Here is a 144179-nt window from a genome sequence, read left to right on the forward strand (position 1 = left end):
TTGGCCTCCCCTTGGACCCAACACTATCGAACCTACGACTTACCCAAACCATGTTGTACCCAACCACTTGATTAGTACCCCTAACTGTATCCCTGGCAGAATAGAACCAAAGAAAGTTTGAACATTGTCTACCATACAAGTCAATGGTATGACTCGTAACCTAACTTATGGCTCATGGTGTGCCACTCAAACTCAGATCCAAGTTAAGCTACTAAGTATCAAATTAAGTGATGTAGAAACCAAAACGTACGAACCGTTACCCACCATACAATTCTTGCCCACCAAAGTCATATCTATTCTAGAAAACAATCTAACCCATTATCCAACACTAGTTAGTATATGAAAAAGAGAATACCAACCGTACCCAATCATACGACTAGTACCCACAAGTCGTATGATATCTAAAATCTAGAAATCCAAGAAATTTTCTAAGGGACCAAACGTAGGTTGTTTCAACCTCCCCCACTAGGATCATTTGTCCCCTACTGATGGATAAGGTAGGTCAAATAATAGCATGAGTTATTTGCATTAGAAAACATCAATCCAACCTTTATCCAAGTTTAAAAGATATGATCAAGAACACACGCTTTCTTCATAAATATCCAGAGTAGAAAATAAATGCAGATATTTAGACTTCATGCCCGCTTCCGCTTCCCATATATCCACTTTGACGTTATGGTTCCACCATAGAACCTTTACCGAGGCCATATCCTTGGTCTGTAACTAATGAACTTACCAAGCTAATATCTCAATCGGGACCTCTTCATAAGACAGAGAACCCGCGATACCTAATACTTCCAAAGGAACCACCAAAGAAAGACCACCAAGAAACTTTTTCAACATAGAGACGTAAAATACCGAATTAATGGAGCTCAAACTACAAGGCAATGCCAATTTATTCTCCACATTACCAACCCTCAACAAACCACATAAGGACCTACATACAGGGGATTGATCTTCCCCTTTTTACCAAACCGCATAACTTCCTTCATGGGATATACCCTTAGGAACACCTTATCCCTAACCTCAAACTCTAAGTCTATATGTCTTACATCCGCATAGGACTTTTGGTGACTTTGGAAAACCTTAAGCCTATCTCGAATCAACTTTAATTTTTCCATATCCTGATAAACCAACTTCTGGGCTGAACATATCTGCCTCACTAATCTCAAACCACCCAATAGGAGATCTAAACCTTTACCATAAAACGCCTCAAAAGAGGACATCCTAATTCTAGAATGATAGTTATTGTTGTGAGAAAACTCAACCAAAGGTAGATGCTCAACCTAGTTTCCACCATAATCAATCATATATACCCGAAGCATATCCTCAAATGTCTAAATAATCCTCCCTACTTGACCATCCATCTGCGGATGAAATGCAGTACTCACACTAACCTTAGTCCCTAGCCCTTTCTGAAAAGACATCTAGGAATGACATAAAAATTGCATACCACAATCGAAGATAATTGAAATAGGTACCCCATCCATCTTTATCATAAAGATACAACCTCGGATAGTCCTCTACCAAAAATTTAGTTCACACTACAAAGAAGTGAGCGGACTTTTTCATCCTATCCACAATAACCTAAACCGAATCAAATTGGTTTAGAGAATGAGGAGTACCAATAATGAAATCCATATTGATTATCTTCTATTTCAATTCAGGCAATTTAATTTTTTGATACAACCCTTTAAGCCTCATGTGCTCAACTTTGACTTGTTGACACACTATGTATTTGGACATAAAATAAGACACATCACTCTTCATACCATTCTACCAAAACATCTCCTTAAGATCATGATATATTTTTGCCAAACTGGGATGAACAACATAGCAAAATTTATGCACCTCAACCAATATCCTTTGTCGCAAACTATCCAAATTAGGAACACATAACCTCCTTTGGTACCTAAAGGTACAATCACCACTGATCTCAAAAACCATCACTCTTTTTCCACCAACATCACTCTTGATTTTTATCAAGATGGGATATAGCATTTCCTTCTCCTTTTCTATGTTAGACAAACATCCCATGGAAAACCTACTAAAAGCATAAATAACCATGTTAGTTTTTCCTCGGTGGTAGTGAAGACTCATTCCATAATCCTTAAGAAGCTCAAGTCATCTTCCTTGCCTGAGATTAAGCTCCTTCTGACTAAACATAAACTGCAGACTCTTACGATCAGAAAAGATGTCCACATGCACTCCATACAAAAATATTGCTAGATTTTCAAAACAAAAACTACCACTAAAAGATCCAAATCATGAGTAGGATAAATCCATTCACACACCTTCAACTGCCTAGAAGCATAGGGAATTTCATTTCCATGTTGCATCAAAACACAACCAAGTCCTACCCGGGACGTACTACAATAAACCACAGACCTCTCATTACCCTCAGGAAAAGTCACAATTAGAGCCGAAGTTAGTTACCCTTAAGCTTCTCAAAACTACCTTCATAAGTATCCAACTAAGATAACTATACCTTCTTGTGAGTCAACTTAGTCAATGGGGCAGCTATCGTCGATAAACTTTCTACGAACCGCCTACAATACCCTGCCAAATGCAAGAAGCTCTGAGTGTTGATTGGATTCGTAGGTCTAGGACACCTTTTAACCATAACCACCTTTTGTGGATCCACTATGATCCCCTTAAATGAAATAATATGACCAAGAAAAGTTATAACATTAAACAAAAACTCACACTTGGAGAATTTGGCATACAACTGCTGGTCCTTCAAGGCCTGCAACACCACATAATGATGATTAGAATGATCCACCTCACTATTAGAATACACTAAGATATCATCAATGAACACAATGAAAAAAAAATCCAGAAACTGCCTGAAAACCCCATTCATTAGATCCATAAATATCGTTAGGGAATTAGTAAAACCAAATGATGTAACCAGGAATTAAAAGTGCCCATACTGAGTATGAAAAGCTATTTTAGAGATATCTACCTCTCTAATATTAAGATGATAATATCCAGACCAAAAATCTATCTTAGAAAAAAATTTGGAACTTTGCAATTAATCGAATAAGTCTTCTATCCTTGGAAGAGGATACTAGTTCTTGACCGTCACCTTATTCAACTGCTGATAGCCAATGCACATCCAAAGGGAACCATCCTTCTTATGCATAAATTATACCAGTGAATCCCAAGATAACACACTAGGATTGATAAAACCCTTATCTAAAAGATCCTTAAATTGCTCCTTGAGTTTCCTCAACTCAGCCAAAGCCATTCTATAAGGTGGAATAGATATTGGACGAGTGTCTAAAACTAAATTAATAAAAAACTCAATCTCCCTATTAGGAAGAACACCGAGAATATCATCTAGAAAGAGCTCAGGAAACTCATTTACCAATGAAATTGAATATAAGGAAGGACCTCTCGAGTTATAATCTTTAACCAGGTCTAAATGATAGAGACACCCTACAAAGATTAACATCTGGGCTCTAATATATGAAATAAACCTCCCCTTAGGAGCAAGGGAACCAGCCACCTACTGAATAATCTGTTAACCAGGGAACTTAAAGACAACCTTACATGTTCGATAATCTAAAGATGCGTAACAAGAGTGTGACCAATCCATTCCTAGAATAACATCCAAATCCACTATATCAAGTTCAAAAAAATCAACCAAAGTCAGCCTACTACCAACAGATACCACATATGTGATACCCCAAACTTTCCTAAAGCCTAAATTATATCTCTGTAAGATTAAAAAATGAATTCCAAAGTGAGTAGTGTTTAAATTATATAGATTTTTCCTAATTTTGAATTTTTTATCACAGAGAAAATTGAATTAGCTTTCCAACGATACAAATTTCGCCCAAATTTGGTATCAGAGTAAAAAGTTATGGACGTTTTACAGAGAACTGTCCGAACTACCAGGAGCGACGGCCAGGCTGACGGACCATCATGCAAGCGACGGACCATCATTTCAGCTGTCACAACTAAGGAAGTAGACCCATTAACTGGCCAAGTACGATGGTCAGGCCGACAGACCGTCCAGCTAACAACGGACCATCGCCCAAGCCATCGCAACTAAGGCAGTAAGTCCCTATTCTTGCCCCAATACGATGGTCAGACCGACGGATCATCGATCCAGTGATGGACCATCGCAGATCCCATTCAGCATTTTAAAGATATTTTTAAAAGGGTTTTTTGGTGTTTTTCCACCCTTTTTAACACCTAGATATCTCAAAACGAAGCATAAAACTTCAGATTCATCAAAAGCATCAAGAACTAGGGATTTCTCTCAAGATTAACCCTCAAGAGCAAGACCCAATTCCTTCTCTAAGATTTAACCATAGTTTTCGCAAATTGATTTAAGAATCAAGGTTCCTAAGTCAAAAGCTTCGAGAACCCTCGCTCAAGATTATCAAAAAGAGTCTCAAGCAAGCTTGTTCATCTAAGTTCATAATATAAGGTATGTGGGGTTTGAACAAGGACACTCCTTTCGTCCTTGTGCCCAAAAGTTGTTTTAGTTACAAATATATATGGTTTTACATGTTTTTTTATGAAATTAAAGTATAGGTTTATACACTATGTTATTATTTATTGAGATTATGATGGTTTCAATGTTTTAAATATTGAAGTACATGAGTTTGTTGAGATTATAATGCATATTGCTGAAAATTTCCAAATTTTTATATGATTTATGAATCTTTATTATATTGAGTATGAATTATAATATGTCTTAACCTAAGATTGAATTATGGGTCATTAAGCCCTACTTCAGATTGTAATTTTTAAGAACTTTAGTGCTATAAGCACCCATGATTTGAGTATTTTGAGTTTATTGAGAAAGTTTTGACCTTGATGGTCATAGTAGCTTTGAAATCCACTTCACTGAATGAGATTACAGATTTTGTAGTTGTTTCATAATAAACCATGAGATTATTAAATATGGATCTCCATGAGATGAGCATAACTAATTAAAAAGGGAGTAGTATTTAGCACCGAGTTGGGTAAGTTACTATGGTTTCATACCTTAGAACTACGTACCACCGTAGGATTGAGATTTATGGGCCCGAGGTCGAGATAGTGATCACTAAGTTGAGGTTATACTCCCTGGCAAGAGTATGACGCCTCTCCCCAGTGTGAGGTTTCTTCCTTAGGAGGACAAAACATTGGACTCCATGTAGCTTGCATGGTGTATGTCGGTTAAGAGAACCTCCCTGCTAGTAAGAGTAAATAATCAGTTTTTAAAGTAAAGTATGTTCCTTGAGATGGGTTATTTTTCCTAAAGCTTTGAAAGATATTCTGGTCAGTAAAGATTTTTAGATACTAAGTATAAAGGCTCACAAACTTATTCAATTAATGTTTTACTTTAGATTTTATTTTAAAATTACAGTTTTAGCTCTCAAATATAGAGGTGAGCACTTTACCACTTAGTCTGTATGTTTGAGAAGGGAATAGAACTATAAATTTTAGAAATAGTATATTGAATCACGAGATTTATACTATGCGTTCCATTATTCATAATTTACGAGATATACATTTTTTTAAGATTATTGAAACTTTGTGAGTCAGTTATATCAGCATGCATAATTTTTATAATGATTGATGATATTGTTGTTTTAAGTGTTGCATACACCCCCATATACTCAGTACATCCTCAAAGTACTAATCCGCATATACGTCTGTGTGCTACATTATCTCATAATGTAGGTTCAGGTGCTCAGTCTCAGCAATGATAGTGATCTTCGAGTGCCTTTATCTATATGTTAGCAGTTGGTGAGTCCTCATGGTTCGAGGACCTAATACCTTATTTTTAGTCTTTTTAGTAGTTTATTATTTCTTTTTAGTCTAGTTGAGTCAGTGTGGGATTTGTCCCAAGTTAGGTTACTAAGTCTCAAATTACTTAAAGGAGAAAACAAACTGTACGAATCATTACCCACCATATGACTCGTACCCACGCAAGTGTATCCATTCTTGAAACCAGTCTAACCGACCATCCAACACTAGTTAGCATACGACCAAGTGCATACCAACCATACCCCATCATTTAACTGGACTAAGGAAGTAGGGTCCCTTAAACTAACCTCTGGTTGTTTTGTAGGTATGAGTGAAAGTAAACAAACAAAAATGATATAAGTATAGTGCTTGCTCAAGGTATACAAATAGGGAACTAAATTCTCTTTCACTCACAGATATGAAAGAAGGAAATGTTAGCATTCAAACATCAACTAAAATAGAAGATATATGGAATTGGAAAGATTAGAAACCTTATGATAGAGGACCCATAGATAAATCCTGGGGATAAACCTAGTCCATTACGGTAGCCTAATGTCACGACCCAAAACAGGGCCTGGTCATGATAGGTATTTCAAGTCTCAAGTAGACCGTAGATCAACCATTTACCTACCTAAACCAACGCGACATCCTCAATGTCAGATGAATTTTGAACATATAATAAAATAACATAAATGTAAGCCTAAAGCTAATTAAATCATATCTATAGTCTATAGATTGAGAATCAGCCAAAACATCAAACCAACATAACCCCAAATCCTCAGTAGTCCAACAAAGCTTCTATAAAACTGAAAGTCAAAGAACTATCTGGATATGCCCCCGACAATAGCCAAAAACAAATTCAAAGGAGTAGTGAAAACACTACAACATCTTTGACCTAAGGCCACACTAAATTTGGACAACACTTGTAAAGTGTTGCCTAAAATATTTTTGGGCACACTTTTAAAATGTAGCCTTAAGATTTAACTTTAAGCCACAATAATTTTAACAATGCTTGTATACCATGCTCTTTAATGCTATAGGCTACACTCTGTAGGTGTTGCTAAATTATTATATAATTGACAACACCTTTTATAAATATGACTACACTTTTAAAATGTGGCCATTTTTATTATTTTAAAACAACAATTTATAAGTGTTGTCTTATACACTTTTATAAAATTTACACCAAAATGTAATATTCCCTCCAATATTTTTAATATTAGAATATTATATTCCCTCTAATTTCTAATTAACCCAAAAAAAATTTAAATAGGATAACATTATTCTCAATTTTAATGTTCCATTTTATATAGAAAAGTTAGGGTTTATTCTCATTGGTGTTGGTGAAAATTGAAGCATCAGTGTTCTCATCGATTGTTACCCTTTTGCTTCTCCAAAGTACAATTACTCTATCACTGGTAATGTACCAAGATGAAAATCTATTTTTCCCTAGCTTTTTTTTTGATTTATTATCTTGTTGATGCTCCACTAATTACCATTATTTATAGGGCCGATCGGTTTGAGATTTGTGTTTAATAAAGGTTGATTTGGTTCCAGTTTTGGTGGTTATTAGTTGGTTTAAATCGACACCAGGCTAGAGTCTTTATTGAAGTAGTCCTTAGAGGACTCAGCAGCTTCGTACCGGCTGAGAAGTTTTATTTGCATCTGGTAATTGCTATAGTCCCACTGTCCTCCAAGTCCTACCAATTCTTTTAGCACAATCCATATCTAGTAATTGCTAAAAACCCATCATTTCATACTCTTTGTACCAATGGTGTTGGTTGTAATCCTTTAAATTAAACATATCTTTGATGCTGATTATTTGTTAAAATGTCAAATTCCTATCATATATTGCTATTGATGTAGAAATTAAGTGAAAATTAGAATTTAGGATTTGATTGATTTAAGGTTTTGACTGATGTGGATTTTGGTACAATTTGTTATGAAAATTGGGGAAATCTGATTGTGTACCTCAAGAACTTGACCTCAGAGTTTTAGGGGTTGTGATTCGTTGCCAAATGTGTTCCTCCAAAATGTAAAGTTTCCACCTCTTTGATTCTAGTTCATTATATGGAGGTATTGGGAAGTATTGTACTGTGAGTATTATACGCTCAAAAGCCACTTTCCTATAATAATTATATTGGTTAATATCAGGTTGAACAGACTATAAAGGTCCAAAGGAGTTGAGAGATAAGTTGTTGCCTAGCTACGTAGGCTGGTCAAGGAAGAATGCACTAGAGTAGAGATTACAGAGATGAAGGATTATACAATATTGTTAGAATCGAGAGATGTTTCTAATAGTAGGAACGTTGGAAGGTGGAATCCTAAATACCAACCAAATGACTCCAGGCTCAAAGATTCAGAATTGATCATCTTTGTTGGGAATGAAGTTTGTAATGTAGAGGAGGCTTAGGGCAAAAGTCTTTGCATGGTAGATAAATGCACTAATACCTGTATTACCTTGTTAGTTTTTAATTGATTCTACCCTAGATCTTGTATATGTTGCTTAGTCTTCTGCAATTATGGTCATCCTCGACTCTTTACCGTCATCTCCAGCAAACACTAGTAGCACACTAACATGCGCCGAGAGAGAGAACTTCCCACTTTTAGAGATGTTAAAACTTTAAAATGTGAACCATCTGATACACCTCAATTGTATGATTGCATTTGTTTCTTATTTCTTCACATATGATGATGTCGATGATGAAATTGGAGAGACAGGTGCTACATGCTCTTCAAGTGGGAGCCTTTTCAGTATTTTCCCTACAAAGGATAAATAACAGGCGAATCACAAGGAAACATTACAAGTTATTGTACATGGTCATTTCATGGCTTTCACCTTACAGCTATTACAAGGAGAAGATATATATTCTGGGACAGAAAACATTGCTGGTGATTAGCTTGACCTAGTTACATCACTAGCGTAGCAAGCTGCAAATTATGTGAAGCCCGATACTAGTAAAAGAGGCAGCATGGATCTAGTTGATTAGGTTAAGGTTAAGTGCATAGATTTAGGAAGCCAAAGTAAAAGGCAAAAATTTTCTCTTCTCACCACACTAACATTGAAAATTAACATTTTCTTTATCACGTGAAAATATGAGGGTTTAGGCTTATTTAGTTAGAATCATGATTCAGTTTTGGTTGAATGCAACAACCCTTGTTAAAGGAGAGTTTGTACTAATAATATCAAACACAAACGCATGACTTCACAGTACAAAAATACCCGATTACTTATCTTAGGAGGAGCACTTGAAGACCAAAGAGCTGCTATCAGTTGGCATCTTTTGACACCTTATTGCAACAGGTCTTTAGTAAATACGACTTCCGTATTTTTTAAATAACAAGGCTTTGATACCAATTGTAGGGGGGTGCAGATTAGGCGCGGTAACTTTACTAAGAAATAAATAGTTATTAGGTAATTAGTATTTATTTCTACATAATGTATTTTGTGAATATTATCGATTGAAATATTTTTCATTTTTATCTTCTTGACTTAAGATGTTTTATTAATTCATATTCTAAATTAGAGATTATCGTAATTAAATTATCTAGTGTTCTAGGATCCTCGTTAGTACTATGTAATCTTTTGTATTCTTGGTATAAACTATATAGTTGGGTTTCGATTTCTTTTAATGATTTATTCTTTTTGTACGATGTATCCATTAATTTATGTAATTGTTAAATGCTTTGTAGTAATATTCATTAACTGTTTTTCTTCGTTCTTGTATTTATTATTTTCTTATATTTTATTAATATATTCAATGTTACTGATATTCATATTTTGAGGGGTGATTAAATGATAGTTGATTAAATGCTTTGCTATAGTATTCTTTAGCTTTTTCTCTTAGTTTTTATAAGTTTTCTATATTATTTTTAAGATATTCTAAATATTCTATATTTTTTGTTTTAAAATATTCAATTAAATTCATTTTTATTAGGTTTTCTGTTAATCTTATTTCTTCCATTTTTTGTTCCCAGTATTTTAGATATTCGTAGTTTATCATTTTATTCTTCTAAAGTAAATGTATAATAATCTATTCTACTTGTACTATATTTAATATCTTGTTTGAGGTTATTAATACTACTAACTATTTTTTCTTGTTCTCTTCTTAATGAATTTTTTAAACTATCTAAACTTTTATCTTTGATTTTTTCTAAATTTTTCAAGGTTTTGTCTATCCATTTTAATTTTTCTATTAGATTTTCCATTATTTCTCTAATTTGTTTTCTATAATCAATTTCTTTATGTAGGTCTTCTTGGTTTTTTCTAATTTTCTTAATATATTCTGACATTTTTAGTCTGTATAATATCCATCTGAATCTAAATAGTATTGATGTTCATAATATATGCTTAAGTTTTCTATACTGTTTAATAATTCTTCTTCTTCATAATCTTGTAATTTTTCCCATATTATTTTCTTTATGTCTATGATTTCTATATCTCTAAGTATATATAAAACAAGTATTTTAATATCATTTGTCATTTAAGTTTGATTAAACATTTTTCATAATATTTTTCGGTTGTTTGTTTTAGTCTAAGTAGTTCAAGCATATTTTCATTAAGAAATTCTATATATTTTATATCTTTAGTTTTCATGTATTTGTCTAAATTTACTTTCATTTGTTTTTCTACTAACTGTATGTTTCTCATATTTTTTTCCAAAATACTAGATATATGTAATTTATCATGGTAAGTATTTGTAAGAGTAGTTAGGTAGGCATGGTATGTAATTTATTCTAGTCATATAATATTTACCAAATGTTTTTTCTAATATGATTTTTCTTATATCTACTACTTTTATATCCTTAAGTGAATACAAAATAAGTATAAATCAATGCTTGATTCCTTGAATTATATATCCAAACTGGCTTTTTATTTGAATAATTATTAAGTAACTCTAATAATATATTGCTTATTTCAATAACTCTTTTGTTGCGGTAAAATGCTGGTATCTGTATTTTTGGTATCTCAGTCTGTTCACATATTTCTTCCGGAATAATATAATCTATGGTCATACCCATTTTTACCACATTAATAGTCTGTTTAATTTCGTCAAATAATATTTCTGCTGGTACGGAATAAAATTGAACATAGAATAATTGTCCATTGGTAATTCTCTTGTAAGTCATAAATTCTTTGTGAATTTCTGGGATTCCTACTAACTCTTCTCCATTGGTTGTGTAAACTGTAGATAATAATCCATAATAGTAACATGACTTATTAAAATTTGGGCTTGTTCCTGGTAAGGCAATAAGTTTATTATAATTTTGGCATTTCTGGGTAATATATCCTTTTTGCTGTCCGGCTAGCTGTTCACTTTGAATAGGTTTGGTATTTAATAAGGTTTGTAAAGTGTGTATGTTGTCAATGTATTTCCGAGAAGAATAATTGTATGTCTGTTTTTCTTGGTTAAGTGATTCAGAATAGGTATGTATCTGGGGAGGTACAAATGCTTCTAAATTTTGTATAGTTGGTGTATATGGTTTTGAAAATATTTGGCTAAGGTTATAATTCTTTTTCTTTGGTATTTAAGGTCTATTTTAAGTGACTATATTTTTTCCTTTAGATGTTCGTGCAGCTGTAATTGAAGTTTCGGCAGTAATTTGAGTTTTAAGGTGTTTCTTATCGTCACCTTCTAGGTCTAGTTTTTTAATGTGCTCTTCCTGCACAGTATCTTGTTTTTTATAGTGCTTGACTTGCACTTTTACATTTGTAACTTCAGTAGTTAGTGTAATAACTCGTTCTTGTAATAACTCCATTTGTATAAACATTTGGAGCAATAAATCAGTCTGGGTATCTTTGGCATCAGCCTCTTCCATTGGTAAATCAGTTTGAGTAGCTTTGTTTGATAAGTAATCTGCAATGATATTTTTGTTAGTATTGATTACTTCAATTGTAAATGTAAAATTCAGTATATTTAATACTAGTCTTCGAATTTCCTTTGTTGTAACTGAATTTTGTATTTTTCTTGTTAGCCACCATCGTACCTGTGTATTATTTGTTCTAACAATAAAATTGTTATACACGATATATGGTTCAAATGCTATCAAACATTTATATAAAGAACATAATTTTTTCTATTTATTTCCTATTTTATTTCTGTCTCGTTAAACGTTACTGAATAATATCTATAATGATGTTCTAATTTCTCTTCTTCATACCTATATTTGACTACTCCTCCATAACTATATTCACTTGCATCAGCTTCTACTATATATGTAAATTTTTTATTTTCATTTGAAAATTGTAATTTTGGTAACTCTTTACAAAGTAATTTTATTTTCTGTACCTGTCTTTTGTCTTCTTCATTATATCTATATTTTACATCCTTTTTTAATTTTTTCTGTAATGGTTTTAAGTTTTCTGCTAATTTTGAAATATATTCTCTTACTTGGTTTACTAATCCTAAAAATGATTGTAATTTCTTTTTTGTATCTAATTCTTCTTCTGAATTTATTATTTTTTGGACTATGTGTTGTTGCATTTTGACTCCACTTTTATCTATTTGTATTCCTAATAATTCTATCTGATTTTTCATAATTTCTGTTTTCTTCTCACTTAAACTTATTCCTGATTTTTCTACTATATCTGTAACTTGTTCTAATAATTTTAAATATTCTTCTTTAGTTTTTGTATACAATAGTATATCATCTATGTATACTATACAATTAGGTAATTGTTTAAAATAACTATCCATAAAATGTTGATATCTACCTGGTGCATTTTTATATCCAAATGGTAGTACATTCCATTCATAAAATTCTTGTGGTACCGTAAATGCAGTTAATTCCTTAGATTCTTCTTCTAACTTTAAATGGTAAAATCCTGATTTACAATCAAATTTACTAAAATAATTATATCTTTGTATTTGCCTTATTTTTAATATCTTGTTTGGTATTGGGTAGTTATAAGTCATTGTTTTTGCATTTAAATTTCTTTAATCAATAACCATCCTACTTTTTCCTTTTTTTTGTGCACTATGTTTATTTACTATAAATGCTGGGCTATTATGTTTACTATTACTTTTTTGTATATATTGTTTTTCTAATAATTCTTCTATATGCATTTTAAATTCTTTTAAATCATCAAAATTATATGTTAATGGTTTCTGGGTTATTATGCTATTTTTATCTATTAATTCAATTTTTATAGTGGTTTTATGTTTTTCCCATCCTTTTAATGGATCTTCACTATATAATTGTTCCAATTTTTTCTTAATTATTTCTATCTTATTTATTGAAAATATAGTTATTTCCTTTTTATTTATTGAAAATACAACCAATTCTATTGTATCTTCAGTATTTTTTATATTTTCTAATTTTTGTGTAATTTTTTCACTTCCTTTTATCCAATCAGTTTTCTTTCTTATTTTATTAATAACTCTTTTTTCTCTTACTTTCTGTTTACATGGTGTTGTAAACCACCAATCTGTTCTAGTTATTATATGTGGGTATAATTTGTCTAAAAACGGCATTCCTAAAAGTATATCTTTTGATGTTAGCTCATAATTATAGATTTCTTCTATTGTTAATATTTTATCTCATACTTGTGTTTTTACATTCTTAGCTTTATAAGTAATTAAGATTCCTTCGTTATTAAATCCTTTAACTATTATTGGTGTTTTTAATTTATCCCATTTACTTTCTGGTAAATAATTATATCTACATAAATTAGCTTCTACTCCTGTATCTATCATAGGCGTATAATATCTACTGTAATATCCTTCTACTACTATCTTCATTAATACATATATTTTTATATCATGTTAAAGCTCTTCTTAGGAATAATCTTTCTCTATTATATGTTATAGATAATTGTGTATATTCTATATTGCATGGTTTTACTTGTTTTAGCCATTTAATTCCTAATATTATGTCTGTTTTTTGCATTTCTTCCTTTATTTCAAATTCTATTTTCATTTTTCTAACTCCTATTATTATTTCTTTTTCTGCTATATTTTTAGTGTTTACTAAGCTTCTTGGTAGATTTGAGCATATATTATAATTGAATTTTATTTTCTCATTTTTTACTAGATATTTTGCTATATAATTTTCTTCTTGTCCTGTATTTAAGAGTATTAAATATTCCTTTTCATTTATTGTTCCTGTTATGTAATATTGATTTAAATTAACTATTGAACTTGTTTCATAACTTGTTCTTTTTGATGAACTTGATGATTCTGGTTTTTTCATAAGCTATTCTTTTTGTTGTACTTATTCTATCATTTATTATTTCTAAATCTTCTTCTATGTCTATATTTTTGTAACTATAATAATTATTATCAATTGTTTTTACGAATTGTTTAAAAGGACTTTCTATTTGTATTTTATTAATTTTATTTTTTCCTGTTATTTTGTGTTTTGTAGTGAATACATATAGATTTTTACATCTTGCTGTAAATATTTTACTTCCTGGGGCTAGTTCTATTCCTGATATTTTCCAATATAATACCAATAATTTATCTATATTTTTATCTGTTATTGCTACTAAATAATTTGCACTTATTATAAATTTAAATTTTTGGTATATTAAATTTCCTTTTATGACAGTTATTATACTTTTTTCTATAGGTCTTATAATCCTATCATCTGCTAAATATAGTTCTATTGGTGTATCTATTCCTTCTCTAAAACATGTTTTTAAATTTCAAGGACTAAAAACCCAACATGTTACATATAATTGGGGATGATTAAGATTAGATAAGTATCCCAAAATGATTGGCTAAAGAATTTTCTCAAAACTACATACTAATTATTTTTAAATTTTATGGTCAGTTTTGTACGTTCAGTTCAATGTCTTTATACCATTATAGTCTAAATATCTCATGTAATATAATAAATTATTTTCTTGTGTCATAGGGACTAGCTGATGGAGTAGAAAATGAGTCCAATATTGAAATATTAAGTAAGGCGTGTCACCCATTTGTCTTTCAAACTGATGTCAATATAAATACATACATACATATATATACATACATACATATATACATATATATACATACATATATACATATATATACATACATACATATATATATATATACATACATACATATATATATATACATACATATATATATATACATACATATATATATATACATACATATATATATATATGTATATATATATATATATTATCCATGCTTGTTCTACACATACCCTCATAAATATCGCAACTTTCTCAAAGTTCATACATATCAAATGTGGGTTACTATGTGTTTCAGGGTCATGAGAAGTCTGTAAGTCGTAGTTGAATTGAAAACTCCTTTTTGACTAAGGTTTATTATGAATTTCTTTTTGAGTCAACTTCAAATGGTCATGACTCCTTGATATAATGAGTTTTAGAGATGAACACCCACCAAATTAAGGTCTTTGAGCCTTTTTTCTAACTCTACTGACCATTCATCAATCTAATACTACAGTAGAAAGTTTCTTAGTTAACTATAAGGTGTCTGTCTATCAAATTATGATGGCATGATGTAACAAACCTTCAGACTTGTGATGGTATGTCAAGGAAACCATCAAGCTTAAATAGTAACATAAACTTTTGGCCATTTTTTTATAATTTGGGGTGATGGTTTGCAAAGTTTCTAATAGATCATCACCTGAACCATCAGACACAAATTTCTGCAATTTGGAATAATCTTCTAAGAAGTAGTATGGCCCTTTCCATACCCCCAGACCTCTTCCCACGACTTTTCCATCTAATAAAACCTAATTTACTCAATCTTTTGTAAAATTAATCGTTCATTCCTTTTTCCACTATCAAGGAAAACAAAATAATGATTCCTCTAAAGTTTCAACTTACAAAGCGTGATGATTTAAGCTTTTATGTGGGGTTTACAACAAGGACATCCTTTCATCCTTGTGCTCATGAATTTCATTTTCTTCAATGATTTTATGACTTTCATAATTAGTGTCGTGCCAAATTTTTAAGCTTTTTTTTTATGTTTCCTTCTAAATTATTTGCACTTTTACTACTTTTTATGTTGCATATTTGGGACTCTATTCACATGCTCGCCCTCATGATATGATTTTTAATCTTTTGACATGAAATTATATAATATGGTCAACGTTGTATGATTTTTTCATGATTTAAGTCATTTAATATAAAGTTTGATATTTTATTTATGATTGGCTAAAGAATTTGCTCAAAATTGCAAACTTATTCTTTTTAAATCTCATGCTCAACCTTTTCCTTTAGTTGCATGTCCTTATACCATTTTACTCTAAATATCTCATTTAACAGAATAAATTATTTTCTGATGACATAGAGACTGGCTAAATAAGTGCAAAATGAGTCAAAAACTAAAATATTCACTAAGGCATATAACCCATTTGTCTTGCAAATTGATGTAAGTGCAGATTTCTTATATTTGTTCTATCTGTATTTGTTCCATATTTAATCTCATAGATATCATAACACTTCAAAAGTTCATGTATTTTCTTAATGGGATACTGAGTTTTAGAGTCAAAAGAAGTCAGTAACATGTAGTTGAATTTAAAACTCCTCTTTTGACCAAGTTTTAGTGTGAGATTGTTTTTGAAACTATTTAATGATTATAACTCCTTGAATAAAATTATTTTTCATCTCAAGGCCCAAAAAATTAAAAGTGTTTTAGTATTTTTTCCAACGCCATAGATTGTATATCATTCTAATACCAGAATAAAAAGTGGTGCTCCATTTACAAGAAGGTGTTTTTCTTACAAAGTGTGACAACTCAGGTGACGAGCCATCACACATGTGATAGATCATCAAGGAAAACCATCAGGTTTAACCATTACGACCAATTTTTTTGTCATTTTTAATGGTTCGAGGCAATGGTTTGTCAAGGGTCTAATGGTGCATCACCTGAACCATCAGACATAATACTTGCACTTTTAAATGGTCTTTTGAGGGGTAGTTTGGTCCTTTACTCACACCAAAACTTCCACCAACAATATTAGTCACCTAATAAAATATTATTTACTCAATCATCAATAAAATTCATCATTTATTTCCCTTTCCACTCTCAAGAAAAACAAAATAAGGGTTTTCTTTCAAGTTTCAACTTTCAAAGCTTCCAGAATTAAGCTTTCCTTTAAGAAATTAAAAAGACCTGGTATGTGGGGTTTTCAACAAGGATGGGGTTTTCAACAAGGATATACTTTCATCCTTGTTGCCAAAAATTATATTTTCTTAAATGATTTCATGACTTCCATATTTAGGGTTCATGCAAAAATTTCAAGCTTTGGTTTATTATGTTCTCTTATGAATTATTTACACTTCATACTAGTATTAAGATGCATATGTATGACTCTAATCACATGCTCATCCTCATGATTTAATTTTTAATCCTTTGATGAAAAATTCTATAAGACAATCATTATTGTATGATTTTAGCATTATTTATCTCTTTAATGTGAATTTTGATATTTTCTTTATGATTGGCTAAAGAATTTGCTCAAAATTGAATACTAATTTTTAAAAAGCTTATGCTCAGTCTTTATGTTAAATTGTATGTACTTATAACATTCTCATGTAATATAATCAATTATTTGCTTTTGTTATAGGGACTGGCTAAAGAAGTGGAAAATGAGCCAAACACTGAAATATTAATCAAAGTACATGACCCATTTGTTTTCCAAATTAATGTCAATACTGATTTCTTATATATATTCTATCCATACTTGTTACACATATCCTTACTAATTTATTAACACTCCTAAAGTTCATGCATGTTCTTAGCGGGTTACTATGTATTTTGAGGTCATGAGAAGTCCGTAATACGTGGTTGAATTTAAAACTCCTCTTTTGACAAAGTTTTAGTGTAAGATTCTTCTTGAGTCAACTTGAAATTATCATAAATCCTTGAATGTGAAGACTTTTTCAGCTCAAGTACCTACAAATTAAAGGTCTTTCAATCTTTTTTCCAACTCCACTGACCATTTATCAATCGAATACTGAATTAAAATATTATGCTTAGTTTATCAGAAGGTGCTTGTTTACCAAAGTGTGACGGCTTAATGTGCTGAGTTATCACACTTGTGATAGCTTGTCAAGGCAAACCGCAAGGCTTAATCAGTATGACATATTTTTGGCCATTTTTTATGGTTCGGGGTAACGGTTTGTCAAGGTTCTGACTGTTCTTCACCTAAACCTTCAGATTGAAATTTCTAAACTTTTTAATAGTCTTTTGAGGGGTAGTTTGGTACTTTTATTACCCATAAACCTTTACCCATGATGTTAGTCACTTAATAAAATATTATTTACTTAATCATCTGCAAAATTCATTGCTCTTTTCCCTCTCCACTCTAAAAATAAAATAAAATAAGAGTTCTTTCTCAAGTTTTAGCTTTTAAAGCTTTAATAACTAAGCTTTCCTTCAAGAAATCAGTAAGACCAGGTAGGTGGGATTTTCAACAAGGATATTCTTTTGTCCTTGTGCTCAAGTATTTTGTTTTCTTCAAAGACCTAATGACTACCATATTTTGGGTTCATGCCAAATTTTCAAGATTTTTTTTGTTCCCTTATTTATTTCTTACACTTTTTACTAGTATTTATGATGCATATTTACAAATCTATAACATGTTTGTCCTCATGATTTTATTTTAATCTCTTTGACATAAAATTCTATAATATGGCCAATGTTGTATGATTTTAGCATGATTTAAGTCATTTAGTATAAAGTTAGATATTTTCCTTATGATATGCAAAATAATTTACTCAAAATTGCATGCTAATTCTTTTTAAATCTTATGATCAGTCTTGTACATTCAATTGCATGTCGTTGTACCATTATAGCTTAATATCTCATGTAATATAATAAATTATTTGCTTATGTCTCAAGGATTGGATGAAGAAGTAGAAAATGAGTCAAACATTGATATATTAATTAAGAAATGTAACCTATTTGCCTTACAAGTCTATGTCAATATATATTACTTATATCTGTTCTATATATACTTATTCTGCACAAGTTCATGCATGTTCTTAGTGGATCACTATGTATTTTAGGGTCATGAGAAGTCCATAAGACATAATGAATTGGAAACTCCTCTTTTGGCAAAGTTTTAGTGTGACATACTTTTTTAGTCAACTTCAAATAATCTTAACTCTTTGAATATGAAGATTTTTATAGCTCAATATGAACCAAATTAAAGGACTCCGAGTCTACTGTTAACTCCACCAACCATTTATCAATCTAATATCAGAGTAGAAAGTTATGTTGAATTACCATAAGGTGTATATTTGCCAAAGTATGATGGTTTGGTGTGACGAATAGTCACACTTGTAACGGCCTTGCAAAACAAACTATTAGGCTTAACTAGTAAGACCAGTTTTTGGCTATATTTTAATGGTTTGGGATTACTATTTTTCAAGGGTCTAAAGGTTTGTCACGTATACCACAAGATGTAAATTTTTGCACTTTAAATAGTTTGAGGGGTAATTTGTTTCTTTCATTACGCCTAAAGCTCTCCCTACAACATTCATCACCCAATTAAGTGTTATTTACTTAATAATAAGAAAAATTCATTGCTTAGTCCCCTCTCCACTGTCAAGAAAAACAAAATAAAGGTTTCTTCTCATGTTTTAACTTTCAAAGCTTAAAGATTTAAGCTTGCATGTGGGGTTTTCAAGAATGATATCCTTTTGTCCCTGTACTCATGAATTTTATTTTATTTAGTGATTTCATGACTTCCATATTTAGGGTTACGTCAAATTTTCAAGCCTTAAAATTTTTTATGTTTTCTTATGAATTATTTACTCTTTTACTACTTTTTATGATGCGTACTTAGGACTCTATTCAAATGCTCGTCCTCATCATGTGATTTTAAATCTTTTGACATGAAATTCTATAATATGGTCAATGTTGTATTATTTTAGCATGATTTAAGTCTATTAGGTGCATTAAGGGGAAGGATGGTAGAGTGTTGGTGGAGGACGACCACATAAAGAAGAGATGGCAGTCGTACTTTCATAGGCTCTTGAATGACGAGGGGGATAGAGCTATTGTGTTAGGGGAACTGGAGCACTCAGAGGAGTGTCGGGATTTTAGCTATTGTAGACGTTTTAAGGTAGAAGAGGTTAGACAGGCAGTCCGCAGGATGCGTAGGGGTAAGGCGACGGGGCCGGATGAGATACCGGTGGAGTTTTGGAAGTTCGTTGGAGAGGATGGTGTAAGGTGGTTGACTGGATTGTTTAATGAAATTTTCAGGACGGCAAAGATGCCCGAGGCGTGGAGGTGGAGTACCATGATCCCTCTCTATAAGAATAAGGTGGATATTCAGAGTTGTAATAACTATAGGGGGATTAAGTTATTGAGTCACTCTATGAAGATCTGGGAGAGAGTGGTCGAGGTGAGGCTGAGACGGATAGTGTCTATCTCGGTAAACCAGTTCGGATTTATGCCCGGCCGCTCGACGATGGAGGCAATCCACCTGGTACGGAGGTTGGTGGAGCAGTATAGGGAAAGGAAGAAGGATCTGCACATGGTGTTTATCGACCTGGAAAAAGCTTACGACAAAGTCCCCAGGGAGGTGCTTTGGAGATGCTTGGAGGTGAGGGGAGTACCGCAGGCATATATCAGAGTAATTAAGGATATGTATGAGGGACCGAAAACCCAGGTGAGGACGGCGGGAGGAGACTCAGAGCATTTCACTGTCCGGACAGGATTGCATCAGGGATCTACTCTTAGTCCCTTTTTGTTTGTGTTAGTAATGGATGTGTTGACGCGGCGTATTCAAGGGGAGGTGCCGTGGTGTATGCTCTTTGCAGACGATGTAGTTCTGATAGATGAGACTCGAGGGGGTGTAAATGACAAATTAGAGATGTGGAGGCAAACTCTTGAGTCTAAAGGGTTCAGGGTGAGCAGATGCAAGACAGAGTATGTAGAATGTAAGTTTAATGATGTGGGGCGGGAAAACGAGGTAGTAGTGAAGCTGGAAGCACAGGAGGTATGTAAGAGGGATAAGTTCAAGTATCTCGAGTCCGTGATCCAGAGTAACGGTGAGATTGACGAGGATGTCTCGCACCGTATTGGGGCGGGATGGATGAAGTGGAAACTCGCGTCGGGGGTGCTGTGTGATAAGAAGGTGCCGTCCAAGCTTAAAGGCAAATTCTATAGGGTGGTAGTCCGTCCGGCCTTGCTGTATGGAGCGGAGTGTTGGCCAGTTAAGAACTCCCACATCCAAAAAATGAAGGTGGCAGAAATGCGGATGTTGCGCTGGATGTGTGGACTGACTCGAGGGGATAGAGTTCGGAATGAGACTATCCGGGAGAAGGTTGGTGTGACTTCAGTGGAGTGTAAGATGCGGGAAGCACGATTGAGATGGTTCGGACACGTGAAGAGGAGGGGCATGGATGCCCCGGTCCGTAGGTGTGAGAGGCTAGCGTTGGGTGGTTTTAGGCGGGGTAGGGGTAGGCCGAAGAAGTACTGGGGTGAGGTGATTAGGCGGGACATGGAACAGTTACAGCTCACCGAGGACATGACCCTAGATAGGAAGGTCTGGAAGACGCGAATTACGGCAGAAGAGTAGGGCCAGATTGGGTCGCTAGTGTAGGGAATTACTTGGTGGGGTTTTTTTTTTTTATTTTTTATTCCCGTTTTGATTCCGTATTCAGTGTTCCATGATTATTACGAATCTGTGTGCTTTCCTCTGCTTTCCTCTGTTTTATATTCCTTATGGGTGCCGTATTTATGTTATGTCATCTGCTTCTGTACTTTACTATGTGTTTGTGTGATATCTTGTGCCTTGAGCCGGGGGTCTTTCGGAAACAGCCTTTCTACTTCATCAGAGGTAGAGGTATGGACTGCGTACATCTTACCCCCCCCAGACCCCACTAAGTGGGAATACACTGGGTTTGTTGTTGTTGTTGTAGTATGAAAGTTCAATATTTTACTTTTGATTGGCTAAAGAATTTGCTCAAAATTGCATACTAATTCTTTTTAAATGTTATGTTAAGTCTTGTACCTTCATTTGTATTTCCTTATACTATTTTAGTATGAATACTCATTAAATATAATAACTTTTTTGTTTATGTCATAGAAACTGCTGAAGAAGTGCCAAATGACTCAAATACTGAAAGATTCACTACGGCATGTGATCCATTTTTCTTGCAAATTGATATTAGTACAAATTTCTTATATTTGTTCTTGTAATGACTCTTCTGGTCATATCCTCAATTACCATGTGATTTTGACATTTCGATCCTTCCCATAGTAGATTTAGGTTATTTATGACTCATTGAAACTATCAGTTTGGTTATCGGACCGCTCATTTGGATTTTAGGATCATTTCTCTATTTTGGAACTTTTGTTATTTAGGATTTGGTTTCACACTAAAACTCCCAGTAGATGACCTCAAATTAAAATTTCTACAGCTCCATCAACTCCGAAATGTCGATCTTATGCTAAAGTGACCCTTGGTTCATGTCACGAGGCTTTCAAACTCATTTTAGGTGATTGGCTGGTTTATGTGAAAAGTGGAACAATAGGTATGGGTCCCGTATTTTTTTTAAACAATCTTACATGAAAGTTTTAATAGTTCCATTAAGTATGGAACATCAAATTTTTTATGGTAGCATATGTTTTTGCACACATAGGGTTCTAAATGAATCCTGAACACCCGATCGGAGTCCATTTGGGGCATAGGAAATCAGAGGTATTAGGTTGCTGATGCAATCACTTAAGTGATGATATAACCACTTAAGCGGTCTTTTCCCACATGACATTAGGTTGCTAAGCCACCTTTACGATTTGGCCAAGGGCCGCTTAAGCGATAAATGTCCGCTTAAGTGGACATATCTTAAGTGGCCTTGGCATCACTTAAGTGATACCTGAACGAATGTGACAAATTGCTTAAGCGATCATAAAGCCACTTAATTGGTTGTCTCTTAAGTGAATGGGCGACCACTTAAGCGTAACCTAGTGGATTCTTATTTCCATTTTCTTCACCTGATTTTACACTATTTATTCCATTATTTTAACACCATGAGAGCTGAAAGAGAGGAAAAAGTGGGGAATCATCCATTGGCATTATGGTATGCTAGTGTACATGACTTGGTCATTTTTCATTAATTTTCCCTTAAATTTCCATCTTAATTAATAGTAAATTCATAGAAACTAGGTCTTAAATTCCTAAACTTTAAGGGTTGATGTGAGACCTAATTTACGCTCCGATTGTGCTCAACTTTTAAGAACACATTTCTTGTCCTTTAAGGGACCTCATGCCAAATGTATTTTTGGATTTCATTTGTGAGCCCCACGGGCTTATTCTTGACTCGACCCTTAATATAGTAATATGGGTCTTAGTTTACTCCTAATGATGTGTAGATTTTGATTTTTATAACATGGTGGCATTTAAGGATTATGGATCAAAAACGAATGATTTATGGATGATTCAAGGACTTGCAGTTCCTCATTAAGGTATGTTTTTGTCTTCTCTTATTTACAAGATAGTGTATTATATATGTTGCATGTTAGCTATGGATATTAAGATGTGATATTAGGTAGAACACCATTACTTAGCGTAAACTATGACTTTGGGGATTAGATGGGTCAATTGTCCCTTAAGGTCAAATATTTATTATGCTTCTAGAATCCTATTACCCTTGGTAGCTTGCATTCTAGACTTAGTTGAGGTTAATAACCCTTTAGTATCTGATTTACTACTTGACCTGATGGATTTTGATGGTTTCCGAATGGTGATATGGTTATACCGGATATGCATTATTGGTCCCAAGGCCATGATTATGGTATTTGTTAGATTTTGGATTTATCTTTGTAAAGGATGTGGCCATAGTATATTGATGCTTGGATGCTTATAATTTTTTTTGATACTGGTTATCGCATGCATAGATTTGGTACATTCATATTCAATTAATGTTAAGGTTTCAACTAAAAATATGGTTTTACTATTGTTTACCTAAAAAAGGGTTTATCCCCATTTTTCACTATTAAAACAAGTTCTTTCATAATGGGAATAATACCAATTTAATGAATTATTTACGAGTTGTTAAGACTAAAACTAATGTTTTAGAGATTTGATCGAGGTAGATTTTGGTCCACATTTTAAATACAATTATATACATCAGTTGAGAGAGACTTTAACCTTTTCTACACTTTTATGATGATTTAGTCTCGAAGTTTATCCCAAGAAATGAATTTAAAGACTTACACTCATTTATCCATGGTTCAAGTCGTTCATATAAATATATATCTGGTATTGGAAAGAGTAGATTTATGATCTAATGTCATTGCTTGATCTCTTATGTTCCATGATAATGTGTAGCATATGTACACATGGTGGGTTTGAATTTTCGTATAAGATGAGGTTGAAATTTTGTGCTAAATCCAAATGAATTGAAAATCGTAGGTCCCTTAGGTTTCTCTTAGTTAAGCATCACATGTGTTTATTTTTTCTACCTGAGGACACACAAATGTTTTATGTTGAGGGTTCTAATGTTCCAAGGTTTCATGGCACTTTCGATGCTTAGAAAAAAGAAAATATGCAAGAACATAGGTATTTTTTATATGTATGATGTGTTTTTATGATGTTCTATAGGAGAACAGGGTGTGGAAGTAAATTAGAGAAAAAAGGATCAAAATTAACCAAGGATGGAAAAAGTTTAAGTTCCACGGGTGTGGTATATAACCCATGAACTGGATCCACGACCCATGAACGAACTCATGAACAATGTTCTGAAGATAAATGAAAAGTCTGATTCTTATGGAAGGGACCTACTACTCTTGGACCAACCCAACAACTTGTTGATTGAAGTCATGAATCAGATACTAAGGAGACCAGTAAACTCTGATTCCTACGAGAGAAACCTACGGCCCATAGACTGATCCACGACTCTGGTCTATTAGTCATAGGAACTTGTCTATCTATTTCTCCTACGCAGTTTAGGATAGTATTCTTTTTTTATATATAAATAATCCTATTTGGTTTTATGATTATTTTACTCTTTACGACATTATTGTAAGGTTCTAAGGCACATTTTTGGTCTTGGAATCATAAACATCAATTTTTAGTGTTAAGTGAGATTTTGGAGTTTTTCATCTTATTATTGTAAGTTCATAACTATGCTTTCTTATTAGAATCATTCTTGTGTTCTTACAATTATGAGTATCTAAACACCACAGCTAAGGTTGTGGGAACCATAACGAATCAATGAAGTAGTGTTCAAAGTACAAGGTTATTGTCGAAGGGTAGTTAGGCATGCATTGTTGTTTTTTTGAATTTGATTACTTTTCAATGAGTACACACATTAGGACCTATCCTATCTCTAAAATGGACTATAGCAATGGTAGCGACATGGAATTAGTGAACCAACAACAAGGCGTGGAGTTACTTTGTTTAATTAGCCCTAAGTCGGTAAGTGGGAAAGACTATATTGGGATCATAGATAGGGGTAAATAATGCAACACCCATGACACATTAAGATTTTTGTCTGGGGATAGTCATCTTCAAGGGGAATCACATAGTCAGTTAAATAATACATAGCTAATCGATTCTGCATACCGAATAACATAACAGATCACTAAAGTATGAAGAATCTATGCAGTTATGATGTTATTAGGGAACACAATCATAGTTCCTTTCACACATTGATTACAAAATACTGAGGTAAACTTAGTACCTCTATCAGATATAATGGATACCGAGACTACATGCAATTGAACAATCTCCCTAATATAAATCTTGGCCAACTTCTCTATATTAAAATTTGCTCTCATAGTTACAAAATACATCAATTTGGTCAATGTATCTATGATCACCCACATAGATTCAAACTTCCCCAAGGTCGAGGGTAGGCCAAAAATAAAATCCATGGTGATCTACTCTAATTTCCACTCAACAATGGGCATCCTCTACCTTATATCACCCTGTCACTAATCCTCATACTTCACCTGCTTTAAATACATAGCCACGAACTCTATAATTCCTTCTTCAAACCACCTCACAAATAATGCTACTTTAGATATCTTAGCCACTTCTAGGTGAATGAAATATCTAGAACAATGATCCTTCTCAAAGATCAATCTATCCTATCCACTAACTCTTGATGTACAAACTTAACCACTAATACTTAACAGACCTTTGAAATCAAGAAATAATTCCTTTTTATCACCACTTAAGACCATATTACAAATCACCCCCAATTCATCATTATCAAATAGATGAGCTCAAGTTTATTCACTCAAACATGACCTAGCCTTAACAAATGCTAACACATGTCTTGGTATCAAATATCAAGCTGAACCATTTGGTTAGCTAAGGACTGTACCTTCAAGGCCAAAGGTTGCTCTTGTGTCAAGAGATTAGCTAAACTCTCTATACTCACAACCTCCCAACTAAAGGTATCCACTACCATATTAGCCTTTTCTAGACAATAAAGAATAATAAGATCATAGTTTTTAAGCAACTCAAGACAAAATCACTGTCTCACATAAATATCTCACTATGTGAAGAAGTATTGAAGGCTATGGTGATCAAAGAAAATCTCATAATGGACACCATAAAAGTAATGTCACCATAAATTCAACATAAAAATAACTGCAGCGAACTACAAGTCATAGGTATGGTAATTCTTTCCAAGAGACTTCAATTGTCGAGAAACATAAGCAATCACCTTACCCTTATGTATCAATACACTTCCCAAACAAACTTCAGTAGCATTACAAGATATGTTAATACCTATACGCTTTTTAGGAAAGGTCAAGAAGGAGAAAAAGTGAAACTCCTTGAGCTTTCAAAAGTTCTTTGCACAATCATCCAACCTTTTAAATATGATCTTTTTTGATCCAACATGGTCAAAAGATCTACAATAGAAGACAAACTTAGCAAAAAGCATCGATGATAATCCACCAATCTAATGAAACTCCGAATCTCGATAGGACAAGTAGCATAGCCTAATCATAAAAAGCCACAATCTTGGCCAGATCAACCCTAATTCAATCCTTGGTCACTATATGACCTAATAAAGAAATAGAATCTAACCAAAACTCTCACTTAGAACGTGGCATATAACTTTCCATCTAGCAACCTCTAAATACAACCCTTAAGTTTCTCACATGGTCAACCTTATTCTTGGAATAAACCAAGATATAACCTATGAATAAAATCACAAAGGAATCAAGATAAGGTCAAAATAATTAGTTTAACAACTCCATGAATGTTGTTGGGTCATTGGTTAACCAAAAAGACATGAACAAAAACTAATAGACTATATCAAGTATGAAAAGACATCTTCCAACTAGCCAAAGCTCTAATCCTCAATTAATGGTACTCGAATCTCAATAATAGAAAATTAAAAAGCGCACTAAAGCTGGTAAAATAGATTATCAATATGAGCAAGAGGATACATGTTCTTGATAGTCATCTTTATTAATTATCAATAGTCAATGTGCATAGATCCATTCTCTTTAATCCCAAAAAAGATTGAAGCAACCCAATAAGACATAATAGGTCTAACGGAAACCTTAGCTAATATTTTTAAAATTGCTCCTTTATTTCCTTCAACTCAGCTAAGGCCTCCCTATAAGAAGGAATGTAAATAGACTTGGTGCTTGGCTAAAAATTAATAAAAAAGTAAATATCCCACTTCTAGGGTATACTAGGAAAATCCATAAGAAATTTATTCTTCAACTTGCTAACAACCAAAACAGAATCCAAAAGATACAGTAAAGTATCACTAGTATCACAGACATATGCCAAATAAGATAGACATTTTTTTCTACCATATGATAAGACAAAGAAAAATATAACTTAATTAGACCCATACTAGGTGTACTCTTTCATGCTACCCTTGGCACACCCAGAGTAGCTAAATTCATGGTCATAGAATAACAATCCCAAATTGCATGATAGGGAGTTAATAAATCCATATTTAAGATAAAGTCAATATCAACCATATCTAGGATAATCAAGTCTATCCAAGTCTCACACCCCATAAAGGTCACTACACGATATCGGTACTCCCGATCTACCATTATAGAATCTCCTACTAGGAAAAAACACAAATAGGCAAAACAAAAGACTAATATTGAGCATCAAAACTAGTACCAAAACCAATCCATACCCAAGACAACATAAAAATCCACCATACCTAGGATAAATAAATCTACCGAGGTCTCACACAATTCAAAGGTCACCACACAAGATTAATACACCTAATCCACTACTAAAGAATCTGATTCTAGGTTATAAACATATATAGGGGAACAACGAACTCACATGAACCACCAAAACCAGTAGCAAAGTATGTAGACACATAGAGGAATGAAGACCGAGGGTAAAATAAAATGATTGAAGAATGATGGAAAATTGGGATGATACTTGTGATAACCTAATCAGAGGCCTCTTCTTCAAGTCTCCCAGGTATAACACAACATGATAACACATGCTCTCAGACTAAGAAACCCCCTATCTACACCCATAAGCTCCCCGATCTCCACTTCAAGCACCACTAGTATGATGTTGGGGAAAAATTAGATATTTTTTTGTTATTTTTTCCTTATATTTTGTATTTTTGTTTATTCTTTCTGAGCATTAACATTATGGATTGTGCCTAATATTATATGTTGATGTGTAGGATTAAAATGACATGAAGATGAGAAGATTTAGAGCTAAAATAAAGTAAAGATGAAAGGTTATAGAAAAACATCAAGCACAAATCTTAATGGACTAAACTTAATATTTTAATGAAGGTGATCATTTGAATTTTCAATTAAAATTCGCTGCCAGTGGTTAGCCGCCTCAATGGAGTGATACATTGAGACTTTGTGGTCTGGATTTATTTATTCTAGTTCATTTTTAACTCAGTTTTCTTATTTGAGAGTTTCTCTTATGCCTATAAATATCCCATAAAATCTATTTTTACATACCTTTTGACATAGGGAGAGCTAGAAGCCATTGTGAAGGACAGGAAAAATTGGTTTCATCTTTTCTTCTCCTTTATTATTTATTCTTGCATTTTTTTAGATTATTTGTTGTATTTGTTCCATGTCTATGTATAGTTGAACTTTTCATTCTAGGATTATGGTAGCTAATTAAATGATTGTTTGGTGACTCTTGATTTTATTTATTTGATTATTATATTAGTTGTTCTTATATTCTTGTGCTTACTATTTTAATGCTTACATACTATTAAAATAAATTTATATGCTTTTTGTGAACCTAAAAGGAGAATCAATGAGGTGGAACAAAGAATATAGAAAGTAAGATCTTTACTTTAGTAAAATAAATAATTGATTTGTGGCTAGGATAAGAATATACATAGACCGCCTTATTTATTTACAAAATCGGAAGATATATAAATGAATTTCTATTATGTTATCACATCCCACTCAATGGTGTAGTTGTGAGATCAATTTAGATAGACAATTTGTAACACCTCTTATTTTTGAGCAAGAATTCAAACGTTCATTCCGACGTATATTAAATCAAAACCAATGATTCATATGTGAATATAAGAGTCATGGTCATTACCTTAGTGTAAAGAGTTCCTTTGAGGTGAAAAATGTTTATAGCAAATAATTAGAGCAAAGTTGAACTAAGACCTTTTGATTCGACCAAATTTTGTTATTCCATCCTACAAGGGTCAATTTGGAATGGTTGTAACTTCTGTAATATGTAGAATTTATGATCTCAAGACCCACCAAATTATAGATAATTGAGTTCTCTTTTCAATGCATCCAATTTTGCATTACTCTGACACTCGAACGAAAAGTTATGAGTATTTTCATGAGAAACTAGTGAGGGTCCATGATTTCAGTGTCATGGACCTAGTCTCCGTGATAACATCTGTGACACGGAGGATGTGTGTCCTACATTAGGTAATGGCCCAAGGGGCATTTTGGTCTTTCTCTCTCACCCCAAACATCTAAATTGATGACTTAAATCTTAAAAGCATCATTATTTGCCCCATTCCTCTTCAGTTATTATACGTAAAACCCATCCCCATTCTCAAGAACATAAATTCAAGTTTTCTTCTCAAGGATTCAAGCATTCAAGATCTAAATTCCAATCTTCTTCTTAATAATTCAAGCAATTAAGTTATGTGGGATATTTATCAATGGGTTCCTTCAATCCATTGGGTCCCAAAATCCCCTTATTGTTCAAGCATGAAATTTTGTCCTCTTTCATTAAAATATCCGTATTAATTAAGAAAATAATCCATGTTTTCTTAGTAGTTTTGAATTCAAGCAATGTCAATAAGTTTTCTCATGTTTATTATGCTCTTATATGATTTAAGTTCTAATCATCCATGTCATGGTTAGTGAATACTTGAAACACCTCAGATATTGGCTGTTGAAATTTTTTGAGCTTTGAGCTCAATTCTCTGGTTATGACTAGAACCTATGAGTCGTAGGGTCTCCGAACAAGTCATTGGGATGAGTAATAACTAAAACAGTATGTTTTTGGCTTGATTCTACTCTGAGTATGAGAGGCTCACTATGAGCCGTAAGGTTAAGTTACAAGTTGTTAAGTGCAATCACAGCGTGTCTAGTGTATACCCTAATTTAGGTTATGTGTGGACTACGACTGGACCCTACGAGTCATGGGGTCCCATTACAAATGACTTGATTGAGTTGTAAGGTCAACAATGTATGGGTCCTAGTCACTGTGTTAGTTACGTCTCCTAGTGAGGAGTCGTAAGGTGTGGTTATGAGTCAATGATTGACTCATAGTCAAAGATGACACTTTTTTAGTTTTTAAGTTGAGGGCATTCTGGATTGGACATTTCCCACTTTAACCACTTGGACCCTACAACATAAAGCTTTCTTTGGTATTTTATTATCATATTATTCCTAATAAAATACTCCAAATTCACTCTCAAACTCTTTGTTCAAGTAAAGGTTAGGGTTCCAAAGAAAGTAGTCATCTAGGGTTTTATATCTTCCAAGTTTCCTGGTATTTTAGGCATGTTACTCTTCTCTCATTGTCAATTTTGTAAAAAGATATGATTTAAAGTATTTTCCATAGATATTGATGTTCGATTTTGAACAATGGGTTGACGGTTTTAAATATAAATTTCTTAAATGTTTTTCATTGATATTTATAAAACTAATATGCTAAAATTGATGGTTGATAAGTGCATTGGTTTGCATGTGAATGGTGGATGGAAATAAGGGTACAAAGGAATCCCTCAATTAATAGTTTGGTATGAAAATTAGTAATAACCTTATCCCACATGTAAATAGATTATGGTTTACGCATTATCACTTAGTTTGGCTAGATTCTTGAAACTACTTCATGGTATAAATGGTTAAATGGTTAGGGAATGATTATGAAAACCTTGTGGGGTACATGGGAATCCCCCATGAGATTTAATAATAACGTTCGTGGGATACTTGAGGATCCTCTAAGTGTGGGCTACTGACATCTATTGAAAGCTATGGTTAATATAATGATATGACTTAATAATGCCTTAATATTTGACCCCTAAAATTAGTGGTTGGATTATGTGTTGAACGTTTTAATTGGGTAATAATGGGAGTTGTGTTACAAAAAAATGATACTGGAAACTCATGTTTGCCGCTGTGAGGGTTGGTCTTTATGACCATTTACTTGTGGGGTACAAGGAAATCCCTTAAATGTACATAAGTATATATGTATCATGAAGGGTGAAGGGTACAAGGGAATCCCTGGTCATCCATGATATTTTTTAGTTGGTGTGGCTAACACGCATTGGGTTCTTTTCAGAAGGTAACACTAGAACCATATAGAGCATGGGTTGAATTGTGATGGTAAAGCTACACAAACTCAGGTTAAGGTTTTAAAAGTCCATGCTAAGCCCATTCCCTATCCCGGCATTATATATATGTATATGCACGAATGTATACTTGTGTTTTGGTTTGACTTGGTTTTGACTTAATGGCATTATTTTATCCTTTTCCCTAAGTTATATGCTAGCATTCACTGTGAAAACCATCTTTGGATAGTGTATCCCCATGCGATGCAGGAACTGGCCATACTTTTACTTCACCTGCATATTGACATAGATTTGGGATCAACTCATGAGTTAGACTGAAGTGGTTAGCTTTCATACTTTGAAAGACCCCATTTTATTCTATGGATTTCGATGCCTTTACTATTTCTTTTTTATTTGGTTTTATCCATGGTTAGGGGCATGTCTGAACTGAGTATTCTTTAGTTTCAATTAGAGTCTTTGTTGGACTACCGTGGATATGAGAGGTATTGGTATTAGTATCGACATCGGTTGTTTTTTTCGTTGATATGGATGACTTTGGTTATAACTTCTCATATTGTCTTTAAAATGATATTCTCTTATCTTTTTATATGTTCAGAATTCATCCCACATGGGGTGTCAGGAGGTCAATAGTTTGGTATTGGGGGTTGTCTTCAGTCTTGGTTGGACTTGAGATACTCGACACGGCCAGGACCTGGTTTGGGTTATGTTAGATTGTTATCAAAACTCTAGGTTCATGGTTAATTAGCTGTTCACAAAGTTGTACCAGGTAGAGTCTTTTTTATGGGTGTGTAGTGTGCCACACTTACAGGGGAGAGGTTAAGAGGTATTTAGGAATGTTTCCCATTCTTGTTTTTTCTATTGCAAGATTTAGCATATAAGATCTTAAATACCTCTAAATCCCATTTGTTCATCTTTAAGATCATATCTCTGAGAAGATTTGATAACCGTGGAAATTCTTTTGTTCAGTCTGAGGATAATGTGGACGGAGCTCTTCCTACTCAAAGAGTTCAGACTCGGTCTAGGGTCACTAATTCTGATTTCCCTAAGGCAGCTCCACCAGTTCCCCATATTCCTCATCAGGCACCTCGAGCTGATGTGTCTAATGTTGAGTTTCACCAGTCAATTCACTTGCTTACCTAATTGGTATCCTCTCAGATTGGACATACTGCTTTGGTTACTCTATCCTTTGAGGCCACTAGAGTTAGCCAATTTATGAGACTGAGTCCTCTTATTTTTACTGGTTTTGAGGTTGAGGAAGATCCTTAATATTTTATTGATGAAAGGGAAAAGATCTTTCGTGTTATACCTACCACTAACATGACGGGTGTAGAGTTTGTCACCTACCAATTGAAAGATGTGGCATAAAAATGGTATGAGGAATAGGGCCAATCTAGGGGCGATGATGCTGAGTCCTCTTTATGGGATGATTTCAGTAGTACCTTTCTAGGCTGCTTCTTTAATCAAGAGTTGAAGGAGGAAAAATTAAAAGAGTTTGTTAATCTAAAGTAGGGAAAAATGTCAATCAAGGAATATGCCATAAAGTTTGATCAGTTATCTCAGTATGCTCTAGAGTTGGTCTCTAGCATAAGGGCTAGAATGAGGAAGTTAGTTTTTGAGTTATCTCGACACTTGATTCTGGAGAGTAAGGTTGCTTTGTTAAACAAGGATATAGATATTTCTTGGATGGTTGTTTATATACAACAATTCAAAGAAGAGAAAAAAAAGTATGTTGAATTTGGGAAAAGGTAGAGTAAGCAGTTCTGCTATTCAAACCAGGGTGGAGGTCAGCAGTAAAGTGGTAGAAAAGGTGGAAAGTGGTCCAAGAAGAAGTGGGGCAATTCTAGGTCTTATTCGATGGCTAGATCTCCATATCCAAAGTTGTCAACTGATCGACGTTTGTAGGGTAACGGTAGTTCTAGGTCATATGTTTCCTAATCTCAAGTTAATGAGGGCTTAGTCAGCTTCATCATATTGTCCCTATAGGTTATAGTTGGTTGAATCATGGGTTTTGTGATGAGAGAAGGGATAGGTTCTTTCAATATGGTCAACCAGGGCATATAATTAGAAACTGACCCATAGGTAAGGTTTCTTCTAGGACAAACAAGGTTCTTGTTGCCTTTTCATCAACTCCTGCACCAAAGGGTGCCCCTTTTGGCTTCAAAACTAGCCAAAATCATCTGATGCTCTCACTACTCGTCAGGAAACTGAGGTATCTCTAAATGTTTTTACTGGTATGTTGAAACTCTTTTCCTGTGATGTATACTATTTACTTGATTTGGGGTCCACTCTTTCTTATGTGACCCTATTTATGGCTATGTATTTTGGTTTTGGTCCTGAGTGTATCCATGACCTCTTTTATGTTTCTACCTTAGTGGGTGACTCTGTGGTCACTATCCTCACAATTACTCGTCATCGCTATCTTGACCTAAGGGAAGGTCACTAAAAGGTTGGTGGAATACCAGGGCCCAAAACATGAAATAATACTAAGCATAACTTGACACTTTACTGAGGCCTGAGGAATAGAGAATTCACAACATAGATTCATTAAAGAGATCTAGTCTGAGAACATACATGATACAAATCTGAATTTTCGCTAATCATTAAGAGTGTTGCATAAGTACTTGAAACTCAACATACTGTAAAGCATGAGTACATGAGTCATGAGCTGCATAACCTAAATTTGGAGTTCATAACTTATGGTATATGATTCCGACTAGTGAACGAACTGGAACTCCTTATTTTAGGAACTGGGAGAGTACATGATTCTCTATCATATGCATGAACATGAACTATGATCATGGAACTGAAACATAAGGCATGAGTATGTATTGGGATAACTGAAAATATTGAAATAAGAATGGTTTGAGCCTCATCCTCCCTTATTACACTACACTGACATCACTACTAGAATTTTGAAGTCTGACTTGGTTTCTCATTCTATTATCCCCCCTTAGATTTAAGCCATCACTCTAAGTTTGTGAACCACTAAATAAACTTTAATCTAAACTGCAATCACTTTACTCTAGAGTTTAGGATATAATCAATAGACATAAAACTAAACTTATCCTGAAGGACTGTATATTTACATATAACACCCAGTACTAATACCTCCTTTTTAGATTCAACTCTTATATTTCTATAACCCCAAAAGTCATCATATAATAACTTAAACACTCTCTAACTTAGATTCTAATACTTAACATGGATATCTCTAAACCTTTGTTGAACCATACTAACTTTCTTCACAATCTTCTAATATCATATCTCTAACTTACAACATCATCAACCTGTAACCCATAAGTTAACTGACAAGGACATTATATACCATATAGCCTCATTGATACTTTTAAATTCAAGGGTACTACTAACCACACAACACTTAATAAATTTAAAAAATAATGCAACCCTATATCACCTTGGGCTCCCCTCTACATCATACTACATTGTGAATAAATAAACTTAAGCTCTTGCATACACTGTTAAAGCCTACTAAATCACTTCCATATAACTAGCATCACCAACTAAGAAATCATTACTTCCACCTTTATGACCATCCATTGTTCAAACATAATGTCTAGTGATAAACATGATTTAACAACCCACCTTACAAACTATTCTCACTTGGAAGCTATAAAATAAAACATCAAGAAACACTAGTCCACTAAAACTTCAAAACAACAATAATCGATCATAATCATATGGCCTATTTTATTTACCATTCATTAATACATTCTCCTTCCAGCTATCATTACTATTTACCCTTCTATACACCTAAATTACTATCATAGCTCTATAAGTTTCAACTAAACTCCTTTTTGTAACCTTAAGGGAAGCCTTAATTAACGATACTAAACCACCAAATACTTCATTAATATCCTATACCTTTTCAAACACAAAAAATACCATCAATAAATCCTTTCATACTTCAAATAAACAACAATTCACCTTAACTAATAACTCCTTCTTCACCCTCTACTAAACTAACACACAAGGACATATTACCTTAACACAACTCGATAACATGCATAAGTTTATCTCGATACATTTTACCAATGATCATTCCCATTTTTCTTATCACTACTCCTCTATACGTACACTTTCAACTATAATAAGGTTTTCCTATTCATTAACCATAACACTCTAGGTTGTAATATCCTTCGAATACAAACTCTATTTAACCATCTAGGTTCACACCATATCCTCTCATGAGAACTATCTATATTGAAGGGTTAATGAGGAATTTGGATACATATCTTAGTTTTTCTCAACTGAAGGACTCTTAGGGATGAGGAAATAACTTTCAACTTAAGGAACTTATAACACACTAGCGATCTCCTCTCAAGCCCCTTGCGTGACTTCTGAAGTTACTGATAGTAAATCTAAAAAAATTATTTGGGGAGGAACTAGAACTTGCTAATTATGTTATCTCAAGAATAATATATAGATGAAAAAGTATTGATTAACATTATGGATTTTGAGGAGGGATCTAAAAACACATTTGACTTGGGCTTAGTGCACTATTTTCATGAACATGAATGAAGTTCTTCAAAGTTCAGAACTTAAAAGCATTGATGAGATATTTTTGAGCCTACGTAAAATCCCATAACTATCTGTGGGGACTATCTGAGAAAGCTCTATCTATAAAGACTTAAGCTTGGCTGTTTTTATTACCTTGAAAATAAGGCAAAGATGGTCTGAATAGAGCAAGATGAGAATTTGTATAAGTTTCTTAGAGAACCTCTCTATAGCATGGTCTGAGACTTAAAAGATGGGAAATATTTCCTAAATGCCTTGTATCCTCTCGAAGAAAAGTATAGACATCTCCGTACCGTTCTGCAAGACACTACTAGACACGGCTTCACAGACACCCTAGGACACTTGAACCTTGTGCTCTGATACCAAGTTTAAAATTGCCCCAAAATGGGTCCCGAGACGTCACACGGTGCTTACGGCCACAAGTGTCCCCAAGCAAACCCTTCTACTGGCATAACTCATTAGCAACTGAATAAAATGCATAAATCTGTATAAAATTAATAGAACATAAATCTTTTCTAAGTCTAATCAATACCAAACAAAAGTTTATATGACTACAACTCTACTTTTACAAAATAATACTAGATTTAAATACATTAACTCCACTGACTAGCTATGAAGCCTCTACTAGTATTGACTTTAGGTAGCCGGGACATAACCCTCAATTATCCCAAATCAATATGACTAAATAAGGAAAATAAAATATTACTCAAACTGTATGACTAACTCAAGCCCTTGAATCAAAAGGACTTATTATCTGATGACAGAAGCTGCAAACTATCTGAATATGGTGTGCGTGCTACAAATCGTACCTACATTATGAGACAATGTAGCACATAGACATATATGTGTATCAGTACTTTGAGAATATACTGAGTATATGCGGGTGAATGCATAAGTAAAACTATAACTATAACACTATATATATATATATATATATATATATATATATAAGTACATATATTTTGTAAACAATGCATGTTAAGTAAAAATGACTCACACTGGCTTGAGTAACTGAAATCTGAGAAGTCATATATCTTGAATAGTAAAATAGGCTGTATAAATATCGTGAGTCATAACACTTAGTTCTAAAAGTTGTACTTCTATTCTATTTGAAAATCATGCAAGCTAAGTCAAAAGCGCTCACCTTTATCTTCAAAGAATTAAAAACTGTAAGTTTGTGACTAAGGCTTATGTAAAGCAATGTTTAAGTAAGTCTGTGATCCTTTACACTTAGTTTCTAAAACTGTTTTTTTATTCTATTTATAAGACTTTTTAAAAGGTAGTGCTAAAACCTTTAGTATACACTTATATTAGTTGTAGGGAAAATACTTTATATGAAGGCTTTTAGGGACTTTGGAAGCCTTGGAAATTTTGGAACTGTGGGACTTAGGGGGTTTCTTCTAACCGACATAAACCATGTGAGATGACATGGAGTCCAACGTCTTGCCCACGTTGAGGAGAACTGTTCTACCCTTGCCATCCGAATAGAACCTTAACTTAAGTGTTCACTATCTTAGCCCATTATGGGCAAATTAGAAACCTACGATGGCACGTAGTTCTGGGGCATGAGACCTTGGAATCATACCCAACTTGGTGCTAAATACTACTACCATACTTGTTGCTCAAAACTTTTAGGAAATCCACCATAAAATAGCACAAGAGTTTATAATTAAAACCAATTATTCTTCTCTTAACTTTAAATCATAAACTGTATGAATAATGTGGATTCCTATCTTAGCTTAGGATCAAAAGATCAATCTTTCTTTAAAAATTTGAATACTTGTCAAATCATGCTAATAATATACTCTTCTTGAAATGTCAAAACTCATACTTGGGTTTTAACAAATATGTACTTAAATGTTCAGAATTTCATAATAAAACTTCATTCCCAACAAACATGTTTAAATTCATTCAACAATAATAATTCACAATAGGGAAGTGCAATTCATAATAGAAATCTTCAAGTCAAAGAATAATTATATGAGACAACATGCACTTTAATACTTAAATCACTTGTAAATTCGTATACTCAAAACAAGATGGTTGGGTGTAAACTAACTTAAAAATCATGTAATATTTAATAAAAATCAAGTTTTTGGGCAAAAAGACAAAAAATTTATCCTTGTTCAAACCCCACATACCTTAATATGCTTGATTTGATGTAATAGATTAACTTTGAACCCTTTGGAGATGATCTTGAAATCATTCTTGAAGTTTTTGGATTAGAAACCCTAAATTCTTGATCTTTTTGTTGAAGAGAAGAAGATGGAATGGAATTGATGATTCTTGAGGGAATTGATTAGGGTTTTTTGTGATGGAAAAATTGGAGAATGGGGCAAATAATGCCCCAATTGAAGCCTTAGATCATGTTTTTATGACCTGGGTTGAGGTGGAAAAAGACCAAATTACCCATCCATCATTTAAACCAAAAGTTCATAACCCGTATTGCCGTTTGAAGGGCCACCATGATGCGGTGTAATCATGGCAACTTACTTCCTCACACTAAAAATGTCATTACTTTTGGTTTGGGTGTCGGATTTAGGTAAAATTGGTATCATTGGAAAGCTAACTCAATTATCTATGATTTGGTGCATCTTGATATCAAAAATTCTATATGCATAAAAAGTTATACACTTTCATAGTTGACCCTTGTAAAAACGAACACCAAATATTGGACGAATTAAAGGATCTTAGCTTAACTCGGCTCTAAGTGATTCCTAGGAATATTTTCACCTAATAAGTATTTCATACACTAGGATAAAGGTCATGAAACATGCATTTCAAATTATGGGTAAAGGACATAAAAAATATGCCTTCACCGCGATGCGGTAATCCCCACATCGCTATACCCCTCGCGATGTGGTGCAATTGCGATGAGTTACTAGAAATTGACAATTGCCTTTTCACACTCCACCATGATGTGGTGGACCTCTTAGCGCTATACTAACCGCGACACGATGGAATCCGGGGAGCTACTAGAATTTCAACCCAAAACAATCCAAAACTAATCTAAAAATCTAAAATCTTTTTAAGACGTTATTCCTAACTCCCCTGATCATGAATAAACTCAAGAACCATTGTCTCAGAGTTCAGAAGGTCAAATTTGATTCCTCGAAGTTAGAAGCTCTTAAAAATGGCTAAGTCCTCAACACATAGCTAAATTTTTATGCTTTTAGCCTCTTATGCAACTACTAGGAGCTGAACTGGACTATGAAAAGTATGGGGTATTACACTATAAATATCACATAAAATCAAATTTTATATAAATTTTGACCTAGAGAGAGATAAAAGTCACCGTGGAGGGAGGAGAAAATTGATTTCATCTTTTCTTCTCCTTTGTTATTTATGTTTACTTTTTCTTGGATGATTTATTGTAATTGATCCATATCTATGTGGAGTTAAACTTATCGTTCTAGAATTATGGTGGAAATTTAATTATTGTTTAGTAACTCTTGATTTTATTTGTTTGATTATCATAATAGTTGTTCTTATACTCTTGTGCTTACTATTTTAATGCTTAGCTACCATTAAAATAAATTATACTCTTATTGCGAACCGGTAGGAGAATCAGAGAGATAGAACGAAGAATATGGGAAGTAAAATCTTTACTTTAGTAAATTAAATAATTGATTTGTGACTAAGATAGAAATATACGTAGATTCCCTAACTTGGTTACAAAACGAAAAAATAAAAAAGTGCATTCAGATTATATTATCACATCCCCCTCAACGATGTAATTGTGAGGTCAATTCTGATAGATGATTAAAGGCTTGGAAGAACATGATCATATAATCAACCCCATAAATCAATAACTAGATAATCAAATATGTTGATGAAATTGATACTCTACATTATTATTAGCAAATAAGTAATCCTAGATTGATTCATTCATTGATTGTGTAAAATTCTTCTCTTTATTTGGTTAATTATTCATTAGTTATATTCCTTTTATTTTTAGTTTAGTTATTTGTTAAATACATCTTTGGACTTTACCCCTTGAATAAATAACTACTATTCTAATTTAGTAAATAGTTAATCAACAAGTCCCTTTGGGTGCGATATTTAGACTTAAAAATCCTATATTACTTGTATGACCACGTACACTTGCTTGTGCATTTGAACTCAACATAGTACCACCTCTACCACTCTATGAAACACATCTGACAATAGAAATCAAAGTAGGGAAAAGTTGAAGCTGAGAACATTATTGTTCAGGATCCAATGCACGTCGAGGGCAATCCCTTGCAAAATGACTAGTCTCCTTAGGTACATACCACCCTCTGTTGCTCGACTCATGCTGGGAGGACCTCAAAAAAATTAAATTCCCTCCCTAACCCGATGAACAAAAAGTAGAGCCTCAACCTTCATGACCTAATCCTTAGCTACCTGGAGTTGTAGAAACCAAAGACCTACCGCCTAAACTCTATAAGGCTACATAAACTGGTCTACCATAATAATAATGAGCACCTGTATTAGGAAATACATACCTCGGGATGTATGTCAACTAAATTTACTCTAACGATGGATCCTCACAGTACTGCCACTACCTTGAGTACCCTAACAAATTGACTGAATCAACTTGGTATGCTCTACTATACTCTAAAATAAAGTCCCTCATATCACCATCTAAGTTGTAGCTAACTAATAATAACTTTCCAACACCTTGATAAACTTCCTAATCCTGTTGCTCTGAGAGGAGATACTTGTAGTGGCATATCAGGATAGTATATGAAAACATGAATTATACTCCACTATAGATATGGATCCCTACTCTAGGTGATCAAACTCATTTCTCAACTGATCTCTCAAATTCTACGACACTAGACTCTCTAAAAAGCCTTGGAATACGTAGTATGTCATAGTAGGTGAACGTAATGGTCTACATCTAGAAAGGGACCTCCATTACTATCTACCCATATAAGTCAATTGATAAGTTATATAAGCAACATAATTGGACTTAAGAGATCCGACGTTATCCAAACTCTTGTGAAAGTCAAGAAAAAACTTAAATGAATCCTCTTCAATGGTATTGCTAAACTTGAGAGGATCCAAGTGAATGAGCCTCTCAACGAACTTTTGATCGACATAGGATATCATTGGACCTGAAGCAACAAATAAAACAATGAGCCTAGTAGGGAGGGATTCAATATGAGGGGGTATCACAAAAGATAGATGTACCCCATAAGTAGAAGGATGGCCTAGCTAATAAATTCCTTATGTAGCCTAAGATATACTTGAAACACTCAATGAAACAACAATCTAGGGAACACCATCTAAATGACTAAATGGGCAAATCAATAAATCCTGCAATATTGGTGTAGTAACTAAACTATATGGGACCTTGGTTGGTTCCTTTAAATCTCTATGATAATTATCCTTAGCAGTTAATCTCAAACTTTGGAGAGGCTTCCCTCCTCTAGTTGGAGCATTTTTTTCTATCCTGACCTCTAGCTTTAGGACAACAGCAACCCGTGTCTTACCCCAAACTGGGGCTCTAATAGCGGTTGCTGGCTTAGTCTCTTCAGTGTCTCTAGATATAGTTCTCACTATATACAATGAAGAGAATAGAATTAGAATATTTGGCATGAACAAACCACACAATAAGGAATCAAATTAGAGAAGTTTTTCTTAAAGATATTTCATAGCCTCTCAAAGATAGATATAGATGTCAACATATTGACCCACGAGTCTCTACTAGACATCATGGTATTATGCTTATGATATTAGTGAATGTAATATTGTCATACTAATTTTTTGTTGCCCAAAATTTGAGCTCATGAAGGCACCTACCTCAAACCAGCCTTGGTAGGTAAGCCGAAACCCAAAAAGAAAGAAAAATCAATATACAAAGAAAAAATATGTAATTATGAGACTTTTAGAACAATGTCAAGAAAAAAAATCAAAATAATATAAATATCCAAATGAAATACATAAATACCCATACCGATATCATAAATGTAAAGAGCTTCTAGCATAAATATAAAGAGCATCGAGCACCAATATGAAATTTAAAATACATGATGCTATCTCTGAAAGTACATAAAGACATATAAGACAAGAGGAGGTTCAAAGTCTATCTTGAACTCTGAAGCTCACAAGTACCTCAAATATCAATATCGAACTACACACGATCAGCCACTATAGGTCACACTCATACTAGAATCTACATCCAAAGGGAAAAAAGTAGGAGTGAGTTTATTCCAGTTGTACTCATTAGGTATCATATGCTGTATGAGAAAAGTAAACTAAATTGTAAGAAGTACTATAATCATATTACACTTGTAAATAGAAAAGTTTCCAAATGGCATCTCAAATTGTCTCCTCTTATAGTCTTGCAATATAAAGTCAAAAGGGGAACACACATAAAATATATACAGCGAATATAAATAAATAACAATAATCACATATATGAATACAAATAATGCAATGATGAATGCAATCCATCATATGACTTTCTGTATACACTTTCCAAGCTTTAACACTTCAAGACAAGACCCAATGGGGAGGGGGGTCGCAACTCGTATACCTTCTGAAATCTCAATATCATTGAACCTTGCAAGCTAATGCTTATGATCAAGGGTTTATAAACTGTTTCAGCTTTTTTTAAAATCAGTGCTTCTTAGTTGTATATCATGACCCGAGGCTACCCTCTAGTAACAACAACGGTGCTTACGGTCATAAGTGACCACAAGCTAACACATGAGATGGTACCTACTGTGAGCACTGAATAATAATGATAATAGATGCATGGAAAAATAATTGATAAAGACATAAGGTTTTAAATACTAAAAAAATAACTGAATTCAATAACTGAATTCACAAGTCTGAAAACATCTACCAAGATTGATAAAGTTGATAAAACTAATTAGTTGTCTGAATATCTGAAAGCCTCTAAACTGATTGAGGAGTTGACGGGACAGGCCGCAACTAACTCCAATTGACTAAATGAAAAGAAATCTAAAAATAACTGAATAAACATAATATGTCCTCGGCATATGAGGACTCACCACTAATACTACTATTGAAGCACTGGACTATCTAAGTACGATCGAGAAACTGAGCGTCTGAATCTATGATGTAAGACATCATAGCACAAAGAAAAGTATGTGGTCAGTACTTAGAATGTACTGGTATATGAGATGAGGTTAGGATGAAATGCATGGGTTAACTGTGCATGAACTAATGACTGATCGAATAGCATGAGATAACTGAGTATGCATGTATGAAAACTGAAATACTCAAAATATAAGACCAAGAATATAATGTTTTTTTGAAATAATCTATAAACTGAATTTCTGAAATCTGATAACTGAATAACTTGAAGTCTGTATGCTATGGATAAGAAAACCTAAACTAAATTTTGTACTAAATACTAAAGTTAGACTGTGGGAGGTATCATCTAAATTACATGCCCTAATATGATCTAATTGGGGTCTAACCTGTAACCCCAGTTTGAAGGGTGTTAGTACTGTGCCATGGGTATTAGAGTTGGCTGTGCAGATCCACTAAACTGGTGTCCCGAAGGACTAGGGACTCAGTCCTAAACTGGTGAGTGATCCCTAAGAGAGTGTCAATGCAAAACTAGCGGGTGATATCTCATAATCGTATGCTATCTACATAGTTCTGGAACTTAGGGAGTGTTAATAAGGAACTAGTCCTAACTGACGGGTGAGCTCCCATCCCTAGGTTCGTTCAGTTCTAAATCCTACTCCCGACTGAATGACACTGATAACTGGACTTGCCCTAAGTTTAACTGAACTAACAACCGATTGAATAATAATGCTTATGGTATATTTGCAATCATTTTGAAGATACTGAAATTATGTAAACAGCTAAGTATTGGGTATTCATAACCTTCTAGTACTAAATGGAAATAACAATACAGACATATAAAAGCTTTGAAACCATAGTACAAAATCATTGTTCAAAATCTAACACTTAGACATTTCATCAAACACATGAGAGTCATGAACTTAAGCATGGAATGGGTAAATCACATGATAATAACATAGTTACAATACTAAAACCATGAATAAAGTTCTTAAGTAGAAAGAGTTCACTATTCAAAACATGCAATGGCTCATTCCATTGAAAACATGTGTAATCATAACTTGAAATCAAATTATCAAGATATTCAAGGACATAATTCAACTTAATCATGTAAAATTCATAATTTAAATCATAAAAAGGCATTCTTGGACTCTATGGGTGAAAAGGGCCCATGGATGAACATCACAAATACCTAAAACCCTTAATCTTGAAAGAGAAATACAATTCTTGATGCTTTCTTAAATGTTCTTGGATTGGTGAATTTGAATTCTTGGTGAGAAAGTAATGGAATTTGATGACCTTGGGGGAGGAGAGGGATTGTTTTTGAGAGAAAATTAGAGAAGATGGGAAAATAATATACTAACTGAAGCTTTAAGTGATGATTTATGAATTAGGTTGAGGGGAGAAGACATAATTGCCCCTTAGACATTTAAATTCATATCTAGACTGCGGATCAATAGGTCACCATGACGCGATGAGTTTTCCATCACTATAACCAGCATGACGCGATGCTATGCGATGAACTACTGGAATCGCGATCTAAACATCACTCAATCTTTGTCCGAAAAATTCAAAACTCCTTCAAGACATGCTCCTTACACCTTTAAACATGAATAAACTAAAACTGAATATCTCGGGGCCGAGAAGACCAATTTAAAAATCCTCAAATTTAAGAGGCCTTAAAATGACTAAGTCCCCAACACTTGGAGAAATTTTCAGGTTTTAATCCTCTTATGCATGCAACTAGGAGCTAAACTGAGCTAAGAATAATATGGGGTATTACAATATCTCCCCCTTTGGAGCATTCGTCCCCAGATGATACTAATCAGGCTAAGAGTTCTGAACTAACGCAATTGAGATCACATACTGAACATTTACAATTGAAAACATGGTTACATGACTGTGTCTGAAACATCATACATGATTGGACTGATTTCATGAATGTATTCAATGACATGAGAATGGTCATATAGCTAGAACTGAGAATGGAAAGAAACAATCTAAGGAAAACTATTACCTTAAGATGAGTCTGAGTTTGTAGAGAAAAGATGAGGGTACTTGGTACACATATTTGTTTCTGTTTCCCAAGTGAATCCCTCAACGGACTGATTCCGCCAAAGAACTTTGATCAGGGGAACTTCTTTGTTCCTTAGTGTTGAATCTGAAGATCAAGAATCATGACTGGGATTTTTTATAAGAAAGGCTATCCTGAAATCTGTGCTTTCTAAAGGAAATACAATAGCTGGATCACTAATACACTTCTTTTAACAGGGAAACATAAAATACTAGATGCACTGATGCCAAATTTGTAGGCAACTAAAGCTCATAAGCTACCTTTCCAAAATGACTCAAAATTCTGTAAGGGCTAACATATTAGGGACTAAGCTTTCCCTTCTTCCCAAATCACTTAACTCCCTTTATGGGTGAGATTTCTATATACTCTAAATCCCTAACTTTAAACTCAAGATCTCTTATCCTCACATCTGAATAGGATTTTTGACGGCTTTGGGCTATCTTAAGCCTCTTCCTAATAAACTGAACCTTCTCCACATCTAACTCTGAACCTGGTCCTATCAAAGCTTCCTCACTTACCTTAAACCAACTAATAGGATATTTATATCTCCTCTTATAATGAGCCTCAAATAGAGCCATCTGAATACTGGAGTGATAATTGTTATTGTACGCAACTCAATCAAAGGTAAGTGATTATCCCAACTAGGGGCAGACCTACATATTAGTAGGGTGCTTTGGCACCCACTAACCTCGATGTGGAATAGGTAAAATTACATAGAAAATATATAAAAATAGGTATATAATATATAAAAGAACCCAGTAAAACAAAAGTTGGTTGGGTTCATTCGCATTTAGGTTGACTACAACGGATGTCTAGGGTTCGAACCTCATTGAGGTGAATTTTTATTTTTTTCAATTTATAAATTTTTAAGCACCCACTATCCTTAAATCCTGAGTCCGCCACTAATCCCAACTACCCTTAAAATCAAGAATACACGCCATCAACATATCCTCTAATGTCTGAATGGTCCTCTCAGCCAGACCATTTGTCTAAGGATGATAAGTTGTACTGAGATGAACTTGGGTACAAAGACTTCTCTGAAAAGCTCTACAAAAGTTAGAGGTAAGCAAAGTACCTCTATCTAAAATGATAGACAACAGGACTCTATGCAACCTAACCAACTCTCTAATATAGAGCTTGGCATAGTCCTTGACTAAATAAGAAGTATAAACTGCCAGGAAATATGCTGATCTGGGCATTCTATCTACAATAACCCATATCAAATCATGCTGACGACACCTATGCGTCAAACCCATAACAAAATCCATATTCACCTTTTCCCACTTCCAAGTGGGGATGCTAAAATTTTTCAATATGCCACTAGGCCTCTGGGGCTTAACCTTAACCTACTAAAAATTAGAATACTTAGCTACATACTCTTCAATATCCCTCTATACATCGCTCCACCAATAAATTTCCCATAAATTAAGATATATCTTTATGTCTCTTAGGTGAAAAGAGTAACGCACACCATGTGCTTCTGCCAAAATCCTATGTTTAAAACCATCAAGACACGACAAAGAAATTCTATCCTGACATCATAACACACCATCTCCCCCTTTGGAGAAAACCTCTATATTTTGATCTCTAACTGATTCCTTGAACTTAACCAAACTAGAATCCCTATCTTTCTTTTCTTTCACTTCGGCAACCAAAGAAGATTCTGAACCATTCTGAACCTATATACGACCCTCTATTGAATTAATGAACTGAACACCTAAACTAGAAAGATAATGAACCTCTCTAAATAAATACTTCTAATCATCGTCAACATGAGAAACACTACCCATAGACAATCTACTAAAGATGTCTGTCATTACATTGACCTTTTCTGGATGATACAACTCACTCATATACTAATCCTTTAACAACTCAAGCCACTTTCTCTGATGAAGATTTAAATCATTCTGCAAAAACACATACTGGAAACTTTTGTAATTTGTGAACTCATCAACATGAATTCTATAAAGATAATTCCTCCAAATTTTCAAGGCAAAAGTAACAACCAACTCAAGATCATGGGTACGGTAAGTTTTTTCATAAGGCTTAAGTTGTCTTTAGGCATAGGCTATGAAATTACCTCTCAATATCAATACATAACCAAGACCAACTCTACAAGCATCATGGTAAAAAACAAACCCATATCAACTATCTGGCAAACTCAACACTGGGGCTGAGGTAAGTCGAGTCCTCAACTCTTGAAAAATCTTCTCTCACAAGAATCTGACCACTGAAACTTGACCTTTTTCAGAATCAATCAAGAGATGGGGATGTAATAGATGAAAAACCTTCAAAAAACCATCTATAATAGCGATCCAAACCCAAGAAACTCTTGATATCTAATGTAGAGATGGGCTTGGGCCAGTTTCTTACTGCTTTGGTCTTTTGAGAGTAACCTCTTATTCCATCATCGGAAATAATATGTCGAAGAAAAGATACTGATCTTAGCCAAAACTCTCAATTATTGAATTTTGTAAACAACTAATGGGCTCTCAGAGTCTGCAATACAATTCTTAGATGGTTATTTTCACTATAGGAATAAATGAGAATATCATTAATAAAGACGATAACGAACATGTACAAGTACTGCTTGAACACTCTGTTCATTAAGTCCATGAAAGTTGTTGGGGCATTTGGTAGACCAAAAGACATAAATAGGAATTCAAAGTGACCATACCAAGTTCTGATTATTGTCTTGGGAATGTTATATTCTCTGACTCTGAGATGATGATAGTAGGTTCTGAGGTCTATCTTAGAGAAATAACTAGAATCCTGAAGTTGATTGAACAGGTCATCAATCTTGGGCAGTAGATACTCATTCTTGATTATGACCTTGTTCAACTGATGGTAATTAATGCACATTCTGAGATAACTGTCTTTCTTGTGCACAAATAGGACTGGAGCGCCCCATGGGGAAACACTACACCTGATGAATCCATTATCTAAGATATCCTTAAACCATTCTTTTAACTCTTTTAGCTCAACTGGAGCCATTTTGTAGGGCAGAATGGAGATAGTCTGGGTATCTATAAGGAGATCTATTCTGAAGTCAATTTTCTTTTGGAGAGGGACTCCGGGAAGATCTTCATGGAAAATATTTGGAAATTCCCTTACTACTGAGACTAACTCGATACATAAAGTCACAGAATTAGAGTCTTTGACCTGAACAAGATGGTAAACACACCCCTTAGATATCATCCTTTTCGCTCTAAGATATGAAACAATCTAACCCCTAAGCACTGATGTACTACCCCTCTACTCACTAACTGGTTTATTAGGAAAATAAAACTAACAACTCTATTTCTATAGTAAACTGAAGTATAGCATGAGTGGAGCCAATCCATGCCGAGAATGACATCAAATTAAGTCATCTCTAACTCTACAATATCAACTGACCTAACTTTTTGAGATACTGTAATTAGGCAATTTCTGTATACCCGTCTGGCTATGATATTTACCCATTTGGTTAAACACTGAGAAAGGCTCTACTAATATTTATAATTAATAGCTATATAGGGGACTACAAAAGAATTTGAGGCTCCAGGTTTAGTAAAACATACACGTACAGATGGAAAACCCATAACTTACCCATAACCATATCAGGAGAATTTTCCTGATCATGTTGGGACTGAAGCGCGTACAACCTATTCTGGTACTTATCACTAGTGAATTAGAAGTAGTACCATGTTGAGTCAGGCGACCTACTGGAGCTGATGAGAGATTGGACTGGCCCTGTTGGCACAAATCCTTTCCCCTCTAAGGAACTACAATACACTCTTTGACCCTGTAGCCTGGCTTGCCACAACTAAAACATACAACACTACCAGCCTTTCACACACCCTAATGATTTCTACCATATTTCTAGCAAAGTGGATTAGTAAGACCACAGTTTATACTACCCTGGGACTTAGATCCTGGTGCCCTATCCTGACTGTCATTTTTGAATTTATGAATTGGCGTACTAGCTGAAGAAAGAGCTGGTGCTGAAAATTTTTAACGGAACTAAGAATGGTTACCACCTTCTGACCTCGGCTAGAAAAAGTTAAAGCTACCTATTTTGGCCCTCTTATTCTCTTTTTTTCTCCTTAAGCTTTTGTTTCTCAATCCACTGAGCATGAACCATAAGCCTATATAGGTCCATCTTCTTAATCAACATAGCAGTCCTACACTCCTTTACTACACTAGAAACAAACTTACTCATTTTAGACCTATTATCAGCCACCATTGAAGGTGCATACCCCGCCAATTGAGTAGCCTTAAGCGAGTATTCCTTCACACTCATATTATCCTACTTGAAATTAATAAACTTGAGCACCTTAGCTTCCCTCAAATACAAAGGAAAAAATATATCTAAAAAGGTTCTGGTAAACTCGTTCTACTCTGTAGGCCTTGCCTCAGCACCCTTATCCTCCTTTCACTACTTATACCATGTATGAGCTACATCCTGTGACTGATATGAATCCAACTTTGCACTCTCACTCGAAGTGACACCCATGATATCAGTCACTTTTTTGAACCATATTAAGAAATTCTTGTGGATCCTTCTCAGATTTGGATCCCAAAAACAAAGGGGGATTTATTAGGGTAAAATCTCAAATCTTAGCTGCAACTATATTTTCCACTAGATTAGATGGGCAACAACCTTCTGATTGTTCTGAGCAGCTACTGAATGAGCTAAGGGAGTGAATATAGCTCTAAACTCGGCATTAGAGATGTGTTCATTCAGGGGATCTTCGTGAATAGTTGGAGATGCGGGATGATTTCTATTTATCCTTTTATTGTTTCTTTTAGGAGGCATTATCTATAAACTGTAGGAAGAATGTGTCATAAAGCTTCAAATAGAGCTTATGCTCATTCTCATGACATAAATACTGAAAGAAGCACAAATTTTCCTAAAATATGTTGTAGCCTCTTGTCCATAAGTGTGGTTTGCTTTACACCCATGCAAAAAATGCTACTCTACGTCACTTTTAGACTCCCTAGGACACTGTAAAACCTTTGACTATGATACCAAGTTTTGTCACGAACCGATGCTACCCCCTTGTCGTGACCCAAGGCTACCTCCTTGTCATGACAACGGTGCTTACGGTTATAAGTGATCACATGCTAACCAATGAGCTGGTACCTATTGTGAGCACTAAATAATATAATGATAAAAATACAACTGAATTCATAAGTCTAAAAACATCTGTCACTACTAATAAAGCTTATAAAACTAACTGACTGTCTGAATGTTTGAAAGACTCTAAACTAACTGAGTTGTTATTGGTACAGGACAAAACTAACTCCAACAGAATAACTGAAAAGATATGTGGAAATAACTGAATAAACATAATAGGTCCATAACATATGGGGACTCACCATTACTGCTGCTCATGAAGCATTGGATTATCTAAGTACGGTCGAGAAAGTGAGCATCTGAACCTATGATATATGACATCATAGCACAAAGAAAAGTATGCAATCAGTATTTTGAATGTATTGTTATAGGAGATAAGGTTAGGATGAAATACATGGATTAACTATGCATGAAATAATGACTGACCGAATAGCATGAGATAACTGAGGATGCATGCTTGATAAACTGAAATACTGAGAATGTAAGGCTATGTACATAGTGAGATAACTGAATTACTAAAATCTTATAATTAAATAACTGGAAGTCTATATGCTATTGTCAAGCAAACTTGAACTAAATTATATACTGAATATTGATCTGAGTCTGTGAGAGGTATCATCTAATCGACATGCCCTAATTTGAGCTAATTAGGGTCGCACTTATAACCCTGATTGGAAGAGTATCAGTACCGTGCCATGGGTACTAACGTTGGCTATATGGATCCACTAAACTAGTGTCCCAAAGGACTAGGGATTCAATCCTAAAATGGCGGGTGATATCTCATAATCCTACACTAGCTACATAGTTATGGAACTTAGGGACTGTTACTAAAGACCCAGTCCTAACTGACGGGTGAGCCCCCATCCCTAGGTTTGCTCGGTGCTAAATGTTTCTCCCTACTTAATGACACTGGTCACTAGACTAAACTAAGTTTAACTGAACAAACAACTGATCATAATAAGTGATTGAATAATAATGCTCATTGTCTATCTAAATTCATTCTGAAGATTCTAAAATTATGTAAAAAGCTAAGTATCAGGCATTCATAACCCTCCAACATTGAATGGAAATAACAATACAGACATATAAAAACTTTGAAACCATAGTAGGAAATCATTGTTCAAAATTCAACACTTAGGCATTTCATCAAACATATAAGAGTCATGAACTTAAGCTTGGGAATTGGTAAATTATGTGATAATAACGTAGTTACAATACTAAAACAGTGAATTAAGTTTTTAAATGGAAAAAGTTCAATATTCAAAACATGCAATGGCTCATTCTATTGAAAACACGTGTAATCATAACTTGAAAACAAATTATCAAGATGTTCATGGTTATAATTCAACTTAATAATGTAAAATTCATACTTTAAAACATAAAAAGGGATTCTTGGATTCCATCGGTCAAATGGGCCCATGGATGAATATCACACGTACCTTAAACCCTTAAGCTTAAAAGAGAAACACCAATCTTGATGCTTTATTGAATGTTCTTAGATTGGGGAACATGAACTCTTTGTTTTCTTGGAGAGAAAATAATAGAATTTGATGACCTTGGGTGAGGAGAAGGTTTATTTTTGAGAGAAAATAGGAGATGATGCTCAAATAATGCCCTAGCTAAATCATTAAGTCGTGAATTTTTGAATTGGTTGAGGGGAAAAGACATAAATGTCCCTCAAATATTTAAATTTATAACTGGAATGTAAATTAATAGGTTACCATGATTCAATAAGAGCTTTATCGCTATAACCACCGTGATACGAAGCTATCGCGATGAGCTACTGGAATCACAATCCAAAACTCCTTTGAGACATTCTCGTTACACCCCGAAGCATGAATTAACTCAAAAACCAATATCTTGGGGTTGGTAAGACCAATTTAAAAATTCTCAAAATTAAGAGGCCTTAAAAATGACTAAGTCCCCAACATTGGGTGAAATTTTAACGTTTTAAGCCTCTTATACATGCAACTAGGAGATGAACTTAACTAAGAATAATATGGGGTATTGCATTGTACTAGTATCTCCTGAATATATATGTTTGAAATGAGTATGCAATAATAACAACCAATTAGTATGAATATCAGGTCAAAAATCCTCATTTGGGTAGTACTATAATGATAGAGACAAATAATAGCCAAATAAGGCCTATAATATCAATTGAAGCCCCTGCACAGGCATCACAAAAATAATAATGGAAATTAATTCTCAAATAAAGCCTACAAATAAACCACTAGCACATAACAATAATAATATCTCTTAAGTCAACAACAATACTAGTTAAGCCCCCCACAGCTAGACAACAATACTAGTCAACTCCCACAACTGATTCCCCAACCTATAGAATGCTTTAAGTGAATTATTATTTATCCAGCCTAATATAAAGAAAGTTAATTCATAACCTACATCAAAGAGCCAAAAAGCCAAAGCCTTGACCCTTCAATGTAAAGCCTTTCCTTTATGCACTATCTTAGAATAACCTAAATCTATCAAAAATGTAATCTATGTGCCAAAAGGGAACTAATTATACCTATATTAGAGAAATTTAAATTAGGTCAAAAATAGTTTGAAAAGTAGGTTTTAAATCAAGAGGGGCAAAAGCTGGATTTTCCCGCAGAAACATGTTCCTCATATCAAAAGAAGTCTATATTTGAAAACCCATGTAAAAATTTATTTAAAACAAATATTAAATCAAGGAAAATACCCATAAATCAAATTTAAAATAAAGATTTAAAGCTATTTAGGACATAGGATTAGTAGAAAATTATGGAAATAAGATTTTAGAGGGTTCCCAAGCACAAATCATAAATAAACCCCTTTGAAATTACCTTTCATAAAGCTTGGAAGTTCAAAAATAGTGGAAATTGCAAAAAAGGATTTTATACTCTTCAATTAAATAAGACCTCAAGGTTGCTGGCCCCCATCTCATGATCGCGAGGGTCAATATTGACTCGATAATTAAGTTTGGTCATTTTAACTGTGAGAAAAGGCTCTCTTAATTGCTATGTTCTAACTTGAGCTAATACAAAAATTTATGGATCACGATCATAGTATTACCATCATGAAATCATTATAAAGAAGACTATTGAGGTCCACAATCTTAACATATGACCATGCGTTCGTGATGTAGGGCATGCTGCATTAGAACAACTACACCAACAATTTGATATTTTTGAAATTATCCCATTTGAACCCTCGAGATTTATTTGAGACCCCATAGAAATAAATAAAATATGATAATAGATTCTTTTGATATTGCTGACTTAATGAAACCATCATATTTTTGAAAATATATCGTTTAGAATAGTTTAGATATTAGGACCCCTTTAAGCTTAGTTAAACTAGTTTTTGACAAAATGATCTAAATGCAAAATTAATGCTCCAAGCCCAAATTAACCATGTTACTAGCTCAAAATTAACATTCAGAATCCAATGAAAGTGTAAATCATCAACTGATGGTTGAAATATGAAATATTGACTGAAGTTAAACTCATGGCTTTAAAAGCCTCTTAAAGTTTCAAACTCTCCCAAATTGCTCTCAACATAAAGGAATGTTCCAGAAAAATCCAAAACTCATAAATAACATATATTAACTATGGGAAAGGGAAAATAATTAAAACATATGAGAAAGACAAATTCGCAACTACAGTTGTTACATTTGATAAGCTTCCCGTCCGAAGCCTTATTCCAACCTCCCTCTATTTTATATCTTTATCTTATATGTCATAGATAGAGTTAGATTTACTAGATTCTAGTATTTTATTTATATGTTCTTTGTATTTATGATACTAGTGTTTTGGAGTTGGTTGTATTTTTTTCTGATAATTTTATAATTTAGGTATTATGACCCAAATTTATTCTAGAAGTCTTATACATATTTTATCACTTTCATGATTTTAATTTCCTTTTTTTGTATATTTTCATCGTACCTACCAAGATGGGTTGATGTAGGTGGAATCATGACCTGAACTTGTAGCTTGTGATAGTCAGGTCTAAAAGTTATGGATCTATAATATTAGGCAAAGAGTTTGGGGCCAGCCTAGGCTCTGATAATAATTGTTGCCATCAAGCGGGTATTGAGGTATAGGAAACAAGACTACTTTATCCCTAGTTATATCATGCCATTTATAATGACCCTTCAGTTTATTTTGCATATTTCTATTTATTTTTTCCATTAGATCTTTGCTATAGCTTCCCCAAATCATTTTTGACTTCTTAGAACTGATATTTTTATTATCGGACAGTTAGTTTAGTTTTAGAGCCATTTCCTTATTTTGAATCCTTAGATGGTTGCATATGACTACTGCGCAAAAACTCCAGTCAAATGACATTGAATGTAAATTTGGAATGTCCCAGCAGCTCCGAAACATTAATTTAGACTAGGAGGACTCTTGGTTCGGGTCGCGAGTCACTCAGGCTCATTTCGACCTATTGGACTGAGAGTTAAGAAAATAAAATATGGTGTGGATATGACCCGAACAAAGGCCTAGTTTGGTCGGGCATCTTAAGTCTAACCAGGACAAGAGACCACCCCCAATACCCAAATGTTATCCACCTTGTACTCCTGTTTCAGATGAATTTCGAACATATAACAAGATAACATAATAATAATCCAAAGACAATAAAGTAAGTCTATAACCATAACCAAACAACCACATCCAAATATCCAACCAATACCAAAGCCAATGCTAACACTAATGCCGATACCACCCATGCCCATCGTAGTCCAACAAAGCCTCTAACCAGAATCAAAGAACATCTAGTTGGGACATGCCCCGGACCATAGCAGAAACCAAAACAAAAAAAATAACAATAATGAAAAGAAGTTCATAGAAAGAAATGGAGTCTTTCGGAGTAAGGATGATCACCACTTTAATCTGATGCAAAGCTGTCCCTGAATACAAGTCATTAAGCAGGAGGAATGGTAGTACAACCGGTTCCTGCTTCACGTAGGGATTCAATGCCTAAACACAGTTAGGAAAGTGAGTGCTAGAATGTAACTCAGGAATAAGGGTAAAATAATACCGTCATTCAAAACTAAATCAAATAATAATATACAATCATATGTATATATATATATATATATATTGTGCTAGGATAGGGAACAAGGTTTAGCATGGATTTGAAACATTAACCTTGGTTGTGTAGCTTGACCGTCCTAAAACTACTCACACGCTATATGGGTTCAGCTACCCCTGCAGAAAGGGTCCCAATGCATGTTAGTCGCATGACCAGAGAAAAGAACCTGAGATGATTAGTACATCCCAAAAATATAAAGTGTGACATCATGCACACGGTCACCAAGACCACCCTCTCATCAACCAATGTGAGTTTCCAGTATCGGTCCCCTGGGGATCCTGAGCTTCCAAGGCTACGCTACTCAACCTCCTTAAGACCGTATTAAATTATTTATATATTCCTAACCATTTACCAAGAAGTCTTTTTAATTAGGCATTAACCATTGATATTTTCATGCAACAATTAGAGCTTGCATGTCTATTACATCATTCCATATAAACCATCAAACAAAATTAAACTCTACTATTTCTTATTAAACCAAACCATTTATATCAAACAATGGCCACCAAGGACTTGCAAAAACCATATGAAATCAACAAAAACTAATTCATATTTTAGTAGACATTTATGCAATGCAAGGATTCCAACAATAATCAAACTATTAGACAATATCATTCTCATTGACAATTTCACAAACAGGTTGAGGGAAAACCATTATAAAAGCCAAAATCATCAAATTTGGGGCTCAACCACGACCCGTCAATTAAATCACAATTCCCATGTAGCCACATGTGGAACACCTTAATTAAAACATGAAAAATGATAATTAAATCATGAGTAATATTAATCAACCATGAACATTTAAAACCCCCAACATTTATGTCAAAACCATAAAATACTATGAAAGTCATATGTTAATAGATATTCCTCTAGTAATATAAAAATGAGTGAAGTGTCACATGCCTGAATTATAGATATTCACGGAGATAAACTAATCCTTACGTCCTTAGATGACCACATCGGAGAAACCCTAGACAATTTTGCTCGAGAGGATTATGAGAGAGTAAAGAGGATGTTTAATCTTGTGAAATGTTGAATGTATGACCAAAAAGTGTTATCGGGACATGGGGTCTTAAGGGTTTTAAGTGAGAAATGTCTAAAGTACCCCCAACTAAAAACTGTAAAACGACCACACATGGTTAAGAGTCTGCCCCCTTTACTCGTGACCACAACATACAACTCGTACCCTTAGGTCATCACCAAGAAAGTGAGTTGGACACCTATACACTGTCCACCCTACGAATCCATTACCCCATTCGTTATCAGACCATACGACTTGTATGGTCTAGTTGTATCCAAGACAAAACACAAAGTGATTGGACACCGAACAAAATATGACTCAACCATACCACTTGTAACCTATCTTTATGGATCTAAGTGAGCCACTGATACGACCAAATTACAACTATCGTTAGAAAGTGCAAATGGTCGCTGTCAAATATATAGAACCCAACTGTGTTGGGTGTCGAATCCCACAGGGAATACTATGATCACTAAGTATTGCGATTATTATTAGACTGTTGATCGAAGATTCCAAAGTAAAGTGGGGGTTTCGGTTTAAGTACATAGTAATACTATCAGTGTAACAGTAAGATAATATGTGTAATAGTATTTGATTACAGAGAAAGACAAGTTAGGGTTATTTCCACCTTGTAGTTTTAAATATTTTCTAACTATGGGTATTTAGAACTCATATATGCATGCACTAACAGAGAAACACATTTAAATTCATAATCCAAGTGTTTCTCAACCATCAAGGATTAATCTACTCTAGTTCTCTCAAATCAAAAGTGTTGTTTAATACTTATGTGAAATCTCCAAGTTGTTAATCCTATTAAGGCGTTAACGGATAAAATAGAGGTTAGAAACCCTATTCTCTTGTCACTACTCTCTTTTCCCAACATAAACTTTTCTATGGAACAAGTTATATTTTAATGGAACATTCCCTATGTTTATAACCATGAGAATTCAATCATAACGAAGAGAGTATAATATAAGTGCATCTACACATAATTAATTCAAAACCCATAGAAATAAATAGTATACTATAAGGTTTTCATAACCCTAACAATTAAACTTAGCTACTAATGAATAAAACGGAAATCACCATAAGTATATTCATCATACCAAAAACTAGAAGTTTATTTTGGTATCCGAAAAATAGTGAAATCAAGGAGAAACATTTTTCTCTCTCCCTCTACAATAGGCTGCTCTTTCTTGCATTCAAAAACCCCAAAATAGCATAATCCATAAAAATTCAGCAACAAGTCTTTTAATAGCCTTCTCTCTCATAATTTTCTTCCAAGTCCTCAACTTATTATATATAGAAAATTGGCCCAGGACAAAGTTCCCATGCATCCCATTTGGTCCAACAACTACTTTTTCTCTTGTATGAGTTTTCCTCTAAAATCTGCAGTCCCCAAAGTGTCTTTATCTACCTCATTAGACCTAAAAATCATGCCAATCATATAGGTCAGCTCACTTAAATCAGAGTAGCGTAAAAATGTAAGAATTATGTATTTCTTTTCTCAAAATTTAGCTAAAATATGGGTAAATTATGGTACTTAGACGTATAAATACGCCCAAGATCACCACCCCACCCTTAATGCTTTGTTCATCCTCAAACAAATCAAATATCTATGCATATACAAAATTACAAACCTATAGAGGAAACACAAAATGCTCAAATAGGCTCACACGACAATTAGGCACAAGAGTTAGATTCATTGATCATTACTAGAAGAACTAGTCCTCAAGAATAGACTCACTAGTTGGCAAATTCATATATACTGTTTAAGCAAAGAAATCATATAAATTACCCAACCTTCATCAACCATGTGCCCTCACAACAAGAAAGTTATCCATAATCACTCACAATCATGCAATTTCTAACAACATGGGTATAAGATTCAACTTGCACTCACTCTCACAAAGAATTCTCAAATTACAACTAATGACCATATGCTTGCCCTCAGTGTAATATTCCACTAATATCAGAATGCTAATATTAGGATCAAATAGGTCTTTTACGGGTTGTAATGCAGGCTAGAGGATGGGTAGGAACTATTTTGGCTAGAAATAATAACTATCTTCCCTAAGCGATTTAATACACTACATTACGTAATTAAGACCAATCTCTAACAACTAATTTCCAATTCTGCTATCTTCACATTTTTTTCACCCCAACTCGTTAAGCTTAATTAATAACCTTATGGTAGGAGTATGCAACCCTTTTAATGTTTTTTGCACCCTTTCATGTTACACGCCCCTACAATATCCACCCTCAACTTAAGTGATTTGCCTTAGTTGAGGTTCACAATGTCCAATAAGGACCAGGTCCAAAACAGGTTCATTGTAACATGTTCGGGATAGAATTTAAAACTTTTTAACAACACTTTGCAACTCCCAACCACAACACTTTCACATACCAATAACTAGACTTTGGGACTTAATCTCACCTTTTTCCTCTTATTTATCACACCCCTAACTCAAATTTTTATTTTACACTAAAGCGCTTAGGAGCATTTGGATCAAATTACGGTCTGAAAAAAATATGGATAAGGCTATATATGAGGCTAACAAAAGAACAAGCTAAAGGGTCAACAGGGTTAGCAAAGATGATATATAAAGGTGTGTAAAAAGAAAAGGGTATAAACAATGGCTGTCAAAGAAATGCCTAAATCATTTCCTAAACTCACAATCTTTATTTAGCTTTGCACACACACCAGGCAAGTTCTAGCATCAGTTGCAACAAGGAATATACAACATCCTTACACACTCATGACACATGGTCGACTTACTTAGGAGCATTATAGATTCTTGACCCAACACTTAAATGAATTCTAATAAAGCCAACAATCATAACCAGAGTCACAACTAGAGCCTAAGTGTTTTAGACATAAAGATCCATCGCATACACATGTTATAATGCCATCAGGTCCATAAGTAGCAATTTCATGCAACCAACGACTAATTTTATCTTAAGAGGGTCGCCATCCATCCATCATTGAGAAACAAACGCCTACTTATGACTAAAAATACCATAAGAACAAAAAGAAGACAAAATGAAAACCAAACAAAACTAACTCACATAAGCACTAAACTAGGTACACAAAGAACAAAATAGAAAGTAACTAATAAGCAATCTAGAAGCATTTCTAGTCCACCCCACACTTTTAAAGAAAACACTGTCCCCAATGTAAATGCATAAACAAAAACTTGGTTAGTCGAACTCTTCCTCTACATTAGGGGTCATGCCCTCTACATCAGAATCATCCTTAGAGTCTTCATCACTAGATTCGGCCTCCATATCAGAATCTAATAGTTTGTGGTCATCATCTGTTGGTACTTCATTATCTGTCAGCTCTTAAAAATTTACCCCTAATGCACACATAGCTCTAGCATGATCGTTAAGCGAGTAGTCGTGAGCCAACTATCGAAGCTCTGCATTAGTGAGCACACGACCTTCACTCATCATGGTAAGCTTTGTCATACTATAAAGGTGACTGAAAAAACTCTCATCTGAAGCATGTCTTTCAGCAGTGGTAAGGTTGATGCCTTGACTAGTTTCTGGATCATTCACTTTTGTGACATCCACCTTCTTTGGGTTTTGCGAAAACATATGGTCTGTTGGCTCCTCCTCAATGCGCTCTTTCCTTAGAATGGCAGTCAACAAGTTGCCAAAACTGAAGTGTCTCCTATTGTGCACCCTTGCTTTACGCATCGAAGCGCGTATAACTGCACTAATGTTGATAGGAATATCCATCATTAGAGCAAATACTACGTAGACCCGATCACGTGAAACCTTAGTGAATTGCATCCTAGGAAACAAACAGGAATTTACTATCCTTAACCATATGCGAGCTTCTCTGTTTAAACACACATATGGGTAAATATTTTGATAAAAATTATCCTTATGACGAGTCCAATGGGCCATGGACTTTGATCCACACAGCGTATGTCTAATGGCTCTGTAGGTAGGTTTGCTGTAGAGTTCCCTGAGTCTTGAGTGATCCACACTTGGAGTACCCAAGAAAGAGTTGAAGAAATCAGCATTCAATTGCAAGACCTACCCTCAAATTCTTACTTCATTTGCTCCAGTCTTTGGGGACCAGTTGGCATAAAACTCCCGAGTCAAATTAAGATTAGACTCGCTGATGTCTCGAAAGATGAAGTCAAGTTTCAGTGCCATAATCTTTGCCAGAATGCGAGGGCAATGCCTTGCTAAACCTTCCTTTTGAATCAACTCCACCTGCACATATTGCTTTACTTTATTGTTTTTGTACCATTCCTTCCCTTCCTCCTCTAGAACCCATTTGATCCCAAAACTGCGTCGGGGCACTTGAATAGAGGAGGAATCAGCCTGGTCCTTTCTTGCTCTTTTCTGACCTTTTTAAGACGTAGATGCCTTATTCTCTCCCTATCGTCCTTTTGGATCCATGTCATCTGAGATCATAATAGAGTCATGTTAATCTCATTCCGTCAAATTCACTATAATCTAAGAAGAAAATAGTGATGGCACTACCCCACACTTAATTTGTTTGTACAAACTAATTTAGTGAGTGTTGTCGAGTACTCATACTTCCTTGACATGAATTTTGATCATATGTACCAACAACATTATTGGTCCAGTAACACTTCCAACCCCACTTTATAGAACAGTCTTTCGGTTTGATATACAAACGCATCATGCAATGACCCTATGATTTTGACTACCCTTTACAACTTCAGTTCATTTTAGCAGTACCATTCTGGAACAAGAATACCAGATAGTAATCTCATCATGCCATAGTATAGAAACAACATCACAATCTTGTGCTTTTTATCAACATCAAATTAATACAAAAACATGTGAAGTGTTGGGTTAACCATGCTCCATACAGTGATGAACAATTCACTCACATAATCAAGATTACAAATCACACAATCATGCCTCAGACTTCTATAATTCAACTTATAAAAAGTCACAATGAATACCAAGCAACACATTCCAGAGTGAAATCAAGATTATCAACAAGAGCTCTTTCACACAATGAGATTTATCTTCCCCAATAATAGCAAACTAACCATAATCTTATCTTTAAGCACTATTTCAAAATCCAATTAACAACAATGATCATACTAATAAAAGAACTACAGATAATGAAAGAGAAAGACTTACTTGATGATGGACTCTTAATGAAAAGAGAAAGAGAGCTTGTAAGATTAGTAGAGCAAAGAGAAGGGTTTTGAGAGAGGAGGGGTTGGGCAGTGCTTAGGTGAAATAAGAGAAATGGAATTTTAGGGTAGAGATGGTATTTAAAAGTTGGGACATGGGTCGGGTTCCACTCAAAAATGGGTACTTATATTTAAAAATTTACACTAATGTGAGACTCACCTTTAATTGTATATGCTTAAGAATGCGGCGCATATCGTATCGCCTATATTTACATGTACGGCACATAAGGTATCGGCTTTTTAGGCAGTGGGCATAGGCGATTGGAAATGCGGAGCATACCCTATCGCCTATATTTATATGTGCGGCACATAGGGTATCGCCTAGTTAAGGCAGTGGGTAGAGGTGATCGGAAAAGCGGTGCATACCCTATCGCGTATATTTACATATGCGGCGCATAGGGTATCGCCTAGTTGAGGCAGTGGGCATAGGCGATTGGAAATGCGGCGCATACCCTATCACCTATATTTATATGTGTGGCGCATAGGGTATCGCCTAGTTGAGGCAGTGAGCATAGGCGATTTACAATGCGGCGCATATCTAATCGCACAACTTAAGATGTGGGGGACACTCTTGGTTGGAAAGGTCCCTACGGCCCGATCCCTACGCTACCACCACATACCTCAATGAAAGTCACAAAATAAAGTCACACCATGAAACTTTTTGGGTCAGATTTACATAATTCGAGGCACGACACTAATGCAAATCATACTTAAGCCTTACAAATCTGACCACTCCTCCTTAGTACTTCATGCACCTGAACTTAATAAAAAACAAAAAAAATAATTAGAAAGATGGGTTGCCTCCCACCAAGCACTGTAGTTTTGGTCGTGGCTTGACTCATATTTTTGAATTTTCATTTACCATAAACAAAAGCAAAGTAAAATCATGGGTTGCCTCCTATGTAGCGCTTGATTTACTATCGCAACATGACTCAGCTATCTCGATTACTCAGAATTCATCGAGATATATGTTGGCTATACACTTTATCAAGGCTGTTGGCCTGATATATAGCTTCACCCTTTGTTCGTTCACCTTGAAGACACTCCCGTCTTTGTTTTCTAGCTCAACTACTCCAGATGAGTAGACTTGGCTAATTTTTAATGGACCAGACCATTTAGACTTTAACTTACATAGAAATAGCTTCAGCCTGGAGTTGAATAGGAGTACCAAATTGCCCTTTTGAAAATTTCATTGCACAATCCTCCGATCATGGTACTTTTTCATCCTTTCCTTGTAAAGGTCTTCTCTTTCATATGCATTGAGACGGAATTCATCCATCTCATTCAGTTGGCTTAGTCTCAGTTTTGCTGCCTCATCCCAGTTCAAGTTCAGCCTTCTGAGGGCCCATAATGGTTTATGCTCCAATTCAATAGGCAAGTGACATGACTTTCCATACACAAGTTGGTACGACGACATGCCAATAGGCATTTTAAAAGATTTTTTGTACGACCAAAGACCATCATCCAGCTTTCGTGACCAGTCTTGTCTATTAGCATTCACGGTTTTAGGAAGGATGGCTTTGATTTCTCTGTTCGAAACCTCCACTTGCCCATTAGTTTATGGGTGGTATGGAGTTGCCACTTATGTTGCTTAACACCGTATTTTGCTAAAGCAGCACTGAAAACTTTACTATAGAAATTGGATCCCCCATCACTTATGATTGTTCTTGGCACTCCAAAATGGGAGAATATGTTCTTCTTTAGAAATGCTATAACTCTTTTGCTTTCATTGTCAGCCAAAGCAACAGCCTCTACCCATTTTGAGACACAGTCCACAGCTACTAGGATGTATTTTAATCCATATGAGCTTACAAACGGGCCCATAATGATGCCGCATACATCAAACAACACTACTTCCATTATTTTGGACATTGGCATCTCATGGTGTTTGGAGATTGATCCTTGCCTCTGACATTGATCACATCTCCGAACAAACTCATATCATCTCTGAATAGCGTAGGCCAAAAGTAGCCACTCTGTAATATTTTCTGAGCAGTACGATGACCTGCATGGTGACCACCAATAGGTAAAGCGTGGCATGCTTCCAAAATGCTCAGCATCTCTACCTCTGGGACACAATGCCTAATAACACCATCTGTAAATCACTGGATGAGATAGGGCTCATCCCAGAAATATTGGGTCATATCGTGAAGGAACATTTTCCTTTATTGAAAGGAAAGATCATTTGGAGTCACCTCACTTACCACGTAGTTTTTAAAATCAGCATACCACAGAATCTGCTCGAGCTTCGCAGCTAGTATCTACTCATCCAGAAAAGAATCATCAATATCTAACTTGTCCTTGATTGCTTGTTCATATTCAACCCTAGATAAGTGATCAGCCACCTGATTTTCATATCCCTTACAATCCTTTACCTCAAAGTCGAATTCTTGAAGCAACAATACCCATCGGATCAATTTCGGCTTTGTATCTTTCTTAGCCATTAAGTACCTCAAAGCTGCATGATCCGTGTGGACTACTACCTTGGTCCCTAGGAAATACGCTGTGAATTTCTCAAAGGCATAAACTACAGCCAAGAGCTCTTGTTTAGTGGCAGTGTAGTTCTTTTGAGCCCCATTCAGGGCTTTTCTGGCATAGTAGATTGGATGAAATATATTATCCTTTTTCTGGCCCAACACAGCTCCAAGTGCTACCCTGCTAGCATCACACATTAGTTCAAATAGCTTTATTCAGTCAGGAGTAATAATAACTGGAGCCTCCACTAATTTCAGCTTAATGCATTCGAACGCCTACTTACAGTCATCATCAAAATAGAACTTGGCCTCCTTTTCAAGAAGTTTGCATAATGGGTTTGCAACCTTCAAGAAATTTTTAATAAATCTATGATAAAACCCTACATGACCAAGAAAGCTACGCACCCTTTTTATAGAGATGGGCGAAGGTAGTTCCTCGATGACCTCAACCTTGGCCCTATCTACCTCAATACCTTTCGCAGAAATTTGATGACCGAGAATAATGCCTTTCTTCACCATGAAGTGGCATTTTTGCTAGTTAAATACCAGGTTAAACTCTTCACATTGCTGTAATGCTTGACTTAAGTTCAGCAAGCATAAGTCAAAGGAGTCTCCAACAATTGAAAAATCATCCATAAACACCTCCAAGGTGTCTTCAACCATGTCAAAGATGATCGACATCATGCATCTCTGGAATATGGCCGGTGCATTACACAAACCAAAGGGCATCCTTTTAAATGTAAATGTGCCATATCGGCACGTGAACGTCGTCTTCTCCTGATCTTCAGGAGCAATGGAGATCAATTTATACCTAGAATAACCATCAAAAAAATAGTACCAACCTCTACCTTCCAATCAATCAAGCATCTGATCCATGAATGGTATTGGAAAGTGATCTTTTAGGGTCCACGAGTTGAGCTTTCAATAGTCCATACACACCCTCCACCCTGTGACAGGAATGAGTGGAATTAACTCATTCTTCTCATTAGCCTCTACCGTCATGCCCCCTTTCTTAGGCACACACTGTACAAGACTCACCCATTTACTGTCTGAGATTGGGTACACCACCCCTGCATCTAGCCAGTTGATGATTTCTTTCTTCACCATCTCTTGCATAGGTGGATTTAGGAGACACTGATGCTCAATGGTGGGTACACAATCTTCCTCTAACTAAATCTTGTGCGTACATATACCAGGAGGTATACCAATGATATCTGCAATAGTCCAACTAATAGATCTCTTATATCTCTTAAGAACAGAGATGAGAGCTTTCACTTGTTGTTCGCCTAGATCAGCAGCAATAATAACTAGTAGTGTATTTCCACTACCCAAGAACACATACCTCAGATGACTGGGTAGCTCTTTCAAGTCTAACACCGGTGGCTCTTCAATAGATGGCTTCGCCGGTGGTGCAGGTCGATTCTTAAGGTCAAGATCAAGCTTCTTGGTGGCATAAGAATGTGACCCCATTCCTGTCAAAGCACAGATAGTTTCTTTGTACTCCTCCATATCCTCACGATTAAAGTTCAAAAGTACAGCAGCCAATGGCTTAACAGTAAGCTAGTCCTCCAAAGATAATTCCTGCTTATCCTTATAATACACATCAACTATAGAGAACACATTCATTTCTTTGTGATGTTTCATTGCTTTGCATACATCAGAATATACCACTTCGTCATTCATACAAAATAAAAGCTTATTTGCTCATAGATCAATCAGGACACTTTTGGTTGAGAGGAAAGGTCGACCCAAGATTATGGGCACCTCAAAGTCCACCTCGTAATCCAAAATAACTAAATTCGCAGGGGAAATGAAGGTAGTCACCTTCACTAATACATCATACAGAATACCGATAGGCCATTTTATCGATCTATCTGCCATCACGAGCTGTATATTGGTTGGAGTAGGATCTCCCAACCCCAACTTTCTATAAACGGCTAGCGGCATCAAATTAACGCTAGCCCCCAAATCACACAAAGCCTTAGCAAAATCTAAAGATCCAACCATGCAAGGAATGGTGAAAGGTCTCGGATGTTTCTTCTTCTATACTAAGGATCTTGTGGGAATCGCACTGCAATGATGAAAATCATCTTCCGGTTCATAGCTTGCTTCCCTTTTCTTCGTCAAAAGGTCCTTCATGAATTTGGTATACCCTGGCATCTGCTCTAGTGTTAGCTACTTCAGAGTGGTCATGAATTTACTAAACTTGGTGTCATCAACCTTCTTCTTCAGTCTCTGAGGAAAAGAGGGGGTGGTGGCTTTGGGAGAGTTTTCTCCACCACTTCCTTTTCTTTGTTCTTCTCATCTTCAATCTTTTTAGACTGTTGACAGCTGGGTGTAGTATCATGAATGATGTCATCCTGGTTTTCAACTCCTATAGGATGATCACAATTTGCTTTATCAACACTCTCCTCCATACTATTAACCACAGGCTTAACCACAGATGAGTTTTCCAACACCTTACCACTCCTGGTAGTAATTGCCATACATAACCCATCTTTCCTTGGATTTTGCACTATGTCACTTGGTAAGGTACCAGCCTTTCTTTGATTAAATGCCACCAAAAATTGACTCAATTGATGCTCTAACTGTTTTATTAAAGTGGAATGCGAGTCAACCAATTGATTTTTTAAAGACAAATCATTTTTTACCTCATCTACTCCCGTGTTGGTTGACTCAACTCCTTTCAACAGCTTAGCCATCATGTCCTCCATGGATATCTTCCCGCAGCTAGCCGCAGTAGCTTCATGATTTCTAGGAGGGACATACAAACCACTCCTGTCATTCTTATTCTTCCAATTTCCTTGGTCTCGGTCTTTGTACCCAGATTTTTCATAATAGTTCCGACCTTGGTTTCCTTGGCCAATGCCTCAAAAAACCCCCTAATTATTCAAGTAATTCGCTTCTTCCTCAGAATTGGAGTCAGCTTTTCCCTGTGATGCAACAGCTTTAACCTTCTCTGTCTTCCCTGATAATAAATGCTTAGTAAAAAGGTCCATCTATATTTTTATGTGAGACATATCTTGTTCACATTCCTCTTCCCTTCGCCTATGTTTTCTAGTCATACCAATAGATATAGTAGAGCTTACTACCTCAGAATTCCTGGTATGCCAAGCTCTACTCTGCTTTGTCGTACGATCCAGCATCTCCGATGCCTAAAGAAAGGTGAGGTCCATGAACGACCTACCCGCAACAGTATCTACCACTGTCTTGGTCACCAAATTTAAGGCCCAATATAATATATCCATCAATTGGAGATTGGTGATCTGATGATTCGGGCACCGCATAAGCTTCTTCTTGAACGTCTCCAAAGTTTCGTGGAGAGCTTTAGTTGGAAGCTATCTGAAATTGCTTATCTCATCTCTCAATTGTGCTCTCTTGGACGGCGGAAAGAATCTTTCTAGGAAAACATCTTTCAGTTGCCTCCAATTGGTAATAAAGTCGGGAGTTAGCCCATTTATCCATAGAGTTGCCTTTCTAGATAGAGACAATGGAAATAAGCGCAGTCGAATCACATTTTGTCCAACCCTGGACTGTCAAATGACTTGAATATTAAGATAAAATTAATCAAATGTATATTCAGATCGTCACCTGCAAGTCCACCAAATAACCTTTTGAGTTGCAATAGCTGGATCATAGTGCTAGTAATATTGAACTTGGCTCCAGGTGCTAAAGGCGGGGGAATAATAGTCCCTGTGGCACCAACCCCATCCAATTCGTCATCATCATCATCATCAAAAGCAAACTGCACAGCTCGGCATTTGGGTCTCATTCTAGCCTGATGATCTCTATTGACATTCCTGTTCTCTGGTGCGGCCACATCATCTGCACGCCTTGGATTTAATAGCTCATCATCACCCAAGTCCTCATCATCAGGATTTGGTACCCGACCTGGGTTATCAGCATTTTGCTGATTTACTTGTGCAGCTACCAATGCGGCTAATCTCACCTGCTCCTATTGAGCAGCGATCCTTTCAGGGTCTCGTTACGCATCCATTCTGCCAATGAGATGTGGTTCAGGATTTATAGGTAATAATGGCTGACCCGATCTATGTGTACTTGGCATACACAATAGTCAACTTGTTCAAAATAAAAATAACAAACAAAAAGTAAAATTTGAGAATATTTGACCAAAGGGTCTATTAACTATCACAAACTTAGTTGACAACCGTATTCCCCGGCAACGGTGCCAAAATTTGATATGCCCAAATTACAACTCTCGTTAGAAAGTGCAAGCGGTCCATAGGGAATACTATGATCACTAAGTATTACGATTATTATTAGACTGTTGATTGAAGGTTCCAGAGTAAAGGGGGGTTTCAGTTTAAGTACACAGTAATACTATTAGTGTAACAGTAAGATGATATGTGTAATAGTATTTGATTACAGAGAAAGAAAAGTTAGGGTTATTTCCACCTTGTAGTTTTCAATATTTTCTAACTATGGGTATTTAGAACTCATACACGCATGCACTTACAGAGAAACAAATTTAAATTCATAATCCAAGTGTTTCTCAACCAACAAGGATTAATCTACTCTAGTTCTCTCGAATCAAAAGTGTTGTTTAATACTTATGTGAAATATCCAAGTTGCTAATCCTTTTAAGGCGTTAATGGATAAAATAGAGCTTAGAAACCCTATTCTCTTGTCAATACTCTGTTTTCCCAACATAAACTTTTCTATCGAACAAGTTATGTTTTAATGACACATTCCCTATGTTTACAACCATGAGAATTCAATCATAACGAAGAGAGTATAATATAAGTGCATCTACACATAATGAAATCAAAACCCATAGAAATAAATAGTATACTACAAGGTTTCCATAACCCTAACAATTAAACTTAGCTACTCATGAATAAAACGGAAATCACCATAAGAATATTCATCATACCAAAAACTAGAAGTCGATTTTGGTATCTGAAAAATAGTGAAATCAAGGAGAAACGTTTCTCTCTCTCCCACTACACTAAGCCACTCTTTCTTGAGTTCAAAAACCCAAAAACAACATAATCCATAAAAATTCAGCAACAAGTCTTTTAATAGCCTCCTCTCTCATAATTTCCTTATAAGTCCTCAACTTATTATAAATGGCAAATTAGCCTGGGAGAAAGTTCCCATGCATCCCATTTGGTCCAACAGCAACTTTTCCTCTTGTGTGAGTTTTCCTTTGAAATCTGCAGTCCCCAAAGTGTCTTTATCTACCTCATTAGACCTGAAAATCATGCTAATCATATAGGTCAGCTCACTTAAATCAAAGTAGAATAAAAATGTAAGAATTATGTATTTTTGTTCTCAAAATTTAGCTAAAATATTGGTAAATTATGGTACTTAGACGTATAAATACGCCCAAGATCAGCCACTCGTACTAAGAGCCTAGTCAAGTCATTAAGTTACTTATTTGATGAAGAATCGTCCTAATCACTTATCAGCTCCCCTAGCTACTCGCTCTACAAAGTTATATCCATAACAGAACCATAACCACCATCCACAGGACACCTCACGACTAGATTAACCTGACCCGTACCCACACCATACGAATCATACAATTAAGTCATCAATATGACAATGAGCTTAAAGCTCCGGTAATTTCCAAGGGCCAAACCCAGGTTTTGTTAATTCTCCCCCATTTGGATCATTAATCCTTGAATAATGGAGCAAGGCAGTGACTAGCATGATTAAACCCCCAAAAATCTTTACTCTTATATTTAAGATAGATAATAGGTTATCAATGAATTCATGATCTATATTCAGCAAAGAAAGAAACAATGTTGGTAAGAACAACACATACCTTAAGCACAATTTTCCCAAATAAGAAATAGGACTGGATACTTGAACTTCATGTCCTCTTCAGCTTCTTATGCAGCCTCTCCTACTTTGTGGATCCTCCATAGAACCTTTACCCAAGCAACTTCTTTGGTCCGCAACTGATGAATCTGTCGATCCATGACTTCAATAGGGACCGCTTCATAATATAGGGATTCCAAAATACCAATATCCTTGATAGGCACAATTTATGATGAATCACCCAAATATTTCCTCAACATAGAGACATGGAAAACTTGGTGAATGGAGCTCTAACTAGAAGGCAACTCTAACTCATATACAACTAACCCTTCTAAAAACCAAGTTTGGACCAGCATATTGGGGACTATGCTTCCTCTTATTGCCAAACCTTATGACACCCTTCATAGGAGACACCTTCAAGAACACCCTGTCCCTACCTCAAACTCTAACTTCCTATTCCTCATATCTGCATAGGACTTTTGGCAACTTTATATAACTTTAAGCCTATCCCTAATCACCTTCACCTTCTCTATGGCTTGGTAAACAAAATTTGGGACAAATATCTTTGCCTCAGCAACTTCAAATCACTCAATCGGATATCTAAAACTTTTACCATACGAGGCCTCAAATGGAGCCATCCTAATGCTAGAGTGGTAGCTATTATTATATATAAACTCTATAAGTCAAAAATGCTTAACCCAACAACCACCATAGTCAATCGCCTAGGCTCAAACCATATCTTCTAGTGTCTGAATAGTCCTTTCTTCTTGCCCATTCGACTGTGGTTGGAAAGCTATACTGAGACTCACTTTGGTCCTTAAATCCTTCTAAAATAACTACCCAAAATGTGATTAAAAATGCGTACCACAACCTGAGATGACAGAAATAGGCACCCCATGCAACTTTACAATCTCTTGGAGGTGCAACGTTGTATAATCCTCTACCGAAAAATTATTCTCACTGGCAAAAAGTGAGCAGACTTAGTCATCCTTTCCATAATGACACAAATTGAATCAAACTAATTTCGATACCGAGAAATACTGATAACGAAATCCATGTTGATCATTTCCTACTTCCCCACAGGCAGCTCAATCTTTTGATATAACCCTCCGGGCCTTATATGCTCAACTTTCACTTATTGGCACAACATGCATTTATCCAAAAACTAACCATATCTCTCTTCATATTGTTCCACCAATACATTTTCTTAAGGTTATGATACATTTTCATCTAGCCATAATGAATATCATTGAGCAACTCATGCGCTTGAGCCAAGATCCTCTCCCGCAATCCATACACATCCAGAATGCAAAATCTCTATTGGTATCGTATGGTACCATCACCACTAACCTCAAAAGCCATTACTTTCTGCATACTTACATCACCCTTGTTCTTCATTATGATAGGATAAAACACTTGCTTCTCCCTCACCGCAGCACCTAGGGACAACTTTGCCACCTCCAGAACAAACACGCCGCCATACTTTGAGTCCAAGAGGCAAACTCCAAGATCAGCCAAATAGTGAACTTGTTTCACCAATTCCCTCTTTCCCTCATCCACATGAGCTAAAATCCCCATGAATAAGATACTATGAGCATTAGCAACCGCGTTACCTTTACCTGGATAGTAATGAAGACTCATGTCATAATCCTTGAGTTACTCAAGTCATCTCCTTTGCCTAAAGTTAAGCTCTTTCTGAGTAAACACATACTGGATGCCCTTATGATCTTAAAAGATATCAATATCCACACCATACAAATAGTGATGCAAGAATATCAACACGAACATCATGACCAATAGCTCCAAGTCATGAGTAGATTAATTATTCTCATGCACCTTTAATTATCTAGTGGCATAAAATATCACCTTTCCATGATGCATTTAGATGCAACCAATCCCTGTATGAGACATATCACAATAGACCACAAACCCATCAGTGCCTTATGGCAAAGTCAAGACCGATGCTGAAGTCAGCTTATCCTTCAGCTTCTCAAAACTACCCTTACAAGCATCAGACCACAATAACTTCACCTTTTTCTGAGTTAACTTAGTTTGCGGGGTAGCTATAGGGGAAAAATTTCCAACAAACCTCCTATAATAACTAGCTAAACACAAGAAGCTCCAAATATTTATTTGAGTCATGGATCAATGCCACTTCTTAACCACAGTAACTTTCTACATATCCACTATGATTCCTTCACTAAAAATGATATAACCCAAAAAAGTGACAGTGTTCAACTAGAATTCATATTTCAAAAATTTAGCATACTGCTGATGATTTTTCAGGGTCTGCAATACAATATTTGAAGTGATCGGCATGATCCAACTCGCTCTTCAAGTACATAAGAATATCATCTATGAACACAAAGATGAACAAATCCAGAAACAGATAGAAGATTCTATTCATCAAATACATGAATGCCACTAGGCATTAGTCAACATAAAAGACTTGAATAGAAATTCAAAATTCTCATACCGAGTACAGAAGGCAATCTTTAGAATATCTACCTTCTTAATATTTAGATGATAATACCCAGAACGAAGATTAATCTTTGAGAAAACTTTGCACCCTGAAGCCGATAAATCTAACCATCTATCCTTAGAAGAGGGTACTTATTGTTTACTCTTACCTTATTCAATTGTCAGTAATCAATACATCGAAGGGAACCATAACTTTTACATAGGAACAACACCGGTGCACCCCATAAAGACACACTAGGATTGATAAAACCCTTGTCAAAAATATCCTTTAATTTATCTTTAATCTCCTTCAACTTTACTGAAGCTATTTTATATGAGGGAATAGAAATAAGACGAGTGTCCGAAATAAGATCTATCCCAAAGTCAATATCCCTATTAGGAGGAACACATGGAAGGTCATAAGGGATGACCTTAATAAATTCATTCACCACCAGGATGGAATGTAAAGAGGACCTTCTGAGTTAGAATCTTTAACCCAGACTAGATGATAGAGACACCCCCAGAGATTAATCTCTGAGCTCTAAGAAATGATATGAACCTTTCCTTCTGAGCTAGGGAATCACCATCCATTCACTAATTGGCTTATTTGGGAATTCAAATATGACCTTATGGGCTCAAAATTCTAGTTAAGAATAACACAAGTGCAACAAATCTACCCCTAATATGATATCAAAATCAACCATATCTAATTCAAGCAGATCCACCTAAGTTTCCCAACCACCTACAAACACCACACTCCCTATAGACCCTTCTAACAACTATAGAGTCACCCATTGGTGTAGAAATAGAAAGGGTCTGATATACACCCAGGGCTAAAGCTAAAATGTACAGCTACAAGTGGGGTCACATAAGAGAGAGTGGACCACAGATTAAGTAAACAGTACATATCATGAGAAAAGAGTTTTAATATAACAGTTACTACATCAGGTGATGCCTCAGACTTTTGAAAGGTAGTGAGAACATAGATCTAACTCTGACTAGTGTAAGAGTAGATGGTGCACCATTTGGTGCTGGAGCTGATAAAGACGCAACCAAAACCTTGTTTTCCATAGAAGCAACCTTAGCCACTGGACAGTTTCTAAGCATGTGCCCTGGCAGACCATAATTAAAGCACTTATCCTATCCTTCATCATAGTAACCCTGATGCAGTCTACCACAAAATTTGTAGGAAGGATAAGATGAAACTGATTGGGCCTCACTACCTGAGATTAGGTACCATACGCCCTATAATGGTCACTACCATAAAAAAACCCATCACCCGATGAATTTATGTAGAGAGAAGTAGCTATCAAGTAAGACCCAAAAATTCCTAACTTTTTCTTGGACCACTTTCCACCATCCCTACCACTCTGCTGTTTACCACCACCTTGCTTAGAAAATCTAAACTTCTTATTCTGACTTTCCCTTATTTTAGCTTATTTTTTCTTTTTTCCTCAACTTAATGCATATACACAACCAACCTAGAGATGTTGATGTCCTTGTTCAATAAAGAAACCTTACTCTCCAAAATCAAATCTCAGGACAATCCTAAAGAGAACTTCATTATTCTATTCCTCATGCTAGAAACTAACTTTAGAACATATCGAGACAACCGGTGAAACTTTAAGGCATGATTCTGGACTAACATCTTGCCTTGCTTTAAATTAACAAACTCTTCTACTTTTTCCTCCCTTAACTCCTAAGAAAAGAAGTGGTCTAGAAAAGCACCAGAGAAATCACCCCACAGGACTGAGTCAACATCATCACCCGAAGACTATTTTTATTCCTCACACCTCTGGTAGGCTACATCTTTTAGTTGGTAGGCTGTAAATTCCACACCCTCCACATTAGTATCATGTATAACATAGAAGATCTTTTCCATCTCATCCAAAAAATTGAGGATCCTCCTCAACCTTTACACTAGTAAAGGTAGGAGTGTTCAAACTCATAACTAGCCAACCTTTATGGCCTCTGAAGATGGAGTAATAGAATCACCATACTCAACCTGAGAAGCTACCATCTGTGCCATTATATAATTAAACTGATGAAACTCAACATTCACCACATCTACTTGAGGATCTCTATAAGGACTACAGGGGACTAGTGGAACTCTAGGAGTACAATCAAGAATTGGACCCCAAGAAAAGATCTGGACCTCAAAAGTAGGATGTGTTCTATCCATATTATCCTCGGGTAAGACAGGGAAGGTTTTGTGAACTTCAGGTCATTAGGAGGCAGGATCTAGAAAGCGAACAAATGGGTATTAGAGAAGATTTTAGGACCTTTAGACTATATATCTTGTAAACAACACACAAGAAAGAGAAAGATTCCTAAATGCCTTGTAGCTTCACCCTTATGAGTGTGGTGCCCTACACACCCTTAAAAGAGACTCTAAACAACATGGATTTTTGGACTCTTAATTAACCATGAACCTAGGGCTCTAATACCGATCTGAGATGACCCAAACCTAGGCCTGGTTATGTTGGGAATCTAAAGTCCAACTTGGACCGGAGACTACCCCCAATACGTAATTATTACCCGCCCTACACTCCTATATTGGATGAATTCAAAACATCTAACAAGATAAAACAATAATAATTTAGAGAAAATAATATAAGTCTATAATCATAACAAAATAGCCACAACCAAATATCCAACAAATGCCATTACCAATGCTAACACTAATACTGGCACTGGCCATGCCCATAGTAGTTCGACAAAGCCTCTAATAAGAATAAAAGAACATCCAGTAGGGACATTTCCCCGACCATGGACAAAACCAAAAACATAGTAATAAAAATAATAAAAAGAAGTCCATAAAATTAAATAGAGCCTTTCGGAGTATGGAATCTCACCACTTCAATCTGACTCAAAGCTGTCCCCGAATCCAAGTCACTGAGTAGAAAGAATAGTAGTATGGTTTGTTCTTGCATCGAATGGGGTTATAGTACTGAAAGACGATTAGCAAAGTGAATGCTAGCATGTAACTTAGTGAAAAATGTAAGATAATTCCTTCACTCAAAATCAAATCAAACAACCGTATGCAATCACATGTAGACACACACACATATATATATATATCATGTTAGGATAGGAAACAAAGTTTAGCATGCATTTAAAACCTTAACCTGGGTTGTGTAGCCCTACTATTCTAAAACAACCTACGGGCTAAATTGGTTTAGCTCTCTCTTTTAAAAGGGCCCTAGTGTGTGTTAGCCATACGACCGGAGAAAAGAACGAGAGATGACTAGTCCATCCCAAAAATAAAAATATGACATTATGCACATGGTCACACAGACCACCCACATATCAAAAAATATGGGTTTTCAATGTCGATTCTCCGAAACCTCTACGTTTCACAACTTTGCTACTTAACCCCCTTTAAGAACATATAAAATCATTTACATATTCCCAACCATTTAACAAGGAGTCTTTGCATTAACCATTAGTATTGTCATACAAATTTAGAGCTTGCAAGTCTATTACCACATGCCATATAAACCATTAAATCAAATTATACTCTAAATTCATTTATAATCAAACCATGTCCACCAAGGCCTTTACAAAACCATAAGAAATCAACCAAAAATAACTCATGTTTCTTTAACAATTTATGCAATGCATGTTTCCAAGAATAATAAAACTATGTGACAAAATCATTTTCATTGTCAATTTCATAAACATGTTGAGGGAATTCCATTAACAAAGTCAAAATCATCAAATTTGGGTCTCAACCATAACCCCTTAATTAAATCACCATTTACATGCACTCACATGTGGAAAACCATAATTAAAATATGAAAAATAATAATTAAATCATGAAAAACATTAATCAACCATGAACATAAAAAACCCAACGTTTATTTCAAAACCATAATATTACTATGAAAACCATAGATTAAAACATATGGATTTAGTAAAATAATAATGAGGGAAGAGTCACCCACCTGAATTACAGAGATTCACAGAGAGAAATTAATTCTTAAGCCTTTTGATGGCCATTTTTGAGAAACCCTTGCCAATTTTGCTTGAGAGGATTTTGAGAGAATAAAGAGGATGTTTAATCTTGTAAATTGGGGAATGTATGACCAACAAATGTTATACGGACGTGGGGTCTTAAGGTTTTTAGGTTAGAAATTTCTAAAGTGCCCCTAACTAAAAACTATAAAAAGACCGTAGGTTATTACGAGTTGGCCCTCTTGACTCATGACCCCAACTTAAGACTCATACTCTTATGTCATCACCAGGATAGTGAGTTGGAAATCCATACACTATCAACCCTATGCCTCCATGACCCCACTCATTACCATACTATACGACTCGTATAGTCGGGTCATATCTAAGGCAGTACTTAAAGAGAATTGACACTGGATATGACTCCATGACCCCACTCATTAGAAGTAGGAACTGTGACCAACCCAAGGCCAAGACTTTTAATAGTTATTGAAGACTCTTATACGCTTCTGTACATCTAGGAATTTGATTATCTTGGTAATATTTAGATGCATTAGGTACTTGTTGGTTATGATGAATGATGTTGGAAGTAATGCTTAAGAAATTATGTTATATATATGGATTATTGGTTAAGCTCATGATGAGCTATAAAATATCCTATTGATTTGAATATTCACATGGCTACCAAATATACTATTGAATGAGCCCTTAAGTACGATATAGACTAATTCACAAATTAAGTTATTGATTATGCTATGAATAGCTATAGATTATTCCATGCATTAACTATTGATCAAGCTATTAATAAGCTATCTCTTATGCTAATGATAAGACATTAGTTAAGCTATTGAGAATTTATTGCACATTTCTTGATAAATACATATTAATTATGTTAACAATCATGTTTATTGACTATATTAGAGAATATGCTATTGATTGTGATAAGGATTGTGCTTATTTGATATATTGGCAATCATGCTATTGATTAAACTAGATCTTACGATTTTGATTATGATTATTGATCGTGTTAACATATTATGTTAATTGTTATACTATTAAATACTCTAATGATTATGCTATAGGCTATATTGATTATTCAAACCCGGTAAAATCCAAAGAATGGAAATGATATTGGTGATATTGATGATATATACCCGTCAAGGTCGGAGGATGATTATGATTATATATTCCCAGCCAGGCCAGAGGATAATTATAATGATATATACCTGGTAAGTCTTTAGGATGATTATAATGCTATATATATGGCAAGTCTTGGGGACGATTATGATGTTATATACTTTGCAAGACCGGAGGATAATTATGATGATACATACCGACGCTGTAAGACAAGAAGATTATTATGATGATACTTATGAGGATATTGTTGAATATCCATACCGATTTGTGTCCGCCTGTACATATTATACTTTGATGATATGATGACATTAGAGGACGAGACTGAAAATCTAGCTATGTTGAAAAAGTGGAAATAATTTTAATTTTGCAAGATATGACTAGATTCTAGGAAATTGTTGATTAGTTGATAAGTATTGATTAGTTGAGAAATATTGATTAGTTGATAAATGTTGGTTAGTTGATAAATAATGATAAGTAGGTAAGTGATGTGTAGTTAATAAAGGATGATTTATTGATACATGAGGACTAGTGTTACATGATGGTTAGATGATAAGTGTTGATAAATTTATGAATTATGATTATGGTAAGTAGTTATTTATCGTGAGGTATGACATGGATGAATTCCTATTATAATTATAACAGTTGATAAATAATGGTGGTGGGTTATATTATCTTACTTTTACCTTCCCGGCTTATGGGGGCTTACGATGGGTTAATTACTTTTCTGCACGAATTGGCCTATGGGAAATTTTTTTTCAAATATGAATGCATGTGTTTGATGATTTATGTTATGTTATGCTATTATTCTAGTTTATTAAATTGTTGATTCACAGTGGTGTTTGAGTTCAATCAGGTTTGTTTCCATACCTTGAATTAGTTATGCTATCTTGCATTTTATCATATTTATATCATGATTTAGCTTAGTCAGTCGATGATGACTACTGAGTACCCATTATTTTGGTACTCATAATACACTTATGTACCTTTTTTGTACATATTCGAGTACTTGTCATTGCAGTTGATTCATGTTCATGCGGTGTTGATATCCGGAGATAAGGTGAGCTTTTAAAGTCCAAGTCACCCATTTTCTTTTATCATTCTATATTAAGTCTTTAGTTGTTAGATAGATGATTAACTATTCTAGATTCTTGGGTTGTATTATTATACTAGATGCTCTTATATTGGCTCTACCTGGTTGTAAGATGGTATTTATATAATGACTACCTTATAAAAATTTCTATTGTCTTGCATATTTATTATTTTGGCTTGCCTATTAATGACACGACCCGAATGGGGGAATTGTTGTAATGGGCATCCTTAGTCCAGACTCTGGGATAGGTGCGTGTCTATGACCAACCAAAGAAAGACCAACCAACAAATATCCAACCAACAATAAAAACAAAATGCAAGGAATAGCCAAGTATGAGTCCATAACATAAAAGGATGGAACAATGATAAATACAATCCAACAGTATTAGCCCAATACTCATCCAATACTAAGTTTGACTTCACTATCGACACCGCCCATACCAACCCATAGTAGTTCCATACAACATCAAAAACAAAGTAAAACAGTATCCGATTAGGACATATATCCGAAACCAGTATCCATGAAATAACAAAAGTACGTAAAGACATCTATGATATGAAATTGAGCCTTCCGGTATATGAAAGCTCACTATTCAATCCAACCGAGTTGATCCCAAATCCGAGTACTAAGCAGGAGGAGTAGAATGGTTGATTCCTGCGTCGCATGGGTATACAACCACCCAAAGATGGGTTAGCGGGTGAACTCTAGCAAGTACTCAGGATAAGGATAAAATAATGCCAACCTTTAAAACTAAGTAAAAAAAACCATATGCATTCAAAACAATGCATACATATATATAACCATGCTAGGAAAGCGAACCTGGTTTAGCATACCTTTATAACTATTAACCTGGTTATCTGTAGCTTAATCATTCTAGAACAATCCACGGGCTATATAGGTCAAGTGGAATCCCCTAAACAAGCCCCGATGCTTGTAGCTGCACTAATTGGAGATACCATAGGAGTAGGGGATTCCCGAATACCCTTTGCTCTCCATAATGCATATGCCCAAGTATAGTTAGAGGATTTCCGTGTACCTCACAAGTATTATAGATGGTCGCTATGACTAATCTTTATGTCAGTAAATATGAGTTTCCAGTGTCCGTCCATTGGACTCACACCTTCATGATTAGCTATCATACCCCGCCATTATGGCATAATTAAAACCATTACCACACAATCAACCACTATTTCATTTATTATTAACCAAGGCTATAAATAGTTGTATCATCATACCGACTATAGATTGCAAGAAATGTCCTTAGCTGACCTTTTTAGAGAAGGGATTCCCATGTAACCATAGATTACATAATTAAGTTGCTTTTTGGATTTCCATGTATCCCACAAGAAGTTCATTATTATGTTTACATGGGGGATTCCCCGATACCCCACAAGGCTTTAAATTAAACCATAACCATGACCACCAAGACCTTACCATTTAACCATTTAAAACTATTCAAAACCATCCAAACCAATTTAGCATTTTATTACCACTTTATACCATGCAAAGTTTTCAATAAAAGTTCAACAAGATAACAAAAGCATTTTCATAGGCATATTATCAAACATGTTAAGGGCATATAGTTTTCAAGAAAAAATCAAGTACCAAATAACCATTCCCATGCAAACATATGTGAAATCCACCACTAAAACATGAGAACCATAATTAAAACATGGGTAAATCATAATCAAACAATTTATATAAAAAAACCCCAATTTATAATTCAAACCTAAAACTATACCTCCTTTATTCCATGAAAACCATACTTGAAATCATGCCTTTAGTTGAACTAACAATGAGGGAGGAGTAACTTGCCTTATATTGAGAAGAAGATAAGTAGAAATCACCTCTATGTGCCTTAATTGATATCGTTGAAGGAAACCCTAGATTTTGCTTAACCCAAGATCCTTGAGAAATTTTGAGAGAGTTTTGAGTGTTTGATTGACTGCAAGTAGGTTAATGAATCCCCAAGAAGGTATTTTAAGTCATGGGGTCCAAAGGAGTTATAAGGGGAAATATGCAGAATACCCTCAACATAAACTTTATTAATTTCCCGTAGGAGAGTATAACTGCACCATGCCGCCCATACCCTATCATACGAGTGGTACCCAGCACTCGTAAACTTAGGCATCCCTTGGACCCCCAATACTATCCAATAGAATACCACCCAAACCAAACAATAACCAACCATACGACTAGTACCGTGCAATCGTACCCTAGGTACAATCATGAGGGGTTGACACTGTCCAACATAAGAGTTAGACTATACCACTCATACTCTATATCATGACTCATGGTGAGCCACTCATACTCATATTAAGTTAGGTTTCTATGGTTTAGATTAAGTGAAGGAAAACTCAAACCTATGACCCGGTACCCATTTTAGAAGCTCAATCACCCAACACTGGACAATATACGACTAGGTCAGCTGACCTATACCCTCACCATACAACTAGTATGGTGAGTTTTATGATGTCCAAAAAGTCCAAAAATGGAGAAATTTTCTTAGGGTCAAAACTCATGGTGTTTCATTCTCCCCCACTAGGATCATTCATCCCTGAATGATGGACAAGGTAGTATAAGTATGAATTACACCTCAACAAATAATATTCCAACCTTTAACTAAGTTAGAAAACAAAGATGTAAGGAAATAAACACTTCTTTAACCAAGTTTTAAAGCAAATATATGATCAAATGTGGATTCTTGCACCTCATGTCCTCTTCAGCTTCCCAACTTGCTTCTTCTACCTTGTGGTTCCTCCATAGAACCTTAATTGAAGCTACATCCTCGGTCCGCAACCGATGAACCTGAAGATCTAAGATCTCAACCAGGATCTCTTCACAAGATAGAGAATCCAAGATACTCAACCTTCCAAATGAACATCCAATAAAGGATTACCTACAAACTTTCTTAACATAGAGACATGGAATACTTGATGAATGGAGCTCAAATTAGAAGGCAACTCCAATTCATATGAAACATTACAAACCTTAATAAAAACCATATAAGGACAAACATATCAGGGACTGATATTTGCCTTTTTCCTAAACCGCATTACTCCATTAATGGAAAAAATCTTTAGGAACACCCTATCCCCAAACTCAAACTCTAAGTCCCTAGGCCTTACATTGACATAGGACTTTTGGCAACTTTGGGCAGCCTTAAGCTTATCCCAAATACCTTTTAGCTTCTCCATAGCCTAATAGACCAAATCCGGGGCAAACATATTGGCCTCATTAAGCTCAAACCACCAAATAGGAGATCTACACCTCCTACCATACAATACCTCAAATGGGGCCATACCAGTACTAGAATAATAACTATTATAGTAAGCAAACTCTATAAGAGGTAGATGCCCAACCCAACTACCACCATAATCAATCACACATGTACGAAAAATATCCTCTAATATCTGAATAGTCCTTTCTCCTTGCCCATCCATCTGTGGGTAAAAATAGTACTCAGACTAACCTTAGTCCTTAACCCTTTCTAAAACTACCACCAAAAGTGAGATGAAAAAACATACCATGATCAAAGATAATTGAAATAGACAGCCCATGCAGCTTTACAATTTCATGAAGATACGACCTCACATAATCCTCAGCTGAAAAGTTAGTCCTTACTAACAAGAAATGAGCCAACTTTGTCATCCTATCCAAGATGATTCAAGCCAAATCAAATTGGTTCAAAGACCGAGGAAGATCGGTAATGAAATCTATATTGATCTATTCCTATTTTTATTCAGGCAATTCAATTTCCTGATACAAGTCTCCAGGCCTCATGTGCTTAATTTTCACTTGATGACACACCATATATTTTGCCACAAAATTAGCCACATTCTTCTTCATATGATTTCACCAATACAACTCCTTGAGATCAAGATACATTTTTTTCAAACTGTGATGAACAAAGTAGGGCAATTCATGCACCTTATCCAATACCTTTTCTCGTAAATCATCGACATCAGGAATATATAACCTCTCTTGTTACCATAAGGTTACATCACCACTGATCTCAAATACCATTACCTTTTCCCCAACTATATTATCCTTCATTTTATTAACATAAGATCTACCATTTTCTTCTCCTTTATCTCTGCAACAAGAGATGATTGAACCAATTTCTGTACCAACACACCACCATTCTTGGAGTCCAAAAAGTGAACTCCAAGATTAGCCAAGCATGAATATCTTTCACCAACTTTGGCCTCTCCCTATACGTATGAGCTAAACTCCCCATGGACAACCTTCTAAGAGCATCAATAACAACATTATCCTTACCTGGATGGTACTGAAGACTCATGTTAGTCCTTGAGAAGCTTAATTAATCTCCTCTACCTGAGGTTAATCTCCTTTCGGGTAAACACATACTGTAGACTCTTATGATCAAAAAATATTTCCATGTGCACTCTATACAAATAGTGCCACCAGATTTTCAAAGAAAACACCACCGCTAAAAGCTCTAAATAAATAGTAGGATAGTTTCTCTTATATATCTTCAACTGCATAGAAGCATAGGCAATCATCTTACCATTCTGTATCAGAATGAAACTAAGCCCCACCAGAGTAGCATCGAAGTAAACCACAAACCGCTCATTGCCTTTAGGCAAGGTCAAAATAAAAGCCGAAGTTAGTTTATCCTTCAGCTTCTCAAAACTACTGTCACAAGAATCCAACTAAGAGAACTTTACCTTCTTCTGAGTAAACATAGAAAATGGGGCAGGTATCATAAAAGAAATCTCTAAAAACCTCCTGTAGTACCTGGCCAAACCCAAAGAGCTCTGAATATCTATTGGAGTCATGGGTCTAGGCCACTTCTTAAGCACCACCACCTTTTATGAATCTGCCAGTATCCCCTTACTATAAATAATAATACCCAAAAAAGTCATAGCGTTAAACTAGAATTCACACTTTGAGAATCTGTCATATAATTGTTGCTCTTTTAAGGTATGCAACACCATGTGAAGGTAATTGGAATGATCCACCTAACTCTTAGAGTACACCATAATGTCATTAAGGAACACAATGATTAACAAATCCAAAAACTAATAGAATACCCTAACTATTAAATCCATGAATATTGCTGAGGCATTAGCCAAACTAAATGACATAACCAAGAACTCAAAGTGCTTATACTGAGTAAGGAATGTCATCTTAGGGATATAAACCTCCCTAATCTTAAGTTGATGATACCCAGACCAAAGATCTATCTCTAATAAGGATTTGGCTCCTTGCAACTGATCAAACAAGTCATATATCCTTTTACGAGGATACTTGTTCTTAACCATCAACTTTTATTCAACTGCATAGAGTCAATACACATCCGAAGAGAACTATCCTTCTTATGCAGAATAACACTGGTGCATGATAACACTCAAACTACACCTCTCTTATGAGAATGTAAGCGATCATTTTTAATATATAACCCAACTAGGTTGTGGTCGAATCGCACAGGGAATATGGTATAAATCTGAGTTATTTGTGGGTTAATCAACTAATAGTTAGTAGTTTCCTTTGAATAGGGTTTTTTGGAAAGGTAGCAAATAATTACTTCTTAATTCAGTATTTAAAATCAACATGATAAGGAAAACCAGAGTTATGTTCACTATAGGTGTTGGGATTTGATAGATCCTAGTAATAGTTCAACATTCTTGTGGTAGGTAGCAATAATAGACTATCCTTGTCGAAGTTATGTCTAAATATTTCTCAACCTATTTAGATATTTAACCACCTAATTCTCTCAAACTTAGACAATTTATATTTTATAACAGGATGTTATCTCAAGTTAATTAATCTTTTTACAACATTAATTATTAAATGGAAATTTTAGTGCTTCAAAGTCCCTGTTGATAATTCACTTCATACTAGGGTTGATTTCTTATCTCAAGAAAATCAAACAGTAAGTGAGGCCTATTGTTTGCAACCAATAGCCATCATGTAAAATAATGGAATTTACAAAAAGTTCCTACCACTGTTAGAATCTTGAACACTTAGTTACATCACAAACCCAAACCCATAGATCCCACAACTAGGGTTAAGGGAATTTAACTACTCATAATAAAATAAGCAAGACAACAAGTTGACTTCATACTTAGATAAATGATCTTACAGAAAGATGAATAGAAACAAGTGTTTCTCAGATTTGATCCAGCAGAAAATCCCAAAAATAATGGTAATAATCTCTCCAAAAATAATTGTCTTGTTAAAGTCAGAAAACTAAAGTGAAAAAATGCTAAAAATATCAGTTCTAAGATGATTAGAAAACCCTAACATATGCTTTAAATAATTCAGCCTAATTATGGAAACAAAATCATAGATCATAGTATTTTCTCAGACAGGCGACGACGTGTGTGACGATTTATCAGGAGTCTGATGGCTTATCAAAAATGTTGTTAGCTCCACTTCACTTTTGATAATCTCTGCCTTGGGCTGACGATGAGGTTTGACGGCTTATCAGACATGTGATGACTTATCAGAGATGTCGTCACTTTTTTACTTCAAACTCCATTCCCTGTCTAAGCCTAACAACGAACCTGATGGCTTATAGTAGCCGCTCTGCAACACTTTCCTTTCTATTTTGTCACCTACACGGTGACCACTAATTGGGGAAGCATGACATGCTTCCAATATACATAATACATCTATTTCTGGCACACACCTCCTTATAATATTGTTAGAACATCATCGAAAAAGATATGACTTATCCCCAAAGTAATATATCATATCATAAAGGAATTTCTTTCTTTGATCGAAAGAAAGATTTTCTGGAATGACCTCACTCACAACATAATTTGCAAAATCATTGTACCAAGGCATTTTCTCCATATCAGCAGCCAAGATCTCCTTATCAGGAAATGCATCATGTAACTCCATTTCATCACTAACTGGCTCCTCACCTTCCATTCTAGACAGATAATTCGCAACTTGGTTTTCACAACCTTCCTATCTTTGAATTCAAAGTCAAATTCTTATAGAAGAAATACCCATTTAATTATCCTTGGTTTTGCATCCTTCTTAGCCATCAAATACCTCAACGCTGCATGGTCAGTGTGGACCACTACCTTGGTTCCAAGTAGGTAAGCCCTGAATTTCATAAAAGCATACACTATAGCTAGGAGTTCCTGTTTAGTGATGGTGTAGTTCTTTTGTACTTCATTTAGTGATTTGACGGAATAATATATTGGATGAAACAGTTTGTCCTTCTTTTGTCCCAATACAGCTCCAAGGGCAACACCTCTTGCATCACACATAACCTCAAACTATTTTGACCAGTTCGGTGCAACAATGATAGGGTCCTTGACCAGCTTTTCTTTAAGGCATTCAAAATTCTTTCAAGCAATCATCATTGAACGAGAACTTCACTTCTTTCTCCAAAAGTTTGCAAGGTGGATTTTCAACCTTTGAGAAGTCTCTTATAAACCCCGGATAAAAGCCAATATGTCCAAGAAAACTACGCACCCCCTTAACTAAAATGGGAGGTGGTAGTTTCTCAATAACTTCAGCCTTGGCTCGATCAACCTCTATCCCTTTTGCTAAAATTTTATGCCCAAGAACGATGCCATCCTTTACCATAAAGTGTCATTTCTCCCAATTAAGCACCAAATTGAATTCACCACATCATTGCAAGGCCATACTCAGGTTTGCCAAACATAGCTCAAATGAATATCCTACCATAGAGAAATAATCCATGAACACCTATAAGGTATCCTTCACCATATCTATGAAAATATACATCATGCACTACTGAAAAGTAGCGGGTGATTTGCATAGCACAAATGGCATCATCTTAAATGCAAAGGTGCCATATAGGCACGTGAACTTCTTCTTCTTCTAATTTTCAGGGGTAATATAGATCTTGTTACATCTAGAATAACCATCCAAGAAGCAATACCAGCCCCTTCAGGCCATAAGAATTTGGTCCATAAAGGGCATCGGGAAGTGGTCTTTCAAATTCCACGAGTTTAGTTTGCGGTAGTCCATGCAAACTTCACACCCAATTACAGGCCTGAGTGGAATCAACTCATTCCTTTCATTTACAACAATAGTCATGCCCTCCTTTTTGGGCACACATTGAACTGGGCTCATCTAGTTACTGTTAGAAATAGGGTAAACCACTCCTGTATCAAACCACTTAATAATTTCCTTCTTAACCACCTCTTCCATTGGTGGGTTAAGATGGCACTGATTCTCGATAGTTGGAGTACAATCTTCCTCAAGTTGTATTTTATGTGTGAAGATGCCAGGGGAAATGCCTATCTGTGATAGTCCATCCTATTGCTCTCTTGTACCTATTAAGTACTAAAATAAGTACTTCTGCCTGCTGCTTGCCTAAATTAACTGCCATAATAATAGGTAACGTGTTTCCATTGCCCAAAAATACATACCTTAAATACCCAGGTAGTTCTTTCAATTCCAACACCGGTGGCTCTTTAATGGATGGCTTAGCCGATGGTGTTGGTCGATTAGAAAGATCAAGATCTAGCTTCTTAGGAGCATAAGAGTATTAACCCATTCCTAACAAAGCATAAACAGTCTCTTCGTACCCCTCAATGCCTTTATAATCAAAATTTATCAGAATTGCGGCTAAAGGCTTGACAACAAGTTTCTCCTCTATTGACACCTCCTGCTCATCCTCATAATATATATCAACAATTGAGAAACACACTCATTTCTTTATGCTGCTTTATTAATTGGCACACATCAAATCACACCACCTCATCATTCATCCTGAATAAGAGCTCATTAGCTTGCAAATCAATCAACATACCTCCGGTTGTGAGGAAAGGTTGACCCAAGATTATGGGCACCCTAAAATCCACCTCGCAATCCAGAAAGACAAAATTTGCATGAAATTTAAAGCTAGCTACCTTCACCAACATATCATACAAAATACCAACGGGTTATTTTACTGATCTATGCTCTATCACGAGTCACATGTTGGTGGATGTAGGATTTCCCAAACCTAGCTTTTTATATACAGCCAGCGGAATCAGATTAATGCTTGTTCCCAGATCATATAAGGCCTTAAAAAATTCCAGAGACCCAATCGTATAAGGAATAGTGAATACTCTTGGGTCTACTTTTTTGCACCAAGGTCCTCATAGAAATTGCTCTATAATGATGGAGATTATTATCCGGTTCATAGCCCACTGCTCTTTTCTTAGTCACAAGATCCTTCATGAATCTAGCATACCCTGGCATTTGTTCAAGTGCCTCTACAAAAGGCACATTTATTATTAACTGCTTCAATATTGCCATGAGTTTACTAAATTTCGTGTCATCAACCTTCTTCTTCAATCTTTAAGGAAAGAGAGGTGGTGTTCTTGGGAGAGTTTTCACCACTACTTCATTGTCCTTCTCTTTCCCATTTTCTGAAGCATCATCAAAACCATCCAGCTTTCTAGACTCCACTGGATATTCTTCTTCGGGTTCATCATCTACTTTAATTAAATCTACAACTCCACCTTTTCCCACGGAAGGGCCAGGTAATATCTTGCCACTTCTAGTGGTAATCACCATACATGAGACATCATTTCATGAATTCTAAACCATATCAGTAGGTAACATTCCACTCTTCCTCTGGTTTAGCACTGTAGAGAGTTGGCTCATTTGCTGTTCCAGCTGTTTGATCAATGTAGAGTTCAAGTTTACCAGCTGATGAATAGATTACAGATTCATCTTCATGGTAGTCACCCCTGAGTTGGTAGCCTCCACTCTCTTTAAAAATTTAGCCATTATGTCCTCCATGGATATCTTTTCAGAACTTGATGTAGCAGCCTCATGATTTCTAGGAGGGATATATAACCCTCTTCTATCATTATTGCTCCTCTAATTTCCTTGATCCTGGTTCTTATATCCAGCCTTTTTATAATAAATCCAACCTTGAATTCCTTGGCTATTGCCTCGGAAACCCCCTTGATTATTTACATAGTTTGCCTCTTCTTCTGGGTCGGACTCCACTTTGCCCTGCGATCCCACAACCTTTACTTTCTCAGTTTTACCTGATAGTAAATGCTTGGTTAGTAAGTCCATCTTTGTTTTTAGATAAGCCTTGTCTTGATCATGTTTCTCATCTCTTCTGCATTGTTCTATAGTCATACCTATAGAAACAGTAGGGCTTGCTACCATAGAGTCTCTGGTATGCCATTCCCGACACTGTTTGGTCATTCTCTCTAGCATTTCAGAAGCCTATGGGAATGTAAGATCAACAAACGAACCACCAGAAACATTATCTACAATTGTTTTTTTTCACTGAGTTAAGATCCCTATACAAAGTCTTCATCAAGTGTATGTCCGTCATATTATGGTTCGAACACTGCCTCATCTTATTTTTGAATCTCTCCCAAGATTTTGAATCATGTCCTAATTGAATGAGAGCGTATCTTGATTCAGTCCGTGCACCTAGAAATTCAACTTGATAGTTATTCCGATGGATTCATATATTTCTTCCATCTTCCGATGTTGTCCAATCTCACTACTTGAAGTTTCATGAGCATAACCATTTAAAGAATGATTTATTTTTGTCGAAGCGAGTTACCAAGTTCTATTTAGCCTTTGCTTTTGTTCCCGACCCAAGTATTAAGCCATGGGTCGATCATAAAGTGTTCCGTGTATCAATTAGTATTATTCGGGGAGAATCGATCCCAAGAGGGAGATATTGTGATATCCCGAGTTTTCATACCCTGGATCTTTCATCTCTTTCTTTGTGAATGTAGATTAAAATCGAAGTTAATAATTTTTCCTTCATCCAACTCTTTTAGTAATAGACTAAACTATGTCATTGTGATTATCATGAGCTTATTCGTCGGAAAGTACTCCAAAGCTTAGAAAAATATAAACTTGTTCATCAAACTATTTTAGTTGCGTATCCTCAATTTTCCTTGCCTTCCTAACCTAATGAGCGACATTTGGGGATGAATGTTTCTAAGGGGGAGATGATGTGATACCCCGAGTTTTTTTCGTTAAATATTTCGCTCCAAAATGTGTCGAGTCATTAAAACCTTTTTATCTTGCCAAGAGAAGCTTCGCATTTAAAAAAAAATATTTGCTAAGTGTTAAAACTTTCTGATTTAGACCTCTGATCTTCGGGTATTTATTTGACGACCTTTCCGACATAATTTTATCGATTTTAAAGTTGCTTTGTGATGGTAAAAGGTCGTAATACATCCCGAGTGAGTTTCGGAATTTTTGGAGTAACATAAGGGCACGTTTGGGTGCCCAAAACAGTGGCACCATGCGATTAGCATGCTCCAGAAATTTTCAGAATTTCAGGGCCAAATTCAAAGGATCATCACTTCCTGAATATAAGGAACTGGGAGATCTGCTATATATCAAACAAAACCTCTTTGATTATTCTTTCCAATGAAATTGGTTTCACCCCATTCCAACATCATACTAATAAGTTACAATCAATTTATTTCAGCATGTCAAATCAGTAACTGAGGGACGGATTTGATTTAGGTCAACTTTGGTCGATCATAACTCCTTATATATGATGAACTGGGTGGCCTACTATATATAAAATTAAAGATCTTTGAGTTAGATTTCCAACGATACAAATTTCGTAAAAATCCAATACCCGAACGAGGAGTTATTCAGTTTTTCGTTGCCAAGGTATGCAGGATTTTTCTGCCATTTTTTAATTTTCTTAGGGGCAATCCACTCATTTCACCCTTGCCCCACTTCGTGGAAATAAGCATAAAAACTAATTTTGGGAATCAAAGTTTGTTATTTTCAGAAAAAATTCGAAGAAAGAAACCCTAAACTTCTAAATTCCCCTTCCTAAATCTTCCAATTCCACCATGAAAATTCTAAATTAATCTGATAAATGAAGTCCCCGTTCCGAGCTCTTCGAGATGTACCAATCAATTTCGTGAATAGTGTTACGAGGCAAGAATTCAATCCAATATTTAATTTTAAGGTATGTGGGGTTTGAACAAGAATAATTCTTCCGTTCTTGTGCCCGTATCTTTAATTTTTATTAGGGATTATTATGAGTTTGGAAAATGAATTTATTTCCAAGACATCCTACCATAAGATTTTGATTATGTATATATGTAAATTGTTCAAGCTTGCTAATTATGATTATTTAATGGATTCATATGGTTCTGTAAGTTGAATTATGTCTAAACAATTCGATTATGAACTTATAAAGATTTGAATAGTAAGTTTTGAATCACATGAGTATTTGATTATTTTCGTTCTATGAATTGAGATTTAATATTGGGATTATTGGTGTTTCTATCAATATTTGATATATTTTGAACATGTATCCACATTTTAAGTTCAAGAATGAATTATTTGTATTTCTAAGTGTTTTCGAGCCATGTGTCAAATTTTGAGCTTCCTTATGACGATTTGAGTTATTGGGTATATTGATATCTAAGTTGCAATGAGTCTTGGTATTTTTTGGATGGTTTTGATGAGTTAAATTATTGAAAATATTATGTATTGAGTCTTCATATCCTTGTCTAAATGTCGAGTCGATTATGGTTCAATGCATTGATACCTTGTTGATGTTAAGGAAGATTAAAATATTTTGAGCTAAAATATGTTGAGTTAGGAATCCACAAATTGATATGATTTGATAAATGAGAAAGAGATTTGATTTGGTCTTTATGATAGACCCTTGTGAGGTTGTGGTGGGTTTCCTAACGCGTTCTGATCTTTTCGGGGAGTAGTACTTAGCACCGAGAGGGAAATTTGGTATTTCCCCAAACCTATGTGCCATCGTAGGGTTGTGTAATGATGATATTATTGGCCAGATTAGCCCGATTGTGATTATTGCAGTTTTAAGGTTGTACTCCCTGGCAAAGAGTATGACGCTCCCGCCAATGGAGGTTTCAAATGTTGGTATTCCACGTAGCTCACGTGGGGTTGTCGGTTATAGGAAACTCCCGTGTCCATAAGATTAAGTTTCTTGAATTACCGAGTCACTCCGAGATTTGATTCAAAGAGTTGAGATGTTTATGATGTTTTATGGTCATTTATGATGATTTATAATTACCTATGATGATTTTTGATGTTATGATAATTTGTGATGATTTAGGATAATTTATCATAATTTATGATTTATAATGATTTACGTGGATGACGAGATTTTATCATCTGAATTGTTTAATATGAAATTACGAAAAGTATGATTTGATATAACTCAAGCCAAGTGAGTCATCATTGTCCGTATGCATGTTTGCATGGAATTAATTATACTATTTATATTGTTGTATGTGCCCCCATATACTTAGTACATTTCAAAGTGCTGACCCACATATTTCCGTGGGCTACATTCTTACCAAAATGTAGGTACAAGCTGTAGCACACATATATGTTCAGCTGGGTCACAACTCTCGATCGGCAGGTGATTAGTCCTTTTGATTCAGGGACTTGAGTTGTTCAGATTTGAGGTGTATTGTATTTTTTGTATTCAGTCGTATTGAGTAGGGGTAGTTGGGAGTCATGACCCGACTATCTTTGGTCAATGCTAGTAGAGGTTTCATAGATAATCACTAGTAGTCAGTGTATTTAGTTTCAGATTTGTATATATATGAGCAAAATTGTGACCATGTAAATTTACTTTCATGTTGGTCAGGCTAAGTTTTCCGCACTATTCCTTATATTTTATGTATTTTATTCAGTTGCTTTGGATTATGCTAGATGAAGGGTTAGCTTGGGGTCACTTGTGACCTTAAGCACCGTGTGCCATCTTGGGATCCAATTTTGGGGCGTTACAAATCTAGTCTGAAAAGCCTCTACCAAACTGTCTGAAAGTGGAGTTAATGGGATAATCCCCAACTAACTCTATCTACTAAAATACTGAATCTACTAAAATAAGGAAATAAATGAATATCCTCAATAGATGAGGACTCACTACTAAATTTGATATGTTGGCTGAATCTGAATCTATCGATGCATGGTTAGGAACCTGAGCGTCTGAAACTATGATATAAGACATCAGAGCACAAAGAAAGAGTATGCGTTACTATGTGAAATGTACTGGTATGCTAGATGAGTTAAGGCTGAATTTAAGGGTTCATATACGTGAACAACAACTAACTTAATGATATAGAGCAACTAACATGAGAGTACATGGATAATCTGAAACTATTGTAAATATTGTGCATAAATATATATTGTAACTGAGCTATTCTAAATCAAAGTACTGACTCCTGATATTGAGTAACTAATAATCTGAAGTTACTGATAACTAAGTTACTGATACTGATTGACTGTATCTGTCAGTCCTAATTCTGTAGAACCAAATTGTGTTCTATTCTGAAGACTAAGACTAAAACTATTGGAGGTAATCATCTGACAGACATATCCCAAATAAGATATGATAACTGAGTTTGGGTTCAATCTATTACCCCAATTGGAAGGGAGTTAATATCGTGCCATGGGTAAAGACAATTAAAGAGTTACCCTTATCTGGAAGGTGTGGAACCCTCAACTAATTGGTTAAAACACTTCATCAATCCTTAACTGGCAGGTTTGATATCTCAACCTATGTTGGCTACGTAGTTTTGGAATGCAAGGTTTGCTTCTAAGGATCACACCATCTACTGGCAGGTGAACCTCTATCCTTGGGTTCACTTAGCATTGAATCCTACTCCCAACTAAAAAACACTGAACTGAAATAATACCGAGATTACTGAGTTTTCTTGAGTTTTGTAACTGACTAAGTTTTATTAAGTTCTGTAACTGACTGAGTGTAGTACTGATCATGAGATAACTGAGAATATTCTATAGCTGATACTGGCCCTAGGTAAACATCTAAATTACCAGTATTAAATACCCCAAGGACTCGATAGCATGAAAAGTAATGCATAGCATAATCTTGAAAAACATAACATTTCTCATTTGCTCATAATTCATCCCTAGAGACATTTTATCAAACACCTGTAAGGCATCTATTTATACATGAATGGGCAATATATGCTATCATATTATAATGGCACTATTTCATTCACCTAGGTATTTTATCAAACACATGGGGAGCATGCTTGAGTTATACAATAATCAACACATATAATTATCATGGCTACATCAATCAACTTGCAAATTGAAGGGTTTATCATGAAGATCATGTAATTCAATACATATAATGATTAATTGTATGAAATCTTGTAATTTAATTATGGACTAAGACCCAACAATAACATGAACATAAACTAATATTGATTGACTGTATCTGACAGTTCTAATTCTATAGAACTAAACTAAGTTCTATTCTAAATACTGAGAAAAAATATGGGAGGTAATCATCTAACTGACATTCCCCAAATAAGATAAGATAACTGAGTTGGGGTCAAATATGTAACCCCAATTAGAAGGGTGTCCATACCATGCCATGGGTAAAGACAATTGAATAGATACCTTCATTTGGTAGGTACTATAATAAGAATGGTGGAACCCTCAACTGGCAGTTTAAAACACCTCATCAACCTTAAACTAGTAGGTTTGATGTCTCAACCTATACTGGCTACGTAGTTCTTGAATACAAGGATTGTTTCTAAGGATCACACCCTTTACTGGCAGGTGAGCCCCCATCCTTTGGTTCACTTGGTGTTGAATCCTACTGCTAACTGAAAGACATTGAACTGATTATATTGAATTGAACTAGACTGATACAAAAATTACTGAGTTTTCCTAAGTTCTATAACTAACTGAGAGTAGTAATGATCGCGACATGACTGAGACTATTTTGTAACTGACACTGGCTCTAGGTAAACAACTAAATTGTAGGTTATTAAATAACCTCAAGTCTCGATAGCATGTAAATTAATGCATAGCATAATCTTGAATAACATATCATTGCTTACTTGTTCATAATTCATCCATAGAGACATTTTATCAGACACTTGTAAGACATCTACTAATACATGAATGGGGAATACATGCTATCTTATAATAATGACACTATATCATTCAACTAGGCATTTTATCAAACACATGGGAAGCATGCTTGAGTTAAACAATAATCAACACATATAGTTATCATGGTTACATCAATCAACTTGCAAATTGAAGGGTTTATCCTGAAGATCATGTAATTCAACACATATAGTATTTAATTGCATGAAAGCTTGTAATTTAATTATGGACTAAGACCCAACAATAACATAAACATGAATTTAATTTAATTTAAATATGAAAGTTCTTAATTCAATAATCTGGTAGTTTGAAAAAGGATTCATGGACTCTATGAATGAAAGGAACCCATAGATGAACACCGAACAAACCTTGGAATATTTGTTCTTGAAGTCTTTTGGAGAAATTCTTGACATTGACCTTGATTTCATGGAGCTAGTGTTTGTTTTCTTAAGAGGAACTGCTTTCTTTCTTGAGATAAGTGAGCAAATAATAAGACAATAGGCTACTTAGGGATTCAATAATGTGTTTTGGCTGACTAGAATGAGTGAAAAAGACTTGAAAGCCCTTGGAAATTAAATCTCAAAATTAATTTAAAATCCCGATTATAACCCCTGGAACGACGCGGTGCTATCATGTCGTGTCTCTGGAAATTAATAGCTAGCAAAATGCACGGTGGCGCAACACGATGGTATTTCGTTTCCACTTTGGATTGACCTGGAAGTTCATCGCGATGCGGTGGGATCATGTTGGTACACTGGAAATTGACAAATATGAAAATAATCTTTGGTGCGACGCACCGGTATTACGGACCTCACTGGAAACTAAAAATTTCTATTATGGCATACTCCACAATGCGCTACTGGCCTAAATGACGGTGTTTAATGATTAAAACTTAAAATAGTCACTAATTTTTACCTGGTTATCGGATTTAGGCAAATCTTATACCGTTGGTAAGCTAATTGAATTTCCTATAAAATGGCAGGAACTAAACTAAAAAATACTTAATATTTCAAAAATTTTATATTATATTACTCATGGAGTGAGAGTTAATTTAGGATAGGGAAATATGGGGTATTACAAAAACTCAACCACCCAACACTAAACAACATACGACTACGCCACCTAACCAGTACTCTTACCATAAAACAAGTATGGTGTCATATGATTCAAGTAAGTCAAAAAATAGAGAATTTTTCTCAGGGTCAAAACCCAGGGTGTTTCAATTAGGTCCATTTTTAGGGCATTTCCACCAAGTTTACCCATTATATTTAAATCTGAATTATTTTCTGGCTTACCTACTAGAGGGATAGAGTAGATTCAATCATGACTTGTAAATTGAGTCACGACAATTTTTTATTAGAGCCTAAGTTATATCAAAATTATTGCTATAAGAGCAAATGTCTAGTAGAGTGTTGCGGATTACAACAATGATATTTGTTTCCTATCTTTGTGAGGATATAAGAAATTATTAGGAGTTCTTCACTTATGTCACTCATATTGTGCTAAAAGTCTGAGTTGGTTTGTAGAACATTCATTTTATTTCACTCTTTTACAAATAGCCAATACAAGGGCTACCGCTACATGAGATCAGGGTACAAAGACTTAGTATAGGGATCCTACTCCTACTCGCAGACAACCCATAGTCCATGAACAACCTAGATATGTGTCCCTAGCTAGGGAAGAGGAGGGGAGGCCTTTACTAGACTCAATACCCGCTCTTGAGCCAGAGGTTCTTCCGCCTTAGCCAGTAGTGGAGACAAGGACCAGCCCAGGTTCCACCAAGGTTAATTTTTTCTTCAGTACTCAAAGATAATTTAGTTTAGATTTAGGGTTAGTCAGTGGTGCTTCTAATAGTGCATGATCTACAAATTAAAGGGGTAAGAAGTTGGGGGTGCAACCTATAGCTATGATCCCTAGAGTTAAAATTCCTCTTATATCGGTGGTTGCTTAGCTATTTGTTGCTCATCCACTAATTTCCCAGCCTGCTATGTCTGCGAAGGAGTAGAAGATGCTTGGTAGAGTCTTGAGAGGGGCTTTGCCTAGGTTTTCTGGTGCTTTAGGGGAGGATGCATATGAGTTTCTAATTACTTATGAATATAGGATCCATAATTTTTTCAATGTTAACACTCATGGTGTGGATTACAGCATATTTCAATTATACTTGGCTACTAGACATTGGTGGAAAGGTAATTTGGATTCTAGACCAGCTATGTCTTTTTCTTTGACATAGACTTAGTTCTACGACATGTTTTTAGAGAAGTATATGCCTTGTAACCTTAGGGATCATTTCTCTAGATTACATTAGGTCTCTACAATTATTGTAAAGTATGAGGCTCATATTCATGAGTTGGCTAGGTATGCTACTTTATTCTGTATATTGAGTATAAAAGAATTTGTTGCTTTATCAAGAGGTTGAGACTTTCCCTTTGTATGTTTACTTAGAGTTTGGTTGTTTTAGATAGGTCTTTTAATCAGGTTTATTATCATGCTAAGATGATAAAGGAGATTCATTATGAGGCCTAAAGGGGCAGTGATAAGAGGCCTAGACATCATGGTAATTTCAGTGGGAGCCATAGTAGTTCCTGATTTAGGAGTATCAATTTGTTTAATAGATATCCTCTATCCATCCTATCTGCCTCAGAGCTAGCCTAGTCAACCTATTCAAGAGTATTTCATATTACTGATGGAGGTTAGTCTAGTGCTAGTGATCTCCTTGGTCCGGACTGTGGTCAGTCTCAGAGAGGTTCATCATTTGGTCATTCTATACATGGTGGTTATTTTGTGTCAGCTGAATCTGTTAGTTCTAGATAAGCTCAGGTGTCGTGTTATAGTTATGGAGCTTTTGTTCACTATTTATAGGATAGCCCTAGTCTTAGGGTGATTGTTGCTTTAGCTTAGAGTATTCCCCTATTAGAGTAGTTCATCCATAAGATAGAAGTAGTTCTCAGGGTCATATGGGTGGTTTCTAGGGTACTAGTGAGGTTCTTAAGTAAGCAGGATATGAGGTCAGTCAAAAGCCTAGCTAGGTGGCGGACGTGGTTAGTTTTATGCAATTTCTACTAAACTCAAGCCTGAATCTTCAGAGGGTGTTATTATAGGCATGATTTTAGTATGCCATAAGTTGGCCATTGCTTTATTTGATTTAAGAACCACATATTCGTATGTTCTAGTTATTGTGCTCCATAGTTAGAGTTATCTTAGGATTTTTTATCTATGCCCTTATATGTATCTACTCCCATGGGTGATTTATTAGTAGTGGATTAGATTCTTAGATCATGTGTTATTTCTTTGAGAGTTGTTGATTCTCATGCTGATCTTATTGTTCTTGATATGGTGATTTTTGTGTGATTTTTTTGAATGGACTTATTATCCCACTATCATTCCATCATGTAATGTATTTCCAAGATTGTTACCTTAGTCATACCTAGTACACCCCTAATTCTGTGGTATGGAGTGATTAGCTGTGATCCAATAGGGATTATTTCTTATGTTCATAGTAGCAGACTTATTTTAAGAGGGTAAATGTCATATTATGCTATTTGTGATAATAGTATGGAGTGTTCGTCGATTAACAATATTTCTTTAGTTTGTGAGTTTATCCTACTATCATGCCATCATAGATTGTATTGCGAAGATCATTACCTTAGTCATTCCTAGTATACCCCCAATTGTGTGGTACGGATGGATTAGCTGTGATCCAATGGGGATTATTTCTTATGTTCATTGTAGGAGACTTATTTGAAGAGGTTGCAAGTCTTATTACACATATATTAGTGATATTAGTGCGGAGAGTTTGTCAATTGACAATATTTCTTTAGTTTGTGAGTTTCTTAAAGTTTTCCCTATTTACCTACTTGGTATTCCCCCTGACCTTCAGAGTGAGATAGATATTGATATTGAGCCTCACTTGAACTATTTCTATGGCACCTTATGATATGGCTTTTGTCGAGCTTAAGGGGCTGAATTCTCAAATTTAGGATCTTCTTGGTGTGAGTTATATTAGAACGAGTGTGTCTCCTTAAGGAACCCCTACATTTTTTTGTGAAGAAAAAAAGATGGTTCTATGTGTATATGTTTTTATTATAGGTTGCTTAATAAGGTGATAATGAAGAATCATTATCTTATGCTTCACATTAATAATTTCTTTGACTAGCTTTAGTGTGCAACAGTGTTTTCTAAGGTTGATTTGAGATCTGGTTACTATCAATTAAGGATTTAGGCTTAGGATATATAGAATATGGCCTTTTGGACCCATTTTGGTGATTATGAGTTCCTTGTGATGTCTTTTGTCTTGACTAATGACCCAACCATATTTGTAAATTTGATGAACTGAGTATTCAAACCTTATTTGTACTTCTTTCTGATTATGTTCATCTGTAATATCCTTGAGTATTCGAGGAGTAGATAGGAGCATGCACAATATTTGAGGGTTGTACTCCAAACTTTGAGAGATCATGTGTTTTTAGCCAAATTCTCTAAGTGTGAGTTTTTGCTTGAGTCAATGGCATTCATTACACATGTGGTGTCTATGAATGGTATTATGGTAGACCCAACTAAGATTTAGGCAATTTTTGATTAGGATAGACCTATATACATGATTGAGATTCATAGCTTTATTATTTTGGTAGGTTATTATAGATGATTCATTGAGTGTTTTGCTATTATTTAAATGCTTATGACCAGATTGACTCGAAAGGTGGTCTATTTCTAATGGTATGAGAGGTGTGAGTTGAGCTTTTGAAAGCTCAAGGATTTTCTTACTTTAGCTCATGTTTTAGCTCTTCTTGTTAAGGCTGAGGGGTTCACCATGTTTTGTGAAGCTTCTAGTGTTGGCCTAGGTTGGGTTTTGATACAACATAGTCGTGTTCTTGGTTATCCCTTAAGATAACTTAATGTACATGAGTGCAACTACTCTACTCATGATTTAGAGTTGGCGGCAATAGTTTTTGTGCTTAAGATTTAGAGGAATTATCTTTATAGTGTACATTGTGAGATTTTCACTGATCATCGCAGCCTTCAACATCTTATGACCCAGAGAGAGCTTAAGGCTAGCTAGTGTAGATAGATTGAGTTGCTTTAGGATTATGAAATTTTGATCTTTATCATCCAGGAAAGGCAAATATGGTAGCAGATGCCTTAATTTGTAAGATAGTGAGTATGGGTAGCTTAACTTATATTTCAGTTTCTCAAAGGCCGTTGGCATAGTTTATTAAATCCTTAGCCAACTTAATGGTTCACCTTGGTATTTCAGACCTTAGGAGGAATCTTGCTAGTGTTGAGGTGAGGTATTTGCTTTTAAAGTAGATTTGGGATCGGTAGTGTGAGGATAGAAAGCTTCACTTACTTTATGATCAGGTGATAAGTGGTGAGTCTGAGAGGTACACCATAGATTCTAAGAGTGTTTTGAAAGTTGATGGATGCAATTGTGTTCCAAGTATTAATGACATAATTCAAATGATTTTGCATGAGGCTCATAACTCTAGATATTGTATTCATCCTGGCATAGCTAAGATGTATTGAGATTTGAGTCAATATTATTGGTGGAGTGGTATGAAGAGAGATGTGTTGAATTTTGTAGCTCATTACTTATGTTGTCACCAGGTAAAGGATGAGCATTAGTGTTTAGGTGGTTGATTCAAAGATTTTCCTTTCCTGAGTAGAAATAGGAGCGGATTACCATTGATTTTGTTTGTGGATTGCCTCGTACTTCCCTTAGTTTTAATTGTATTTTGGCTAATGTGGATTAATTGACCAAGTCAACATACTTCCTTTCTATTTAAATGTCCTTTACTGCTGCAAGGTTAGCTTGTATCTATGTACGTGAGATATATTTTGTCTGCATGGTGTGCCCATATCTATTATTTTGGACTGAGGTTAGGTGTTCACTTCTAATTTTTGGAGAGATTTACAGAAGGATTCGAGTACTCAGGTGGATCTTCATACAATCTTCCATCCGTGGACTGTTGGGCAGTTTGAGTAGACTATTCAGGTGCTTGAGGATATTCTCTAAGCCTGTGTTTTATATTTTGGAGACCAATGGGTGGATATCTTAGCCTTGGTAGAGTTCTCTTACAATAACAGTTATCATTCAAGTATTGAGATGGTGCCTTTTATAGGTTTGTATGGTTGGAGATGTTGTTCTCCGATTAGTTAGTTTGAGACATTCGAGGTTCGGCCTATGGTATTGATTTTCTTCACGAGTTGTTGGATAGATTCAACATGATTCAGGACAGGTTGAGCGTGGCTCAGAGTAAGAAAAAGCCCTATTCAAATCATAGGCTATGTGCCTTGATATTTGGAGTTGGCAATTGAGTATTCCTCTGAGTATCGCCCATGCAGTGTGCGATAAGGTTTGGGAAATTGGGCAATCTCAGCCCTAGGTATATTAGACCTTTCGAGATTCTTTGCATAGTTGGTTAGGTGGCTTATGAGTTAGCCTTACATCTAGATCTTGCTCCTGTCCATCTAGTTTTCCATGTTTTTATGTTGTGGTAGTATATTCTTGATCAATCTCATTTTCTTAGGTGGGACTAAGTCCAATTGAATGAGAGATTAACCTTCGTGGCGGAGCCGGTGCTCATTTTTTCAAGAGCTGTTTGGCATTTTTCCACTAGGGAAATTCTAGTAGCCAAGGTTTAGTGTAGGTACCGCCTAGTGGAGGAGGTCACTTGGGAAATTGAGAGTAAGATGCAGATCCAGTAGCCTCACCTCCTTAAGACTTCAGGTATATCCTAATCCTTAGATTTTGTGGATGAAAGTTCCTTTAGTAGTGGATATTGTAATGACCCTTTATGTCATTTTCCATATTTTTTCTTATTTTGGCCATTAAAGCTTCTCTATAGATTCCTAAGTTATTTATGACCTACTTGAACTGATAATTTAGATACCGAGCAGTTCATTTCAGTTTTAAAGTTATTTCCCTCTTTTCAAGCCTCTACTAGTTCCAAATGGCAATTGATAAAAAATTTTTGCCAAGTGACCTCAAATGCAAATTTTGACATTTTCAACAACTCCAGAACATGTATTTTAGGCTAGAAGGACTCTTAGTTTGGGTCCCATGACACTTAAGCTTATTTTGACCTATTGGTCTAAAGGTTAAGAAAATAAAATATGGGCATGGGACCTACATTTTATTGAAAGGACATTAAATGGAAATCTTGACTGTTTTATTAAGTCCGAAACATTGAATTTGGTATGGTTAAGTAGTTTATTTGCATACATAATATTTTGAATGAATCTCGGGGGATTGGCGGGGACTTTGAAAATTTGAATTCTACTACTATTATCTGGTGCATCATAATCTAGAATTGAGGAATGTTATTATGATACCCTTGGTACGCCCCATATACTGTAATTATGGTGGATGTTTTACGATCGTGGTGGCTTGTCATTATCATTATTCTCTAGTGCAACCAAGCTACCATGATTGCAAAGGTCGGGCCATAATCACAAAACCTGAGGGTCTGGGTTGGGAATAAATGGACCCCTTATTTCATAATTTTAGCCATTTCACATACATTTATTGATATCTTTAACAGTAGAATGTGATTAACTGAGATTTAGGCTTGTGGGTGATTGGGAAGCTTGATTAACACTTGTTTCCATGATTATCTTTCAATTTAATGTAAGAATTCACCATTTTCTTGGTAGATTTTCTTGAGTTTTTGTTCTAAACCCCCAAAACCTTGAGGGCATAGTTTTAGCCCTAATTAATCTTGGATTTCACCTATTTTTAGGGTAATGATTCCTTGAGCATGTGAGAAGGTTGGGTTAGTTTCAAAAATGCAATTTTTGTAAGTGGGACCCATATAAGATTTTGATGTGACTTTTGGTCCTGAAGCACAATAGTGTAATTTGTTTATTGATAATCTCGCATTGATGAGTACAATGTGATTTTGATAGCTTGGCATCTTATGGAAGCTTCTCGTAAGGGAAAAGAGTTTATTTTGGGGATTTTGTAAGTTTTCTTCGATGTCCCAGTAGGTTAGGTTTTACCCTATGTTAGATTGAGGTAATTCATAGTATGTATGTGATATTGTGTTAGTTTTAGGATTTCTTATAGGTGTTGGCATGATAAATTTAAATACTTAAGATTTGTTAGATCTTTTAGACTATTTTGGATATCATTTTGGGCATGATTAGCCTAGTTATTCCTATCTTAGGTGAAATTAACCTTGTAGGATCTTGTAAGGATGGAAATACCTTAGTTACTCAATTAATTAGAAGATTTACTTGGACACTTGAGTTTAGGATGAAACTTGCTCAAATAACCTTACCATAAGTGAAATAGATCTAGTTGCTCTATATTAGGAGAAATCACTCTCCTAGGACTTGTAATGGCTTGTGCAATATCTAATAGTGGATTTAGATACCATAGCCTAGTCTGGGGTTGATATTGCTTGGAAATAATTTCAAGGATTATTAATGGGCACTTCGACCCACCTTAGGCTAAAACTTGTGATAGTTATTGGAGACCCTTGATATGTTTGTGTACATCTAGGAAGATGGTTATCTCGGTAATATTTAGATGCGTTGATACTTGTTAGTTATGATGAACAACATTGGAAGTAATGCTTAAATGATTATGCTATATATATGGATTATTAGTTAAGCTCATGATAAGCTATTGAATATGCTATTTATTCGGCTATGATTAGGCTACCGAATATACTATTGAATGAGCCCTTGAGTATGTAAGTAACTAAGTCACAAATTAAGTTATTCATGATGCTATGAATAAGCTATCATGCTATTTATTAACTATTGATCAAGATATTGATAAACTATCTCTTATGGTAATGATAAGACGTTAGTTAGGATATAGAGAAGATATTGCTCATGCCTTGATAATACGTATTGATTATGTTAGCGATGATGTTTATATACTATATTGGAAAATATGCTATTAATTGTGCTAAATATATTTCTTATTTACTATATTGACAATCATGTTATTGATTATGCTAGAGATTACGAATTCAATTATGATTTTTCATTATTTTAATATATTATATTAATGGTTATGCTATTAAAAAATCTAATGATTATGTTATTGGCTATATTGATGATGATATTGATTACTTATACTCGGTAGAAATTTGTAGGATGGCTATGATATTGGTGATATTGATGATATATACCCGACATGGCTGGAGGATCATTATATGATATATACTCGACAAGGCTGGAGGATGATTATGATGATATATACCTCCCAAGGCTAGAGGATGATTATGATGATATAAATCACAAAAGATTGGAGGATGTTTAGTATGATATATATATGCCCTGCAAGTCCGAAAGATAACTCTGATGATACTTATGAGGTTATTATTGAATATCCATACTAGTTCGAGTCCGACTATACTTATTATACAATGTTGATATACTTATTATGATATGATGAAATTTGGGTGTGAGATAACAATCTAGCTAAGTTCAAAATGCAGAAATGTTTGTAATGTGGCAAGATATGAATGTGTTCTAGTGAAATATTGATTAATCGATAAATGTTGTTTTGTTGATAAATAATGAATAGTTGGTAAGAGATATTTTGTTGATAAAGAATGGTTTTTGGATACATGAGGACTAGTGTTGCATGATGATTAGTTGATAAGTGTTGATAAATTTATGAATGATTTATATGGTAAATCGATACTTATCATGAGGCATGACTTGGATGAATTCCAATTATATTTATAAGAGTTGATAAATTGCGGTGGTAGGTTATACTATCTTGTTTATTCCTTCCCAACTTATGGAGGTATGCGATGAGTTATTTACTTTTCTTCACTAATTGGAGTATGGGAACCAACTTTTTAATCATGATTGCATATGTCGATCCTTTATGTTATGTAATACTATTATTCTGGTGTATTTACTGATTGATGCGTAACAGTGTTGGAGTTGATTCAGGTTTATTTCTATACCATGACTTAATTATGTAATATTATATTTAATCATATTTATATCATGATTTAGCTAAGTTGGTTGATGATGACTACTGAGTACCTATTTTGGTACTAATACTACACTTTTATATGTCTTTGGTACAGGTCTGAGTACGAGTTACCACGGTTGATTCGTGTTCATACGGTGTTGATATCTAGAGATAAGATGAGCTTTTAGAGTCTGAGTCGCCCATTTTCCTCTATATTTCTATATTGAGTCTTTAGTTTCAAGACAAATGTTTTGACTATTCTATATACCTGGGTTCTATTATCATACTAGATGCTCTTAGTCTAGCTCTACCAGGTCGTGGGATGGTATTTATGTAGTGACTAACTTTAAACTATTTCTACTGTATTGCATATTTATTATGTTGGCTTGCTTATTAGGCCCCTTATTGGGGCATTTCCACTTAGTTGTTAACCTATTATGTTTAACTTCAAGTAACGGTTTGGGTTACCTAGTGGCGAGATAGAGTAATTCCCATCATGACTCGTAAATTTGGTCATAAGACCATTTGAGATCTTTCAATGTATAGGTTGTGTGGTATATTATTTAGTATTTCAACTGGATTTTGGGTGTTTTATTTGTATCATTTATGTCAATGCTAAAATAGTACTTCCTGGATGAGTGCCACGTACTTCAGCAGAATTTGGCTTAATTAGGAGCAATTTGAATTTTAAGTAGAGGGGTAAGGAAGTTAATATCGGGGATTTCCTGTTGCTGAGATCTAGTAGGAGTATTTTCTATTCTAGGCGATTATTTGGGAAGCATAATAGGGCATGAAAACCAAGCATCCTTGGCTTTTGGAGCCTTAGGCACTTTCTTTTTCCTGGCTTTTGAAATGAGTCAAAAATTACATATAATTAGTCATTATTTTTCGAATGATAATATTTTTATTATTCTTTTTTAGTATTGATTTAATTTATTATGTTAAATATTATATTTTTATTTACTGTATTAAATTAGTGTAAAGATAAAGAAATTTAGAGAAAAAAACAAAATTAAAATCAAGAGGTTATATAAGGAAATAAAGCAAGCAATTTAATGTAGTAAATTTAACATAATAATATATTTGTACATTAGAATATGAATGAAAATAATCGGATTGAATGTTCCATGCTTCCACGTGGAAGTAATTTGATAGAAGATAAGTGAATTGAAGCGATGCAGCAATTTAGGCGTGTTCCATGCTTCCACGTGGAAGCAATTTGATAGAAGATAAGTGAATTGAAGCGATGCAGCAATTTAGGCGTGATATTGTCTAAATCGGACGAAGTTTTTGTTTTCCGAGTCAATTTTGGACTCTGTTATTTTATTTGAGGATTTTTTCTGCACCTATAAATATTCCATAAAAGTTATTCATGCACAACCTTTTGAAGGAAAGAAATAACTTTTGATTTAGAGAGAGCTAGGAGCCGTTGTGGCGGCTGGTTTCATTTATTCCTTTTATTCTCTATATTTATTTAAGTTTTCATTATATTACTACTTTTGAGTAATATACTTGTTCTTGAGAGTTGTAAACATTAATTTTGAGGGTTTTAATTCATGTAGAGATTCATGGTTTTTATCTTCTTCTTCGTAAGTACATAATTAGGTTTTCTTTTTAGAATTATTATTATGTTAGTAACAAAGAGTAGCTAAACAGCGTAACTAGGACTGAGGGAACTATGACAGATTAACAAAGTCGGATTAAAAGTGTGAGGTGATTCTTGAAGGTGTTTGTCTGTTTATTGTTGTTCTCTTTGCTTTAATTACTTTATGATGAAGGCTTACCGTAGAACTTGCCTTAGCTTGACTCACAATGAAAGAAGGGATAACAAATAAGTAAAATGAATAAACAATGAGACTTAAAGCTATCAACCTCCATTTAATAGATTGAGCTAAGAAAACGCCTAGCTAATTTGGGAACCAACATAGGGGTTTGTAGTGCAAAACTCATGAGACGAGAAAGTTTGATTGAGGAAAGTCATCTAAAAGTGGGGTAAAGTTGTTTAGGTGCACAAAATCTTTAGATTCTCATGCCTAACACCAAGAGAAATCATAGTTACTAAGAACTTATAGACTTATGGAAAAAATAGTCTTAGTGCAACTCACCTATTGATTACAAAATCGACGAAATTAGCAATTATTACTTGTTGAAATAAAAATTCCAAAAACCCTCTAATATATTGAAGATTACTTATTGATTGTTTAGATAACCACATTGATTAAAATTTTGACTTATTTCTCATGCGATAGACCCTGATCTAGTTGAGTTCTATATTTAGTACAACGACCACTTTGTACTTCTTTCGGCGGTGTAATTTAGGTGACATCAGATTTTGATCCCATTGATGGGGAATATAGTTTTGGGTTAGATCAACTATTTTTATTTAACTATTAGTCCTTATTTCTTGTATATATATTATTTTGTAATTTTTTGTTGTTTTTATTTTTATGCTATTTTTATTTTTGAATATTTTACTACTTTTCTTAATATGACATCTTTACAAGATAAAGTTTTGTAATGACTAATTCGTCGTTACACTGAAATAAGGATTAGAACCTTTTCTAGTTTTTCCTTTAGATAAACTTTTGAAATTTATGGCTAGCCTAATCTTAGACATATTTTGGGAGTATGATAGTTTAAAGAAATATGGTGTAAATATGAGTGTTGGTTGGGGCATTTGACTTGATTTTTATATAGAGGATGAGTTTGGAAAGCCACTACAATTTTTGTTATATGAAATGGATCAATAGAACTTCGGTTATAGAGTTTACCATAAAAGTTTGGTTCGGGATGACATATTTCAAGGGATGTGTTGTAAAATATACTAATACAATAAGAGGCCTCAAAATTCTACCTCATGACAACTACAACGGTAAAAGAAACAGTAGTGGTAAAAATACTACTACAATAGTGGACTCAATTACATGGCAAACTACAGTAAGAAACAAATTTATTGCCGCAAAAGTAAAGTCGAAGTTTAAAGATTTAAAATGTCAAAAAACATTTTCATTCTCTAGTTTTTGAAAAATGAGAAAATTCATTATGAGAGAAAATTTGTACCAAAATTTGGGAGTTTTCCTCTTTGGAGGTAAGTTCTTTATATTCTAAAATTTAATTACTTCTTAGAATCATCAGAAATTGCTAGAATCTTGTTCAAGGTAGAAATTCAAATACAACCCTAATTTATGAAATAAAGAAAAACTGATGGGAATGTGTGTAAAATTATTTATTAATGATCATTGGGTGTTACAAAATACTATATGGAGTAGAATTATGGTTGTTCATTTTAAAACATGTAGAATTCATAAGGTTTAAAGGGTAGAAAATCCTAAGGTGATGAACTAGGGAAAATTAATAGTTGAAATTGGTGATATTTTATTCCTAATGGTTAGAAAGGAAGGAGTAATTGAAATGAGTGTGTTAATTTATTATTTTGATCACGAAAAGATCGAAAAGGAAAGGAAAGGCAACTTTGTTGCCTTGAAGTGATTCAACTAGGCATTGAGATTGGTTATGGTTTATTTGTAGCATTTAGACTTGCGTAACTCTGTACTTATATGTAAATTGAATATTCATAATCACTTTCAGGCACTATTGGTGATTATTAATTGTAGCTTCATATTCTTATATCTTGATGGTGATTTTTGTCATCCAGTGAAGATAAGTGGACTAAATTGAGCATGATATTGAGATCATGATGGTGATGATGATATGTTTTTATGATGAGTTGATGATTATGATTATGGTAATGATCTCATTATGAAATGATTAATTTTGATGGTATTGATAAGAGATATAAGTATGGTTGGCTTGGAGCACATTATGAGGGGCTTCTATGGAGGAAGCTATGGAGAAATGAATACACAAGGACATGGGTCAATCAAGATTCCATTTGGGCAATCAAGAAGTGCTCTTTTGGGTTATTTCTGAAATAGTCCCTTTTGGATTAATTTTCTTATTATTTTATTTTTGTAAAGGAAATAACCATAAGTAGTTACCTAAGCCATTTTTAATACTTAGACTTGGATAAATTAAGAATATTACTCTTAAGAGTATTTTGTGTGGAAAAACCTTAGTTTAGGTTAGGATTAGCTATTGTTAGATTGGATTAATTAGTTGGGTGGAATCCCTTTGTTGATCCAAAACTACTTTTTTCCCATTTTAGATCAAGTCACTCATTTGGGTATTCAAACCGAGTTTTTCACTTTTTATTGGAATAGTTGCTCTTCTTCTTTGGTGTACTTTTTATTCACTTGAGCATTTCTTTCTTCTATTTCTCATTTTAATTTTCTTCTAGTTCTCATCTTAATTTCAAATATATGTTTATTGGTGTTGTTGAATTTTATGTTTTTGATATCAATTTTAGTCACTCAATTGAGATTATTATCATATTGATATAAGTGCATGGGCTAGGGATTTGTTTCTATGGATCTCAATCCTAGGTTCATAAATATTTAAAAGAAAGAGTTAAAAAATAATTTATATTTTAGTCTCATTTGAAGTTTATAGTATTAGATTTGTATTCTCTTGTACAAATCGAGTTTGAAATTGAGATTTTGCTTAAATCAGTTGTTTTGAAGGATTCAAAATTTTTGAGCATAAAAGAGTAAATAAGAAAAAGTAGGTTCTTAGATCTGGGGTAAATTGGGAATGTATTTGTATTAGAGTTTGACCTTTGAATCTTTCATGAACCGAACTAGGACTTGTCATGACATGTATCTCGAGTCCACCTAGGACCAAAGACCACCCCCCATACCCTATCTAACTGGAACACATTATAGCTAGTAGTGGATGAATTCTTAATGTATAACATGATAGATCCGAGTTCCAAACATAAAACAAGATTGGTAACTCAACAAAAACATAACCAAATCTAAGAACCTTAACGTCCATCCCAATCTAAAGCAATCTACAATGCCTCAAAAATCAAAGAACAACCTAAGTCGGGACATACCTCTTACCATAGCCAAAAAAGGAAACCAAGGAAATAGTCTACGACATAACCAAACCAAGAAGTAATAGGCCTTTTGAAAGAATGGGGCTCACCACATTAAGTTGATTCCCGAATAATCTAAGAACCATCTATCACTGTGAAGGAAAAGTAGAAGTGTCTCCGTTCCCTGCATCACGTTGGAATACAACATCCGGAGATGGTTAATTAGGTGAGCACTAGCATGTAATTCAGGATAAGGATAAGATAATGCAAATTCTAAATCAAGTCTAAACTGTACTACCCCGTACTTCTACCTAGCTTAAAATCATCCCAGAAATATTAAAGACTTATTTCAAATATGAATCCATTTTTATACTTTTAGTATTTTCAAGATTTTCACTTTTAATCATGTGGAAAATTGAATAAGCTTTCCATCGATATCAAATTCGCCCAAATCTGACACCCGAATGAATTTGATTTAGAGATATTTTAGTAAGACAGTGTGCCACCTGAGCCATCAACACATCGCAAAGCAGGCCAAAATGACAATCGTTAAAATCTAGTGGGCTTACGCAATTATGGTGCATTGTGCAAGGGCTCAAATTCAGAATTGTACTTTTTCCAGTGTCTCAGTGTGATACCACGGCGTCTCGGTGAACTTTCAAGTCCCATACAGTATTGCAACATAATTTCACCGTGTCACACCATTATGAAATTTTCCAGTTGTTATTTTCCAGAGAAACGACACGATAGCACCGCGTCACACCAGCCTGCCAAATTGGGAAATTTTCTCAAAATTAAAATATGCGTCCAATGGTTAAAAAGGTCAATTTCACACCCCTATATAAACCCAATAACACGTGACTCAGCCATATTTCACCCAAAATATAGTGTTTCTCCCAAGTTACTCTCAACAAGAAGCTAGGGTTTTCAATTGGGGAATCAAATCCAAGACTCAAATTTACGAATCCCTCGATCAATCTTCATAGAATCCTGAACTAAGGTATGCACAGTGTTCATTCATGGATTCCTTTAAACCCTGAAGCCCAAGAATCAAGTTTTAAATCTTGTATTGGGAATATTTTACTGTGGGTTGATAATGTTCATGTGATCTTAGTTGTATGATTCCCAATTTGAAATCCTTATGTGTTGTTCACGAACATATGCTAGTATGTGGTCTGAAGTATGTGAAATTCAGTTTAAATATGGAGTTTTGTTGTATTAATTTGATGGTAATGCCTATGCCCTAAGTCATGTATCCTAGGTATTTGATAAAATGCCTAAGAGAACAGAAATTATGCATTATAGCTTAATTGTGACCCAAGTGATAAATGCATGCTTTACTCTATGACTAAGAATAATATCCATGCTATTGTATGCATTCTGAATGGTTGAGGGAAAGTCCATGAGATTAGGTTGATGAATGTATGATATGTTTATAGGCAATTACATTCATGTACAAGACTATGATAACCATGTGCTTCATGAAATCTCCAAATTAATGTATTATGAATTGTTGATATTGGTCATGTGTTCAAGAAGTGTCATGTCCTATCAGTTTCATGCTATCGAGTCCTGTGGGTACTTGTACCCAAAAATTTAGTTGTGTGCGTAGAGCCAATGTCCTATTTTCACGATACTCTTACTCAAGCCATGATCAGTAAATTACTCAGTTACATCACTCAGGAAAACTCAATAACTCAGTATCAGCCCGGTCTTGCTCAGTAATCTCAGTAGTCCAGTAATTTTAGTGATCTCAGTAATCGAAGAAATTTCAGTAACTTCAGTACTCTTAGTGAACTCAGTAGCATTCCCTCAGTAAATGGAACTTAGTGAACTTAGTTTAACTCTACTAAACAATACCATTAGTATCAGTTCAGTTCAGTTAATTAGTTCAGTGTCTATTCAGTTGGGAGTAGGATTCAGCACCGAGTAAACAAAAGGATAGAGACTTACCTGTTATTCAGTAGAGAGTGTGATCCTTAGAAGAAATCCTTATGTTTTACAACTACGTAGCCAGTGTAGGTTGAGATGCACCCTACGCGTTTAGGCATTTATATATACTTATTTAGGTTACCTACCAGGAGGTGTTGACGGAAAAACTCCCTGTCGAAGAGGGTATACTCATAAATTGCCTTTATCCATGGCATAGTACTGACACCCTTGCAGCTAGGGTTACAGGTTAGACCCCACCAGTTCAGTTTCAAGGTATGTCGATTAGATGATTACCTCCCATAGTCTCAGTTTCAGATCCAGTCTCAGTAATAGAACTCAGTTCAGTTCTACAGAAATCCAAGACTGTCAGATACAATCAATCAGTATGGTACGAAACTCGGCTAGCACTATCAAAATCAGGATTGTCAGACACAGTCACCAAGTTAATAGTATATTAATTATATGAAACTCATGTTATCATTATTTAATATCAGAACTATCAGAAATAGTCAATCAGATAATTCTTCATAATTAAAACTACCAAAAATAGTCATTCCTTTGTCAGTAATATGACATCATTTCCTTAGTACTCAATAGAATTAGTCATTTTGTATCGCAGTATCAGTACTTAGATATCGGTCAATCTACGTTATCAGAATTCATGAGTCAGAGTTATCCCAATATCAGTTACAGTTACGTATTTATACATGTATTCTCACATTCATATTATTCAGTCAGTTAGTGTTGTTCATGCATATGATCCATGGCACTTAGCCTACCTCACTTGTATACCAGTACATTCAACGTACTGACACATTTGCGCTATGGTATTTTATACCATTGGTTTAGAAGTACTAGCTCTCGAGCATCCTTAGTAGATCAGACGTTTAGCAGCCAGACTAGCAGTGAGTCCTCATCATTCAATAATAGAATAATTGTTTTATTACTTTATTAATTCAGTAGTTCGGAGTTAGTTGGGGACATGTCCAATCAACTCCACAGTGTTTAGAAATTGCAGAGGCTTCCAGACTACAGCATGTTTCAGATAGTTTATCTCAATTTTGGGTATTATTATACCCCATTATAGACATTATCTTATACTCAGTATTTGTTTAGTTTAGAACCTTATGGCCTTACAACTTACATTCCGCATATTTACAGTATGTTATTTAGTGCTCAGCTACAGATATCAGTCATGGGTTAGCTTATGGTCCTTTATGGTTATGAGCAGCGTGTAGGATTTCGGGTACTAGATTTAGGGCGTTACAAACTTGGTATCAAAACCTAAGGTTCAACAGTATTCTAGGAATTCTGAAAAGCCAAATCTAGTAGTCTTGTACATGGGTGTGTTGTGCACCACACTTATGTGCAAGAGGCTATGAGATATTTTAGGAATAGTTTCCCTTATTTTAGTATTCATGTTGTGCCAGTGAGCATAAGCTCAAAATTTTCTCTCAGCCTAATCCATTCTCTCTTTCGTTTACAGAACATGCCTTCCAAAAGGACTAATGAAAGGGGAGCCAAAAATCAGTCAACACCTTAGCCCATCCAGCTAGATTCTCTGGATGAGCACGCCTCTCATGCAGAATTTAGGAATGCATTTACTAATCTAGAAAGTTTAATCGCAGCTCAAAATAAATAGCCAGCTGCTGTTCTAGCCAACCTAGTGGCAAATTGTGCTGCAGCTAGGATTTGGGACTTCACCCGAATGAATCCTTCCTTATTCTCCGGTTCTAAGTCAGGAGAGAATACACAAGAGTTCCTCGATCAGGTTCAAAAAGTCACAGACATCATAGGAGTGACATTCAGAGAGAGTGTCGAGTTAGCCGCCTATTAGCTACAAGATGTAGCACATAATGGTTCAAATAGTGAAAGTTAGATAGGGGTACAGATGCAGATCCCATTTATTGGGAAAAGTTTGCTATGATTTTCTTAGATAGGTTCTTTCCCAAAGAGAAAAATGAGGCTAAAGTGTTAGAGTTCATCAATCTCAAATAAGGTAGCATGAGTGTAAAAGAGTACTCCCTTAAGTTCACTCAATTAGGTAGGTACACTCCCTATGTAGTAGCAGACAGTAGATCTAGAATGAGTAAGTTTATGTCTGGGGTTTCAGGTAGAGTGGTTAAGGAGTGCAGAACTGCGACGTTGGTTAAGGAGATGGACATATCTAGGCTTATGGTCCATGCTCAGCAGATTAAGAAGCAGAATCTTAAGAAGAAGAAGAGGGAAAATAAGATGGCCAGAACTGGTAGTTATAGTTTTTCTTAGCTAGGTTCACAGGGTCATAAGCATTCTCAGTATAGACAGAAGTTTTCAGCACTAGTTCCATCTTCAGCTTATGCACCAGCACCAAAGTTTAGAAATGGCCGTAGGGATGGGGCATCAGGCTCTAAGGCCCAGGGTAGTGACAGTAGGGTTTTGACTTATCCGCTTTGTGAAGAGTATGGTAAGCATCACAAGGGTGTGTGTAGAGCCAGCAGTAATGTGTGTTCTGAATATGGCGATCCAGGTCATAAGGTCCTAGATATTCCAAAACCCGATCCTCAAAGTCAACACGATCGTCCTTCAGCTCAATCTGATCTCCCAAATTAGCAGGGTACCTATTCCAGCATTATCGGTAGGCAACGCCCAAACAGACTTTATGCACTTCAGTCACGACCGAATCAGGAAAGTCCTCCTGATGCAATTATTGGTATGTTATAGATCTGTCATTTACATTTTCACGCTTCTTCAGAATCATGAGTTTCTTTTCTTTTGAAACCTTCCTTAGCAGTTAAACTTTGGACCAGAAAGTCAAACCTTTAGATTCTAGTTATAGTTCCAGTATATGTAGATAATCAATAAGGGAATATGATTCTTGACCCTTTCCTATCTTAGTGCAAAGTTTTGTACCATAGTCATCATGATATTTACGCGTGATACCCATTCCAGTTCCACGAATACAACTTGTATTTGCATACTTCTCATAGAATAGTGTGTGTTCCAAGTTCCTAGAATAGGAATTCCAGTTCACTTAGTGTCATAAATCATATCCCGTGAAACGCAGAAATTCCAGACTCAAGTCATGCAGTTCATAACTCATGTACTCATGTCAAGCTTTATAGTATTCTTAGCCCATATGACTCATGTTCCACTTCTAGTATGCAGCCAAACTCCGTAGTTTCATGTACACTCTCAGCTTAAAGCCCTTGATAAATCCATGAGTTTTGTATTCTATTCCTCAGGCGTTAGTTAAGTGTAAAATTCAATATATCCTTGGCGTCTGTCAATTGTCCATAAGTAATTACCAGAACTCCATTAAAGCTTTAGTGTTCAGTTTTAGTAATCAGCATTCAGTCCCAGAATCAAATTCTTTAACTATCAGTCTTTCGATTAATTGGATAAGTCAGTACGATTATGCATTCGTGCTCATCACCCACGTGAATCTTTTCAATAGCCTTAGTTGTAGTGCATGAGGCTTAGTTACTTCATCTTAGATAATGTTCATAGGTCTCAACTCATCTTACCAAATATCAAAAAGGTTATGATCTTCTTACTCAGCTATCTTATACAGACAAATTTGTACAGTTTGGTTTCCATGTCCCCAGCTATGCACTCTAGCCAAAATTTCATGAAAGAATGTAACCATTGTAAGATGAAACAATCAGATAGATGCAAGCTTAGCTAAGTTCGTGTATCATGCCTTAGTTTCAGATCTCAAATAATTAGTTATGTCTCAATTCCAATGTGCCTTGTGCATCGCCTCAGTTTTTCTCAGCAGCTCAACCCAGCCAGTATTCCTCAAGGGACCTAGTGTCCCAAGGTGGAGATATGCTATATTCACCCAAACTTTCATGACATAAACGTGCCGTTATCTTCTCGTAATGAATCCAGTTTGGAGTAGTGACTACCCATAAGTTGACCCTCTAGCTCCAATCGTGGTCGTACGCCATGTACTCAAGGTACTCAATTTAGATCACGATATTCATCTTATGTATCACATTCCATACCCATTTATGTTCTCCTGTTTCCGCTTATGCATATTAGTAATTAAGCTTAGAATCCGCCCAAGGTAATATCTTTTCTTAAGCTTATCTAGTTTCATGTTCAAGTTTCAGTTACAAATATGGAATTCAGTTCTATGCTCAGTTTTTATTTCAAACTTTGTATCTTTACCCTTGCATGTTAAGTCACATGTTCATGTGTCAGTTCAGTTATGTATTCACGCATCAGATATGCGTGATCAGCTTATCAGTACTCTCAATCATGCAGTCATGCATCAGCTTAGTCATAAATCATGCATAAGATATGCATGCTCTGTATGAATTTTAGTAATTTCAGTCAAATAGTCAAATTTTAGTTGTTCACTTCAGTATGTACTTCAGCTTATCGTTTCTCCCATCTCAATCAGTCTTATTTAAGGACGAATGTTCCCAAGGGGGAGATATTGTAATACCCCATACTTATACCTAACTTAAAATCATCCCAAAAATGTTAAAGACTTATTTCAAATATGAATCCACTTTTATACATGTGGTATTTTAAAGATTTTTACTTTTTATCACGTGGAAAATTGAATAAGCATTCCATCGATATCAAATTCGCCTAAATCCAACACCCAAGCGAATTTGATTAGGGCCATTTTAGTAAGATACTATGTCACCTGAGCCATCAACGCATCACAGAGTACTCCAAAATGGCAATAGTCAAAATCCAGTAGGCTTCTGCGATTATGGTGCGTCACGCCAGGGCTCAAATTCAGAATTGTCCTTTTTTCAGTGTCTCAGCGTGTTACAATTGCGTCGCAGTGAACTTCCAGGTCCGATCCAGTATTGTAATGCGATTTCACTGTGTTGCAGCATTATGAAATTTCCCATTTGTTATTTTCGAGAGACACAGCGCGATAGCGCTGTGTCGCACCAGCCTACCAAATTCGAAAATTTTCTCAGAATTAAAATACAAATCCAAAGGTTAAAAGGGTCAATTTCTCACCCTTATATAGACCCAATAACACGTGATTCAGCCATATTTCACCCAAAATAAAGTATTTCTCTCAAGTTTCTCACAAGAACAAGCTAGGGTTTTCAATTGGGGATTCAAATCCAAGACTCAAATTCAAGAATCTCTCCGTCAATCTTCATAGAATCAAGAAATAAGGTGTGCACCATGTTCATTCATGGATTCCTTTCATCCATAATGCCAAAGAATAATGTTTTAAATCTTGTGTTTGTGAATATTTTTTTGTGGGTTGATTATGTTCATGTTATTATGGTTGTATAATTCCCAATTTGAAATCCTTATGTGTTGTTTCTGAACCTATGCTAGTATGTTGTCTGAAGCATGTAAAATTGAGTTAAAATATGGAGTTTTGTTGTATTAATTTGTTGGTCATGCCTATTCCCTAATTCATGCACCCTAGGTGTTTGATAAAATGCCTAAGCGAATAGAAATTATGTAATATAGCTTAATTGTGACCCAAGTGATAAATGCACGCTTTACCCTATGACTAAGAATGACTTCCATGATATTGTGTGCATTATGAATGGTTAAGGGAATGTCCATGAGATTAGGTTGATGAAAGTATGACATGTTTATAGGAAATTCCATTCATGTACAAGACTAGGATAACTATGTGCTTCAAGAAATCCCCAAATTAATGTATTATAAATTGTTGATATTTGTCATGTGTTCAAGAAGTGTCATGTCCTGTCATTTTCATGCCATCGAGTAATGATACCAAACTCTCCAAGAACATAACAACACAAACACCAAAATCAGTCCACTAGTTCAAGAACTATGAACTCTTTTGATGACCTCTCTCAGATTCGCAAGAAGAACAAGAAGGTATGTGATATCAAAAGTAAAACACACTAAAAAAGCAACAACACTTGATGAACAAGATGCAATAACAACAACACACGTTTACAAGACAAGAACAGAATCAAACTACCCTAGATATAGACAAACGATTACAAGAAAGTAAAGATAGATAGATAGGCAAAGGGATGGTAGAATATTAACAACCCAAAAGCTTATTCCACTTTTGGACCTTTAATAGCACACACAACCTAAACCTATCTCTTACGTGACGTCAAAGGAATCAAAATTCCAAAGCAATCTCTGTTTTAAGCAAATTATCAACACAAGGATTCCACCTTGCTAAAGACTCTCAAAGAGGCTACAAAATATATTCTCCAAAAATCCCCCAAAAATGACCTAATGAGGTTCTATTTATACCTAGGTTAACTTATTACAAATGACTAAAAAACCCTTGCAAAAGGCGGATGAACAGCGAATAGTTTTGGAGTTTGTGGGACTTGTTCTCTACACTTCAAAGCTTGTTCCTTGGATGGGCAGCCCCCCGATCTCGAGTCTTGACGCGTTGGACCCTAATCATGATCGTACCCATATCATCCTCCCCTACTTAGAAAGGATTTGTCCTCGTATCCGAACCTTGCAAAGTAGTACAAAGGACAAGAAAACAAAAGTTCCTCAAGGTATGAGGGTTAGGATTAGTGTAATCAATCATAGCATCTTGCCGAGGTTGCTCGAGGTCGGAGTAGATTATTGTTTCAAATGACTCAAATAAGTAATGTACAAACTTAAACTAAAAAAGATACTAAGACTCAAAAATGAGAATATCCCACAACAAACAATGTTAACATGAAGAACGTACACAAAACTAACTTACAAACTAGTAGCGTATTACTAGGTTGTCAATTAGTGTCGAGCAAACAAACGAAACTAGGAAACAATAAAACGAAACTAAGAAATCAAAAAATTGAACTCAAAAATATTATGTGAATAGTACTTTAGTGATGTGGCATTCCACTGTTGGCCTCGAGTTTTATCAAAATTTTATTTCCCAATTTCAAGTCTTGATCAATATACAATTTGGAATTGGTGGATTTGGTTAATGGAGGGAAAAGTGGTCTTGGAGCATTTTTGTTCAAATTTCAAAAGCAAAACTTGAATTATTTGAACCTTATACTTGAAACAAGGACCTTAAATCAAGGAAAAGTAGATGAAAAGTCTTTGAAGTGATAGGGATAAGTCTTTCACTAACAACTACTACAAGCTTGTCTTTCACCTTTTTAGATCTAGTTTCCACTTTAAGGATTAACAAGATGATGAAAGGGTGAAGAAACTTAAGAACAAAACAACAAATCCAAGAAAAACAACAATTTCAGTTTCCTACTCCACTACAACAAGACCATCAAATCAGCCAAGGTTTAGGTAACAAAAACATCCAACTCGGCTACACATTGTTCACATCAACAACTTCAACAAGTTCAAGTTCAACCTTAGATTTCAAAACTTTTTAGTGTTGATGAGAAAGAAACCAACACTAGAAACACTCAAACCAAACAAAATACTACAAGTTCTAGACACACAACAAAAAAATCTTGGCCAAGATAACAACAACACAATTTTCGGCCAAGAACACAAAATGGACAGATTTGCACTTTTCTGGAAATTTTTTTCAATTTTCAGGTTTTTTTTTTCCTTTTTTTTTAACTTTTTGTCCAAGAGAACCTAAGATTGGTAGTGTAGGAACACATCCATCCTTGATTTGATACCAAATGATACAAAAATCCACAAGAAAACAACAACACAAATAACAAAATCAGTCCACTAGTTCAAGAACTATTAACTCTTTTGATGATCTCTCTCAGATTCGCAAGAAGAACAAGAAGGGAAGTGATATCAAGATTAAAACACACTAAAACAGCAACAACACTTGATGAACAAGATACAATAACAACAACACACGGTTACAAGACAAGAACACAAACGGATTACACAAGATATAGACAAATGATTACAAGAAATTAAAGATAGATAGTTAGACAAAGTGATGGTATAATATTAACAACCCAAAAGCTTATTCCACTTTTAGACCTTTAATATCACACAAAACCTAAACCTATCTCTTACGTGACATCAAGGGAGCTGGAATTCCCAAGCAATCTCCATTTCTAAGCAAATGATCAACACAAAGATTCCACCTTGTCCAAGGATTCCACCTTGCTAAAGACTCTCAAAGAGGCTACAAAATATATTCTCCAAAAATCCCCCAAAAATGACCTAATGAGGTTCTATTTATACCTAGGTTAACTTATTACAAATGACTAAAAAAACTTGCAAAAGGCAGATGAACAGTGAACGCAGATGAACAGTGAATAGTTTTTGAGCTTGTGGGACTTACTCTCAACACTTCAAAGCTTGTTACTTGGATGTGCAGACCCCTGAGCTCGAGTCTTGACGTATTGGACCCTGATCATGATCGTACCCGTATTACTGGGGGTACTTGTACCCAAAAATTATTTAGTTTTTTGCATAGAGCCAGCGTCCTATTTTCATGATACTCTCAGTCAAGCCGTGATCAGTAGTATTCAGCTAGTCACACAACTCAAAAAAACTCAGTAAACTCAGTATTAGTCCAGTCTTACTCAGTAATCTCAGTTGTCCAATAATTTTACTAATCTCAGTATTCCAAGATATCATAGTAACTTCAGTACTATCCGTCAGTCCTAAAATCTTAATAGCGTTCCATCAGTCAATAGAACTCAGTGAACTCAGTTTAGCTTCGCTAAATAATACCATTAGTATTAGTTCAGTATTTATTCAGTTGGGAGTAGGATTCAGCACCGAGTGAAACCAAGGATGGGGACTCACCTATTATTCATGGAGGGTGTTATCCTTAGAAATAATCCTTTTGTTCCAGAACTACGTAGCCACATAGGTTGAGATGCACCTTACGTATTTAGGGATATATACATCTTATTTGGGTTACCTACCAGGAGGGGTCTACGAAAGAGCTCTCTATCAGAGCGGGTATACTCAGAGCTTTTCTTTATCCGTGGCATGGTACTGGCACCCTTCCAGCAGGTGTTACAGGTTGGACCCCACAAGTTTAATTTAAGGGAATGTCGGTTAGATGATTACCTCCCACAGTCTCAATTTTAAATCCACTCTCAGTAATAGAACTTAGTTCAGTTCTACCGAAATCCAGGACTGTTAGATACAGTCAAATTTGTACAGTACGGATATCAGCTAGTTCCATCAAAATCAGGACTTTCAGACACAGTCACCCAGTTAATAGTATATTAATTATACAAAACTTCTATTATCATTATTCAGTTTTAGGACCTTTAGATACAGTCAATCAGACTAGTCCTTCATGATCAAAACTGTCAGAAACAGTCATTTCTTTATTAGTAATATGACATCAGGTCCTCAGTACTCAATAGACTTAGTCATTCAGTATCCTAGTATCAGTACATAGATATCAGTATATCTATGTTATCATAATTCATGAGTCAATGTTATCATGATCTCGTTACTGTTACATATTCAAGCATGCATTCTCACATTCATATTATTTAGTTAGTTAGTAATGTTCATGCATATGAACGATTGTATTTAGCCTACCTCACTTGCATAACAGTATATTCAATGTACTGACACATTTTCACTATGTTTTATACCATAGGTTTAGAAGTACGAGCACCCGAGTATCCTTAGTAGATCAGACGTTCAACAACTAGACTAGCAGTGAGTCCTCATCCTTTAAGGATAGCATGATTATTTTATTACTTTATTATTTTAGTAGTTCAGAGTTAGCTGGGGACATATCCCACCAACTCCACAGTTTTTAGACAGTTTAGAGACTTTCAGACTATAACATGCTTTAGATAGTTTATCTCAGTTTTGGGTATTGTTATACCCCATTAAAGACATTGTTTTATATTCAATATTTGTTTCGTTTTGAAACTTATGGCCTTACAGCTTACATTATGCATATTTATAGTTTGTTATTCAGTGCTCAGTTACAAATATCAGTCATGGGTTAGCTTGTGGTCCTTCGGAGTCATGAGCACCGTGGAGTATTCTGGGTACTAGATTCGGGGCGTTACATAAACTTTAGTGTACATGTTCATATACAGGCATACATACATACATATATATATATATATAAAAGACGTTGGGATAAGGATGAAGGTTTAGCATTAGATTTAAAATTGTAGCGTGGACTTGTAGCTCTAACCATCATAAAGGAACCCATGGGCTATATAGGTTCAGCTTCCCCTGCTGAAAGGGTCCCAGTGCGTGTTAGCCTCATGAACTAGGAAAAATCCAAGGATCAGCCAGGGAATACCACGACCTCGCCCAATCCAAAATATATATATTTAAGTGTGAACCTTGCAGAAGGTCATAAAGATGACATGCTGAAAAAAATATGGTTTTGAGTATTGGTCCCCCAGGACCTCCACCTTCTATATCAAGCTACACAACCCCCTTTAAGCCTATTTAAAATAAGTTTCTCATAACTCATCCATTTAACTAAGGAATTATCTATTAAGTCATCAACCAAATTTATTATCTTACCATTACGCTTGAGATCTTATAGTTATGCCATACTAATTCCATCAACCTAGGGGAATACAACTACTCTCTTTGTTCATTAAATCTAGTCGGGGTGATGCCACGATCCACTTTGTTCATTAAATCAACTTTAAAAATAAAAAACATGGCTAACAAGGCCTTCAAAACATTTTTTATCCATTTAACAATGTATATAATGCAATAGTTTAGGGAAATAAGCCAAATCATGTGACTAACCACATTTTAAAATTAAAATACGCAAGTAGGTTGAGGGAACACAATTTCCAAACCAATTCCAAAACAAAAATTATAAATTTGGGGGAATTCCTCAAGCCCCTTTTCCAATTCCCATACCCATGAACCCAATTAGTTCAAAAACCATTGATAAAGCATAAAAAATGCAGATAAAATCATGGAAATCTAATTCAGCTAACATTAATTCCAAAACACTCAACCCATATCGTCAACCTTGAATGCTTCTAGGATAGAGATGTACTTAGAACACTTCTTTGGTTCATATGTAGGATGATAACTTTATGCATCTAATTGGATTATTATATCCCCATTCAATAATGTAGTTATAATGTCCACATTTGATAGACGATTAGATGGTGGGAGAACATGATCATCCAATAAACCCTACGAATCAATAACCAATATAAGTAATCCAATGAATGAAGTTTAATAGCGTAGTATAATTGTTCGTAAGACTTAACACTGTGTCTTTATCCATTGATTATACAAAGTCATTACTTTTTTCCATTAGTTACTTTACTTTTAGTTTACTTTAAAAATATTTTGGTTATTTTATCTCAATAGTTGAACTAGAATTGGCTAGTCGTCTACATAATTCTTCGAGGGATCAATATTCGGCTTTATTTAAGGCCACTGTATTACTAGGTGAGACCACATACACTTGCATGTTCTCTTGGGCATAATAGAAGGAATAGAGATAGGACGATTATCTGGTAGAAGATCAATCCTATAGTCCATTTCCCGGTTGGGAGGAATACTAGGAATTTCATCAGTAAACACTTCAGGAAATTCATTTACAACAGGGACATATTGTAGAGAGAGAATCTCAAAGATAGAATCTCTAACACAAATTAGATGGTATAGACACCCTATAGAAATCAACTTCTGGGCTCTAAGATATGGAATGAACCTTTTCTTAGGAACTAAGGAACTTCTCTCCCATTCCCTTACCGATTCATTTAGAAATTAGAAACATACCTTATGGGTCTAACAATCTTCAACACCATAACACGAGTTAATCCAATCCATCCTTGAGATCACATTAAAGTCTATCATATCCAAGTTAATCATATAAACCTATTTTACTCTATCACAAATAGATACCACACAACCCCTATAGACTCTCCTTGACATAGTAGAATCACACATAAGGGTAGATACAAAGAAAGAATCAGGAATACTCTCAAGACCAAAACTAAAATCAGCTACCACATAAGGGGTCACATCAAAAAAGGTAGACTTCGGATCAATCAGACAATATGCATCACGAGAGAAAATCTATAACATACCCATAACAATATTAGGGGATACCTCAAATTCCTGATGGGTGGTGAGAGCATAGAGAATATTTTGACCAGTGCCGAGAATAGAAGTAGCACCATTTGGTGCAACAACTGAAGAAGTAGAAACCAAAACCTTATTAGCTCCAGTAGCAACAGTTGCTTCTGGAAAGTTCCTCTAAAAATGATTAGGCTGGCTATATTTTAAACATTTATTTTCCCCCTTATCCCAAAAACCATGGTGCAACATCCTACTAAATATACAAAGAGGATACGATGGATTTGACAGAGATGTACTAGCCTGGATTTAGGCACCCTTAGTCTTAAACGCATTGTCAGCCTAAAAGCGACGATCGTTCGATGGCTTAAGATACAGAGCACTAACCGTAGAATAGGAACTTGAATTTCCCCAAGCCTTCTTCTTGCCCTACTATCTACTATTTCTACCACTATTCTGCTGGCCTCTATCCTTCTTTGTATACCTGAAATTCTTATTCTGCCTCTCTCCCGTATTTTCTTATTTCTTTTTATCTTCTTCAAACTGCTACATATACACTACCAACCTAGATATATCTATGTTGTTATTCAACATCACCGCCTAACACCCTAATACCAGGTCCTAAGACAAACCTAAAATAAACTTCCTCATCCTTGCCTTCATAATAAACACCAACTCTAGAGCATAACGAGACTGTTGATAGAACTTCAAAGCATAAGCCTTAGTGTAATCCTTCTCTGCTTGTAGTTCACAAAGCTCCTCACCTTTGGTCTTCCTCAACTCCTAAGGAAAGAAATGATCAAGAAAAGCTCTAGAAAATTCCTCCCATATAGCCTGATCAGCATTATAAACCTTTGAATGCCTTTACTCCTCATAACATTAATATGGCACATCCTTCAACCGATATACAACAAACTCTACACCCTCAACTTTAATAGCATGCATTACTCTGAATATCTTTTTATTTTATCAACAAACCCTCAGTGGTCTTTCTCAACCATAGAGCCTTTAACGGTTAGAGAATTCAACCTCGTGAACTTGCTGACTCTAATGACCTCAAAAGATAGAGAAATAGAACTAATATAGTCACCCTTGTACTCTAGCTAACCAAAACACATTACAGCTAACAACATATGAATTTCAAACATATAACTAGATAGAGCTGAGTTCCAAACATATTACAAGATAGGAAACTCAACCAACAGATAAGCAAATCGAAGAACTTTAACATCCATCCCAATCTACAACAATACTCAAAGACTCTAAAATCTAATAAAAACCTAAGATTTTACATGCCCCTAACCATAGAAAAAAGAAGGAAACCAAGGAAATAGTCTATGACATAACGAAACAAAGAAGTAATAGGCCTTCCACAAACAAGAGGCTCGCAGCATCTAGGTAACTCATGAACAATCCATGAACCACCTATCACTATGAAGAAAAATAAAAAGTGTCTCTGTTCCCTGCATCTCATGAGGATATAAAATCTAAAGACAATAAATGTGGTGAGTGCTAGCAATTAACTTATGATAAGGATAAAATAATGCAAATTCAAATTACAGTCCAAACTCTATGTACATGTTGACATACATGAATACATACATTTATTACAATAATATGTTGAGATCAGGAATGAGGTTTAGCATAAGATTTAAAATATTAGCCTAGACTGTGTAACTCTAATTGTCCTAAGGGTACCCACGAGCTATATGGGCTTAGTTTCATCGCTTTAAGGGTCCCAGTATTTCTTAGCCGCACAAAATGGGAAAAATCCAAGGATGTGCCTGGGAATACCTTGACCTTGTCCAATTCTCTCTCTATATATAAGTGCGAACCATGCACGTGGTCATAAAGTCCCCTACTCCGACAAATTTGGTTTCCATTATCAGTCCCCATAAGACCTAAACCTTCTATTGAGAGCTACACAACCTACTTTAAGCCTATTTAAAATTATTTTATCATAACCCATCAATTTAACGAAGGAATTATTCTATAAGGCATCATCCAAAGGCATCATCTTACCTTTACGTTTGCAAGTTTATAATTATGTCATACTAATCCCATCAACCAATGGAAATACCATGATCCCCTTTGATCATTAAATCAAGTTGGGGGAATTCCACAACCCCCTTTGTTCGTTAAATAGAGTTTAGAAATAAAAAAAACTTGGCCAATAAGTCCTTCAAAACCGTTTTTATTTGTTTAACCAATTATGAAATATAATAGTTTTGTAAAATAAGCCAAATCACGTGACTAACAATATTTTTAAATCCAATCATGCAAGTGGGTTGAGGGAACACAATTTCAAAACCAATTCCAAAAACCAATTCTCATACCTAGTCACCTAATTAGTTCAAAAACCATTGATAAAGCATAAAAAATGCGTATAAAATCTTGGGAATCTAATTTATGTAACATTCATTCCAAAATCCTCAATCCATATGAAAATCCAAATTAAAATCTATATGAATAATCAATTGAATACATGATTTTAGTAAAATAATTTTAAGGGGAGAGGTACATGCCTGAAAGTATCACAATTATCGACGGAAATCACCACTTGAAATCTCTACATGATCGATCTTAGGAAACCTTAGCTTGTTCTTGACCTAGGAATTTAATAGCTTTAAAGACTTGTTTGATTCGATAAAAGATAAAAATAACAACATTTTGTTGTCTTACGGACCCGGGGTCAAAGTGGGGAAAGATGAAATTAAACAAAGTTCCTTTAATAAGAATACCAAAAAATTACTGCTCGGTCGTTATGGGTCACCTTACAATACGTAACGAATGACTATGAGTCATCCCGTTGACTTATAGTCTAGGAAGTTTCCCAAGGCATCATGACTATTGACCCTACTAGTTGTACCATAAAAATCATATTCCCATATTACAACTCATACGGTCCAGTTGTAGGTATAATATAATCAAGAGAGCACTAAACAAGTTTGGTCACAGATAGAATCCTATGACTCTTAAAGTGACATTTTGACTCGTGACAACCCATAGTAGTCACAATAGAAACACGGGAAACCCTCACTGGTTAGCCTATGAATCGAACCCTGCGACCCATAAGGAGACATTACAACTCATTAGGTGAGTTGTAGTCTTAGCAGTGAGCTCCAAACTAATGAAATTTTTGTAGTCAAAAGCTGGGGGGTTATATTCTCCCCCCAAGATCATTTGTACCTTAATGATGAGTCAAGTCATCTATTAGCATGATTTAACACTAAAATCCAACCACATTTCTGTATACAAACTCACAAAATAATAATGATGAGGAAAACACATACCTTAAGCATGAGTGCCTAATCCGAGGAACAAGAATGGATATTTGGGCTTTATGTCCTCTTCAGCTTTCCAAGTAGCTTCTTTAAAACACTCACAATAGGAACAACCAAAAAAGGATCACCCACGCATTTCTTCAGTATCAAAATAAGAAAAAATAGATGAATGGGACCCAAACTCGAAGAAAAATCCAACTCATAAGCAACCTTAGCCACACTCCTTAAAATCATGTATAGACCCATATACTGGTGGCTGAGCTTCCCATTTTTCCATAATCTCATCAATCCCTTCATGAGAGATACCTTTAAGAACACCTAATCACTAACCTACATTTCTAACTCTCTTTACCTCACATCCACATAGGACTTTTGGAAACTTTAAGCCGTTTTAAGTCTATCCCAAATAACCTTCACCTTCTCCATAGCTTGGTGAACAAATATCGAAACAAACAACCTTGTATCATCAACCTCAAACCATCCAATAGTAGATCTATACCTTCTACCGTAAAGACCCTCAAAAGGAGCCATCCCAATACATGAGTGATAATTATTGTTATATGCTAACTTGATGCGATGTAAATAATCCACCCAACTAGTACTAAAATCAATCACATAGGCCCTTAGCATATATTCCAAAGTCTAAATGGTCCTTTCCCATGTCTATCTATCTGAGGGTGAAAGGCAATGCTAAGGTTCACCCATGTTCCCAAGACCGGCTGAGAGGAATGCCAAAAGTTATAAGTAATGTGTACCTCAATTCAAAATAATGGAAATGGGCATACCATAGAACTTGATGATCTCTTAACGAAAAATCCACATAATTCTCTCCAGTGTAACTAGTCCTCAAAGGCAAAAAGTGCGCCCACTTAATCATCCAATCCACGATGACCCAAATTGGATCACTTTGATTTCAAAACTGCAGAAAACCAGTAACAAAATCAATGTTCATCACCTCCCTTTTCCATAGAGGAAACTCAACCACTTAGGACATGCCTCCGAGCCTCAAGTGCTCATACTTTAATTGCTAACATATCGTACACTTATCTGCATGTTAGCCATATCCCTCTTCATGTGGGTCAACCAATTAATCTCTTTTGGGTCATGATACATATTCAACGATCCCGGATGAGTTGTGTACCTAGACTCATGAGCTTCAGTCAAAACTCTTTCCACCATCCCATTAACACCAGGAACAAACTTGCTTCTTCTTTACGTTTGTACCAAGAGATGTCTTCACCACATCTTGTACAATCACACCCCCATTCTTAAAATCCAAAATACAAACTCCAAGATTATCCAAATAGAGAATTTCCTTCACCTATTAATTCTTCTCATCATCCATAGGAGACAGATAGCCATTGATAACCTGCTAAGCGCATCATTAACCAAATTAGCTTTTTGTGGATAGTAATGAAGACCCATGCCATAGTCCTTGAATAACTCAAGCCATCTCTCTATTTTTGAGATTCAACTCTTTCTATGTGAACACATATTGCAAGCTTTAATCTAAAAAATATCAACATTAACCCCATACAGGTAATGATGCCAACTCATCATAGCAAACATAACTTTCACCAATTACAATTCATGGGTCGGGTAATTCTTCTCATAACTTTAAACTGCCTAGAAGCATAGGCCACAACCTTACCATGCCTCATTAATACATAGCGTAGTCCCACACGTGATGCATCACTGTAAACAATAAAACCATTAGTACCCTTGGGCAGGGTAAAAAAAAGAGGAAAAATCGTCTTATCCTTCAGCTTCTAAAAGGTAACTTTGCAAGCATCGAACCACAAAAACTTTACCTTTTTCTAAGTCAACCTAGTCACTGGAGCAGCAATACATGAAAAAATTTCTACATGTCTCCTATAATACCCACCTAAACAAAAGAAACTTCAAATATTAATTGGAGTCATATGTTTAGGCCACTTCTTAACAACTTTAACTTTCTGTGGGTCCACCATGATCCCCTCACTAGAAATAACATGACCAAGGAAGGTCACAACATTTAACCAGAACTCACACTTAGAAAATAAGGCATACAATCATTGATCATTAAGAGTCTAAAATGCTCTACAGAGGTGATTGACATGCTTCTCCTCACTCATAGAATATACAAAGATATAATCAGTAAATACGATCACAAATAAATCCCATAACTATTTGAATGCCTAGTTCATAAGATACATAAATGCATCCAGAACATCAATCAACTTGAATGACATCACAAAAAACTTATAATAACCATATCGGTTCATGAGGCCATCTTAGGGATATCCGCCTCCCTAATCTTCGACTGATGATAACCTAACTGAAGATCAATCTTAGTAAATTACATAGCACCCAGAAACTGGTCAAAGAGATAATCTACTCTAGGAAGAGGGTACCTATTCTTCACCATCACCTTATATATTTGATGATCTCAACACACATCTAAAGAAAACCATCCTTCTTATGCTTGAAAAGAACAAAGGTACCCTACGGTGAAACACTAGGACAAATGCAACCCTTATCAAGAAGATTATTTAACTGCTCTTTAAGTTATTTCAACTCAGTCAGAGCCATTCTATATGAAGTAATAGAGTTACGATAGTTATTCGATAGAAGATCAATCACAAAGTCTATATCCCTATTAGGAGGAATATTAGAAAGATCATCGAGAAACACTTTATAAAATTCATTTACAATAGGGTAGATTGTAGAAAGAGAATCTCAAAGTCAGAATCACGAACCCAAACTAGATCGCATAGACACCCCTTAGAAATCAACTTTCAGCTCTTTGATATGGAATAAACATTTCATTAGGAACTAAGGAATATTTCTCCAATTCACTTACTGGTTCATTTAGAAATTAGAAATTTACGGGTCTAAAATTCTAGAAAATCATAGCATGAGTGAAGCCAAGCCATCCGGTAGATTACATTAATTTCTACTATATCCAATGCAATTAAACAACAAATGTCTCCTTGTCACCAAAAGATACCACACAACCTGTATAAATTCTCCCAACCATAATAGAATCACCCATAAGGGTAGACATAGAGAAAGGATCAGGAATACTCGTATGACCAAAACCAAAATGAATAGCCACATAAGAGGTCACATAGGAAAGGGTTGACCTTGGATTAAGCAAACAATATATATCACCAGAGATAATCTATTGCATACCCATATCAATATCAGGAGATGCCTCAAATTTGTGATGGGTGGTGATAGCATATCGATAGTTTCGACTAGTACTTGTACTAGAAGTATCACCTTTTGGTACAAAAGATGAAAAAGTAGAAACCAGGACCTTATTAGCTCCAGTGGAAACACTTGCTTCTGGACAGTTCCTTTAAAAATGACTAGGTTGGACACATCGACCTCATATACTAGACAACTCTAGTTACCATAAAAGATGTAGGAATAAAACTAATATGGTCAGACTAGGGATATTAAAAAGTTACCAACTGAATCAGCTGATGCATAGATCGATATAATTTTGCATTAGAAATATCTCCTTAGGGAGGTGGGGTATTAACATCATTACCCCAAGAAGCCCAAGGTGGACTGGTAAGGATAGGTTGAACTCAACATGGACATTTAAGAGCAGGGACCCTATATTGGTTCTGTACTCCATAAGTAGAATGATTTCCATCCATATTGTCCTTATGTGGGACAAAGTAGTTTCGACGAGCATCAGATCTGCTTGGAGGCATGATCTAAAATATGAACAAATGGAATTAGAGGAGATTTTAAGACCTGAGAATCATAGCCCCAAAAATAGATAACAACAAAGAGAAACATTTTTATATGCCCTGTAGCCTCCCTTTATAAGTGTGGCACACTATATACCCATAAAAGAGACTCTACATGAGACACTTTATGGACACCCAATTACCACAAACCTAGTGTCTGATACAAACTTTTTCATGACCCATACCAAGGCCTGGCCGTGTGAGGTATCTCATGTCCACCTAGTACTATAGACCAACCCTGTACCCTAGATAACTGAAACACATTAGAACTAGCAACAGATAAATTCCTAACAAGATAGAGTTAACTTCCAAACATATAACAAGAGAGGAAACTTAATTAACTCAAAATGATATAAGAACTTTAATATCCATCCCAATCCATAGCAATCCACAAAGCCTCCAAAATCCAAGAACAACCTAAGTCGGAATATTCCCCAACTATGGCCTAAAAATAGAACCCAAGGAAATTGTCTATGACATAACTTAACCATGAAGTAATAAGCCTTTCGAAAGAAGAAGGTTCACCAGTTAAAGCTGACTCACAAATTATTCATAAACCACCTATCACTATGTAGGAAAAAATAAGTGTCTCCATTCGTTGCATCTCGTGGGGATACAACATTCGAAGAAAGTTGTAGGGTGAGTGTTAGCATGTTACTTATGATAAGGATAAAATAATAGAAATTCAAAATCTATTCCAAACTCAGTGTACATGTTCACATACATGAATACATAAATATATATTTATAAGATGTTTGGATAGGCAACAAGGTTTAGCATAAGATTTAAAACATCAACCTAGAGTGTGTAACTTCAACCATCCTAACGCCAACAAGGCCATCTAAACCTTTTTATACATTTAACTATTTATGTAATGCAATAGTTTAGGGAAATAAGGCAAATCATGTGACAAACTTTATTTTTTAAATCAAATTATGCAAGTGGGTTGAGGGAAAATCATTTCCAAACTAATTTCAAAATTAGAATCATCTATTTGGAGAGATACCTCAACCCTTTTTCAAAGCACCATTCTCATGCACCCAATTAGTTCAAAAACCATTGATAAAGCATAAATAGTGTATATAAAATCATGGGAATCCAATTCATGTAACATTTATTCCACTTTACCCATATCTAAATTCAAATTCAAATCCACATGAATAACCAATTGAACATATGTTTTTAGTAAAACAAGTTTAAGGGGAGAGGTATATGCCTGAAAGTATCACACTTATGGAGAGAAATCACCATTTGAAATCTCTAAATGATCAATCTTAAGAAACCTTATCTTGTTTTTGACTTAGGGATTTGATAGTGTTTTAGACTTGTTGTATTTGATAAAGAACGAAAATAACTTCATTTTGATGTTATATGGATGTAGGGTCTAGGTGGGGTAAGAGGGTATTGACCAAAGTGCCCTTCTTAAAAATATATCAAAATTATAGGCCAGTTGTGATGGGATACCTTACAAATTATAACTACTAACTACGAGTCATTCGATTGACTCGTAGTCTAGGTAGTGTCCCAAGGCACCCTAACTTTTCATCATAAGAGTTGTATCATATGACTCATAGTCCCACATTATGACTCATAGGGTCTAGTTGTACCCATAATAGAAATAATGGACCACTACACTAATTCGACCACGAAAAGAACCCTACGACTCACAAAGAGTTATTATGACCCATGACATCCCAGTCTTAGTCACAATAAAAGCATGAGCAACACTCACTGATCACTTTATGATTCTTGACCTACGACCCGTAAGAAGACCTTATGACTTATTATTTGATTCATAGCCTGAGAAGTAACACTCAAGTCATTTTCAAAAGCAAAAATCTATGGTGTTACATAATCATTTAGATATTGGATCAGAAATTTAGGCTAAAATGGAGTAGAAATTCATTGGGTTTGATTTTGGGTCTTCCTCATGACTTCAAGAAAAGTTCAAATGGGTTTCAAAATCTAAAATTATTGGCCTGAAATAGAGGCTTAAAGTTATTGAAGTTTGTTATCCATAGCAAGGGGATCTTGAGTTTCGAATTTCATACCAATCCTAGTTAAATAAAGAGAGTTATGAATTTAGGATCTTCATATTTGTTCTTGGTGTTGTTGAAGGATCTTCATATCTTTGAGACTATGAATATTCAAAAATGTATTTTGATACAAAAAGAAAAGAAAAATGTCTACGTGGGTTAGTATAGGGGAAAAGACGAAAAAAGGCTAAGACTAAGACAAAAGGTAGTATGGGGGGACCATTGAGTACAATTCTTTGAAGCTTCCTCAAGTGTCCTTTTGTTGTGCACCTTGAATGAATTTTCAGATTTTTCTCCAATATTTTGGAGTTCTTAATCCACAGATATCAACCAAACCTTTTCCCAAATAATTCTATAAGTCCAAATCTTGGTGAATTACTGTTTTTTTCATTAATTCTATCTTATTTTAGGTTTATAATTTTATTTTAATTAGTAGACTACCCTACTAAATATTATCAACTTCTTTCAGTTCAATTTTTTTCCTGTGCTTTTTTGTGCTTTTCTAGTTTTATTTCGTTGTTAATTTTCTTGATTCCTTTCTATTAGTTTAATTGTGTCATCTATTCTTCTTTGAACAAAAATTCATTCCTCCACTTAGAATAGGTGAACTTACTAATTAATTGGACAACAGAGTTCTATATTAACTTTGAAAAGACACTTTAGGTAAGATGAGAGTTTCCACATACAAGAGGCGTGAGGAATTTTGATACTAACTTGTTCGTTGAGTCTTGTAAGTATTATGGGTGGATCAATAGTGAAAGTAAAGTGATATCAATGTTTCAAGAAGAAGTTAAAAGTGAACCACTCCTTATTGAAAATCCTAGTACTTTGAGGATAAATAAATTATTTCTTGCACTGTAAAGAAATATTGAAAATATCACTCAATTGATCAATGAGATGGCACTCAAGGTGCTGGAAAGGATACTTAATGGTACTGCTCCTCGTGATGAAGAACCTAAGGAGTTTAATTTATAGGAAAAAGAAGCTATTCCTTGTGACGTTCGTGGTAAGTAGTTGAACATGCCGGTCTACTCATGTACTCCTTGTGAATAAAAGTGGAAACTAGAGTTTAACGGATCTCCAAACCCTTTACAAGGTTCCTTCGCCTTCTATAAACTCTAATAAAATTAAGTCTCACAACCTAATTTCTCGGATCATGATGGTGCCTACTATAACCCACTAGTAGTCAAGTCAATCCCATAGTTCAGAACGGATAGTAATTGACTACCCAACTAGATAAAGGCAAGAATACAAAGAAAATGAACTAAAAGATAAATACATAATATAGTTCCTAAACTTGGTGGTATCAGAGAAAAATCTTCTACATAATAAGAATCTAAAGTTATGTACAAATGGATATAGCGAGACAACTTATCACCGAATACAACATAGAGACTAGTCTAGTACATAAGAGGGAGGTAAGTAATACTCCAAATATCAGGAGCTCACTCTAAGTCTCCAAATAATGGATTCTTTGCATGGTACACACATCAACAATGATAACTTGTACTATGATATGTAGGCTGTAGAAGTGTAGTATCAGTACAAAACACGTGGTACTCAGTAGGCACCTGTCGACTGAGCTCCAAAGATATTGCAGATATACATAACATATAAACAAAATGGAAAACTACACTCAAATGTCAAGCAACCACATAAAACATCCAGTAAGATAATAAGCATAAACTAACTTAATCATGTTCAAGAGACTTACATAGTAAGGCTATGGAAGCAATAAGAATGCACTTTTTATTCCAACCATACCTAGGAATCTCAACATTACATCATATATCACTGGGCAATATACAAAGTAAAAGCAGAAGGAAGATATATATATATATATTTATATATATTTATTTAAATATATATATATATATGTGTGTGTATATATATTTATATATACATACATATATACATACATATATACATATTATACAAGGCCAAGCAATAAATATACAATATGAATTAATGACAGAACGGGACATACGGTAACACCATAGCTATATATAATTAAGTATACATATACATATACATATCACATGGTCTACATGACGTATAACCGAAATCATCAGACTAGCTATTTAAGACCTCTTAACCATAGCAGGAGCTAGTGCTAGAATACTCAAGGTTCTAGTCTATATATCAAACCATTAGATGATCATGCATGATAATAAAATCATAAGATAGAAGAGGCCAGAATCATACCTTGAATCTCAATAGCGAATTAATGACCATTCTATTAGAAACTTGTCATGACAATAATCATAACAATAATAATAAAAATGTTGATAGCAACGTGAATAACCTGCTAGTCCAAATATATACATATAAATAGCTCTAGACGAACTCAAACAGATAGATGTACACATAGGCATATGAACGTAATCATCCTCCGACCATGTCAGATATATCATCATAATAATCCTAGGCCTTACTGGGTATCAATATAGTCATTACACTATACTCCAGCCTTGCTGGGTATCAATACATTATCATAATGTCCTCTAGCCTTGCAGGGTATCAAAATATCATCACACTATCCTCCGACTTTGTTGGGAATATAAATAGTATCATCATAATTATCAACAAACATATATATAACATCAATACTAAAGTCTATCATTGGGTTTTACCCAATAGGTATATCATCAATATAGTTTCTTTCTCTGTCCTATATCAAAGAGATATGCATTTAGATATAATAGGTGTATAAACTCAAGCCATGTGTAAAAAGAGTGTAATTTGTAAGTCCATTCTTCTAAGTAAACTTTGGGTCTAAATTAGTATAAAAATGTAGAAAAGGTCAAAATCTCTGATGATTAGAGTAATTAGTAGTATCAAATCATCTATCAGAATTTGTCTCATTCAAATCTTTAAAACATCAATATAAATCTCTTTTGCATGTATGCTATTCATAAAGACAAATATTTAGAAATCCATTTTCAAGGTAGAAAGTTTGTTTTAACCCTTATTTAGAAACAATAGTAATAAGATTATAATCCAATCGGAATCGTATCTATCATCGATACAATGATCATAAATATATCAAATCTATACATGCCATCACTAGTATCAAACAATAGAATCATAAGCATTAATATATCAATAAACTACAGTCACATCCTTTACAAGGGTAAGCATTTCTCGAATGGTCAACTGATATCATAACGTGACCTTGGCCCAATAATGTGTCTGAAATAATTACAATATCATAATCACACCTTTTGCCCACATATACATACGAACCCCATATCAATAATTATATTTATAAATCATTTCATATCTATCAGCCATAGCATATTTATAAGGTATAACATCATTGTAAGACATAAAACATATCTTTAATCAGCTTATATATAAGAGGCATAAAATCAATAAGAGTCTCATGTCTAGAAAGAATCTTAAATCTATAAGACATCTCATATCTATGAGGCATAATATATCAATAAACGTCTCACGTCTTAGAGGCATAATATATCAACAAGAGTCTCACGTCTAAGAGGTATAACATCAATAAGGCATCTCATATCTAGGAGGCATTGCACATCTTTGTGGCAAAATATATCAATAAACATCTCATGTCTATAGGCCATATATCATATCTATATCTATGCCTATATTATTCAGCATGTTGATGGACCATATAATAAATAATGTCTAAAATTCCACAGCATAACTACGAGCCATAAGTCAACATACGGGGAAAGTCATCATAATTTACCAAGTAGCAAAGTAACTTTATTATAAAGGCTTAATAGTCTCAACTATGCCTAACATCCACAACAAAGACCACAAGGGCTAATAGAAGTCTTTGCCTATGGTGTGCCAAAAGAACTCTCTTCTAATTCTCAAATTCTATGTTTAGGTAATATATACCTCAAAATAGGCTAATGTACCTAGTTTAGTTTCTAGATGTCAAGTAATCCTTACCCAATCCTAAGATATGAATTCCACCTAGAAACATTGGCATTTAATTCAACTCCACCTAAATTAGGGTTTCAAGATCCCCAGAATGGTCCAAATAAGGTTAATCATACTAATTATGATTCAAATGCTTAAATCACAACTCAAACCTAGCATTATATTATATTGATTCTATGAATTAGTTTAGTCTAGAGAGAAGACATTAGTAATCTAAAAGTGCAATAAGCATTTCACCTTACATGTCAAAAATCCTCATCTAATCCCTAATTTTAATAATCAAGACTAGTTCATTCTACCCATGATAAATATTAATATTCACATTTACATTCAATATATAACACTCATCATCTTACGAAGAAAAGTAGACAAATTGCAAATCCTTAAATTGTTCACAATATTCTCTTCCTCAATTCACAATCCAAAAATGCCATAACATAATCAAAATTAAAATATACTCATAAATAGGATAATAACGATAACCATATTGCACCATTGTGCTTCGGGTCCAAAAACCACACTGAAAATAGAAATCACATTTTTGAGGTCAATCCAATGTTCATAGATGATTAACGAATCATAACCCTAAAAATGGGTGAAAACTATGCTAATCTGGGGTTAAAATAGAGCCCTCAAGCCATTTAGGGTTTTGTGTCAAGAACCAAAAAATTCATCAAGAAAGGGATGAAATCTTACCTATAATCAGAAGATAATCATGAATATAGATGTTAATCAAGCTTCCAAGTCTCCACCAAAACTCAATTTAAAATTATCTCATCCTTTAGTGTTTTTTCTCTTAAAAGGAAGGTGGAAAAGGAGAAAAATCGCGACCTAAGGGGTCTTTTAATACACTTTCCAAGTCCCTAGATGCTGCAATGGCAACCTACAGGCTGCAACCACTCTATATGGTGCTAGAAATAAATAATTTGATTGAAATAAGAAGTAGTGTGATTGAATTATCCTTAACACATGAGGTGCGATCGCAATCACACCATAAGAAAATTGAAACTTGGAATTTTCCCAAGTTTTTACTATGGCCTAAGAATTCAATCAGAATCCAATGTATGCAAATAAGCTATGTAACCATACTAAATTTAATGTATGGGGCACAGTAGAAAAGTTAGATTTTCCATTCAAGTTTGTTTTGACCAAATGTAGGTCCCACACATATATTTCCATTGTTCAAACATTCCAACCAATAGATCAAAATAAGATTTGGTCCATCGAGACCCAAACCGAAGGTCTACCTAGCCTAAAATCGATATTTAAGAGCGACTGGCATAGTCAAAATTTGTATCCGAGATTATTTTATTGAAGTTTTTGCATTGGTGACCATTAGGAACCAGTGAAGACTTCTAAATATAGAATTGGATCTAAAAACTAAATGAACTACCCGATAAATAAAATGTAAGTCCTAATATGTAATAAATTAATTGGGGTAGATATGGGAAAGCTCTAATAGTGGAAATAAGTAAAAATATGAAAAATAACTTAAAGGGTTATTACACTAAGATATAAAATATTAAGAGAAGTAAGGGTGTAATATATGACAACTCTAGAGTGTATAAAGGAAAGGTTGTGTGGTGTGATGTGAGAGGTATGTCACAACCATATAATACTTCTCATAACCTCTCTTAATTCTTGAGTTGTCTTGATTCTTGTGTAGGTATCATTGGAAAGCATCCTTGATTGGCACCTCGAGCAATGAATAATCATGAGGTACTAGAAAGCTTCCCAAAGGAGCAAATGTGCTCCAATGTTAGAAACTAAGGTGAATGAAATCCTTTCCATAAGCTAAAAGGTAACAAAGACAAATATTACACTTTATCAAAATTAGAAGATCATTGTCTAGCTAGTAACAAACTGAGTATAAATGATGGTTTGTATATGTGTGAGCTTACAAATACTTTCCCTTGTGATGATCTTGATGGAACCTTGTTTCATGTTGATAATGTTGTCATTGTTTACACTGTCTAAACAATAGTTGAACCTATACATGACTTTATTCATTCCTATAGTAAAAACTATTTGAGTCCACCTAGTGTTAGCTATTGTAACTTGAGTAAGAATATATTGCCATGTGATAGAGTATTAGATTATTCGTTAGCTATAATGGTGGTAATAATGTAATGACCCATGGTGAGACCCTTTCCATGACGATCATTCTAAACCAATAAAGGAATGAGATAACCCCTTAGCAATTAATTATAAGAAGAGTGATAAATCAAGTAAGGAATCAGGCTAATAAAAATAAAGTGAATTAAAGAGATATGATTCAAAACCCAAGTCTTGATGTATGTAATAAAAAATTTGACTAAATCAGTCTACCAAGCCTATAACTAAATGAGTGAACATCCTATGCCAGAACATGGCCCTTACAAAAACCTTAAAACTGAAATAAGCCATGTCTAACAAAATAAAATAAATATAGCCCTCCCAAAGATGGATGGCTCATCAATTTCTTGATACCCTCCTGAGTGAAATCCTAATGCTAAAATGCATCATTGGGATGAGCTTCAGAACCTACATCAAGAAAGGATGTAGTGTCTAGGATAGTCAGCATGATAATTACTGATATAAAACCTAAGAAAGGGAACCAAAGAAGCTCATAAAATAATTTATGAAATCCATATCATAAGCCATAATAAAGTTAATAAGAGGAAAGTGAGTTAAAGCTTGAAATAAAAGTAATCATCTTAAAACCTTTAATTTTGAAATATGTAGTTTACACAAACATTAAGTAACCAATAGGTCTAGTTCATACCCCAGTAGAGGGGCCCCAGTCCATGTTAGCTGTATAATGAGGTTATAATCATTAGGACATCATATCATTAACATAATTGAATACCTTTGTATGAATATATCATATAATAGTCATTTATTTGATAGGACAAGACCTCCCCACATTGGAAAATGTGGTTTCAGGTATTGGTCACAAGGTGTAGATCTTCTAGGTTAAACTACACACTTCTCTTTAAGCCCAATTAAAAGATTTCCCATCAGATTAATCATGGAGTCTTTAATTAAGGCATTCATGTTTTGGTATCGTCATCCCAAGAATTACAAGTCACCCATATCATGCCAAACCATTATGATTAACTATTTTGGAATCTCAATACCTTAATTTAAAAATCATGTACAAAATCATAATTGAATTTACTATAAAAATTTCAAACCATTTGAATAACACATTACCTTCAATGATATAAAGGACGGGGAGAAACATCGATATTCCTTTGCAATTCGAAGTTTGTAAGTGACTTGAAAGTTATGCCTTAAAAATTCATCCGTTTAACATTCAAAATTAAAGACATAAAGATTCATTATATTCAAATAGCAATTTAGTCACAAAAACCCAAGTAAAGATCTAATCATCCATACATAAAGAAGAGAAACTTTATAGGAATCTTTTTAAAATGAAACCCTCTATCCTAGATTTAAAACATCAATAGGATATACATAAAAATTAATTGAATTTACACTTTACAAAAGTATTTAAAGTGGGGACTGCTCAACATGCCTTTCGATGCAAAGATATTGAGAAAACTTGAAAGTAAGCTTTAAATGTTGAACTCGAGGTGTTCTAGCTTCTTAGAATGTTCAGGTCGAGGAGGGAAAGATTTCTAATCGTATTCCACTTAAAAAAAGCCTTGTTCAAAATATGTTTTAATTATGGAGGGGTTGGGTCTCATAAAAGAAAAGACAAGAATTCCCATAAGATGACCCTAAATTTTTTTTCTCAAAATCTAGTTTTTACGACTTGGTCCATCGGTCGTGGAAATTTTTCATTCCGTGAACTCAACTCATGGAAATGAGAGGGATTTTTTCACGTTAAAAATTGGGTCCATGACTTGGTCTATGAGTCATAGAACCTTCTCAGAATTCGTGAACCTAACTAGAGAAAATCAAAAAAAATTTCACTAATCGTGGAAGCTTCCACTAATCGTGAACCAGACCTATGAAAATATGAAAGCAAGTTTTTTAGACTGAATTTATACAAAGTTGGATGAATGGAGGTTCTAAAATTTTTGGGGTGTTAAAATATCCCCCCTTGGGATCATTCATCAGCGAATGATGGCTAAGGACTTATTTAAACTCCTTGTAACAACAGAAAGATAGAAACCTTACATATAATAAGAGAGCTCTCATGTCACATCAAGAAATAAACAAAGATAGACTCATGAGAACTTTAGGATTTCATGTAGGCACATATACTAAGGCATGAATGTGAGAAGATTAAGAGTAACATAGAATTGGTACCTCTAAAAGCATCATTAGGTGAAGTGATAGAGAGGGATATCTAGCCTTTATACCTTTCTCCAGTTCCAAAGTTGCATCCTCTACCCTTTGATTGCTCCCTAACACCTTTACTAAAGCTATTACTTTGGTATGCAATTTCAAACTTGGTGACCCAATATTTTGATAGGAACTTACTCATAAGATGAGGAAATATTTAACACTAATATTTTCTATTAGGACTATAAAAGAATGGTTATCAACACACTTTTTGAGCATAAAAACATGAAACATAGGAAGAACTAAAGCTAAACTCACTGGTAAGTCATAAGAAACATTCCCAAACTTTTTCATAATCTGGTATGGACCAATGTAACAACGGTTGAGCTTTCCCAACACTCAATCATCAATTTTGAACTCCAACTGTCTTCACCTCACAACCTTATCGGACTTCTAATGATTTTAAGTGGTCTTAAGCTTCCCATAGAAATGTAAGGTATCTCTTCCTCACATCCTTCACTTTCTCAATCATTTGGACAAGGTCGGGTCCAAATAATCTAGCTTTCCATTTCTCATACCACCCAATCAGTGTCCAATATCTCCTTTAATAAAGCAATTCTTAAGTAGCCATTTGGGTAGTAACAATTATTGTTGGTAAATTTTGTAAGAGGAAAATAATCCACCTAAAAACCTTTAAATTCAATGACACATGCTCTCAACATATTGTCTAAAGTCTGAAATAGTTTGTTCTGCTTGGCCATCTGTTTAAGGGTAGAAAGCTAGTGTTAAGGTTAACCAAAGAACCAAAACCTTTCTGAATAGGATTCTAAAACTAAGAAGTAAATTTCATACATATGTCAGATAATATAGATATAGGGGACCATGCAATATATCGATCTCCTTAAGTACAATTTACACATTCTTCTCCCGAATAGGTCATCTTCACAGGTAGAAAACAAGAAAACTTTGTCATCATGTCAATAATGACCCAAACAGAAACACATTAGTTAAGAGAATGTGGGAGACCAATGATAAAGTTTATTTTGATCATCTCCCATTTCCACCTGGGAATAGCAATGTCTTGTGATGTACCACTAGGCCTCAAAGGCTCAACCTTAACTTGATGAAAATTGGAGCATTTATAAAAAAATTTCAAACGGCTTTTTGTATGTTATTCCACTAATACAATTCTTTCAAATCATGATATATCTTAGTATCATAGGGTGATGTTATACTTGGAAACATGATCTTAGATTAGAATTCTCTCACAAAAATCATTAAGCTTTTGTATAAATAATCTTTCTTGGTATTGGATCATGCCATCTTTCCCAATCTCAAAAGCCAAGACCTTCTGATGGCTAACATCCTCCTTAATTTGTATAAGTATTTGATCATTTATATGTTTTTACTTCACTTCAACACCAAAATAAGACTTAGCAATCACATGAAGGATCACTCCTTTATTCTCAAAGTACAAAAGTTAGGCTCCCAAATTAGCAAGTCGGTGAATATCCTTCACTAATTCTCTCTTCTTCTCTTCCACATGCAAAAGAATACCCATAGATAACCTTTTAAGATCATAAAAAATTCCGTTGAATTTACCTGGGTAATAATTATGATATTTAGAGAAAAAACTAAAGCCTCCAACTCATGATCAAAACTTGGGTTATTTTTCTCATGGTCCATAATTTTCCATGAATAAGAACCATAACTTTGCCATGCTGTATAAGAACAGAACCAAGTTCCACCCGAGCAGAATCACAATACACTACGAACCCCTCTTTACTATTAGGTAGGGTCAAAATAAAAGAAGATGTCAACTAATTTTTTAACTTCTCAAAACATCTCTCACAAAAATTGGAAAATGGGAACATCACCTTTTTCTGAGTCAACTTAGTTAATGGTACAGTTATACTAGATAAACTTTCCACAAACCTCCTATAGTAGTATGCTAAATCTAAGAAACTCCTTATATCTTTTGGAGTCGTGGGTCTAGGCCATTTATTTAACACCTCAATATTTTGAGGATCCACCTTAATCCCCTTATTCAAAATAAAATGAAAAAAGCTATAGAATCCAAATAAAACTCACACTTAGAAAATTTATGTATAATTGTTGATCTTTGAGGGTATGAAGAACAATCTGGAGGTGATTGGAATTCTTTTTATCACTTGATATGTAAACTAGGATATCATCTATGAACAACGTATGAATAAGTTCAATAACTTCTTAAACACCTGTTCATAAGATCCATGGAGGTTGCAGGGGCGTTAGTCAAATGATGGACCTAACCATGAATTCACAATGTCCAAATCTAGCTTGAAAAATAGTCTTAGTAATATGAACTTCCCTAAACTTTAAATAATGCTAACCTAAATGAAGATCTATCATTGAGAAACACTTAGCTCACTAAAGTTAGTCAAAGAGATCATCAATTCTAGGAAGAGGCTACTTATTAGACCTTATTCAGCTGATGATAATCTATGCAAAATTGAAGGAACCCATCATTCTTTGGCATAAATAGTACCAAAGCACCCTAGGAAGAGACACTAGAATGGATAAAACCCTTATTAAGTAGTAGTTTTTTTACTCTTTTAGCTACGTAGGAGCAATATAATATGGTGGAATAGAAATGGATTAAGTATCGGGCTAGAGGTAAATAATGTTTATATCCATATCAAGATGAATTATGAAAGGACATCTAGAAAGATGGGACACTCATTAACTATCAAAAATGACTATAGTGAGGGACTTTCAACACTAGAATCTTTGAACCAGACTAGATGGTACAAACAACCCTTAGATATTAATTTCCAAGCTCTAAGTTAAGAAATAAATTTTTCATTTGGTGCTAAGGAACTACCCCCTACCAATTTATTAGGACAATGGAGAGTGACTTTTCTGGATCTATAGTCTACGGTATCATAATAAGAGTGGCGGTAGTCCATCCCCAAAATTGCATGAATGTCTACTATGTCAAGCTTTACTATACCCACCATAGTATCTCGATGAAAAGAAGACACAATACAATTTCTATAGACCCTACGAAAACTAGTGGATTCACCAATAGGGTAGAAACTAGGGTTCAGGGAAAATTTTAGGACCAAAACCAATTTTCATATCCACATAAGAGGTTATATAAGATAGGGTGGAATCATGGTCAAGTAGTACATGCACATCATGAGAGAAGATTTGTAACATACCTATGACAACATCTGGTGAGACCTCTAAACCCTACTGAGTGTATAGGCCATAGAGATGGTTGTGACCCATATTTATACCAACAACATCGACCTTTATAGATGAGAAAGAAGAAGTAGTATCTTGGTTATTATTGCTCCCAAAAATTCCCTTTTCCAAGGGATAGTATCACTGATAATGACCCTTCTGGACATAATTATAACACATCCCCTAGTTAAATCGATAGACTCTATGATAAAGCTTTCCACAGGTGCAATAGGAAGGATAAAGTGGACACTACTAGAAATTTTCTATTTTCCGACCGAAAGTTCCGATTGAAAAAAAGTAGTCGTAAATTTCTCTACTTCAGTAAAAAAATTTACTTTTTATTATTTTATTTTATAAAATATTTTTTGATCCTATTTGTGACTACAACAGTCAGAATATTTGGTCGTAAATTCTGAGAAATATATATTCCGACTATTGTAGTCGGAAATATAAATAAATATATTAATAAATATATGATTAGACCCTTATAAAGAAACTAAATAGTTATTTAAATTAATTATTATCAATATTTTTCCGACCATTGTAGTTGGAAATATAGAATATTAAATAAATAAATTATTAAATATATATTTTCAAACACTATTGTCGGAAATACTACTGGCTAAATAAATATATGACTAAAAATATAATCATACCCTTATACAAAAATTAAATAATTATTTAAATAAACTATTACCAACACATTTTTGACCA

The sequence above is a fragment of the Capsicum annuum genome, chromosome 4, assembly GCF_002878395.1.
Source record: "Capsicum annuum cultivar UCD-10X-F1 chromosome 4, UCD10Xv1.1, whole genome shotgun sequence".
In the NCBI taxonomy this organism is placed as follows: Eukaryota; Viridiplantae; Streptophyta; class Magnoliopsida; order Solanales; family Solanaceae; genus Capsicum; species Capsicum annuum.